Consider the following 116,971-nt stretch of genomic DNA (forward strand, 5'->3'; position numbering starts at 1 on the left):
CTATAGTCTAGTCTGTAGTCTGGTCTATAGTCTAGTCTATAGTCTAGTCTATAGTCTAGTCTATAGTCTAGTCTATAGTCTAGTCTATAGTCTAGTCTATAGTCTAGTCTATAGTCTAGTCTATAGTCTAGTCTATAGTCTAGTCTATAGTCTAGTCTATAGTCTAGTCTATAGTCTAGTCTATAGTCTAGTCTATAGTCTAGTCTATAGTCTAGTCTATAGTCTAGTCTATAGTCTAGTCTATAGTCTAGTATAGTCTAGTCTAGTCTAGTCTATAGTCTAGTCTAATAGTCTAGTCTATAGTCTAGTCTATAGTCTATCTATAGTCTAGTCTATAGTCTAGTCTATAGTCTAGTCTATAGTCTAGTCTATAGTCTAGTCTATGTCTTAGTCTAGTCTATAGTCTAGTCTATAGTCTAGGCTCTATGTCTAGTCTATATCTTAGGTCTATAGTCTAGTCTTAAGTCTATTCTATAGTATAGTCTATAGTCTAGTCTATAGTCTAGTCTATAGTACTAGATCTATAGTCTCAGTCTATAGTCTAGTCTATAGTCTAGTCTATAGCTAGTCTATAGTCTAGTCTATAGTCTAGTCTATAGTCTAGGTCTATAGTAGAGGCGTATATCTAGTCTATAGTCTAGTCTAGGCTAGTCTAGGTTAGTCTAGTCTATAGTCTAGTCTATAGTCTAGTCTAGTCTATGTCTAGTCTATAGTCTAGTCCTATAGTCTAGTCTATATCTAGTCTATAGTCTAGTCTATAGTCCTAGTCTATCGTATAGTCTATCTAGTCTAGTCTATTCTTAGTCTAGTCTAGTCTAGTCTAGTCTAGGTCTATAGTCTAGTCTATAGTCTAGTCTATAGTCTATCATATAGTCTAGTCATAGTCTTAGTCTATAGTCTAGTCTATAGTCTAGTTCTATAGTCTAGTCTATGTCCAGTAGTCTAGTCTATAGTCTAGTCTATAGTCTAGTCTATAGTCTAGTCTATAGTCTAGTCTATAGTCTAGTCTATAGTCTAGTCTATAGTCTAGTCTATAGTCTAGTCTATAGTCTAGTCTATAGTCTAGTCTATAGTCTAGTCTATAGTCTAGTCTATAGTCTAGTCTATAGTCTAGTCTATAGTCTAGTCTATAGTCTAGTCTATAGTCTAGTCTATAGTCTAGTCTATAGTCTAGTCTATAGTCTAGTCTATAGTCTAGTCTATAGTCTAGTCTATAGTCTAGTCTATAGTCTAGTCTATAGTCTAGTCTATAGTCTAGTCTATAGTCTAGTCTATAGTCTAGTCTATAGTCTAGTCTATAGTCTAGTCTATAGTCTAGTCTATAGTCTAGTCTATAGTCTAGTCTATAGTCTAGTCTATAGTCTAGTCTATAGTCTAGTCTATAGTCTAGTCTATAGTCTAGTCTATAGTCTAGTCTATAGTCTAGTCTATAGTCTAGTCTATAGTCTAGTCTATAGTCTAGTCTATAGTCTAGTCTATAGTCTAGTCTATAGTCTAGTCTATAGTCTAGTCTAGTCTATAGTCTAGTCTATAGTCTAGTCTATAGTCTAGTCTATAGTCTATAGTCAGTCTAGTTAGTCTATAGTCTAGTCTATAGTCTAGTCTATAGTCTAGTCTATAGTCTAGTCTATAGTCTAGTCTATAGTCTAGTCTATAGTCTAGTCTATAGTCTAGTCTATAGTCTAGTCAGTCTTAGTCTAGTCCTGTCTAGTCTAGTCTAGTTAGTCTAGTCTATAGTCTAGTCTATAGTCTAGTCGATAGTCTAGTCTATAGTCTAGTCTATAGTCATAGTCTATAGTCTAGTCTATAGTCTAGTCATAGTCTAGTCTATAGTCTAGTCTATAGTCTAGTATATAGTCTAGTCTATAGTCTAGTCTATAGTTCTAGTCTATAGTCTAGTCTATAGTCTAGTCTATAGTCTAGTCTATAGTCTAGTCTATAGTCTAGTCTATAGTCTAGTCTATAGTCTAGTCTATAGTCTAGTCTAGTAGTCTAGTCTGTCTAGTTAGTCTATGTCTAGTCTATAGTCTAGTCTATAGTCTAGTCTATAGTCTAGTCTATAGTCTAGTCTATAGTCTAGTCTATAGTCTAGTCTATAGTCTAGTCTATAGTCTAGTCTATAGTCTAGTCTATAGTCTAGTCTATAGTCTAGTCTATAGTCTAGTCTATAGTCTAGTCTATAGTCTAGTCTAAGTCTAGTCTAGTCTATAGTCTAGTCTATAGTCTAGTCTAGTCTATAGTCTAGTCTATAGTCTAGTCTATAGTCTAGTCTATAGTCTAGTCTATAGTCTAGTCTATAGTCTAGTCTATAGTCTAGTCTATAGTCCAGTCTATAGTCTAGTCTATAGTCTAGTCTATAGTCTAGTCTATAGTCTAGTCTATAGTCTAGTCTATAGTCTAGTCTATAGTCTAGTCTATAGTCTAGTCTATAGTCTAGTCTATAGTCTAGTCTATAGTCTAGTCTATAGTCTAGTCTATAGTCTAGTCTATAGTCTAGTCTAGTCTATAGTCTAGTCTATAGTCTAGTCTATAGTCTAGTTAGTCTAGTCTAGTTAGTCTAGTCTATAGTCTAGTCTATAGTCTAGTCTATAGTCTAGTCTATAGAGTTCCGATAGTCTAGTCTATAGTCTAGTCTATAGTCTAGTCTATAGTCTAGTCTATAGTCTAGTCTATTAGTCTAGTCTATATATAGTCTATAGTCTAGTCTATAGTCTAGTCTATAGTCTAGTCTATAGTCTAGTCTATAGTCTAGTCTATAGGCCTAGTTTTTTTTTTTTTTTTTTTTTTTTTTGTATAGTGGAGGAGGAAACCTTACATAGGTCCCATAAAGGGTATGTCGGATTCCTACCGACTAAAACCACCTCCATCGTCAACACCACACTCCGCGGAACTGCCACCAGGTACTACTTCGCGGGGTGGTCAGCTTTGACGCTGAACTTCCTTAACTCTCAGAGTTCGTCTCCTAGGCCACGTTCTGGGCCTTGCGAATAATCTCTGCATCTCGCAGAGCTATATTTATTGAAGTTATGTACATGTTCACCAATGCACGATTCCAACCTGCTTCGTAGTCCAGAGAATTGTGGGCAATTAAAAACGACATGTTCTACTGTTTCATCTAGATCTGGGCATTTCGGGCATCTTGGTGAGTTGTCATGGCCAAACCGGTATAAATAGCTCCTATAGATACCATGTCCTGTAAGGAATTGCGTCAAATGGTAGTTCAGCTCACCATGGCGTCTATTTATCCATATATTGATGTCTGGGATTAGTTGAAAGGTCCATCGGCCCTTACTTGTACTTTCCCATCTCCTCTGCCATTCCCTCATAGTTTTCTCCCTTTCTATCCGGCTTATTTCCACCTTTGGGATATGTGGGTTTCTAGATTTCTCTTCGTAGACAGCCGATAGTTCTTTGGCTGCTAAGTCCACAGGTATTATGCCCGCTGCTACATTTGCTGCTTCTGCAGAAATTGTTCTGTAACCACTACATACTCTTAGGCAGCTTCTTCTATGTATTGCAGAAATGTTTTTTCTAGATGCTTCAGATATTGCGCATTCCCAAATTGGTGCTCCATAAAGAATAACTGAGTTCGTTACCCTTGAAATTAAAATTCTTCTACTCTGTCGTGGGCCACCGATGTTTGGCATCATTCTTGCTAAGGCATTTGATACAGCTGTTGCTTTCTCACATGTATATTCTATGTGTTTCTTAAAGTTTAGGCGATCGTCAACCATTATACCTAAGTATTTAATAGATTCAGACGATTTGATTTCAGTTGTCCCCACAGTAAATGAAAGAGTCTCTCTCTTCCTCTTTCCGCTTATAAGCACTGCCTCCGTTTTATGCTCTGCAAGTTTCAGATTCATATCTTTCATCCAATTTCTAATAATTGCAATTGATTCGTTCGCATATAACTGGACTTCATTCAGGTGACGTGCTCTGACAAGGATTGCGACGTCGTCTGCGAATCCTACAACGGTCGCTTCTTCTGGGATTCTTAAGTCAAATATGCCATTGTACATAATATTCCACAGGAGTGGTCCTAGGACTGATCCTTGTGGGACACCTGATGTAATATTATACGATTCCGTACCATTGTCAGTTTCGAACCACAGTGTTCTGTTTGAGAAGTAATCCTTTATTATTGCAATAAGGTATTCGGGGACATTAAGAGATCTTAACGAGGAAATAATGTGTTTCCATCCCGCAGAATTAAAAGCATTTTTAACGTCTAGTGTAATTATGGCACAGTAATATCTATTCTTGCCTTTTCCATTGATTGCATTCTTAGCTGTTTCAGTTACGAAATTCACTGCATCAATTATTGATCTAGCCTTTCTAAATCCATATTGCCTATCCGATAGCCCACAGGTTTCTTCTACTGCCTTTAACAGTCTCGTATAGACAATTCTTTCCAAGCATTTGCCTAAGGTGTCAAGTAGACAGATTGGTCGGTATGATTGTGGTTCACCTAATGTTTTTCCTGGTTTTGGTATCAGAATTAGTTTTTGTTTCTTCCAGATCTCGGGGAATTTCCCCTCTCTGAGACTTCTGCTGAACAGCCTGGTAAAAATCTCTGGTCTTGATTTTAGAGCGATCTTTAAAGCCCTATTCGGAATGAAGTCAAGGCCTGGTGCTTTGTTATCGCCAATCCTCGCACAGAGGTTTATTATTTCCTCCTCTGTCACTTCTATCTCGCCTTGTTGCACGATTGAATACGGCTCTGAGTACGGTTCTCCTTCCGGGAATAGAACTGATACTATTTCTCTAATAAGGTTAGGGCATGTTATTTGGGCTGACCTCTTCCCCTTTAGCTTTGACATTACAACTCGATATGCGTTACCCCAGGGATTTGCATCGGCTTCGTTGCATAGTTCTTTAAAGCACTCGGATTTACTACGTCTAATGGCTTCTTGTAGGCCTTTCCTGGCTTCGTGATATATTTCCCTTTTAGCTATGAAGTCTGGTCTGCCTCTGCTTCTTTGGTATTTTCTTCTACTTCTCAAGCATTCGCTTCTAAGGGCTGATATATTATCATTCCACCAGTAGTTTTCTTTCCTTCTATGGTTTGATCTTTTTCTTGGCATGGACGCATCACAAGCCATCTTTAGTGCTGCTAAGACTTTTTCTGCCATATCGGATACCGGGCCATTTTCAATTTGCTGGTATGAAAAGGTTTCGGTAAAGGCTTCTTCATCGATCTTATCTTTCGCCCATCCTTGAAATTTAAATTTGTCTGATACTATACTCAATGATGTATTAGGATTAATTGTGAAAATTACAGCCTGATGGTCACTGTGAGTATAGTGTTCGCTAACATACCAATCCATTTCTTTTGATAAACTAGAGCTCACGAAGGTTATGTCGACTACTGACCCATAACCAGCTCTCCGAAAAGTGTGTGCCTGTCCTTTGTTTGCTAGAATCACGTCAAGTCTAGAAAACGCGTCCAGAAGTATTTTGCCTCTTTTGTTTGTTCTTTGGCTACCCCAATCTATTGCCCATGCATTAAAATCACCTCCTATGACAATTGGATTATGCCTATTTGCGTCGTTCACTAGGTTGTCTATTATTTGCTCGAATTCATGTTGTGGTATATTAGGTGATATATAGCAGCTATATACGAATATTCCACCGATCTTAATTCTTACGAAGCCTTCTTGTAAATGGTGCATACCTTTCTCTATTGCTTTGTTGCCGCAGGCCCACACTGCTGCTTTACCTGTTGAATCACTTTCCCAAACATTTCTCTCAAGGTTTTTGTACTGCTCGCAAACAAGGGCGACGTCAATTTGTTGTTCACAGATGGTCTGTTTTAATAGCTCCTGCGCTGCACTACAATGGTTTATATTAAGCTGAATAAACTTCATTTGTGTCTGGAACTTAACGCCTTTCTAAATATAGGACATCTATAGCTACCAGCATTGTGCTTTAGATCCGTATTCCCTCCAGCTTTACATAGCATGCAGTTCGGCTCGACCTGACAATCCCTCACTAAATGCCCATCAAGTCCACACCTTAGACACCGATTCGATCTATCTACGTCAGATTTACAGAATCTTGAAATATGGCCAAATTCCAGACACCTAAAACACTTAGTGAGTGTAATGGTTTCTCTTATGCGACACATAGACCAACCAATTTTGATCTTTTTTAGCTTGAGTGCTTTCATTGCAGCTTCTGTTGGGAGGCTAATTTTAGCTGATTGAGTTCCTCCATAGGTCTTTCGGAGGGACTATAGTCTAGTCTATAGACTATAGTCTAGTCTATAGTCTAGTCTATAGTCTAGTCTATAGTCTAGTCTATAGTCTAGTCTATAGTCTAGTCTATAGTCTAGTCTATAGTCTAGTCTATAGTCTAGACTATAGACTAGTCTATAGTCTAGTCTATAGTCTAGTCTATAGTCTAGTCTATAGTCTAGTCTATAGTCTAGTCTATAGTCTAGTCTATAGTCTAGTCTATAGTCTAGTCTATAGTCAGTCTATAGTCTAGTCTATAGTCTAGTCTATAGTCTAGTCTATAGTCTAGTCTATAGTCTAGTCTATAGTCTAGTCTATAGTCTAGTCTATAGTCTAGTCTATAGTCTAGTCTATAGTCTAGTCTATAGTCTAGTCTATAGTCTAGTCTATAGTCTAGTCTATAGTCTAGTCTATAGTCTAGTCTATAGTCTAGTCTATAGTCTAGTCTATAGTCTAGTCTATAGTCTAGTCTATAGTCTAGTCTATAGTCTAGTCTATAGTCTAGTCTATAGTCTAGTCTATAGTCTAGTCTATAGTCTAGTCTATAGTCTAGTCTATAGTCTAGTCTATAGTCTAGTCTATAGTCTAGTCTATAGTCTAGTCTATAGTCTAGTCTATAGTCTAGTCTATAGTCTAGTCTATAGTCTAGTCTATAGTCTAGTCTATAGTCTAGTCTATAGTCTAGTCTATAGTCTAGTCTATAGTCTAGTCTATAGTCTAGTCTATAGTCTAGTCTATAGTCTAGTCTATAGTCTAGTCTATAGTCTAGTCTATAGTCTAGTCTATAGTCTAGTCTATAGTCTAGTCTATAGTCTAGTCTATAGTCTAGTCTATAGTCTAGTCTAGTCTATAGTCTAGTCTATAGTCTAGTCTATAGTATAGTCTATAGTCTAGTTTATAGTCTAGCATTTTTTGGTAAAAGCTGGTCTAACGGGAAATGGTGGAAAAGTAATGGCCTCACTATTAGGCGTTAAATTGCGAGCATTCCATGTAACCTAACCTATAAGGGCTTTGATGTTTTTAATCTGAAATTTGGATTAAGTCCCTAAAATAAATATTCTCTGTAATTATAAAATATAATTTGTTTTGCAAACATCATACACAAGTGTTTGACATTTAAAACAATTAAATTTAATATTATCAAGTAAACTCAAGACAATGAAGAGTAATTGTACTCGTAATGAAACACTTTAAAACAATAAAAATATTTAACACTTTTCAATCACGGCACTATATTTATCATGCCGTAGATGAAGTCAGCTTACACTTCTATCCTTAATAATAAGAAAATGTTTTGCTGGTTTATTAACAGTTTGATGTAATTGTCAAACAGTCAGTGAATCATTTATTCAGTCTTCAATTCATTCATTGATGTCATTGTTTTAAAGTAGTCATGCATTCATTTGTTTATTTTCTATTTAATGATTTTAAGTAGATTTTTTTTTATTGTCCTGTATATGATTTGAGTCCTGAGACTTGAGTTTGGGGAAATTATAAAATACAAATGATATAAAATCTTTTCCTTCCCCACCACACCATTCATCATACAATGTTACTTTTTATTGTTGAGAATTTATTTCAAGGATTATGCCACCTAGAAAAATGTAGAGAAGTATGTAATATTTGTATTGTCGTAAAATGATTATTTTATATTTATTAACGTTTACTTTATTTTTTTGGTTTTTTTTTCTTATTCTATTGGATTGTGTTTTTCTACTATTTTGCCACAATCGTGTCGCAATTGAGATTTATAAAGAAAGGATTTTGTTTTGTTATTCATTAGTTGACTTAACAAAAGGATTCATATACTCTTCTATAGTTCATAGTTCCTAGGGGATTTGAGTTGAAATGTATAGAGTTAAGGATTCTATCTATGCATTCGTTTGTATAAATGTGTATATAGAAGGATTTTAAAGTTTTTATTAAGAGTGTAAAAAACAAATAAAGATTTTTTATGTAAATGACTTTATGATACAGATAAAAATTTACACGTGTTTCTAAAATGTTGTATTTTGTTATAGTGTGATAAAATGAAAACAAATTCTTGTTTTAGCAAATTGTTATCTTTAAGAATTGTTTAGTTACGTTTGTTTTCTAAAGTATTTGATTTCTTTTTAAACCAAAGAAATTTCGGGTAATAAAAAATACTCCTTAGGGCACTAGTCTGGGATCTAGGCGAAAACATGCTATCTACAGAAAGACGGACATGGCTAGATCGGTTTAGAAGATGACGAAGTCTTAAAATTATAATAAGTTTTATCATTTAAACGGGCTGCCATGTATCCTGTAAATCGCTTGTCATTAATAATATGAAAACTATTTCAAAATTTGAACGTTCATTTCCGTCTTTGTTCAGCAAAGAAAAAACTCTAAATCATTTTTGCACTATAATAAGAATATAAATAACAAATCTCAATTACAATAAACTAAATTAGTTTCAATAAAATTAAAACTTGAAAATTAAAACAACAACTACTCATACTAATTGATGCATCACATCACGTCACAAATTGTTGCAAACATTTCTGTTATTGCTGAGTGTTTCTTTTTAAAATAGTTTTTGTATCGTTAGCAATTTTTAAATGAAAATTCTTCATTCATATTGTAATAATGAATATATGTATGTATGTATGTATGTATGCATGTATGTGTTGGAATTTAATTTTAATTGTACATGTATGCAGGGTAAAACTTAGTAAATGTCCTTGTTTGCACAACACATTCATTCAACTATGCCCTACACGTACATACATATAGATTTAAACTTGTATGCACTTACATTATGTTTAAAGCCTCCTTCACACGAGCACGCAAGTAACATGATCTGTCAAAATTTTGTGTAGAAGAGAACGGATGGGATCGTCTAAACGCAATATGTAATGAAACCATTACACATTGAGAGAAAATACGGATAGAAAATTTGACAGTCGTAGGGCTGTCTTCAAGTCGCATTAGATCAGGGATGTATTTTTATGTAAACACATACAAAAAAAGTGAAACATCTGTTTCCATCTTACTTTGTTATTGTTTCGTGTTATCGTGTAAGCACGAAAAATATAAATCAAACGACTTTTATTCTCTTTTTTGTCATACGGATGGAATTTCATTTTACTTTTTCATTAGACTTGTCGTACGTAAAGTGTGATCGTCTGAAGGACCCTTAAACGAATTGCCCATCACTGCTTTAAACACATAAACATGTTAGAAGTGTTAGAACAAAAACAACAAACAACATTGAAGTCTATTAAGTATTACTTTAAATTTGGCCCATTGCCCTCTTTTATGAACCATGGAACGTTGATACCACTGCAACTACGAATTTTATGTATCTATATGTATTAGGAATGTATACATTGTATGTGCATTAATGTACATGTGTGTTCTAGAAGATGTACGAATGAGAAACTTAAAGAAAATCAGTGATGGACATTATGGTGGAATAATAATAGTTTAATATTTTCTAGTAATTTAAAGGAAATTTAAATTGACAATCATAATTTTGTAGGATTGACAGTGACAGGTGGTAACTCATACCAGACCTCTAAAGATATTTACTCTGTATTTTCCAGTAAAAACTACTTTGATGACCCCAATGATGTAAAGGAAGCTTTAATCTGTGTTGCATCAAACTTTATTTATCATGCCATCATGATCTTTTATGGATTATGTGATTTATAGGATCATTTGGGAGTAGACAACAGTCTCCAAAATGGCGTTTACGCTACGTTACTTAGTTCGTGCTCTCTCTCAGTTGTTATGGAATTTGTGATAGGATTAACTTAGCTTTAAATGGTGATACCTTCCTCCTGAAGCATGTTACCTTAGTGTTGTCGCAATTCAAAGAAAAAATCGAACTCCCTCTCTCTCTCAATATCTGAGGCAAAGAGAATCAGGTCTCCTTAAGCAAGCCATACCTCACTTAAAGACAAACACGTTGGAAAAATCGAAGGTAGGGATTTCTCAAAAAATGCACCGAAAAACGAGAAAGAAGAATGAAATGAGCAGCCAGATTATGCCAAAGTTGCCAAGAGAAGACACCGGGACGTTCTCTGCTATGCAGTATACGATGCCGGTAATCCGACCAGGAGAGTGAGGTAGAAGATCTGGTGGACAACGCAATCGCTTGCAAATAATAGAGAACGTGAGCTGTGAGTTCAGTATGGGTGGCAATGTGCTGGCACCCTGAAAAACTTGGTGGAAAGTATCCCTCCATGAAACGACGCTAAACTCTGACTGGCAAAGAAGAGGGATCTAAAGTTCACTATCTAATTAAAAAGATGGGCCGTAAACTTGGAAGTCGAAATGCTGAGCTGGACGCGGAAAAATGGAATGTCTTTCACGAGAAATAAGAATCTATGGGAACTCTACTTGTAATAGGTATCGACCAGAACTCCATGGCTGGTCTTGCCAAGAACAAAGGTCGCCCTTATTTCGGCTGTAATCTTCAAAATTGAGAAGCTGCTGTTACAATAACCCCCACCAAGATCGCTAAAATAACTAAGATGGTGCCCACAGAATCATTAGCAACTACTGTTGACGTAGAGGGGACAAATCTTCAAAATAAGGAGGATTTCTCAAAACTCACCAGAACGTTAGATATTCACCCCATTGAAACGTATATGAGATATGAGGCGGCGTACCCGATCGCCAATCAGACACAGAATATGTCGGGACCTTTACAACACTGATCGCAGATAGAATGTCATGGCCAAGCCAAACATTAGAGAAAATATTTGTGGGAATCCATTGCTACACAGATAGATCTAAACTGGGGCCTAGGGTTCTATATTGAAGATCCAGAAACAGAAATATACTATTGTTCACATAATCACAACACAGACAGAAGTCCGAGCGGTAATGGAATTCCTAAATTAGATTAGAATAAATATCGCGCCAACAGGGCTTAACATACTAATTGACAGCCAGATGGCTTTTAAAGCGATATTAGGGTGTAAGATTAAATTATAAACCGTATTGGATTGTAACAAAGCTTTAACCGAATATACTCTCCCAGAGGTAAGGTTTACATCATATGGGTACCAGACCACTAGGGAGTAGTCGGCAACAAAAGAGTGCATGTACTAGCTTTAAAGGTAAGAAAACTGATGGTAGTTAACCTGACGAACGCAAAACTATTCGACACAATGAATTCTGAATAAAAATATAAGCGAAAGAATCCCCTAAGGACTCTTGGAATAATGAAATAAAAAACCACAAAGATCCTATGGGGTCACCCTAAAGAAAGCGGGACGAGAAAAATCCTCAAAATAAACAAGTAATATTTCGAGTTTGGCGATGTTACCGAGACAACAGTATACCTCAGTGGAGTTAATGTGGGATTAAAGGTGGGAATGAGTTCATATCATAGGAATAGTACTTTGGTGGATAGTACTAGACAATGGCTGAAATCGACTAATACTTTAAAAAGTTATAAGATAGAATTATTTTTACATTATTGGAGCTTTAAGAAAAATGACTAATACCATTCACAAAACATCATTTTGAAAAGTTATCTAAATCCCAACTCTGACGTTAGCTCCTTGACATGTCACAATACACGCACACACACACTGGAACAAATGTAAAAAACGTGTCCCAAGTAAAGGATAAAGTTTATGTGTACATGTTTTTTGTGTCTTCTTAATGTCTGAAATCCTTCCTTAGTTGTTCTGCTTCTGGTTGTCATTGTCACCATTGTTAACGGTAGCTATGTATGTATATACTACGTGAGTATGTGAATGTATAAATGTTTGGGAGTGTTGTGTTTATGTGTCTCGAAATGTTTAAGCATTTGTCTATGATCAAGAGAATCGTGGCTGGAATGCATTTTCAATTGCATGTGCGAAGTGAATTTTGTGAATGTATTAGAGAATAGAATAATAAATATGCAATTTTAGAACGAATAAAGTAACAGTTTGCCTAAGATTGCCAGATGTATAGAATTGAAGAAGTATTTCTTTAAAGAAGTTTCAGTTAGGAATGACTTGATATGATTCTGGCTGAAATTTTGTCTTTAGATTTCAAGAACAAAATCTTTGACTATTGGTGACGATTTGATAGAATAAAGCTTATATATACATAGCTTAAGAACTTTACGTTGGAACCCTTATTATGTTCCAGTTTATATTATTAAAGTTAAAGTACTGTTGCTACTATTTTTATTGGCCGATTAGAAGTTACATCTATTGGTCAACAGTATAATTGATGTAATTTTGCGAACTGAAATCTCTGGCAGCCTTTATGCTTATTCCCATACAATGTGTGAACACTAGGGTAGACCGGTATAGAGAAGAATCAAACAGGATTCCTAAAAAAAAAATAATATCTAAAAAGATTTTTGATATTTGTTCATGAGCTAGTTCTTCAAAGGCAAGAAATGATCTCACTTTTTAGAAGTGAGATCTCCAAATTATCCTTGGAACCAACCTAATGTATAACGCCTTGGATATATAGATAGGATTACAAATATGTATTATTTACACATACATATGGTTGCATCTGTGAAACGTACATACCTACATACATATGGATGTATATGATGGCATTAGTATGAGTAAATTGTACAAGTACATTTTTCCAATGTCTGCATTTTGAATTTTAAAAAGTTTAAAGTCATGCTACAAGCAAAACCTATTTAATACATATCAAATTTGTATGTATGTATATATGTATATATTCCTGAATACTACTAGAGACACATTCATAAAATTTTAAATAATAATTTCAATTTTATCTTTAACAAATTTGTAAATTTTATTGTGAATTCATGCAAGCATTTGCATGATTGTCATTTTAAAAAACTTTTATAAATATTCAAAACATATTCTACTTTAACTAAAAGTTTAAAGAGTTGTTTTTTGTAAATAGATATGAAGAATTTTATGACAAGAAAAACGAGGAACTGATTAGCAAACAAACTTCAGATCTAATTTTCAGAAATGATGAAAGAAAATTCTTATATAGCGATCTCAGAGTTCAGCAACTAAGTTTCCTGAACGGAGAATGTATGTTACATCAGATCCGAAGAAATACACCTATAGGTTGGTTGCTTGGTTTTTCAGGCTGCGAAAGACGCACACTTGGGTTCTTTTGGTCTATTTCTGATAAGTAGATTAAAAGAGAAAAATAGGGAAGAGGAAGTTAAAGTTAGAGACAATAGTAAGAGGCAACGAAATGAGAGATTCAAGAGATTTATAGTTAATAATGAAGGATGGAAATTGAGACAGAGAGAGAGAGGGATTAAATTTAGAGGGAGAGAGTCTTAGTCTCAAAGAGCTACTGGTCAGTGTTGTTAGAGTTTGTTTCACCAAACCAACCGCAATGCCTGATAAAGGCGTTTAGGTTATATAGTTTAATTTCAGATAACTATGTGGCCTCCAAAATTAAATGTCTTTGATATTGCAGTCTGATGTCTTCTAATGCTGAACAGTGACATATATGATGGTTAATTGATTCCTCTTCTTGACAGCTTCTGCAGTAGTCATTATAAGTTATTCCAAGTCTTATTGCATGGTTACCAAATTTTCAGTGCCTTGTGATTACAATCATCTTGCTGAGTTGAGATCGGCTTTGTTTCATTTGGATGCTAGTTGGTTTATTTCTTTATTTTGCCTGAGAGAGTTCCTAAAACATTTTATATATGAGTCTTTTGCATACTTCTATCGGAGTACCACAGAAATGGTCTATGTCCAAGGCAGACATGATTGTATCGCGAGTTCGTCACCGGTACAGTTACATGTACCCCATGTCCTCGTACCCATACGAGTACGATATTTGAATGTCTCGCTATCCTGTTTAAGGATGTCCGGCATTCCTGGACAAGTCTTGAAGTACATTATAACCTACCAGAGACATGATTGCAGCTTGGCTATCGACATAGATTAAGATATTTCTGTTCGATATCTTATGATACGAAAACTAGTTTGCTGTTCTTTTTATGGCTGATATCTTACCCTAAATTTGACTACAATCATTGCTGACCCTGAAAGTAATCCTGACTTCGTGTTCTGGAATAAAAATACCTCCCTCAACTCTTCTCGTTTAGAGCCATCAGTGTACTCGGCTAGGCTTCGTGGAGAGCAACCTTTCTTTAGTCCCTTATTTTTTCGAGAAAAAAATATGTTGGAACATATGATCGAGAATGTCTTTTATCAACCTTTAAGTTGTTGTAGAGCTAATAATATTATATCAGGTTTTTCACTGTTAAAAGCGCCTTCTATATTCAGAAATACCACTAACTTTCAATCTCCGAATTCAAATGATTTCTCTATGTATCCAACTAGAAAGTGTTGTGCAGTATCTGAGCTCACCTAGGCCACTATCGGGCCTTTGGTGCTCTCCATTATCAATGTCTGGGTATTTAACTCACTACCTCCGGACTGATAGACTAGAACACTACCAATTAACTTACAAGAGGCACCATAGAGTTTTTCAACGAATGTTCCAGAGAATATTCGAACGTATTCAAGCGTTTCAATGTCCTCTCTTTATTCGTCTGAAACCATTTGTCCAATTTTATAAAGAATACATACATAGAATTCCTAAGGTTTATCATCTTGCCCTTGTTAAAGTCACCCTATAGGTCCTACTACAATCTATTTTACATATTCTGCAGAAGATTTGGAATATCGGTTCCTAAGTTTTCTATTTAGATCCTCGGCTTGTTTTGTATGAAACCATCAGTGTAACAACAGATTCCCCAAGGAGTTTGTTCTAATGTCCCGCTTGTCTGACAGTTTCCAACAATGTCTATTCTCGGTATGAAATCGGACCCATCTTGTGATCGTGTGTAACCGTCCAATATGTCCAGTATACGTTAAATCGCTTACAAATAAGAGATCGACTGTGAGTGGAAGGTTATCCAGCAATGTTTCTGGAGCTTTGGTAGACGTAGTATGTATAACACCGTTTATACCCTATTAACATGTACACTGAACTCCCAGTAGTGGTATTATGTTACAAAGAATTCCATCGTATTTCGTTCGTTAGAATTAGTCGAGAATTGCCAGTGTGTCATAGTTGAACTAAGAACCCATTTCTAACATTTAGTTCTACATAACATCTGATCTACTTTAACAAAAGTAATGTTTATGTTATTTTTAGAAAATGATTGCTGTAAGGATGGGATCAAATAACATAATTTAAATTACATAATAGAATTACACACAATCACAGAAAACTACATACTTATAGACATTTCCATTTAGATTTGCATAAATATTCATGTGAAAATATTTATCATTTCGTCTGTGTCAATAGAAATCTATTTTATTTCTTTGGCTGTTTTACTAAAATTTCCATATAAAAATATAAAAGCACTTAGTTTGCTTCTGTCTGTTAATTTAATTTCTTTTTACATTCCTTTTGCAGCTACAAATTTAAATTAACTAAATTATTTATAACAATATTAAACGTGCTCCTTAACACCATTTTTATACCCTCCACCACCATCAGTGGTGATAGAGGGTATATATAACTTTGTCATTCCGCGTGTAACACCAAGAAATATTCATCTGAGACCCAACAAAGTATATATATTCTGGGTCCTTATGAAATTCTGAGTCGATTTAGCTATGTCCGTCTGTCCGTCCGTCCGTCCGTCCGTCCGTCTGTCTGTCTGTCTGTGTAAAACACGCTCACGTTAAAACGAAGGAATATAATTTAACCAAATTCACCCAAAATATTCATTATTATCCGGTACAGTTTGGTATTGAAAACGAGCAATATCGGTTCACATCGGGAAAAGTTATGAATCAAAATTTAAAACAACCTCGAAAAAAATAAGCATTTTTTTCACATTCTAATGTAATTTTCTCCAAAAGTATGCAAGATAATTCCATGAAAATCACCATACATTCGTTTCTACACAAGGTCTTGATCCGTGCAGAAAATTGCCAGAATCGGTTTACAATTTCATATACCTCCCATACAAAAGTACATATTCCCGGAAAATGGGTTTTTCGTTAATAACTTCCATCACAATGTCGATATCTTCACAAAATTTTACAAATTAAAATCTTATGTCAATAGAATTCTTTCAGAGAAAAATTTTCTGGATCGGTCCATAATTGGACATAGCTCCCATACAAGGTCCCCTCCCGAAAATCACTTAAACGCGCATAACTCATTACTAAATTAAGATATCCATATAAAATTTGGTATAAGTATTGCCCATATGCACAGAAATATTACTGTGAAAGTTTTTTTCGATCGGTCCATAATTGGTCATAGCTCCCATACAAGGTCCCCTCCCGAAAATCACATAAACGCGCGAAACTCATTACTAAATTAAGATATCCATATAAAATTTGGTATAAGTATTGCCCATATGCACAGAAATATTACTGTGAAAGTTTTTTCCGATCGGTCCATAATTGGTCATAGCTCCCATACAAGGTCCCCTCCCGAAAATCACATAAACGCGCATAACTCATTACTAAATTAAGATATCCATATAAAATTTGGTATAAGTATTGCCCATATGCATAGAAATATTACTGTGAAAGTTTTTTCCGATCGGTCCAAAATTGGTCATAGCTCCCATACAAGGTCCCATCCCGAAAATCACTTAAACGCGCATAAATCATTACTTAATTAAGATATCCATATAAAATTTGGTATGAAAATTGCCCACATGCATAGAAATATTACTGTGAAAATTTTTTTGGATCGGTTCAAAATTGGTCATAGCTCCCATACAAGGTCCCCTCCCGAAAATCACTTAAACGCGCATAACTCATTACTAAATTAAGATATCCATACAAAATTTGGTATAAGTATTGCCCATATGCATAGAAATATTACTGTGAAAGTTTTTTCCGATCGGTCCATAATTGGTCATAGCTCCCATACAAGGTCCCCTCCCGAAAATCACATAAACGCGCATAAATCATTACTTAATTAAGATATCCATATAAAATTTGGTACAAGTATTGCACATATGCGCGGAAATATTACTGTGAAATTTTTTTCCGATCGGTCCATAATTGGTCATAGCTCCCATACAAGGTCCCCTCCCGAAAATCACTTAAACGCTCATAACTCATTACTAACTATAAAGTTTGGCAGAAGTATTGCTCATATACAGAGAAATATTACTGTGAAATTGTTTTCCTATCGGTCCATAATTGATCATAGCTGCTATACAAGGTGCCTTTCAGAAAACACTTAAAGGCACATAACTCATTAGGAAATAGTGATACCCATAAAATATTTGGCATTAATACTATTTTTGTACACATAAATGTTATTTCAAAATTTTTTCACGATTAGTCCAACCTTGGTCATAGCTCCCATATAAGGTTCCCTCCCGAAAATCACTTAAACGCACATAATTCATTACCAAATATTGATATCATACATTTAGTAAAATTATTGCTCTTATATACATAAATTACACTATAAAATTGTTTTACGATCGGTCCATATTTGGTCATAGCTCTCATACTAGGTCCCCTCCAGAAAATCACTTAAATGCACAATATTCATTACCACATAATGATATAGATACAGAATTTTGAAATTTTGTTTTTATATATAATTCGTCATAGCTCTCATACAAGGTCCTTTTACGAAAATCTCTTAAACGCACATTACTCATTACCAAATAAAGCTATTGATACAAAATTTGCCACAAATATTAGTTTTGTATACAAAAATTCTATTTCAAGATTTCTCACGATCGGCTCATAACATGGGTGCGGTCGGTCCCATACAAGGTTCCCTTCCGAAAATCACTTAAACACACATTACTTATTACTAAATTACGATATAGATATAAAATTTTACTGAAATATAGCTTTTGTGTACAGAAATTTAGCTTAAAGAATTTTTTACGATCGGACTATAATTGGTCATATCTAGGTCCTGCCCCTGAAAGCACTTTAACCGTATTTAAGTAGTTGCATTATCAATTTGTGTAGATTATATATATGTATTTTGAAAATCCTTTAATTTTCACACACATGCATACATGCAAATTACTAAATATCGCTAAGCGCTATAAAAATATAAAGAAAATTGCGTTTGTAATGTTCAATAAATCTTGGAATTGTAATAGATTTAAGCTGTTTAAATCTTGGGATTTTTCAATTTAAGACATGAGATAACTTATTTCTACAAATATTTGACCAATTAGAAAAGTCTTAATATAAAAGTAGCTGGTGGAGGGTATTTAAGATTCGGCTCAGCCGAATTTAGCACTCTTACTTGTTTCTTTTTTGAAATGGCCAAAGACACAGTTTTTTTGTAGATTTTTAAATTTAACAACTTTTTTTTTGTAATGGAAAATATTTTTCAATTTTCTGCCACATAACAAGTCTCTTAAATTGGTCCCTGTATATTTTCTTTATTATTTTTTTCGTACTTTTACATGGAATATTAATGTTTAATGGCGCACGAATGACCAACGTGGTGGTGTTTAAAATTGTGAGGAAAACATTGTCCCCATGTCATGTTAAAAACTTTTTTAAACATACATATTTCTTTTTTGCTACACTTCTTGTATATACAACTTCAAAAAGGATAGAGGGTATTTTGTCATAACGTTTGTAACACATTAATATTCCACATTTTACAAATTCAGTATTAGTTTGGACTTCCGTCTGGATGTTAATGTTATGAACTGGAATTTCAATGTATATGGATGGGAATCTACAATCAGTGACAGTCATTCCATATCTAAGATCACAATTTCCGATCATTTATGTCTCTGGTGTTAATTTTCTTAAAAGCTTTGTCTATGACGCCTGTTTCCCTAAACAAAATGATTGCCACTGTTGGCGAACATGTGGCCATATTAAATGTTCAAAGGTTTAAATACTTCATGAGCTCCAAAATACTACAATGAAGTTTTTACCCTTTTTACTCTAATTTCGAAAAAATAAAAACCTTACTATATCCCTACCTACCTCCTACCTACCTACACTACCTACCTACCACCCACCCACCTACCTACCTACTCTACCCACCTACCACCTACTATCTACCTAGCTATCTACCTATCCTATCTACTACTACATCTATCTATCTATCGACTATCTATCATCTATTACTATCTCGATCTTCTATCTATCTATCTATCTCATCTAGCTATCTATCTCTCAGCGATCAGCACGAGATCTATCTATCTAGCACTCTAGGCTATCCATCTATCTATCTATCTACTATCTATCATCTATCTATCTACGTATCTTACTATCGTATCTTCTATCTATCTAGCTATCTATCTATCTAGCATCATATCATCTATCTATCTCTCTATCTATCTATCTCTATCTATCTATCTATCTATCTATCTATCTATCTATCTATCTATCTATCTATCTATCTATCTATCTATCTCTCTATCTATCTATCTATCTATCTATCTATCTATCTATCTATCTATCTATCTATCTATCTATCTCTATCTATCTATCTATCTATCTATCTATCTATCTATCTATCTATCTATCTATCTATCTCTATCTATCTATCTATCTATCTATCTATCTATCTATCTATCTATCTATCTATCTATCTATCTATCTATCTATCTATCTATCTATCTATCTCTATCTATCTATCTATCTATCTATCTATCTATCTATCTATCTATCTATCTATCTATCTATCTATCTATCTATCTATCTATCTATCTATCTATCTATCTATCTATCTATCTATCTATCTATCTATCTATCTATCTATCTATCTATCTATCTATCTATCTATCTATCTATCTATCTATCTATCTATCTATCTATCTATCTATCTATCTATCTATCTCTATCTATCTATCTATCTATCTATCTATCTATCTATCTATCTATCTACTCTCTATCTATCTATCTATCTATCTATCTATCATCTATCTATCTATCTATCTATCTATCTATCTATCTATCTATCTATCTATCTATCTATCTATCTATCTATCTATCTATCTATCTATCTATCTATCTATCTATCTATCTATCTATCTATCTATCTATCTATCTATCTATCTCTCTATCTATCTATCTATCTATCTATCTATCTATCTATCTATCTATCTATCTATCTATCTATATCTATCTATCTATCTATCTATCTATCTATCTATCTATTATCTATCTACTATCTATCTATCTATCTATCCTATCTCTATCTATCTATCTATCTATCTATCTATCTATCTATCTATCTATCTATCTATCTATCTATCTATCTATCTATCTATCTATCTATCTATCTATCTATCTAATCTATCTATCTATCTATCTATCTATCTATCTATCTATCTATCTATCTATCTATCTCTATCTATCTATCTATCTATCTATCTCTATCTATCTATCTATCTATCTATCTATCTATCTATCTATCTATCTATCTATCTACTTCTATATCTATCTATCTATCTATCTATCTATCTATCTATCTATCTATCTATCTATCTATCTCTATCTATCTATCTCTATCTATCTATCTATCTATCTATCTATCTATCTCTATCTATCTATCTATCTATCTATCTATCTATCTATCATATGTATATAGATTAATATTAACTTTCTTCGCATTTTTATTCTCTTTATTTTGGCGTTACTTTTTTCAAACTGAAAAATATATTCTCAAACAACGTTAGAAAAACCAACATTAAGGAAAATTTATTAATTCTTTTTGTTGTTATTGCTAAATTAAGTTGCTTTTAAAAACTTTTTGTATATACTTGGACAAAAGTGTTTAGTTGTAAAACTCCCCGAAAAATTTGCAAAAAAAGGAAACTGTTTAAAAATTGAATGGTTGGTTGTGGTTGTTGTTGGCCAACATTAATTTATGTTGTTGGCAGTTTGACAAGTCTTTACATGATGAAATCATTGAAATTCCCACGAAAGCAGTTGTTGAAAAACCCCTTAATGTTTTGGTTCTTTTTTTTTAGATAAATTTTTAATGTGAGTAACCATAATTAAAAACTTTTTAATTACTAATAAAATACGTTAAGGAAAAAGAAAATGGAAGAAGGAAAATTGTAACAATCATATCTACAGAGGGAAAAATTATATTTTATTTCGTACCCGATAGAGCAGGACAAAAAGTCTCTTCCTCGTCCTCCTAATTCTTTTGGCCATCACACAGGGCCCAGTTCAGTCATGATGTTAAGCAAGTGGTCAGTGATGACCATTTGGTCTAAGTAAGCAGACTCATATAGACCCATAAATTTCTTGCTGTAGAGATGTCCAAAAACGCGAGTTAGTCTGGATGTCGTGTACAGAGTTGGATATTCACATTAAAAATTTTTGGAGCTACAATTTCAGCCTGTAATATGCTACATTGTTCGTGTAGCCTATAGCTCACACTTTTATTATATAAATTACGAACGTTTCATTTACTAAATGAAATGGATTCCCTCGTAATAAAACACTTTTCCAAAAGGAGAATGGAAAGCCATAGTCAATGTTCCCAAAAATAGATGCATGACTTATTATATGGTTGGACTTCCAAGCTCCTGTACATTTGAGTTTAACTCCCGTGATTGGAGCCAATTGTACTCCTCATCAAAAGGAAGCAGAAAATAAATAATGTTCGGGTTTTCCTGGGTTAAAATCAATACCATTAGACTATAGACTAGACTATAGACTAGACTATAGACTAGACTATAGACTAGACTATAGACTAGACTATAGAATAGACTATAGACTAGACTATAGAATAGACTATAGACTACACTATAGACTAGACTATAGACTAGACTATAGACTAGACTATAGACTACATTATAGACTAGACTATAGAATAGACTATAGGCTAGACTATAGACTAGACTAGGCTTCTTTGGAAGTTCTTTTTTTGTTGGCATGTACTACAATTTCTCATCCGAATAACTTCCAAAAAAAGAGCATAAACATTGCTTCTTGAGAATGACTTAAGAAGTAGTGAATTTTGAATCAAATAAAAAGGACATTCCTCCTATGACAAGTCTGTGTTAAAATCATTATTTCTTCAGGTCTTTTTCAGTACTTCCATGGAGTAAATTCTATTTCTTTTTCGCTTCATTTGAAGTTCTTTTTTTGCTGTTATGTATCCTTAACAATTTTTTTTAAATGTTAGTTAATGAAAAAACGTACCATGTTTTATTACAATTTTATTGTTTTTCTTTTATAATTGAATTAAAAAGTTTTACCATTGGCTATTGTCAAAAACAAATAAAATTAATAGAATTTTTAAAACAGTTTCGTTATGTGTTTAAATTTTAAAGGTGTGTGCAATTTGAAAATGAAAAAAAAAAAACAGTTTTCTATTATTAAAATGCACTTGGAAGGTAAAATTATTGGGTAGGTTCAAAATGGATCATTTCGGAAAATATTTGTATGTTAACTAAATGAAATCTTGGAACGTTATAGCAAACACATCTCATCTTAAGAGGGGTACTAGAAGACTCCATTCTTTCTTCTATTATTTTTTTCAGATTATTATGAAATCTTTTTATTGGATTCGTGCTAATGGAGGCAATTTTAATTGGGATTTAATATTACATTTCGCTGGTGATGTAAATATTAAGGAATCAGAATTTCCTGATGTTGTGGTTATCAGTATATGTACATGGCCAATACACTTCCAAACCCATTTCACCTAAGATTTGTATTATGAGTACATAAATCGAAATGACATATATTCTTAACTGAATAAGAATTGTATTGTTTGACAGGTAGTGAATATTTAGAATTCGGACATGTGTCTGTCTAATTTATAATTGATAAAAATTTGTAAACGTGTTATGAACGTAAAATTATACTATTTCAATAGAAAGTTCCATATTAATTTCACAATATATCGCTATATTGTAGAAGAATACAATTACAAATGGAAAGTTTATTTATTACACAAAGAAACTTCTCGAAAAGCAATGAATAACAGTTTATAATGAAATATTATACATTTACATACCGAATACATATTAAATTAGGGCATTTCCCCGATAACTAAAAATAAAGATGCTGTGAACAATTATTTATCCACAAATAGATTTCAATTTAAAGAAAACTTAAGTACAAATCGGGATGGCCCCTAAATGGAAATATAAGATACCATTTTTCAAAATGTTAGTCCTGACATCAAAATTTGGTGAATACAGCTGACTGTAGTAGTATAGGGTATACAATTATTTATGAACAAGAAATATATATCTTTTAAAAAGGGTACGCAAATTACTTTTTTGATATACTGTATGTATATGATTTACTCTTGAACATAACTTACAACAAAAATTGTAGTTTAACAAGTTTATTTAATTAAAAAATTAATAATTTTACAATTATTAAGACCACAATCTAACCTTACTTTTTTACATATTAATATATGATGTTGTTTGTATGAATGTTTGAATGAGAATGTAAGAAAACTGCAAAGAAAATTCTTTCACGTTTTCATAATGATGACTTTCAAACTTTTACCAAATTCATGCAAATAAAATTCAAAAGTAAATAAGAAAAAAAATTCAAGGATTATAAGAACAAGTTAAGATTAGTTTGCATATTTCAGAAGTATAAGTTTTTTAGTTTTTAAAGAGCAATAACAAAAAGATAAAATAAATATGAAAATTGAAAAGGCTTTATTTTCATACGTTTATATATTACTTACACATTAGGGGGCCCTGTTTTTATGAAAAAAAAATAAGGTACCTACCAATGTTAATCGAAATTTCTGTCCCGGGGTCAAAGGTAATTTTTAAGATTCTTTTATTTTCGGAAAGAATTTCAGGAACATCGATTTTGGGACCACCCTATATAACTGTTTATATACAAACATATGTACTAGTGTGTTCTAGAATATGCCATTTCATATCAAACCTTTTTAATCTAATTTTTGTGAGGTCAAGGGTTAAATTTTTCAATATTTCGCATTTCATTAAGTACTTATAGATTAGACAATAATCTAAATTCATATCAAAATTTAAAATATGGTTGGTTTACGTAGTAGTTCACTACATGCGAACTATCAAGTAGAGTCGAAGAGACTCCGTTTAGTATTTATAGTATTAGATCCAGAATGTTGCTGTGAGAAATCTGAGGATTTCATTGAGCCTAGACTCAGATATCTCACCAAGGTTAGATATGAAGTAATTGCCAAGGAAGCGGTTTCTCTTTACGGCCAAAGCAGGGTATTCACAGAGGAGATGGAAGACCGTTTCTTCCTTTTCCCTGTCTTTGAAACTGCGACAGTGATCATTGAAAGGGAGCCCAAGTCGACTTGCATGTCTGCCTATTACCCAGTGTCCTGTTATTACTGCTATCAGCCTCGATATGTCCTGCCTACTTCGGTTTATAAGGTGTCTTGTGCGTTTCATGTGTCTAGATTATTTCACCTATTTTCAGCCTTTTAAAGAAAGAATCTGAGAATCTTGAAAAAACTTAACGGCGTTGGAAATGTCAAGAGCAGTTCATGTTCTGGCAAGCTCATCTGCCTGTTCATTACCATAGTAGTCCCTATGCGCAGACCCAGCCTTGACAGATCCTTCTTGCATTGTCTAACTAAAAGGGAAGTGGTAGTATAAGAGTTTAGTCGGATGGTTGGTTCAAGATTGGAGATAACAAGCTTAAAATCTTAGCGTGTCCATATGTTCTTGATCTCCAGCTTCCGGATGAGTTAAACCTTACTGCGTTACAAGCAGATACGGCCATGTTCAGAGCTTCTGAAGGACTAGTTCTTAGAGCACCTGTTATCCCAATGCATGCTGATCTCTGAACTTTGTATAGCTGATCACAACAGGCTTCTTCTTAGTTGAAGTCCACCATACATGAGATCCGTATGTAAGAATAGGACGTACTACAGCTGTGTACATAATATAGGTTGGATTAGATTGGCCTTTAGCAAGAATTTTGCTAAGTCTAGCAGAGGCCTTTGTGTTATCTATAGATTCGCAGAAACTTCTCCATGAGGTTCTTTTTGCGACTGCTATAGCTTTCTTATAAACTTTTAGTTTGTCGCGGTATGGCTGCCACGATTTTCTGAATTATTTTATTTGTTTGTAACAGATATAAAAATTACTCAGAAAAGACTCAAAAATTACTAAAATATGATTCGATAAAGACTCTAAAACGTCCAGTAATTCGACTCAAAAAAGATTCAAAAACGAGTCGGAACTGATGAAAAGAAGTCCTTATAAAGGCTATTTTAGAAAAGGTCGGCTAGGGTACTCTTTTATCCTGACGAATGTATCATTTATGATCACAAAATGAACGCATATGTGATTATTTTAATCGTATAGAAGAGTCATAAATGACTTGAATGTGATCAAAAATTTCAAAAAATACCAGCTGCAATGTATATGCTTATGTATGCTATTAATTGAATTATTGCAAAATTGTATTGAAATGGCATTATAATCAATGAGTTTTCTATGTCAATTATGACATTTTGAAATCATCATCATTACATTCACTTGATATTCATGTTTGCAAATGTACTTTATGCCACAAATTCAATCAACTAATTGACTCTCATATTACAGTTGTGAAGAACTAACAAGGCCATTATTGCACTTACATATTTTGGAAACTTATTAACCTCCCAGCAAAAACTTACATATAAAAAAGTCGCTTTTCACTACTTCTTCATTAACATTTTAACTCATCATTTTAATACGGTGATGACTTTTTAAGTTAGTACCTAAAACGCTCGCTTACAAATAACTACCTTAATAAGTAGTTACAAATCTGCTGCTAAAAAGTTGTTTATGTTTTGCTAAAAAAAAATTACCACACAGAATACAAACCTCCTCTTGTTCTTTAGTTGAAACTAATGCAGACGATATGTAAGTTCTTGTGTAAGTAGAAATCATTAGCGTGTTTTTTGCTGGGTTACTACATATAAACTAAAACAACAATTATTTTAAGTGTATTTTCATTTACTTTGTGGTCGATTTAATTAAAATTTTTACGTAAAAAAACTCAATTCAAATTAATAATAGGATTCTATAGCAATTAATATTAAAATTAGATACGAAATACTTAAGTCAATGATAGTAAGTATAAAAGTATAGTCGGGCTTGGCCGATCTTATGATACCCTACACCAGTTATGAATTTAAAATGTGATTTATTTTTCCTTATTTAACCAATAAATTTATATGACAATTGATTTCCAAGCGGCCGGGCGGAAATGTTGAACAATATTTAACTTTGACGCATTGCCGCTTCGCCCGCCTTTGCCAAAACAATTCGAAAATTATATGGAATATTCTGTAAATATGTATGTATATTAATTTTATTAAACCCGCATGCCGCGTGCCTGTACTAAAATTGTAAAAACATCACGCGTTTGCATTCGGGAAATCGGGAAATTCCCTTATTTTGAAAAACAACTTAATAAAAAAACAAATTGTTTATTAAGTAGATTGGAATTTAAAAACGTCATAAAACATGTTAGTGGCGGTTCACATAGGGAAACATTTTTTGGGAAACTTTTGATTTTGTGTGTGGGAGAAAGAGATGGTTGATATTTCGTTCTCTTTGTGCCGGTTCACACAGGGAAACTTTTTTTGGGAAACTTTTAATTTTTGTGTGTGAGAGAAATAAATATCAACCATCGCTTTCTCTCACACACAAAATCAAAGTTTCCCAAAAACAATTTTACCTGTGTGAACCGGCAATTATGCATTACTTGTTAAAGCCTGCTTTACACGAGCACACAAGTAATATGATCTGTCAAAATTTTGATGGGATAGTCTAAACGCAATATGTAATGAAACTATCACACATTGAGAGAAAATACGGATGGAAAATTTGACAGCCGTATGGCTCTCTTAATTTTTTGAAATGATTCAAAAACAAGCAAGTCGCATTAGATCAAGGATGTATTTTTATGTAAACACATACAAAGAAAGTGAAACAGCTGTTTCCATCTCACTTTGTTATTGTTTTATACCAATCGTGTAAACACGAAAAATATAAATCAATCGACTTTTATTATCTTTTTTGTCATACGCATGGAATTTCATTTTACTTTTTCAATAGACTTGTCGTACGTAAAGAATGATCGTCTGAAGGGCCCTTAAACGCAAAAAATATAAATCATACAACTTGTATTCTCTTTACTAAAATACGCAAGGAATTTCATTTAATTTTTCATACGTAAAGTGTAAAGTTCACATAATATTTATCGAGTTTAAAAAGTATTCAGCTGTTTCAGTAATATTATTTAACTTCATACTTAATACAGGGAAATTCCTCCTAATTTTTTGAATACCGTGTTTATAATCTAGCGGTAGTCAGAAAGAGAACGCTTTAAATGAGAATAAAATATTTCGACTATGTCCCAGCTAACATTTTTGGAAAATTTTGATCACATTCGAGTCATTTATGACTCTTCTGCATGATTAAAATGATCACATATGCGCTCATTTTCTTTTTAATCACATTCTAGTCATTGATGACTGTTCTGCACGATTAAAATGATCACATATGCGCTTATCTTCTGATCATAAATGATACTTTTGTCGGTAGAAAATGGTACTCTAGCAGCGACTCTTCTAAAAGGGTCTATTATGAGCACTTCTTTTAATTCATTTTTCAATATTTTTTGATTAATTTTTAAATTGAATTACTGGTCGTTTTAGAATCTTTTTAAGTAATTTTTGAGTCTTTCCTGAGTCATTTTTATGTCTGTTACAAATAAATAAATACAATAAAACAAGAACAAGTTATGATCTTCCCATTTTAAAGCTACACAACTCTTCTAAATTATTAACCCCTTTACTAATAAGTTTCTATTCATTATACCCTACACCACTTTAGTAGGGAGGGTATATTGGGTTTGTGCTGATGTTTGCAACATACAAAAATATTCGTCCTATACCTTAAAGTATACCATTCGGCTTAGAATCGTTTTCTGAGTCGATTTAGCACATTTGACACACACTCTTTTTTTGACCCAAGGACGAAGCCTATTGAAAATGGTTAAAATCGGTCCATTATTTCACCTAGTCCCCATACAACAGAACCCCCCGAAAAAGGCTTCTGTGCTCATAATTATGTTGAATATACCTGTATATCGATAAAAAGCGGCACAACTAAGTTTTATACAAGCCTTGATTACCTTGCCAAATTTCATAAAGATCGTGCCTCATTTGACCCTAGCTCCCCTTCCGAAAATTACTTGAATGTCCAAAATTAACTTATAAACACAAATAATGCGATGAAATTCAGCACAAATAAATATTATATAAATATATTCAAAAAACTTTATCGGGCTAGGTCCATATTTGCCCCTAGCCCCCATATAAAGCCTCTTTCAAAAAATTAGTTTTTCATCCATAAATTGCTTAAATGTATCTGAACAATGAATTATTATGAAAAATAAATCACATTTAATTCATAACTGGTGAAGGGTATCATATGATCGGTCACGCCCGTCTATACTTTCTTACTTGTTTTTGAATAGTTTTTGAGTAATTTTGCTGTTCCATTAAAAACAAAAACAATTACATAAGAAACAATTTTAGATCTTCCAACTGCTTGAAATATGATCACAAAATGAGTTTTAAAAACCATCACATTTTAAACACCAGAATGATCAATTTATGATTGCTGTACATTTTGATATTGTTTTTCAAATAAACATTTTTCAATCATATATGGGGATCATTTTCGTATCATTTTTTAAACGCACAACTTATTAATTTTAGGTCATCAAAATGAGTCAAAAATTATTCAGTTTACTGATTAATCATCCAACAATCTTCCAAATGCTAGCTGGGATATTGTTGCTAGATAACATTTATACATATATTTATACCCTACACCACTTTAGTGGGGAGGGTATATTGGGTTTGTGCTGATGTTTGTAACGCACAATAATATTGGTCCTATACCCACCTTAAAGTATACCAATCGGCTCAGAATAATTTTCTGAGTCGATTTAGCTATGTCCGTCCGTCTGTCCGTCCGACTGTCCGTCCGTCTGTCCGTCCGTCCATGTAAACCTTGTAATCAAACTACAGGTCGCAATTTTGAAGATAATTCAATGAAATTTGGTACATGATCTTCTATTGTCCCAGGGACGAAGCCTATTGAAAATGGTTAACATCGGTCCATTATTTCACCTAGCCCCCATACAACTGAACCCCTCGAATAGGGCTCTTAAAACTTGTAATCAAACTACAGGTCGCAATTTTGGAGATAATTCAATGAAATTTGGCACATGATCTTTTATGGTACCGTAGATGAAGCCTGTTGAAAATGGTTTACATCGGTCCATTATTTCACTTAGCCCCCATACAACTGAACCCCTCGAATAGGGCTTTTAAAACTTGTAATCAAACTACTGGTCGCAATTTTGGAGATAATTCAATGAAATTTGGCACATGATCTTTTATGGTATCGTAGACGAAGCCTGTTGAAAATGGTTTACATCGGTCCATTATTTCACCTAGCCCCCATACAACTGAACCCGCCGAATAGGGCTTTTAAGTTCATAATTATGTTTAATATACTCATATCTCGACAAAAAGCTGCAATAACCAAGTTGTATACAAGACTTGATGACCCCCACGAATTCCATAATAATAGGTTCTCATATGACCCTAGCCCCTATTAAAAGCCCCCATCAAAATTTCACTTAAATGTCCACAATTTTATTCAACAATAAACGGCTTAAGTATGTATATCTAAGGCAAGGTACAATTCAACTTAAATGCTTTATTATGGCAACTAAATCACATTATATTTTTGTCAAAGGTGTAGGGTATTATATGGTCGGCCTCGCCCGACTATAATTTCTTACTTGTTTTATTTTGTTTTGATTATGAGAGAATTTTCCCCAGTTCACTGTATAGCCATCGTTGATATATAACGTAGGATTCCACAAAAAGTTTTCATTACTAGCTGACAGCAATGGCTAACAACAGAATGAATCGTATACAGTGTTTATTTGATAGTGTACGCCCAAAAACAGTAACGATTAATAAAGTGAAACCTATTAAGCGCTTAAATAAATCGGTAAAAAATTGTAAGTATATTAAATAAAACTTTTTTCCGATAAAATTCTGGTTTCTAGCTCCCTTTATATTAAAACAAATATCTTTTCAGTATATTGCATCAACTTCACCAAATTATACGCTGATGATCTTTCACTATTTCGACATTATTTAAGAAATGCCGAATACAGTGAAGAAATGTCCACAGCATTAAATGAATATCGGGAAAATCTACTCCACTTGGCGTGTCAATTTAATGAACCACAACATATAAAACAATTAATTGCATTAAAATGTCCAATTTTCAAACAGGATTTCTATGGAAGAACACCGTTACACGTTGCAATACAAAGACAACATAAGGAATGTATTGACGTATTTGTACGAATATTAACATCAGTAATCAATCGCACTGAAGATAATGCAGACGAAATGGAACTTATTGAAAATTTAAGAAAAATGTTTGGAGTTTATAATCATGATGGTTATACAATTTTACATTTAGCTGTTATAAAAAATTTACCGACGGTGGTGAAAGTAATGTTGGAATTTTGTTTAAAATACAAAATAAATATTTTAGAAAAAGAAGTCTTAGGTTCGGGTGATTCAATATTACATCTGGCTGTTAAAAACAATTTTAAGGATATTGAAAATATTATTGTTGATAAAATAAAAGAGAGTGTAAACCATCCGAACTATAGTGGAGCAACGCCATATAAAATCATCACAAAGGAAGACCTTGCGGATGACCTGACTAAACGAAATTAAGTAATTTCGAGATTTCGATCGAAATTAAGCAATTTCCCATACATTTTGTTAATTTGAAATCAAGAAATTTTGCTTAATTTCATTTAAATTAAAGCCCCCTTCACACGAGCACACAAGTAATATGATCTGTCAAAATTTTGTGTAGAAGAGAACGGATGGGATCGTCTAAACGCAATATGTAACAAAAACATCACACATTGAGAGAAAATACGGATGGAAAATTTGGCAGTCGTATGACTCTCTTCATTTTTTGAAATGATTCAATAAACAAGCAAGTCGCATTAGATCAGGGACGTATTTTTATGTAAACACATACAAAAAAAAGGGGAAACAGCTGTTTCCATCTTACTTTGTTATTGTTTTTACCAATCGTGTAAACACAAAATATATAAATCATACGACTTTTATTCTCTTTTTTGTCATACGGATGGAATTTTATTTTACTTTTTCATTAGACTTGTCGTACGTAAAGTGTGATGAACGGCCCTTAACCTGAAATCACAATGAATATGCCTGTCTTAGTGTAAAAAGTACCTATTTTTACAACCATACACAAAACAAAAAAATTATAAAAATTTCAAAACAAAATAAAAAACAAAAATTTTGTATTCAATTTATGGAAATAAATTAAAAGAAGTGTTTATATTAGTTTAACATTCGTTTTCGCATTTGCATTCGCAAAAAATAAAATTTATTATTCGCTTTAGCGTTCCCATTCGCTGAATATCCCTACTCCATATAAACAAAATTCTCTCTCAAATCCAAATCTTCAATAATTCTGTCAGACATGCTTTCGAGAAGTTTCCTATTTTAAATCAGCAAAAAAAAAAAAAAAGATTTATGTTTGGATTTACAGTGTTTCTAAGTATTCGAATTTTTGTATACTATGAAAAGAAACCAAATTTAATATTTTTTGTGTGCAAATTAAATAAAAAAATTGTTATATTATCTAGACAGTCCTTCGGTTTCATATGACATTTCTTAAAACTTGAAAAATTTACATTTATGTAAATAAATTCCACTTTTTTTAAAATTAGTCCAAAGTATTAAAATTTTTCCTGTATTTGACATATAATTATTTTTTATGAAATAGGAATGATTAAAAAATTATTCAGAACAAAATACGGGAACATATATAATATGTTTTCTCATTATACCCTTCACCTTCGTGAGAAGGGTATATATAAGTTTGTCATTCCGTTTGTAATTTCTATAATATAATTTTCCGACCCTATAAAGTATATATATTCTGGATCCTTATAGATAGCGGAGTCGATTTAGCCATGTCCGTCCATGACCATCTGTCCGTCTGTCCTCTGTGTGTATGTTGAAATCAGTTTTTAGAAGACCCCAGATATCTGCGAGATCCGAATTTTCAATAATTCTATCGACAATACGATCGAATAGAACGCTACTTAAAATCAGCCAATCGGTCCATAAATAACGAAGATATGAGTAAAAATCCGAGACCACCTCTGAAAATTTCATGAAAAATTTAAATTTCTCATGCATGCTTATACAAAACAATAAACAAACAAAAACAAAACACGGTATCAAACGGTAAATTTTTTAGTTATTGTGATTTCTTATTTATAAACACAAAGCAAAGATAACAAACGTTACGTTGTTATTGGCTAGAAGCATGAAATTAAGTATGTAGAGCCTGGATTAGGCGAGAACACATAAAAGGCGACTTTTTGGTACTTTTTCGTCAGAACACATAAAAGGGGACTTTTTGGTACTTTTTCGTTCTACAAAAGGTACTTTTTCGCTCATCTACTTGCTTTTGTTTGCCTTTACAATCGTACATTTGAGAACAAAACAAATGCAGAAACGTATTTTATGAAAGAATCATAAACTGTGTGTATCCACACACACACACTTCATTTAATTTGTACGGTTTTTATTTTGTTTTTATATTTTGTTGTTTTGGTTTTGTTTCTGTTTTACTCTTTGCAAAGACCAAAACAAAACAATTGCAAACGTTTCGTTTATTTTCTTTTCGTACTCTGACCACAAGACGTTATTTTGCTATCCATACAAAATGTATGAAAACTCATTATCGACAGCGGTTGTGGTTCCAATTGTAATTAAGCTGTTACTTGTTTTTATAACGATTTGTTATAATACTGTTCACCACTGGGTTGTTAAATATCAAGAATGTGACCATCAAAGAGAAGGAAATAAACCCAAAATAAATTCAGAAAAATTAAAAAAAATAGCTCAATCATCATTCCATAGTAGAGTGTACACCGTAAAGCTGGAGGTCCAACCTACGCGTTTTGGCGTCAAGGATTGCCAACTAAACCTACTACTATGAACAATGAAGTTAATACCAATTAATAGGTAATAGATGCGACTACTAAACGATTTCGTTAGAGCAGGACAGCAAATGATATGGATTGACGAAACTAATTTCAATTTGTTTTGCAGGCAAAAACGAGGATGTGGTACACGTGCCGTACAAACGGTTCCAACGTCATGAGGTCCTAATATACATCTTATTAGAACCATTTGTACATCAGGAATAATAAAAATGTGTCAAAAACAGATTCCTTTAAAGGTGCTACTGCAAACGGGTATGTTGAGAATGTTTTTCGAAAATTGGAGGACTTGGGGAGCAACCTTCGAGAGTTAGTAGTTGCTTGTGACAATGTTCCATGTCACAGCAAACTTGAAAGATCAATCGAAAACTAAGGTTGAGTTCGTAAATCCATTGGGCTAAATGAAGTAAAGTGGGCTGGACAGTTGAATATGTGTTGGATATCATGGGGACCCTGTCCACATATTTGGGACGGCTCGGTCTATGAGGGACCAGTAGGCGTTGAGCCTGTTGCTCCACCCCGATTTCAGTTGTGCCAGAGCAGTTCTCGTTTTCCGCGGCAGGTTCTTCTCTCTTTCTGCTTTGGGCGACTTCCAAGAACGACATTCATGCGGTAACCTGAAACCGCGGTATGGCGTCTTTATGAATGTCGTTCAAAGCTGCTGTATACGAACTCCGATCCAAGCGATCCTGCACATATATTCGTATGCTCCCCTCGTATACACAAAGGTCATTCCTGACATGCCTCGGGGGAGCATCCAACTGTGTGATGTTGAGGTTGGATGACTCCTCTGGTAACATCCCAGGAGGAACAGTTTAGTCATTATGATATTATGTTCCTTGATTGGGGGACCTTCGTTTCCTCATGTAGGTGGTGCTCCGGCATTATTTGCATGCAGCTCGTTACAGTCTGTAGGGTAGCATTTTGGCAGCATTGAATATTTTCCCACTGGGTATCACTCAGCGAAGGAGACCATACTGGAGCGGCATATTTGACCACTGACCGGCCAATTGTTTTATAGATAGTCAACAAGGTTTCTTTGTCCATTCCCCAATTGATGCCGGCTAGCTCTTTGAGCATCTTGTTTCTACTTAGCAATCTGTGCGTAAGTGCAGCAACAACAACTACACAATGGCTGGGTTGTCCACTGCTGGATATAAGCCTGCCTATATGTAAACATCACTTATGATTTTATTTTATATACAAATTTAACTTTAATTTACAATTTTATCCATATTTTTGTTTGTTTACATTTTTTAGTTGCTAGTCTGTCTAAATAATCAGAGATGACACATTATCGATAACTTTTTAACAACTATCGAAAGTTTCCGTTCATAGTATCAAGTTTTATGTTAGTTGCGTTGTCTATTGGCAACTCAACTAAAGTTTGATTGCTATCCATAATCGTTAGTAAATGGATATTCCCCCCAATATCTCATATTAAATATGTTCCGCGAATATTCTAATGGTCATTACAACGGTCTGTATTAAGCTGCTGTGATCTGGCAGCTTGATTGACAGTTATATGTATACTTTACTCGTTCGAAGAAATTCCACAACTATTTCTTTTAACTTTATATAACATATTCCCTGAAGTACAGTGTGCTGAGCTGTTGTATTCAGTGTTACCATATGTCAAGTTTTCCCTTTTTTTGCAAGTTTTTTGAGATTCAAAAAAGTTTTCAAGTTTTATTCCAATAAAAAAAGTTTTTTGAAAATTTATACAGTTTTTCAGTTTTTATTTTATTTAATCAATAAATAAGTTTAAAATAAAAAAACAATGTTTACCATTAACAAAATAATATTTTATACCATTAATATTCGAGATATTCCTAAAAACTGAAAAAAATTGACAGGTGTTGATGACCTTAATCCCTTGGAATAGACGTTAAGGACACAATGCACTTCGACCATATTGTAGAGATTTTGTGCAGCCCATTGGTTCACCATACTAGGCCAAATTCGCGCATGAAGATAAATGGATTAATCGGTGAGTGTTTGAAGACAAAGTATAACAAGTAGTCCGACTCTCACATATGGGAAATTACTCTCTCACATGTACGAGTGCCGTGTGAATACGGCTCTCTTGTGAGAAAATTAAACTTGTCAAAGTACTCAAATGTTCACCTTACTTTTTTGGCCACTTTTAGGCATCGTACGCGAAATTGCACTTATCCACAAAAAAACTGCATTTTTTTAAATAGTTTTCAAGCACTTTTTATTAAGAATTTTGTTTAATTAGCTTGAACTGGAAAAAAATATTTTTTTTTAATTATTGACATTTAATTTTTGTTATTGTTGAATTTTATTTTACAAACAGAGTTTCAATTTTTGGTATTGAAAATTCAAACAAATTTAAAATTGTAATTTTTTATAAAACTCTGTGTGTTCAGAATGCACCAACACATATACATTTTCGTTACCAACACATATTTAGAGTTAGGTACTTTTTCACTAACACATGCTTAGAGTTAGGTACTGCTGTCAAAGAGTCGGACTACTTGTTATACTTTGTTTGAAGATATCATCTGGGTAAGACAAAATCTTCGTGTTTCGAGTTCCCAATGACGGGTAGTTACAAAAGTTCAGAGGTTTCCTCTTGTAGTACACATCATCTACATAGATTCATCATGACATTTCAAGTGTAAATTTATGGTGTCTAAGACCACAATATCCAGCAATTCCTTGCTACTGATGTTAAAGAAAAGTTCTGTACCAATTATCATTAAGCTATTTAAAATTCCTCAATTTGCTCATTTCTTCACTAATTTTTCTTTGGTATTTTGTAATTTTAGTACAAAAAAAGTTTTTTTTTGTTGAAAAAAAGTTTTTTTCATAAAAATAAAAAGTTTTCTTCAAAAAATATATGGCAACACTGGTTGTATTAAACATTCATGATTTTACAAGAAAGAATGATTTGAAACAGTATTAAATAGGTAGCATTCGTAAACCGGGATTTACATATTTGCAAGCAGATGCTTTTGAATTTTGTAAATAAAAATTTTTCGAATGTAAATTGAAAGAAAATTTAAGCAAACTGCAGTTGTTTGTTTTTGAAAATAAACAAATAATATTTTAATTTTTGCCGCGCAGGTAGTGAAAATCAAATGTGTTTTGATTTGCTTCAAACCAGCAGTACTAATACCATCAAAAAAAATTTGTGTAAATCACATTAAACCGTTGCCATCGCATTTAAGAGAAAAACACACATTGATCGTTATATTATTGTTGTTATTATTGGCAATAATTGTGAGTAAATTCAACATTTAGAAATAGAAGAGAAAGAGAAATGCGGTAAGAGACAAAGATAACAAGAAGCAAATATAAAAACAATACTGCTCCCCCACAGTGAAGAACAGGGCGCAAAACACAAGACATTTTAACACACTCATTAGTTAGTTGGTGAAGAACTCTCGGTCGAGTAAGTTGTGTTTTCATTTCTTGTTCTGTTACTAAACGTCGTCTAGTGAACAAACAAAAAATATATATAAAAAAAATTAACAAAATTTCTTTTATTTTATATTCATACACATCATCATATACGGTTATTGTTGTTGTTGCAGTGAATTTAATTATTAACAAAAGCAAAAAATAATAATAAAATTATACAATAATTTAACAAACAAATAAATAAATCTTTTTCCGAAAAGAAAGTCAACAAAAAGTTTAAATAAATAAGAAAATAAAAGCAAAATAAGTAAAAAATTTATTTTAATATAATTAAATTTAATTAAAAGAAACTTTAAAATTTATAAATTAAAAAAAACTACGAAATTTAAATTAACAAAGTGAAAAGAAATCAAGCAAAAATTGTGTCTATATCTAAATGCCCCAAATAAAAAAATACGAAAATTGAAATAAACGGGAGGAAAAAGCGTTTTTTATGTATGTCAAAATTTGATCTTGCCAAAGAGGGGGGCTAAACTCGCCTGGCTTGCAAATGTGTTTGGGTTTTTTTTTGGTGTATATGTGAGTATTTACATACATATCGCTTATGTGCTGCAAAAGGGTCATAACTCAACAAAAAATTAAATTTTTAGTTTCTTCAAAAAATTTTTACAAAAATTATCGATAACAGCTGGTACTACACGTACCAGCTGAGCTTAAGCAACATATTGCCTAATTAAATAACAGTATTTTAAAAACGTATAATCTGTGGCAAGTTGTTTTTTAGACTTTTCAAAAGAATTGAGTATAGAGTAAAGTATAAAAAAAACTCAACTAGGGTTTTTATTTACTTTTTATTCAAATTCTAAAATTTTTGAATTATGACCTTTTTAAAGCAAACGAACGATATGTATGATTTTGTGTAAATAGTTTATACATAAATATGTATAATATACATACATATGTATGTATCTTAAAGTTCTAAATGTTTTTTTAAACAAGAAATAGCAGATGACTCACAAACATCGTAATGATGATGACCATTATTATTATCATGATCTCCTATTTAGCGGCAAACGCTCTCAATTTTGCGTTTTTCATTTCTCTTTTTTGGTATTATTCATTGGGCGAGTAATTTATAAGTGAGTTAAGCAGAGATGGTGAATGGAATTTTTCTTAAAATTTGTTCTGATTTGTTTTTTCGTTCACTAAATATGGTTGATAAATCATTTTGAACTAGATACGAAATGCAACGAACTGAAACGATTTACTTAAACAGTGGTTTTTAAACATAATTAAAACTTAATCAAGTTTTAGTCGATAACTTCACAAGAGTCTATGATATCAAATGCATATCTGTTAATTGTTTCAGAGTGTCGCGTTTAGTAAGAAAATATCTCGCAGGAAGCAAAGAGAAAACTAACTTATCTGTGAACACTACCCTTCGGAACAAAGGGATTTATCAACTGCAATCAATTCTTCTTCCAACTTAGACGTCATTTTGTCGAGGAAACTCAGATCAGATCATGATCGACAAATGGACGATATTCTCGCAAATTTTCTGCCTTTAGTTTTACCAGCTCAATGCCTGCTTTCCAGGATGAAATTTATGCCATTGATATGACCGTGAAAAGTATTAGAGAATGAAAACACGAGTCGTCAGTCATTGATTTATTATTTTGACACGATCTGCCCTTAGCTTATATCCGAACCTATTTAAAATATTCTACAATTCTATGGTCACGACAGCTGATTTCAAATTTGCTCCAAGATTTTTCAAAACTAAGACAATTTTAAACTATAATTACAATAATACAAGCATATTAACATTCCCATTCCTGCAAAAATTTTCATAAAGTAAGAGTATTTCTCTGCTATGAGCTAAGTAAGGCGAGGGGGGGAGGACGTAGTATCAAACATGTAAAATTATTAATTATTGTTACATTGCAAGTCAGTTTGTTGTAAATTCTGTTGTGTAGTGGTTTTTATTGTTTTTTTTTTCGTTGGCATTTCTAAAGCTTCTCCTAATACACTTGTATTACATTAATTTCCAGATATTTTATTATTGTTGTTGAAATTTTTTCCGATCTATAAAAAAATAAAAACAAAATATGTATGTATGTGAAATTTAATTATAGCTATAATTTAACATCTGCATAAGCTTTAAAATTTCTAGTCAATATTATGGAAATTCACTTCATTTGTATGGCACCCACACATCAATTGGAATGTTTATTTAGATTTCTATCGTATAGAAATGACCTTAGATCGGTGTAAATAGTTGTTGTGAGATAGGGCCTTCAATAATAGCTGCTTTTAGGCTAATTGTATTTGATCTCCTTATTGATCTTGTAAAAGTTTTATTAAGGAAAAGTTGTCAAACCCCAAAAGCATAAATATGAATCTAAAGCATTCTTGATTTGGCCAAATTTCTACCAAAGTCGTGACCTGGTAATGAGACGCTATTCAGTTGAAGACGAACATGGCCACAACAAAGTATAGGAAGAAATATAGTATAGGTTCCAAATTGATAATACAATACTTTTAACTACTTACTTACTCACTCACCTCCCTGCAGTTATTTTAAGTCAACCAACTGACTACCCTTTATTATACATATTTTCTTTTGTTATAATTCTCCGAGAAAATTAACATTGTGAATCATAATTCATGGAATAATTTTGCTTCAACTATATATTTAAAATTGTTCTTCATACCCACATTCGTCGAAGAATTTCCGGCAATTTAAAGTGTGGAAAACAAAAATTCATAATTAAATTTTTGCTCAACAATATATCAATGATGTTTTTATTAAACAAATTTCAGGGCAAAAATAATTCAAGTAAATTTATGTTTATCATTTAACATTATTTTTAAACTTGCCCAAACCATGGCCCATGGGTAATAGCTAAACAGATTTATTATTCATTAATTAAACAAAAATAGCCTCATTAATTACTCAATTTAAACTCTTGTTATGAATTTTGATTGTTAAATAATATGTCATTGTTTATAAAACGGCATAAATTATAACAAAAACAAAAAATTTAAATTTATGAATTACGTGCTTATTTTGAATATTTAAAAAAATAGACAAGTTATGATATGAATGTTCCAGTTCATTCACAATAGTTGATCTTGTTTACAAAATTTTTATTGAATTTTTTAAACGTTTAGAACAATTTCGTTTAATCCACCACCCTTTTAATATATTTATATGTATATCGTATTAATTTGTAGCTTTTTTATTGTAAATTATTTTATGACAATGAAATTAAATCTATAAACTATTGTTTGCTTTAATTTTAACATTTGTTAAATACAACTTTATGACATTTTAACCACAAACATTGCATTGATTTAGAAAAAAACGACCAAGGTCAGTGGTTAAGTCGCAGTATTGAGATGCCAATCAAGCTGCGTTATGAAAAATAAAACCATAGCTTTATTCAGGGCTTAAGATTCTATATAAGTAAATAGTTTTGTGGCAGTATTTATGGAGCTTTGTTCTTGTTATTCTCTACTATTTTCATACATATTAGATACTCTAACAAGAGTGGACATGAAACTCTAGAATTTCTAGTTCTTTCCATAGTTATTATTCCCCAGAAATGGGAAATGTTGTGCAGTTTTCATATAATCCAGTTGATACCAGTATTTTCATTAATAAAGATATGTTTAAGGGCTGTAAATAGCTTAAATCCGTTTATATCTTCTTTTGCGGATGGTCCACATAATACACCTAAATTCGTTCGCAAGAATAGACTTCATATACTAATCCGAAGGTCTTGAGACAAAAAGGTCTACTCTTGTTAAACTCTAAAAAGAAGTATCGATCTTATCCGCATCACAACATGTAAAGTCGTCTGCAACCCTAGGAGATCAATAAGGAAATATTGGAGTATTGATCCTAAGAAAGGCAAATGGTTCTTTGTCATTGTAATAAAGGCCCTACTACCGTATGTTGCACTAATCTGATGCCCTGATGGTTATTATTACCTTATGTACCTCTCCATTTAATGCTATTTTTTCATTATGAATTGGTTGCCCATTGATCTAATGGACAAAGAAGTTTTCACAACTTAGTGATTACACTTAAGATCAGTGGCATGTGACTTATGACTCAGGCGGACCATTCTATAATATAACAACATTGACTACTACCAAGTTCCCCTACCCCCAACCATCATTTGATAAAGGTTTCTCCATGTTGATTCAATGCAATATATCCGAGACTGAAGGCTCTTAAGCAAAGGATGGCGGTTCTTATATAGTACACACAAGTTTCTTTAAACTTCCTGAAAATGTAGAGTTCTGTAGACTGAACTATCAGCTTTTAAACGGGATAACAATTGTATTAGATTATACATACACAAAATAAATGATGCAACAATTGATAACCCCTTTTGGAAATGGCGAAATGTAGTAGAACTTTATTGGATTCCAGGTCATCAACAGATACCTGACACAACGTTGCAGAATCAGTAGCAAAAGAAGACATCGACACTTTTGTCGGCATACAGCTCTCAAGCTACAAAAGCTCGATTCGTGATATACTCCACGAACAATCACGATCCAGGTGGCATGAATCCAAAAGGCTACTAGCCTTTTTGGATTCATGCCAGAAAAATTAACCTTCCAATCACCTTCCAACTCTGAAGAAAGGAGATGTTGCATTATTTCGCAAATACCATTTTAGTGCCACATATAAACATTCATCGAATTTGATTAATCCACTAATTTCTTTAAGTGTTTAATAAAACAAACAACACAAATACCCATCACTGAAAAGGTGTGTAATTTAAGAAAAAAATCTGAAAAACCAAAAGTTATCTAGTTCATAGTTATTTAAACTACAAGTTATTTAACTGACATGACAACTTAATCAACACGTACGCAATTACTTTAAAACTAAACAAAAAATTCCAAGTAGACTCGTTCCATCCATATGATAACAAACCTGTCAACTACACCAGAGTTGATCGTAAAGAAAATGGCATTTTGCAGTCAGCATCCATTAAAATTTTGTTGACTACTAAAAGCGACAGTTTTGGTACCTACTTATTTCTTTTATTATTGTTTTCTGTATTAAATAAATATTTATTTAGTACGAGTAGGAGGCAGCCAGTCCAGTATAGTACAATGAAAAGTGGTAATAAGTGGCATATTTATGTACATTTAAACTTAATCCATTGGGAACAATAAGTTTATTATTATTTTCCTTTTTTATCTCAAAATATTTGTTTGTATTGACTAATATAAGAACTGGAATTCTATCTAGAGGCGAGTAAATATATTTCTTTATCGTTTTACGTATAATGGGCGATAAGAAACAACATTCCATTTTATTTCTATATTGTGTACAAAAGCATGAGAACGTGAACATATTTGCACATTTCTTTAAATCACTATTACTTGAATGGAATCATAAGGAATGATACACAGTTACTAAAAAGTAAGGTACAATTTTCAATGAAACAGCCTAATTTCAGACTAAACACACATTATGTGACAGCTGTCAAAATAAAACTTCATATGCCATTATGATCAATATTTTTGTACCAGTGTACAACTTTCTATATGAATGTAATTTGCCAAACTATTTTATTTCAAATGCTCTTGGATAAAAATGTTGTTTATCGTTTTTACCACGAAACATGTTCTCAAAAAGCAAATAAATGTTGAATCACAGTTTTAAACGTTTACACACATTATTGAACCCTTTTCAAAATAGAAACATTAACAACTCTTTTCTATGGCACCCACTCCCACAGTCAAGCAGTCATCGGTAGTTAAAAATAGTATCAACATTAAGAATCTAATAAATATTAATATTTTGTTTGATATTTGTTTTTATAATATGCTTAACTTTTTTCAAATTATCGGTATTTCGTCATTCCACTCCCATAAATGGTTTGTTTTGTTTTACTTTTTTTCCTCTTCTCACGTACTTTACACCCTATGAAAGTTTATTTGTTGTTGTTTCGTTTTTTATGCTCTTATTTTCTTTCATTGTTTGTAAACAAAAATGTGAACTTAATCTTTTAAATTCTAACATTTTCATTTATCCTACACGTTTACAATAAGGTGATGCTTTTATTAGAAATTTTGGATAGGAATTTGAACTAGTAACTTCATAAATCCTTTTTTAGGGGGACTTCATGATCAGATTATATGTACATATAGGAAATATAGTAAAAATATATAGATTTTTTTTTGTGTTTAAAATTCTTGCATTTTAAGATTGTAAAAATTAATGCTATTCATTAAGCCTGGGGTTCTGAATTTCGGTGGCAAGTAGAGCTCCGTAGTAAAAACGATTAGGTCTTTTCCCACCAGGACCCAATCCAGTTCCACTTGTTTTGTATTGGTTATAGATTTCGGAGTAATGGAGGCAAGTTTACAATACATTTTCAAACATTGGGTTAGTTCCCCAACTTTCTTAAAAAATTCAGTTTCAGAGTTCGAAATTTAAAGAAGAATAATAATACCACCCTAATACACATACTTATGAATGTAGTGTTATTATAATGTTATGCCCCTAAATGGCACTACATTGTAGAACAACAATAACAATATTTAGTGTAAAAATATAACTGGAAAAGTTGTAAGAAAAACAACTTTCCTACTACGTGATTATGTTACATGTTATTACCGTGAGTCTTTTTATGAGCGTGAGTGTGATCTGGTGATTTTTTATAATCGATAGAACAATTTCATTTTCATAAAGTTGCATTCTTTACGATCAGTATGTAAAAAGATGTTTTCTTAAGTACATAGATAGATAGATAGATAGATAGATAGATAGATAGATAGATAGATAGATAGATAGATAGATAGATAGATAGATAGATAGATAGATAGATAGATAGATAGATAGATAGATAGATAGATAGATAGATAGATAGATAGATAGATAGATAGAGATAGATAGATAGATAGATAGATAGATAGATAGATAGATAGATAGATAGATAGATAGATAGATAGATAGATAGATAGATAGATAGATAGATAGATAGATAGATAGATAGATAGATAGATAGATAGATAGATATAGTTAGATAGATAGATAGATAGATAGATAGATAGATAGATAGATAGATAGATAGATAGATAGATAGAGAGATAGATAGATAGATAGATAGATGATAGATGATAGATAGATAGATAGATAGATAGATAGATAGATAGATAGATAGATAGATAGATAGATAGATAGATAGATAGATAGATAGATAGATAGATAGATAGATAGATAGATAGATAGATAGATAGATAGATAGATAGATAGATAGATAGAGATAGATAGATAGATAGATAGATAGATAGATAGATAGATAGATAGATAGATAGATAGATAGATAGATAGATAGATAGATAGCTCGATAGATAGATAGATAGATAGATAGAAAGTGATTTTCACATTCCTCTCTTTATGCTCAACATTTGTCTGGATCCGTTTGTCAATGTTTGTGTCTGTGTGTTTACTAAGAATACGTCGATGGAATACAATTTAAGGCAGTACGATGTCTTACCAAGATACTCGAGGCAAGACACCGATACATCAGCGTATGTATATGCATAGCGGGTATATAGTTGTTACTCTTAACCAAATGGCGAAAACCACATAACCCCAGAATAATAGCCAACCATAAACTGTTGTAATAAAGACATTATTTGCCAACTCTGAGTTTAAAATGTAAGGAACAACACTTTCTTAATGAAATTCTTTCTTCACATGCAATCTCAGGCAAACAAACAACGATGATGAATCATTTGTTTCTGATAGTAATTTATTAATGGATTTGCCAGTTACAATGTTTAGCATGAATCAGACAGCTCCTTCATTTAGATAGAAAAGCATAAATAACTCCTTTATATTATAAGTAAAACTCCAGAAAGGTATTAAAGACTTAATGAACTTTACTTAATTACTAAAAAAAACTTAGCTTAGCAAACTTATAGCCCAACTCGCTTGGATGCAATTGTACAACTATGAATTTTAATTAGTTAATTATTTATACACGATTCATGAATAATACTGTCGTATTTAATCCAACGCTTTGATAGAAGTTATTTAATATCGGCTTCTATTGATTGTGGCAAATAAATTTAAATGATATAATTTTTTTTTGCGTGCCTACAATTCACAATTGTTTTTATTCCCTCTACTGTTTGGAATTATTTAAGAGAACTTAAAGGAAATATAAATATTTTTAAATGGAATTCGTTATAAAATCTTGGTGTTAATTAAAAAAGGAAATAAATCTGTATAAATAAATATTCCTGATGAAAATTTGACGTTGATTTGTTAAATGATTTTGTTATTCTTTATAATAGCTTTTTTATCCAAATGAAATGATGAAGAAAATAATTGTAATCATTCGGGATCGTTAAATTCAATACCAAACACTTCTGTTCCAATCTAATGATTCTTATGAATTTAATTCGTATGAAATGAGTAATTCGTAGTGGCGTCTTATATGATGTTGTTGTTTTACTGTCTGACTGTCAGATCCTGCATTTGTTTGTCTACATTGCTAACCACTAGTCGCTTATTTTCAAAATTTATTTTTATGCTTTACGAATGAATAACTATAGATTAGGGGAGGTCTTTCTAAATGGTTTTAAAATTTTCATATCGGGAATTTCAGGTTAAAAAAATTTCGAAATGTAAAGAGTAAGATATATCGTAGAAGAAGAAAGTTAAGCCGTTATTAAAAAGTCGAAGATGTCTTCGCGCTACTTAAACGCCTGAAATAAGGTCGATATTTTTCAATTCAGAGTTTGATTTAGCGCAGCTCAAACCTTTCGAAAAGTATTCTTTAGTTCTTTAATTTCTGATAATTTTAGTTAAAACTTAGGTTATATCTAAAGGAAAACGTATTTCACACCAAATCTGAATAAGTATCTCTAGGCCGCTACCGACAGTGTGCTCTGTGTGTCCTATCTCTTCCTTTATAATGCTCTGCTCCGAAACTCCGTTTCGTTTACGTAGTATCTTTTCAATTTTTCAATCACTGTTCCTGAGGGATGTTATATTTGGAATTATATCGCTTCCAAGATATTTGTATCTAATTTCAATGAAAGCCTAGTTATAAGAAAGAAAGTCGAAACCTGTTCGTCCAATATTGTATAGTTGTGCCCGTAATATTGTGCATCCACTCAAAATACATACCATAATACTAACCTTGGACTTGCTCATTCTGAAAAGCCTTCTCGTTCTCTTTTCTTGATATTTTGTGGTACTACCCACCGTTTCGTTATTTCAAGTGGCCGTATAGGATGCTCTGGTATGCAGCCCTTGTTGCATTTGATTTTCCACTCGTCTGTTTAACATCCTCTAACTATCTTCCCTTTATAGCAAGTACATACATTCGCCTTTTCGTTATCGAATATTCCCGAGTGGCCTGGAGAGTTTAACTCTAAGTAGAGACTTTGGTTTAGGCTCTCTTATAGCCCAATATGATCTTAGATGTAACTTTGTCAACTAATATTGAATTAATTACTTCATTTGGCCTATAATTATTCCAATCCAGTTTCCATAATCCGTTATTGCACTAATCCGATTACACATTCCCTTATTTTTGTGGTCTAATTGTATATCCTTAGAAGTATTATTTTCCCTTACTTTGGTTAGGGCTCCCTTACATATTCCCAGAGTAAATGGGACAAAATTCGATCCTGTGATGTAGCGCGAAATACCTTTTTCCTGATAGTCATATCTCACAGCTTATCCATATTATTCCTTAGCCTATAGTTGAACACCCGGTTAAGGATTGGATAAGAGTATCAGCGTGCTCGTTATTCTGTCAGGGATTAGTACCTTAAAGATAACGACAAATTATGTATCTGGTATGTGATCGGGCCTAGCCGTTGTTTGTGTATAGCCTTCCAATGTGTACAGTATACATAGAAGACATGATCCATGAGCAATTGGACAATTCGTTAAAGATATGAAGGCTTATACTTTATATTTGTTTCAACTGGGGAAGTATCCAGTAGCATTTCCAGAGCCTTGGTTGACGTAGAGCTAATGGCCCTACTTGCTGGTTTTATAATACACTTTTTGTGCAAAGAAATTCATCAGATTATAGAAGCATCTTGCCTTTTTAAAGCCCGTGAGTTTTGGTTGAACTAAGGACTTATAAATATAGTCTGGAATATGAATGAATACTTATTTTGCTAATATATAGTATACTAAACAGTATTTTCGAAATATCAGGTTTCCCTTTTTGCTCCCTTCTAGCCTATTGGCGCTACCCAGATAAGATAATCGAAATTCAATATATATTTCCAATTTCCAACACAGGGTAATACTTTAGCTGCATTTGATTAAAAGCTCAGTAAATTTTTCGTTCATTTCCAGTTAGTATATTTTGATGCCACCCTAATGCTCATATGAATACAGTATTCATTTACTTTGTTTATATATTTAGTTGTTGTTCATTTCATAATAAAAAATATTGTTGATTCATCATCAATTTATTGCAATGACTCGTTGTGGGAACGAAATAATGTACTTAGTACTTAGACTTTAGGCAGACAGTATAACGTACTATATTTAGGTACTTATTTATAAATTGTTAAAGAAAGAGCACAACACAATTATAAGATTGTCAAACAAGTTTCCATACGATATACATATAAAGAGAAATATTTAAACAATATTTATGAAAAATATAACAAATATTTAAGACATTCTACTCTTCATTTTCTTTATTAATAAAAAACAATAAATAAATTAAAAACTAATACATAAAAAAAAGCAAAAAGGTGTTCATTGAGCCATGAAATTGTGTAAACTGGGTTCAATACTTTATTATTCTCGCCTGTATTAATAAATATTTAAATAGAACAATAATAATTTATAGCTGGTAAAAAAATTTAAACAATAACCTTATAAAAAAACTTATAACTAATAAACAAACAATTAAAAAAGTGAGAGAAAAAAACAATAAATTGCATTTGAAATAATTATTGGAAAATAAAATCAATTGATGAAATCAATCTATTAATAAAAATGTTGTATTCAAAATAAAAATTTCAAAAACAACAATACTTGAGCTATAAAAATCAAATAACATTAAAGAAAATAACAAAACAACAATAAAAAATGCTTAAATATATACAAAAATAAATTTGTTTATTCTAACAAAAACAGCTGACATAATTTTTGTATTGAAGAAAATAAAAACAAAATTTTTAAATGTGTTTAAATTATTAAAATTGTATGACAAATAAACAAAAAACAAACAAATTTAAATAATTGTCGTGCTGCTGCAACAATAACAACAATATCTTCAACCTTTAAACCAACAACAACAACAACCATTTATCATAATTTTTAATAAATTTCGTTTTTTTTTTTTTTTTGGTATTTTTTAGCAAAATTATTTATTTTTTAATTGGAAGCAAAAGAAAAACTACAGAAAATACACACAACTATATTTTATTTTTAAATTAAGAAATTTTTATTTGGAAAAATGCCAGTGTTTCATACAAAAACAATTGAAAGCATTTTAGATCCTGTAGCTCAACAGGTAAGTTTTTTTTCTTGTTTTAGTTTTCATTCATTATTTGTTTTCTTTTTTTAATGGCGGTGGTATATTTATAAATAAATATGTATTATTTTGTTTAAATTAATGAATATTAATAAAGCATTAGATCAACCCAATACCTGTAGTTTTGGGTAATAATCTAGAAATTATTTTCACAAACAACTAGAATCTAGTTGTAGAATGGATGCACAAAAAAACATTTCAGATTATTTAAAGATGTCGTATTACTTTTTGAACCCTTTCTTATGAACATTTTAGTTATTTTGCAGTATTTCCAAAAAATCTGTTAAATTGTTTCTTAGACACAGAGAATCGGCTGAGTTGAGACTAAAAGGGCAAAAGGCCCTTGATAGGACTTTTCAGTTCAAAATACCAATGTAGGAAGACAGAGCTGCTAATACCAATCGATTCTTTCAGGGAAGATAGGATTTACACATTAAGGGAAAATCAATAGTCTCCAACTGACCATATATAAACTGGTCTATAGCCAAGACTATAGAATGGTCCATAGCCAAGTCTATGGTATGTTCTATGGCAAAGACTACCATAGCTATAGACTATAGTCTAGTCTATAGTCAAGTCAATAGTTTAGTATATAGTCAATACTATAGTTTAGTTTATAGTCAAGACAATAGTTTAATCTATAGTCAAGACTATAGTCTAGTCTATAGTCAAGACTATAGTCTAGTCTATAGTCAAGACTATAGTCTAGTCTATAGTCAAGACTATAGTCTAGTCTATAGTCAAGACTATAGTCTAGTCTATAGTCAAGACTATAAAATAGATTATAGTCTAGTCTATAGTCAAGTCAATAATCAAGACTATAGTCTAGTATATAGTCAAGTCAATAGTCAAGTCTATAGTCAAGACTATACTCAAGACTACTGTCAAGACAAGTTTATAATTAGTCTAGTATATAGTCAAGTCATTAGTCTAGTTTATAGTCAAGACTATAGTTTAGTCTAGTCTATAGTCAAGACTATAGTCTAGTCTATAGTCAAGACTATAGTCTAGTCTATAGTCAAGACTATAGTCTAGTCTATAGTCAAGACTATAGTCTAGTCTATAGTCAAGACTATAGTCTAGTCTATAGTCAAGACTATAGTCTAGTCTATAGTAAAGACTATAAAATAGACTATAGTCTAGTCTATAGACAAGTCTATAATCAAGACTATAGTCTAGTATACAGTCAAGTCAATAGCCTAGTCTATAGTCAAGACTATAGTCTGCTCTATAGTCAAAACTATAGTCTAGTCTATAGTTTATATAGTCAAGTCATTAGTCTAGTTTATAGTCAAGACTATAGCCTATGTCAAAACTATAGTCTTCATTATAGTCAAGACTCTAGTCTAGCCTATAGGCAAGATCATATAGTCAAAACTATAGTCTTGACTATAGGCTATAGTCTGTACTATAGACTAATCTATAGTCTTGACTATTAGTAGACTAATCTATAGTCTGGACTATAGACTAACCTATAGTCTATAGTCAAGACTATTAGTCAATAATAAAATAAATAATAAAGACTATAGTCTTTATAGTCAAGAATATAGTTTAGTCTCTAGTCAAGACCATAGTCTAGTCTATAGTCAATAATATAGTAAGACTATAGGTTAGTCTGTAGTCAAAACTATAGTATAATCTATAGTCAAGAATATAGTCTAGTCTATAGTGAAGACTATAGTCTAGTCTCCAGTACTTAATGTTGTCTTCATATATACTGCATAGTAAAAACAATAGTCAATATTTCATTTTAGTTTACAAATCTGTGCAAAACTTTTTCAACAACCCACCTAACAGTGTAAACAGACACTTCACATAAAAATGATAAATATGCTCTTTATTTTAAGTAATCTACGACAATTAAATTGTGTAATTAAATTTTGACATACAGTGGCAATTTAGTATAATTGTTCGTTGTTTTTTTTTTTTTTAACTTTTACCGCTTACATGCAACATGTCATATGATAAATGGTGTTTAAATTAAAATTGAAATAATGAGGAAAACATAATTCAAACTAAAAAAATATTTCTTTGAGGAATTTAAAAAAAGAAATTGTAAAGTTAGATACTTTTTTTATAAGGTGATTAAAAAATAGATTTGCTTGACTTGTATTTATGTTAAAAGTGTCATGTGTAAAAATACTATATGAGATGTTTTTAAATGTTTTTAAAAAAGAACTTACTCTTTTCACTATCTGCACTCGGATACAAATGTATATAGGAAACATCGGCTATATATCCATTTTAAGTTTAGAAAAAATTAAAAACAAAAAATTTATAAACAAATATTACACTTTTGCATTTAATTTCTATAACCGTAAACGTAAAACTCCTACATAAATTTTTTTTATTTTTAAAAACTTTTAACTACAAAATAAATTATCAAAGTAAATAATACAAATATGATTAGCATAACTTTGAGGAAAAAATTCTCTAATAGTTAATGAATGAACCATAACGTCATAAAGAGAGAGAGACGCGCAAAAGCGTAGGTAAAAACGACATTGATCTTGCCAAAATAACAACACCTGCTCACTTAATTAAACGGCAAAACTTTGGACTGACTTTTTAAGCTGACTATTTTTGGTTACAAAAAAAAAAAAAACGTTAACAAATTATGTGAATAATGTTCCAGTTATTGTTTTTATTATAGCCTTGAATAATAGGTGATGATTTTGTTTATGTACACACTATTGACAGTTCTCGATGGTGGGTGAGTAGTGCTTCTAAATTGTAATAATTTACATAGTTTGTTTATGTATGACATTTAGACTTTTTATTCACTCTTTATAATATGCTTCTAAGCTGTGTAGACTAGTTTACAAGAAACGCTCGCAATTTATCTTGAACATTGGAAAGACATTTGGAGATCTAGTGGTATACAAGGGATCATACCGGTACTTTCAACAAATTTGATTAGACTTGTTAGTGTTACATCTTTAAGCAAGTCCACAATACGTCTGTCTTAAATCTCAATTAGTTTCTACGTTCCGTTTGGTAATGCATCAACGAAATCGTTTGTGGCTTACGGAAAAATGTATAAGTCGTTAATTTTTCTGCGAATGTTAGGACCAGAGCATATTGGATAATCTGAATAGTGGCCTAGATGTTCAGTTTCTTGTGTCTCCCATTTGACAATAATGTTCGATGCCACGTCCATAAACTTTAAGGGCCCTTCAGTCAATCACACTTTACGTACGACAAGTCTAATGAAAAAGTAAAATGAAATTCCATCCGTATGACAAAAAAAAGAGAATAAAAGTCGTTTGATTTATATTTTTCGTGTTTACACGATTGGTATAAAACAATAACAAAGTAAGATGGAAACAGCTGTTTCACTTTTTTTGTATGTGTTTACATAAAAATACATCCCTGATCTAATGCGACTTGCTTGTTTTTTGAATCATTTCAAAAAATGAAGAGAGCCATACGACTGTCAAATTTTCCATCCATCGTATTTGCTCTCAATGTGTGATGGTTTCATTACATATTGCGTTTAGACGATCCCATCCGTTCTCTTCTACACAAAATTTTGACAGATCATATTATCTGTGTGCTCGTGTGAAGGGGGCTTTAGCGAGACAATTTCGTCTATTTGAGGATAAATATCTTCTTAGTCGTGTCTTTAAGTGAATACAACTGAACATCCATTTCGATCTTATCACATTGAAATAGAGAGACTTGGTTTCAATATATCAAGTCGACGTAGAAATTAAAATTCGAAGTTCCGAAATTCAATTCTTTGGTTTTACCCCCAGCTATGTATATCGATGGCCAAAATTTATGATTGAAAACGGTGCAGATATTAGGAAATATAAGGCAGACCAAGATCATTAAAGAAAATGTTTCAACGTCAATTATTGAAGCGTCAATATAGACTTAGATTGTGTCGCATCCCACAGAAGTCTTTTATATTGTTGGCTTCTTCTTCTAACGACAACTATTATTTTTCTAATCATAACACTACTGGAATTAATAACCCTGATCATTAGCATATACATACTGAAGGTTAAAGTGCAACATTCCCTCCCGAATATGACAGCTGATAAATATTTGACATAAATCATGGGAAACTAGTGTAATAATCGCAAACTCCTAGTGATTGTTGTTATATTATCTAATAATTTCAGTATCAGATTATGGTTTAGAGTAATCCTTACATAGTTTAGAAGAGTCCAATTAAAACCAGGTTGATGAAAATAATAGCAAGGATTTTCAAAATAGCACAACTTTGAGAACACAATCAATATTCATAAAGAATTTTTAAAGGAATCTTAAATATTTTGAAATAAAATTTATCAAATCTATATAAAATTTAAAATAAGTTTACTTTAGATTCGGAATACATGTTATAATAAATTTTATTTTTTATATTCTTTTGTTGTTATTTATTAAAATAACATTTTTTTCTTTCAAGTTGTTTTCAGTTTATTTTCAATTTAAGCGTAACTAATGTCAAAATTGAATTTCGCACATAAGTTTAAAAATAACATCTATCATAAATGGCATGAGTAATACCTTTTCCAACGTCCAATTTTCAGCTTTCCAACAACTAATCCCGCTGTATTTATAAACAAAAAACATCTGTACAGATTTCTTCGGTACTACACCCACATTCTAATATTGAATTTGAATTCTTAAGATCATCGTACTGAAAGCCGTTTAAGTTTTTTAGACATTTCGAATGTTTTTCCTAAATTTGTCTCATGTTGTATTATTTTTCAACGGTGAACTGCTGTTGTTTATAAAAATTTATGATTTTGATTAAATGCCAAAAAAAAATAATTTAGATCTGTAAGTGTAGCATTATTTTGTTTACATGAGAAGAAAAACAAAACAGACAAAACCCATTTTTACAAATTATTAGATATACATACATTGATACATACATATTTAGTATAGAATAAACAATTTTAATCCATAAGAAAGAAAACTGACAAAAAAACCAAAATGTAGTGTAAGACATCAGCGGTTGATCTTACTAATCTATTCGCTAATCTCCTTAATTTTTCTAATTTTCTAAATTAATTCCTTTTATTAACTTTCTAAACCAGGTATCTCGCTTAGTTATTCTTCACGAAGAAGCCGAAGATGGCAACGCCATGCCTGATCTCAGCCGTCCGGTACAAGTTGTCTCCGCTGCTGTTACCAATCTTGTTAAGGTTGGACGGGAAACCATTAACAGCTCGGATGATAAGATACTCCGCCAAGATATGCCATCAGCATTGCAACGCGTTGAGACTGCCTCGCAGTTGCTTGAAGAAGCTTCAGATATGTTGCGTGCCGATCCATATTCAGGAACTGCTCGCAAAAAGCTAATTGAAGGAAGCCGCGGTATACTGCAAGGCACCTCTTCGCTTTTGCTCTGCTTTGACGAATCGGAAGTTCGCAAAATCATACAAGAATGCAAAAGAGTATTGGACTATCTGGCGGTGGCGGAAGTTATCAATACCATGGAAGATTTAGTACAATTCCTAAAAGATTTGTCTCCCTGTTTGAGTAAAGTTTCTCGCGAGGTGGGAGCACGTGAAAAGGAATTAACCCATCAGGTGCATAGCGAAATATTGGTGCGCTGTTTAGAACAGGTTAAGATATTGGCACCCATTCTTATCTGCAGTATGAAAGTGTACATTCATATAGTGGAGCAACAGGGTAAGGGCGTAGAAGAGGCCGCCGAGAATCGCAACTACTTGGCTTCGCGCATGAGTGATGAAATTCAAGAAATTATACGTGTTCTTCAGCTGACCACTTACGATGAAGATACTAGTGAATTGGATAATTTGACGGTATTGAAAAAGCTTAATAATGCTGTTAATACCAAAGCCGAACTGGCCAATGATTGGCTTAACAATCCTTATGCTTTGCGCGGTGGCGTGGGTGAGAAAGCTTTGCGCCAAATTATCGAAAATGCCAATGAGATATCAGAGCGTTGCTTGCCTCAAGATTCTTATCCCATACGCCGTTTAGCCGATGAAATTACCGCCATGGCCAATAGCTTATGTGAATTGCGCCAGGAAGGTAAGGGCACATCACCCCAAGCCGAATCTTTAGCACGCAGTATACGCGAGAAATTGGGTGATTTGCAGTCGCAAATACAAAATGCCGTTGTGGGTGTAGACAAGGCTGGAGTACAACAAACTGCCCACACTATCCAGGGTCGTTTGGAGCAGGCCGTTAAATGGTTGCAGAATCCTGAAGTAAATGATGGTGGTTTAGGTGAACGTGCGGTCAATTTAATTGTCGAAGAAGGACGTAAGGTAGCTGAAGGTTGTCCTGGTCATCAAAAGGCCGAAATTATGCAATTGTGCGACGAAGTAGAGCGTTTAAAGCGTCAGGCTGCGGGAAACACTCCAGTAGCCAAAGAAGCTGCCAAGAAATTGACCCAAAAACTGCATGAACTCAAAGCTGCGGTACAAAATGCTTTAGTTAATCGCATTGTACAAGATTTTATGGATGTTAGTACGCCCTTGAAACAGTTCACTGATGCTGTAATGTTGCCCGAAGGTACCCCTGGACGGGAACAGAATTTCAACCAGAAATCTAATAATTTGCAGGCATTTAGTGATCGTGCCTCTAAAACTTCACGTATGGTGGCTGCTGGCGGTGCTTGTGGCAATAAGAAAATTGCCGAAGTCTTACTCTCTTCAGCATCGCAGGTGGACTCAATGACACCGCAACTTATCAATGCGGGACGCATACGCATGAACTACCCGACCAGCAAAGCTGCCGATGAGCATTTGCAAAATTTGAAACAACAATATGCCGATACAGTTTTGCGCATGCGTACTTTGTGCGACCAAGCCACCGATCCTGCCGATTTTATTAAAACCTCCGAAGAACACATGCAAATGTATGCCAAACTTTGTGAAGATGCCATTCATGCCAAACAACCTCAAAAAATGGTTGACAATACTTCAAATATTGCGCGTTTAATCAATCGTGTTTTGTTGGTGGCCAAACAGGAAGCTGATAACTCGGAAGATCCAATATTTACGGCCAAACTTAATGCTGCCACAAATCGTTTGGAAAGTTCATTGCCTGCCATGGTGGGAGATGCTAAGCGGGTTGCCACCAATATCAATGATCCAGCGGCAGCTCAAGCCTGGAAAAATTCATTCCAAAGAGTAAGTAGTAATCTAGAGAGGTGTATTATTGGATTATTATTTAATTGTTACTATTTTCATAGCTTTTGGGAGATGTGCGTGATGTAAGAACTGCTATGGCTCCACCAGCACCACCATTGCCCGATATGCCTCCACCACCAATTCCAGAATTCAGTGCCATGCACTTGTCCAATCAAAATGGTGAGATGATTTTCGGAAATTCTTTAAATATTTAAATTTAACTTTGACTTTTTGTTTTAGTTGAACGTGCTCCCCCTAGGCCCCCTCTACCCCGTGAAGGTTTGGCTCCCCAAAGACCACCTCCACCAGAAACAGATGACGAAGATGAGGGAGTATTCCGTACTATGCCTCATGCTAATCAACCTATTTTGGTAAGTTTGTTACGATTGTTAAAAAATAGTCTAGAAATAACTTTTGTTCTTGATTAGATTGCTGCCCGTGGCCTACATCAAGAAGTGCGTCAATGGTCTTCCAAAGATAACGAAATCATTGCTGCCGCTAAACGTATGGCTATTTTAATGGCCCGCCTCTCTGATTTGGTGCAATCCGATTCTCGTGGTAGCAAACGTGAATTGATTGCCACCGCCAAGAAAATTGCCGAAGCCTCCGAAGATGTTACACGTTTGGCCAAGGAATTAGCTCGTCAATGTACCGATCGTCGTATTCGTACCAATCTGTTGCAAGTTTGCGAACGTATACCAACGATTGGTACACAATTGAAAATTCTATCCACCGTTAAAGCCACCATGTTGGGTGCTCAAGGTTCCGATGAAGATCGTGAAGCCACCGAAATGTTGGTAGGCAATGCCCAAAATCTTATGCAAAGTGTAAGTACTTTTAACAATAATAAAAGTACTCTAGTTTTTAACATTTTTTCCTATTATTTTAGGTTAAAGAAACTGTGCGTGCTGCTGAAGGTGCTAGCATTAAGATCCGATCAGATCATACCAATCGTTTGCAATGGGTTCGTCGTCAACCTTGGTATCAATACTAAAAGAATTAACAGAACAAATGGTTGCTACATCTACATCTATATATTATGTTAATTTTATATTTTTTACTTAAACAAAAACTCCTAACTTTAGTGCCTTTAATATTAACAATGATTGTGAATTAATTAATGATATTTATTATTACTCTTAATTACTTTATTTGTGCTCATTATCAAAATATTTATTCAATATTTTTGATGTAATTGTTTTCCTTTTATTAAGTTTTTAATTATCTACAACGAATTTGCTGCTCCTTTCCCTTTTATACTTAAAAAATCGTAACGTTTGTTTAATGACTGTTTACTCGATGTCAAAAGAAAACTTTTTCTTTCCACCCTTGATGAACTATCCTTAAATCCCGAAAGTTTGTGTGCAATATAATAAAGTTATTTTTAACTACAGTTTACACAAAAATTAAAAATGTTCAGCATTTAATAAATATTTCCAATATTTACCAAGCTCTATAGTAAAACAAAATGGTTGCCAAAATTATTTCAAAATTTATATTATTTTATATTTTTTGTTCGATTTTAAACATATAATTGCAATTTTTTTAAATGTATTACTAATCATAAAAATAAATTATTTTGTTTAAAACTTTTTAAGTGAATTATTTGTAAGGTATTGAAAAATAAAAATTCTTTAAAAAAATTAAAAAACTTTTTGTTCTTCAATCTTTAGCCTTAGATTAGACTTGGCAATTTTACTTGCGCAAGTAAAATGTTTATATGTTTTGTTGTTAAGAACATGAATCGACTTTTCTCCTTCAGAAATTATTAAAATTTAATTTGTAGATTCCCACAACAAGCAGATTGTTTTAAATGTGCTACGTTTTTCTTTGCGTACAAAATGTTTCTTACTAGGCTTTGCAACTAAGAGCGGGGTTTTGAGATGGCAATCAAATGCCAAGTAATAATCAGATTAGTTAATCTTAAAATAAATTTAATCTTATGTTAATCCCCTTTGATGTTTTTGAGTACAAGATTAAACTTCGCAGTGTTGCCATACAAAACAACAGAAAACGTCACGGTTTGTTATCAAAACAATGCATATTTTATAAAAAAGAGGAAGAAAATTGTAAATTTAATATGAAAATTAATGAAAACTTAAATTAAAAACAAAAAAATGTATTTTGAAGTGTCCATAATTTATACTAATCAATAAATAGAACATTTTAATGCTTATATTTATAAAAATGGTATTAATTTTTTTTTTTGCATCAGCTGTTTACACTTTTGCATTTCGTGCTTAAGTTTAAACCACCTCCGTTGGGCGCTTAAACTTGCAAACAAAATTAACTAATTGAGTAATCAAAAACATCTTTCAAGGATTAATTTTAATTTAATCGCTAATCTTTCACCTAAAAATTGGCCCTAAGTGGTCATCTCCTCCACAAAAGCTTTGAAGAAATATTCAGGATTTTCCCTCGAAATATTCTTCGATAAAAATAATCTTTCTTATGCTGCCTAAAATTCAACACGAAATCTTTATTTGATCGGATTGCATATAAAGTGAAAGGCATTATTATTTTGTAGTATTCCAAGTTGAAATGGAAGTAGATTTTCCATAATGTGGCTTGGAAACAAATTTTGTTCCTACTGTATGAGAAAGACACGGTTCACACAAAGTAACTTTTCTTGTGCCACTTTTTGATATTGCAGGAGGGAGAATAAAAAAGAATGATGTTTCTATATTCTTCTCTCTTCCAAATGGAATCAAAAATATAAAAGTTGCTGTGTAAGAACGCATAGCTAACTGCGGCAACTACTGTAAACTCTATTTTTGTACCTACAGCCCAGAAATTATTTGGAACACTATGATTTCAGTCATTTTATAATTGAAGTTGTAAAAAACGGGTTGTGTCCAATTAAAACGGATTCCTCTCATCATAGTGACTTGAATCATTCATTTTGGTTCAACAACTAGAAAAGTTTTTTGTCTTTCCTACACTTCATTTTATCTAGTACATTATTTTCCTCAGGAGCCAATTCACTAGATTCCAAATGAGATTATGGTTGCATTTGTATTCTGGGTTTTACGCATAGTTTTAAAGACCATCTATGTAGTTAAGACATGCCAAAATTTACATGATCGGGTTTCATCTCACTTATCAAAATTACAACAGATTTTTTCAGCCTTGACATCTCCGTTAATCATTGTGCAGAGCTTTTCAAATAAAATATCTGTATTTTCGAAACCAGTTTTTTGTTAATTCAGATTTATGGTTTGTATGTACAATTTTCTATCTGACGAAATAACTATCTATCTATCTATCTATCTATCTATCTATCTATCTATCTATCTATCTATCTATCTATCTATCTATCTATCTATCTATCTATCTATCTATCTATCTATCTATCTATCTATCTATCTATCTATCTATCTATCTATCTATCTATCTATCTATCTATCTATCTATCTATCTATCTATCTATCTATCTATCTATCTATCTATCTATCTATCTATCTATCCATCTATCTATCTATCTATCTATCTATCTATCTATCTATCTATCTATCTATCTATCTATCTATCTATCTATCTATCTATCTATCTATCTATCCATCTATCTATATATATATCTATCGAACTAACTAACTAATTAGCTAACTAAATATCTAACTAACTAACCCGGACTTCCATCTATTCTCTCAGTTTATTTATTACCATTTTTATCGAAAATTATTATTTTTAATAGAAAATTTCAATTAATCACTCCACGGTTCATCAGAGATTAAAGATAAACTTCTGCGGATAGATGCATCAACTTTTGCTGAACGTTTGCAAAAACTTTCTAGTGGGTTTCTCGTCTTCATACCCCGCACAGCTCTGCACTGTGGAGGATATTAAAATCAGTGCATAGAAATATTGGTCACACACCCTAGAAGAGTTTTATTTTTAGTTATGTACGTCTATTGGTCCATTAAGAAATGCGTCATTATGGTCCATATTATTGCATACTTTTTTTTTAATTACCTACAGCATTCATGATAAATAGAAACATTATTTTTTGAATATTTCGCACTAAATACTAATATTATTCTATAGTTTCCGTATTGATAACATTCTCCTCCGGTAGTCGACTCTTTTTAATACTGAAAACAATCAAAACTGTTTTGTAACTATTAAAACAAACATAAAAGTTTTAGTCCTTACTTTTGTTCCAATAATATCCAAATCTTTCTTCTGAAAACAGACGATAAAAAGATCATTGTTCCTTGAACGGCCTCAGCAATTGAAAATTTCAAGATTTTTAAGGACCAAGGAATAACCAGTATTATGAATAAACGCAAGAAAATAATGGCACTATAAAAATAAAGATATAAAACAGTGAAATCTAAACATAACATAATCTAAACTTCAATACAGAGGTTTAATACTTGCTTCTTTTTGAAAATCAGTTTATTATGTGTCCCACTGTCTCTCCTCTTTGTTATAACTACCATTATGTGGAACAACTTTATACAATTGAAAAATAAAATTAAAATAGATGGAATGATAATTTGAAGTGAAGACCATCTTTGATCTGTAATAGCAAAAGGGAATTGATTAGAAATTCTTTATTAAAAGCATATCTTAAAAATGTAATTATGTACCAAGTTACGGGATCAAAAGACAATCTAAAAAATACTTACTATTCCACCATAATACTTCTTCAAACATTTCTTCACTTTCCAAAGGATAACTTTTAGACAATTTTTTAAAAATTATCAAACTAGATGCCAGAAAAACATTCAAGCCGACGCACAAGCAGTATATAGTAAACAGCTTAGACATCATTTTAGATTTGCAATTTCTCCAAATATCATAAGAGAATATACTTAGCCATGAAATGGCAATTATATGAAGAACTAAACCTGTAAAACCTTAATAGAAAAACAATCGTATTTATAAAAAAAGTTTTAGAAAATATAAAAAGATCTCACCCATTATAATAATCCATATACCATTCCATAGAAAATACATTGAATTAAGAAGAGCAAATATGACATTACTCATGGTTATCGCGAAAAGATAATAGAAATATAGTTTACCACTCAGATTTTCTCTTAATTCTTTTAAAAAATGATATAACAATGTGGTGGGAATTAAAAATAAAATAGATATAAAGCCTGAAATTAAATTAGATTCACAAAATTTGATGTCATTTTATTTTACTGGAAATATATTTTAAAATTATTTTGCAAATATGAACTTGACCTTACGTGACATTTGTAAAGGAATATAACTTTACCTTTTACCTCGATAATTTTCAAATTTTTTGATGTAGTTAGAAATTTCATCAGTGTGAACGTACCTTTGCTGAATTTATTCTTTTCGAGGTTATCAGCGTTTAAGAGGCAAGTAAATGGTTTTAATGTATAAATGGAATTATCCGATGAATGCGGCGAATAACAAAATTCAGAACTTTCGTATCGTTTATAAGGCGTTTGCAACAATCCTGTCTGGAAAAGGTTAAAAATTAAATCATTTTCTTGGAGTCCAGGTTTTATATCTAAATCATAAACTCAATAAAATTCACTCATACAAGTAGAGTATTTCAATCTTAACTATTGTGATTCATTTTAAATTACACTCTTGCAAAATTTCCTTCATTTTCGATTTATTTTTATCCTTAACTTACTTGAGACAATGTCGTGGTATCTGCAATAAGATTTAGTGTCATTGATTCCAAACAGGGTAAACCAATTTCAATAATAAATTCATTCAGAATATCCGACACTTTAAATTTGCCAACAAGTCCTTCTATTCGTAATTGCCAAATCATTAAAATATCATTCCTAAGTTTTTCACACTTTTTTGTAATTTCATCGAAATATTCATCCTTTTCACAACACAATCTAATACAAGGATATTTATCACAAATGCAACCTCTCACATGCAACGGCACCGATTTTTTCGTTCCCCATAATACAGCATAATCATAGAGAGCTAAAATCTCAGGTGGTATTATTTTTCCCTGATACAAAAAAGAACCATTTTGATATTTATGATGATTTGTTAAATTCACCGTATTCTCATAAGCACATTTGGGTTCTTTGTCAATGTTTAATGTTGATACTAAAGAAATTCGGTAATACAGATGCCATGTCAAGAGTAAGAAATATATTTCAAAATCCATTAAAAATTGATGTTTTAATAAATTTATTTGTTAATTGCTATATAGCGATACGTTATTAATTAATAGAATAATTTCTTGTGACTATTTTCACAATGGCTAGTTCCATTTGAATTTACCAAGCTGCAGTTACTTACAGTTATCGCGAAAAGTAATCATACATAAAATGTTTTACATATTTTTTTTTATAAAAATACTTCTAAAATGTTTAATTAAATATTATATTTCATTTTAAATTATTTGAACAATAAGTGGTTGTTTTTATTTGTGAGTTACTGTATGTTTTAATTTTAAATAGTTCTATAAAGTTACAAAAATAGTTGCAGAATATACGTGTATGTAAGTAAATCAATAAAATATAAATAATATACAGTGGGCACAATAGCAGAATAGTTTTTGAAAAGCTTTAGACTCATGAGTCATGACAGAACTAGAGAGGTAACTGTCTCACTAAAACAATACAAAAACATGTATTTTGTTTCGTATTAGGATTAGCTTAATGTCAAAAATTTCATACTAAATGTAAACAAATAACATGTAAACAATAAAATGTAACAAATACATACTAAATGTAAACAAATAACTTCATAACAATAACAACTTTTGACAGCAAGCACAAAATACAAAAAAATAACCAGCAGCTTTATCGCAGTCACCTTTTTTATTATGCCATGAACTATACTTTGACAGTATCTTCCAAATCGAAATAATAACTAAATATGACGAAAACGTCTCGCATAAAAAATATTTACGCTTTAAAATTAAACGTTTACCAATAAAAGTTCGTTGTGATTTACCTCCGTACAAGTCAACGAAAATCTTTGATCCCAAGATAGCAGCCGCATAACGAAATTAGGCCAAACAATGTAACAACAAGAAATCGGAATAAACGATTGAATACTTTGAATAAGATTCGCTACATGAAATGAAAACTCGCTATTCCAAGACTGTCTACCTAACCGCAGAAAGCAATAGATTTAGAATTTTAGTTAAAGGAATCAGCGAGATGACATGAAATCGTAGTGAATACAGCAACTTGCTAAGTGATCGTACTTCGGACGTTACCAGGATTGAATGTAATAACACTGATTTCTAGGAAATAATGGGCAGGCACAATCCTGGAATATTAGTGCAGAGTTATTCTTAGAAGTCTGCTGTCCCAGGGATACAAGTTTCTTAATACTAAGCCAAATAGATAACATATGTATCTGTAGAAAATGGTTCAGAAAATGCGGATATAACCTGCGATCACGTAGTAATAGCTGACTTAAAACTGTCCATAAGGGCTGAGTTGGCGACGAATGTTTATGAACAATCTTGCAAATAATGCCGTGTTCTATCTAAAACGATAATTTGTGGATCAAATGTGTGTAGTATAGTCATAGACATCTATAGTCTTATTGTCTTTGAAAAACTTTTCGTTTCCATAGACGAAAATAGAACATGGATCCTTCTGATGAACCCATAAAGATCGAAAGACTGATAAAACCACCATAAGAACAATTAAGACTTTCCTAAATGGTGTAAACAAGGCTGCATACTATCACTTGAAAAATTTCTCATCAACGCGGCAACCGAACGTAAAATGAGAACCTTAGGTTAGGTTAATGAGACAGTCGGCCAAAGACCACTTAATGGTCCCGTTGTGTTACCCTATAACGCTTCATACCTCGACACACTGTTTGTACATTACATATCCATGTTCAACATGGAATCGAACCAACCAGAGATACGAAGGAATGATGTTTGTATTAATATAAAAAGAGCCGCTAGTTCATGCAATATCGGACTGCTAAAGTTCTAATGTCGGCAGCGAAATCCCAATATGACTGGACTGTTTATAGTAAAAACATTAATTAAACTTGATAATAATTTTATTTGCTTTAAATCGGTGGAGATAAACATGAATATAACACACAAAATACAGATATTATTCTAAAGATTCTGTATCGATAACATTCTCATGCGGTATTCGAACCATTTTAAATCTGCAAAGAACAAATGTTATTACATAATAAATAAAATTTGATTTAGTTCTTACTTCATTTTCAATAAAATCCAAATCTCTTTTCTCAAAACAGACGATAAAAATATTATAGTTCCTTGCATGGCATCGGCAATTGAAGGTAAATAGATTTTAAAGAACCAAGGAATAACTAATATTACAAATAAACGTATGAAAATAATTGCGCTATAAAAATAGAGTTATAAATAAGGATTTTAACTTGTAGGCACTATCTGATAATACTTACTTCTTTTTTAAAAACAGTTTATTATGTGTCCCACTGTCTCGCCTCCTTGTGATAATTATTGTTAATAGAATTAATTTTCCACAATTGAAAAGTAAAATTAAAACAGTTGGAATGATAATTTGAAGTGAAAACCATCTTTGATCTGTAATGTACATATGTATGTAAATTCTCTGAACAATACTACATTATATTTTGCTAGATTCTGGAAATAATCAAACATGTTCATACTCACTATTCCACCACAATATTTTATCAAGAATTCCTCCGCTATTCACAAGATAACTTTCAGACATCTTTCCAAAAATTATAAAGCACGATGCCAGGCAAGCAATCGAACCAACAATTACACAATATATGGAAAACAGTTTAGAGTTCGCTTTACTATTGCGATCTCTCCAAATATAGTAACCGAATACATTCAGCCATAATATCGCAATTGTATGAATAACTAAACCAGTAAAACCTTGTAGAAATAGTTTTGTATTAATAAAAACGAACGAACCTCATTATTCGAGGAAGTAATTCCGGTCATAATAACTCACCAATTATAATAATCCATATACGACTCCATAGAAAATGCGTTAAATTAAGAATAGCAAAAATTATATAACTCATTGTCATCCCATAAAGATAACAAAAATACAGTTTACCACTCAGATTTTTCCTTAAATCTTTAAGGAAATAATACAAAAGTGTGGTGGATATTAAAAATAGTAACGATATAAAACCTGAAATTAAATTTTATTTAATAGATCTTTAATTAAACTTTAATTGAGCGGCTAATCGATTTACCTTGTACTTCGATATTTGTCCAACTTTTCCATGTCGTTAAAAATTTCATCAGTGTAAATGTACCTTTCCTGAATGTGTTATTGTCTGGGAGACAAGTAAATGGTTTTAATATATAAGTGAAATTATTCGTCAAATGTGGTGAGTAACAGAATTCGGAACTTTCAAAACGATTATATGGAGTTTGTAAAAATCCGGTCTGTAAATAGATAGAAAACAATTAATTTACTCGAAAACTAAAATTAATCTAGTCCAGTCTTAGTCTAAACTATAGTCCAGTCTTAGTCTAAACTATAGTTCAGTCTATAGTCTAAACTATAGTTCAGTCTATAGTCTAAACTATAGTTCAGTCTATAGTCTAAACTATAGTTCAGTCTATAGTCGAGGCTTTAGTCTTGACTACAGTCGAGACTTTAGTCCACTTTTTAGTTCAATCTTAACTCCAGACTATAATGCAGTCTATTGTATAGTCGACTGTCGAGACTTTAGTCCAGTCTACAGTCGAGACTAAAATAGTAAAGCTTATAGGCGAGTCTGTAGTCCATTCAAGAGTCCTATCTATAATCCAGACTGTAGTCCAGTTTATAGTCTGTATTCCCTTCTGATTCATGTTAAAAAAATATCTTGCAAAATGTCATTAAGTTTATGTTCGTTCTTACCCACACAACAACTCACTTGAAATAATGTTGTGGTATCTTCAATTTTCTTAAGTGTCATTGATTCCAAACAGGGTAAACCAATTTCAATAATGAATTCATTCATAATATTACTGATTTTAAATTTGCCAGAAAAGTGTTCTATTCGTAATTTCCATAGCATTTCTATATCCTTATTCAATTTTTCACAGTTTTTGGTAATTTCATCGTAGTATTCATCCTTTTCACAGCACAGTCTAATGCAAGGATATCTATCACAAACACAACCTCTCACATGCAACGGAACCGATTTATTTTTTCCCCATAATACAGCATAATCATAGAGAGCTAATATCTCAGGTGGTATTATTTTTCCCTGATACAGAAAAGAATCATTTTGATATTTATGATAATTTGTTAAATTCACAGTGTGCTTAAAATCACATTTCGATTGTTTGACGATGTTAAGTGTGGATATTGGTGAAATTTCGTAATAAAGATGCCATATTAAAAGTATGCAATGTATTCTAAAATTCATTTTAAGAATTGTTTAAGCGACACTATTAATTAATTAAATGATTTGTTTGCAACTGTTAACAGAATGACAAATTCAATTTGTATTTGCCATCTACAGTTTTCTCTAAAGGTAATCATATAGAAAATACATATGTTTATTAAAACACTTCATGCAAAAAAGTTGATATAATGAAACAAAATAAAAATAATTCCGTTGAATAATAAAACTTCGCTTATACTACTTTTTTCACCAACATCTTACATTTTTACTGTGAGTCACGGTATGTTTTAATTTTAAATACGTAACTGTAAAAAGCATAGCTGTTAAGTAACGATTAGTAATCATTTAACATTAGTAATGCAATTATTTTTATTTAATAGTTAATTTCAATGATTAAAAACGATTATTTTCAATTTTTCACGAAAAGTAATTTATTTCTTAAATAATAACCAAATGATGGACCGTTCTGAATGTATAGATAAAAAAAATATATTTATGTAGAATTTTATACCGATATCGTTATTAATTTATGACTAAGTGATGGTCAATTAGCTACCGATCCGGAAAAAAGTTGTATACATAGGTATATACATAACATATTCGTGTAGAATTTTGCCCCGATATGATCAACTAACTAAATAATAGTTAGTTAGTTAGTTAGTTAGTTAGTTAGGTAGGTAGGTAGTTAGTTAGTTAGTTAGTTAGTTAGTTAGTTAGTTAGTTAGTTAGTTAGTTAGTTAGTTAGTTAGTTAGTTAGTTAGTTAGTTAGTTAGTTAGTTAGTTAGTTAGTTAGTAGTTAGTTAGTTAGTTAGTTAGTTAGTTAGTTAGTTAGTTAGTTAGTTAGTTAAGTTAGTTAGTTAGTTAGTTAGTTAGTTAGTTAGTTAGTTAGTTAGTTAGTTAGTTAGTTAGTTAGTTAGTTAGTTAGTTAGTTAGTTAGTTAGTTAGTTAGTTAGTTAGTTAGTTAGTTAGTTAGTTAGTTAGTTAGTTAGTTAGTTAGTTAGTTAGTTAGTAGTTAGTTAGTTAGTTAGTTAGTTAGTTAGTTAGTTAGTTAGTTAGTTAGTTAGTTAGTTAGTTAGTTAGTAGTTAGTTAGTTAGTTAGTTAGTTAGTTAGTTAGTTAGTTAGTTAGTAGTTAGTTAGTTAGTTAGTTAGTTAGTTAGTTAGTTAGTTAGTTAGTTAGTTAGTTAGTTAGTTAGTTAGTTAGTTAGTTAGTTAGTTAGTTAGTTAGTTAGTTAGTTAGTTAGTTAGTTAGTTAGTTAGTTAGTAGTTAGTTAGTTAGTTAGTAGTTAGTTAGTTAGTTAGTTAGTTAGTTAGTTAGTTAGTTAGTAGTTAGTTAGTTAGTTAGTTAGTTAGTTAGTTAGTTAGTTAGTTAGTTAGTTAGTTAGTTAGTTAGTTAGTTAGTTAGTTAGTTAGTTAGTTAGTTAGTAGTTAGTTAGTAGTTAGTTAGTTAGTAGTTAGTTAGTTAGTTAGTTAGTTAGTTAGTTAGTTAGTTAGTTAGTTAGTTAGTTAGTTAGTTAGTTAGTTAGTTAGTTAGTTAGTTAGTTAGTTAGTTAGTTAGTTAGTTAGTTAGTTAGTTAGTTAGTTAGTTAGTTAGTTAGTTAGTTAGTTAGTTAGTTAGGTAGGTAGTTAGTTACTTTGTAAGCTAGCTAGCTAACCAGTTAGTTAGTTAGGGTTCCTCAAACAGAATGATTTGACCTAGGATCAAGTCAGGAAGCCTTATAATCTTGTACCACGGAACCGAAGAATGTTAGTTAAAAGACTGATCGAGACAACGGATACCCCACAGAGGAGTGACTGTGAGAATACTGTTGGAAAATGAATAAGATACGTGGTATACACTCGTATGAACGTGTTCGATTGACACCATAGTATTTCCCTCCAATTGTGTTCCGGCTTGCCATTTTTCCATACCTGACTTAGTTACTTTGTAAGCTAGCTAGCTAACCAGTTAGTTCCCAGCAAACAAATTTTGCAGCAGTGCAAAGTGAATGTAAGTTTCATAACTTCTTTAATAACAGTGCTAATACAACTCATTCTAAATTCCTTCCAAAATTCAACCTGTTCCACAGTTAAAAAATTCCTTTAAAACTTCAAAAATTAATTCAGATTCTTAATTTAATCAAATGAAATTTGTGTGTTATTAGAAATATTTTTGATTATTAATATTATTTTATATAATTTCCCATATTTATTTTAATATTTTCCTTAAAAATATTTAAAATGTCTTCTAAAAATACAGACAAAACAAATAGCTTGAACCAATGAAACATCGTTTTCGAATCATCGAATTTGCATTGGTTCGCTTATTCAATCGATTATTATCCAATGACACGCTAATGTTAAAATCATGCATGTTTCACCTAAATCGAACCACTTCGTCATCACTTGCACCTCTGACTAAACAACATCTTTGTCATGTAACTTTTTGCTGGGATAGTTATAATTCCTCAAAAAAAATGATTTCACCTGGGATCAAGCCAGGAAGCCTTATAATCTTGTACCACGGAACCGAAGAATGTTAGTTAAGAGACTGATCGAGACAACAGATACCCCACAGAGGAGTGACTGTGGGACTACTGTTGGAAAATGAATAAGATACGGGGTATACACTCGTATGAACGTGTTCGATTGACACCATAGTATTTCCTTCTCTATCCAATTGTGTTCCGGCTTGCCATTTTTCCATACCTGACTTAGTTACTTTGTAAGCTAGCTACATAGCTAACCAGTTAGAAGTTTCATAACTTCTTAAATAACAGTGCTAATATAACTCATTCTAAATGCCTAAGTTCTAATATAACTCATTCAACTTGTTCCGCAGTAACAAGTAAGAGAGCTATATTCGGCTATGCCGAATCTTATATACCCTTCACCATAGTGTATTTAAAAAATATAAATTTTATAAAATTTAAATTTATGTACCTATGTACATATTTAATTTTCCCGATTATATCATTATTATAGCAATAGCAAAACAAAATGAACAACAACAACGCTAAACGAAATAAACACTCAAAAAACAAAATACACAAGGCAGTAAAACCAACAGACATCCAAACATACGAAACGAAATACACAAAAAAACAAAAACAAAATACACAACGCAATGAAACCAACAGACATCAAACATACGAAACTGTACACCAACAAACAAAAACAATATACACAAGGCAATGAAACACACAGCCATCCAAACATACAAAACTGAATACACCAAGAAACAAAAACAATATACACATGCCAATGAAACACACAGCTATCCAAACATGTGAAACGAAATACTCAATGAATAAGCAGTGTTGTTGTTGTTGCTTATTAATCAAAACATGAAAAAAGTTGTCTATTTTTATGAAATTTTCAGAGGTTGTCTCGGATTTTTGCTTATATCTCTATCATTTATGGACCGATTTTGCTGATTTTAAATAGCGATCTTCTCGAAAGCATGTCTAACAGAATTATTGAAGATTCGGATCTCGCCGATATCTGGGGTCCTCTAAAAACTGATTTCAACAGACAGACAGACGGACAGACAGACAGACAGACGGACATGGCTTAATCGACTCCGCTATCTATAAGGATCCAGAATATATATACTTTATAGGGTCGGAAAATTATATTATAGAAATTACAAACGGAATGACAAACTTATATGTATATGTATACCCTTCTCACGAAGGTGAAGGGTATACAAATACAGATAAAACAAATAGCTTGAACAAATGAAACATCGTTTTCGAATCATCGAATTTGCATTGGTTCGATTATTCAATCGATTATTATCCAATGACACGCTAATGTTAAAATCATGCATCTTTCACCTAAATCGAACCACTTCGTCATCACTTGCACCTCTGATTAAACAACATCTTTGTCATGTAACTTTTTGCTGGGTTGGTTAGGATTCCTCAAAAGGAATGATTTGACCTTGGATCGAGCCAGGAAGCCTTATAATCTTGTACCACGGAACCGAAGAATGTTAGTTAAAAGACTGATCGCGACAACAGATACCCCACAGAGAAGTGACTGTGGGAATAAATGAGAAAATATTTAATAGATGGGTTAAGGCAAGCTCTGAACTATCGAAAAGAGAAGAAAAGAACTGTATTGACGCTAAGAAATAAGGGAAAAAGTGTACGTTTTATTACCAGAACCTCGGATCGTTCCTTATCTTTTGCAAAAAATGCGCTTAAGAGACAACCATCAGCTGTACACCGTGGAAATCCAAAGAAAACATCTCCAACAACGGATAATCGCATAATTACTATGGCAAAAAAGACCCTTTCATCTCTTCCAGAGCCATTTCTGCAGATATTGGTAACGTAATTTCTTCCCGAACGGCTCGTTGAAGACTATACAATGCCAATTTATCTGGTAGAATAGCCAGAAGAATTCCTTTGCTTCGGCCAAAAAAATTAAAGATAGGGCTAACTTTCGCCAGAATTTACTCAAATTGGTCCGGACCAGAGGGTGAATACAAAATGGGTTAATATCGTATGGACCGACGAAACTAAAATTAATTTCTTCGGAAATGGCTTGGCTAGGAACGTATAATGCCCCAAAGGTAAAGAATTCCATGTTCGTTTTACTAAGAAGACGGTCAAACACGGCGGAGGCAACATAATGGTTTAGGGCTATTTCTCGTGGAACGGTATTGGTCTTATTCATCGGATTCTTTGGACATCCTAGAAAATGTGCCAGGATTGGTTTAAGGGTAATGATGTGGTCTTACTGGACTGGTCAAGTCAGTCACCTGACCTCAACCCAATAGAAAACCTTTGGGGAGAGTAAAAAAGAAGAGTAGCTAATGAATGTTTTCAAAATAAGAATCAATTACGGGCCTTTATCCAGAAAACGTGGTACGAAATACCAGTGGAAACCTGCCGTAAACTGATCTTCTGTATGCCAAAAAGGGTGGTTAAAGTTATTCATGGTTGTTACACACGATACTACCAAACAAAAATTGTAATGAACAAAAAAATTTTAAAATATTGAATTAGTTTTACTTTTCTGGTACCTTTGCTGAATGTACTTATTTTTTTGTCCACCATTTTAAAACATTTTTAAGAAGACTAAAAGCAGTTTAGGATCTTAATTTATTTTTCTTTCGTATTTTTATTTTAAATCTTATAAAAATTTAATTATGTTCAGTTTTTAATCTATCTTCAATAAATATTTTATTATACGCTGTTAAAACAGAACTTTACTGTTTTTATTTTTTTAGTCCACATGTGTATATAATTTTCAAAACGACTTCATCCCTTTATTAATTATACAATTTGTCTTTATAACTTTATTTAAATTTCTTTACTTTAATTACATCTGTATTATTTCTAATCTAATTAAAATGAACAATAATTTTCTTTTAGACTGTGTTTAGGAAACAATGTTTAACATTTTTTTTAGAACAAATTTCGAAATATAATAATAAAACTTTAAGTTTTCCATTGTTAAATGATGAGTGGATAAGACATGTTATACAACATTTTTAGCTTCACGTGGTATGCGATGAGTTAAATACTGAGCTGGTATGAAACCGGTATCACCTAAATATTTTATGGAAACATTACCAGATGGTTGTATGGTCAACCAGGTAATGGAAGCATGATTAATATTAATTCTCAACCAGGCTTCTGGAGGAAATTGCAAAGCACGACAAACAAAGTAACGTATAACATTTCCATGGCCCACAATTAGAGTGTAGGTGTCGTTCTTTTCACTGGGATCAGCACGATGGAAATAACGTCTAAAGCCGGCTTCAATGCGTGCTCCATCTCGGAAAAACTGCTACAGTAGTGGTTGTGGAAAAAAGAGAAAAGAAATGAAAAACTATTTTTTTAATTATAATGAATTAAATACAAACTCACAGATTCTTCTGGTCTCCAGTGTCCTACTGGTGGTTGTGGCGGAATGGGAGCACCTTCCCGTATATAAGGACAGTGTTTTACATCTTTCGGATTAAAATTAATCTCTTTCAAAATAATGTCGGCAGTTTCTTGAGCTCTGGTCATTGTTGAAACTATCACTTTGTTCCATTTAATACCCAATTCATCAAGTCTTTTTCCAGTGTACTTGGCCTGTAGACGACCCCTTTCAGTGAGGCGGTGTGTATCATCACTATCGCCTGCATCGAGATATTCACCGTGCCTAATGAGTATAATGTGTCGGGCCGCTTTTGGGCAAGACTTTTCCAATTCACTGTTGTAACGATTTTGTTCTTGAGGTGTATCATTTTTCATTGGCTTCACAAGACTCTTTGGACTGCGACAATCCCAATTGGTATCCCACAATGCGCAAGGATTAACCGGTTTGTCGCTGTTTGTCCATGAAGCATGCACCATATTATGAGGCTCTTTTGCACGCTGATAGAAATAAGCACCCAAACCAGCACCAGTACCTACAGCTACAACTCCAAATTTCCGAACACTCGCCCACATCACCATATCTTTTTTAATACTTTTTTAACAAATTCCCTCACAAATTCCTATAAAACAAAATGCAATTTTGCCGGAAACCTGCGCTGACCAAAATTAAAGGCAACGGCGGTTGACACTAAATATTTTAGCGGCGGCTAAAATTTGTATAATTTCAACATTTTGTTTTGAATTTTTAAACAGTATTACCTAAACGACCCTGTTTGTTTATATCATATCTGAATATAAAATTGCGTATTATTTAGTCATCACTGAAATGCAACTATGAATTAATACAAATTTCAATTCATGTGAATATCCATGATGTGATAATTCTTAGTGCAGCCTGCATATACATATCTTTGTATATGTAAATTTTTAATTAAAGTAAATTTGTTTTTTTTTTTCAAAATAAATTTATTTTTTAACACGATCTACAATCCATCTTGAACACAACAATTTTTTATAATTTTAAACGTAACGATTGTTCTACAAAAACCATCTTTGTTTCATTCTGTACGTTTCCCTTTGCATTGCTGACATCTGGTAGAAAAACGCATAGTTGGAAAATAAAAGTAGCAAATATACCATTCACAATAGTAAACATTTATGTTTTGGATTTTTTTGTTGAAGGAACACGTGCATTGAAAAAAATACGAATATATTTAAATAAAATGAAAATTAAAAAGGATAAAAAGCAGGAAAAACGTTCCCATGATGAAGAACCACCTAAAGAAGCGAAAGAACACAAAAAATCTAGCAAAAAACAAAAGCTAAACAACGAAGAACAGGAAAATGGTGATGACAAGACAGAGACACAGTCTACTCCCGCAACTGATAAATCATTTAAATCTGTAGATGCTAACATTTTCAAGTATTTCAAAGAACTTACTAACGATGAGGAAAAGACACGCATGGAAGCAGCTCTACACCTGCTCCAACAGATACATCGTACTAAAGAACCAGAAAAGGTAAGAAAAAATGTGGAAGATATCAAGAGAAAAATTCTTTAAAACGTGTAAATTTTTTTTATCGCAGAGACAAAAAGAGTTGGCTTATACCTTAAAACGTTTGATACGTGGATGTGGCGCCTCAACTAATGTTTCTCGAGCTGGTTTCTTTACTGGTTTGGTAGGCATCATGAAATCTTTTACTACGGAAGAACTTACAATGGAACAAATATTCGAAACTCTGAACAAAGAGTTACATGTGGGTGCCACCATCGCCAACAAAGAAGATGCTGATGCAGTTGTGGGTAAAATTTTAGTGTGTGGTGCTTTATTACATTCTGGTCGTTTAACAGAAGCAAACAGTGAATATTTGGAACAAGTAACAAATATTTTACTGCAATCCTCACGCCATCGGACTTATCATGCCTCTTTAGGTTTCTCTTTTCTTTGTGAAATTATTGAAGCGGTAAGTAATCAGAATGAAACTGATTAAAATTTTAGTTATTGAACGGTTGCAGTTAATTAAATTATATTCTATGCAAAAATTAAGATTATTTACTCATTCAAAGATTAATTGAAAATAATGCTAATATTTTACAGTTGTCACAGAAACAATTTGAATCATCCATTTGGCCTCTTCTTCAAAAGGAACTAATTAAACCCTGGCCTAAGCAATCATTGCAGACTATTCATTGCTTGATATCTGTGCAAAAAAAGTTTCCCAACGTTGTTAATGGCAAATTTTTGAAACTTCATTTTGGCGGTAACGAACTATTGAACCCAGAAAGTTTCCAATATCTGCATAAAATCTTTTGGGAACACAGCAATACCGATATTCTAACTCATCCAGCTTTTGAATGTTTCGGTTCTTACATAGCCAACACTAAATATTTAGCTCAATTTTGGAGTGACACTGTCGATCCAGGCCTAGAAAATCCCACAAAATTATTAGAAGTTGAAACTTTAAAGATATTGACCGATATTTTCGACAATTTAAATGTGGAGCAAACGAATGTGCACGATCTATTAACCGATAATTTTATGCGCATGTTTATTGAGGGTTTGAAAAATCTTAAACAAAAGAAGGATGAAACTCTGAAGGCTTTCTATGCTGATTTCTTAGAGTCTTTAGTAAAATGCTGTGGAAAACTTACCAAGGATGCCGCCAAAGTGGCTGTAATTAAACGTTTAATTTTACCTCCTGGTATCTTTAATATTGAAAAGTTTACTGGTCATCGTATAGTACATCAGTTGATTAACACTTTGGGCGAGGAGGGTGTAAAAGATGTTTTCCAGTTGTACAAGAGTATTTTCTTGGCCACTTTAGCCAAAAATCCAGAAAACTCTGCGGAGAATTGGTTGAATTTTGAACGTTTAAATGCCGGTTACACTTTGCAACATCTATTACAGCACAAGTCGGTACAGTCGTCTTATAAATGGCGTGAAGAACAATTGAAATTCCTTTTTACCTGTGGTATATTCTATGTAACAGACTCGGCTGAGATCTGCAAGAAAGAAGCAGCCGGCTCATTTAGCAAGGACTTTGCTGATCAATGCAAAAACATGTTTTACACTTGCTTACAAAGTAAATTGAGTGACGTCCAACAAGAACAGCAATTACTGTTTAATTTAGCCGAATACTGTCAAGAGAAAATGTCACAAAAACATGCAGCTAAATATTTCAGAATACAAAAGTTCGATGAAACTCTACAAAAATCATGGAATAGTATGTTTGAGAGTGTAGCACAATCGAATAAATCCGCAGTACAGGAAAAAGCAAACAAAAAGAAAAAGGCTTTGGAAACAAACAAAAAAGGTGACAATAAATTGCAAACCGTTTTTAATATATTGTTGTTGAATATGGGACTGCAATTGTTCCGTGAAGCTGAAATGGCCGGTCCTGCTGTTGATGATCTGTTGAAGTGCATGGAGAAGACCAGTCAGCAAACAAAAACTAAAAAGTCCAAAAAAACTAGTGCTTCCGAACAGGAAGAAGAGCCCGAATGGATAGAAGTTGTAGTGGATTTATTCCTACATCTTCTTTCGCAGAATAATAATGCTCTGCGGAATATTGTAAATGCCTTGTTCCCTCATCTGTGTGATAATTTATCTTTGTCAGCAGTGCATCAAATTTTGGCTATGTTGGACATGAAGGATGGCCATAATCCTTTAAGCACTAAAAATGAAGATGACGAAGAGGAAGATGACGGCGAAGAAGAAGAGGACGATGATGAAGAAATGGAGACTCAAGAAAATGGTGAAGATGCAGACAGCGATGAAGAAGATGAAGAGGACGAAGACGATGATGATGATGACGATGAGGCTGAAGAAGAAGATGATGATGAAGAAGGTGTTACTGCTAGCGACAAACTGCGCAACGCCATTTCTCAGGCATTAATTGCAAATGGCTCTGCTGTCGATGATGACATGGAATCAGTAGATCTAAATGAAATGACCGAAGAAGAAGGTCGTAAACTTGATGAGGCTTTAGCCAATGCATTTAAAGCTTTGAAGAAGACCAATGGTGGTGGCTCACAAACTAAAAAATCTAAAAGTTATCGCGTTAAAACCACAACTGTTATGCATTTCCGCATTAGAGTTCTAGATTTGATTGAAATATATTTGCAGCAAAAACCTTCTTTGCTCATTTCCATTGAAATAATGTTGGCTCTCTTTAACATGTTGGAATACTGCGTAGGTGATGAATTGAAGCCATTACAAACTAAAGTAGAAAAAGTTTTAACTAAGCTAACTTCACACAAAAATTACACCACCGATGAAGAACTAAAAGAAGATAACTTTGTAGATTTTATACGTTTGATTGTTGAGAAAAAAGCTCCTGCCGTTGTCTACGAGATCGTCAATAAAATGCGCAACAAATGTACATGTTTCCTAATAGCAAATGCCTCCAAAATAAATGCAGATGAGAATACCGACAAAATATTGAAACTCTGTCAGGAATATACTGAGGAATTTATCAAGTCACGCAATCCCACTGTAAACATTACTTTGCTCTCGGACATATTTAAATTGCGTTGGCGTAATGTTTGGAATATGGCCGAAGATCTGACTCAACACGGTCTCAGTGTACAAACTCGTACCTTTAGACGTATACAAATCTATGAAGTTTTATCTGTTCTCTACAAAAACCATGAACTGCAAAAACAAAACGAGGAATTGACAAAGAAACATTTTAAGAAAATTGAAAAATCCCTCAGTAATCATTTGAAGGCGTTAGGTGAAAACACTTCTGTCAAGCATTCTCCCAAAGAGTTCCAAACTTTGTTAGATCTTTTACTAAATGCTGAAAAAACACATCAACGCCTTAAATTACAAAGTGTATTAACAGCCGAAAGTACATTAAATTCGGTCCAGAACCTAAGGAAACTAATACGTTTAGAGTCTGCCCAAATCTATCAACGTTTTTGCAATACATTTAAGCTGGAAGTGATACGCAATACAGAAGTACAAAACAAATCAAAGGCCCAACAACAAGTTTCCGAATCCGAAAGTGAGAATGATGATGAAACAAACGGTGATGAACAAGAAACAAAATCTGAATCAAAAGCTCAAAAACGTAAATCGGCCGCAAAAGATTTACGCAAACAAAAGAAGCAAAAGAAACAACAACGTTTAGAGGCAGCATCTCGTGGTCTCAATGGTGGCATAGGATTTACGCAAAGAAATGCTAAAAAAGTTAACAGTTTAGTTGAGAATGGCGACAGTGACGAAAATTAATCATAATTTAGTAATTATATATTTTAAATTATAAATGTAAACTTGATTTTTTTCATACATAATAAATTATGTAGAATTTTACTTTATTTTGATTTTTTTTATAACTTACATATTTAAGTTTATTTTTTTCTTATTCCAAAACATTAAAGTTGGATGTTAAAGATAAATTTCATTTTAAAATGTAACATAATTAAAAACTGTTTTTATATATAAATGTGTAATTTCATTTAATAAAAGTGGATCCTATAAATAAATAATAAAAACTATACATATTGATTTTTTATACAAATTCCAAGATTAAAGTTTTGAAAAAGTGGTTTGAAACTGCTTGATCTACACTGAAAATAATCCATGCCTAATATACACGAAAAATGTTGTACATTGTACGAAATGCTTCGTGGTTTCGCACCACGAAATTCTTTCGTAATATATACAAAATTGTACGAAATATTTTAGTAAAATGCAAAATAATTTTATATAATTTTAGAAAAAAAAATATTCATTTTACGATTTTTTAAAGACATAAATATTTTAGTTCTTTTAAAATAATTATCGTAAATTTAGAAAAAGATTTCGAATTAAAAAAAAACAAATTTTTTGTTTAAAAAAAAAAACATAAAAAATTTTACAGGAAATTAGGCAGCTAGTTTAGTTTAGTTTAGTTTAGTTTGAAAGGGTTGTATATCAATGTATACATCCACTCGGAGACCCAATGGTCCATTGTGAATCCCTTTAATAAAGAACAAGGAGAAAACAGAAGAAAACAGAAGAAAGGAGAGATGAGAAGAGTGAGATTTTCCCTCCAAAAAGAGAACAGAAAAAAGAAGTGGTCATGGAAGGGAAATCCTTAATTGTCTATTAACTGAAAATCCAAAAAGTTCCCCTAATGAAGCCCATAATGTCGCCTAGGTTACACCCTGCTACATCTCCTAGTTCATCGTGGAATCCTTTACCTAGCCATTTCAGTCTCAGACTCTGTAATCTGGGACAGTGGCATAAAATATGCTCTACTGTCTCCAGTTCTTCTTCGTCCTCACACAACCTGCAAAAATCCTGTGTGTTACCGACCCCATTACCCCTAAAGGCTCCAATTGAGCAGTGTCCGGTTATTACCCCTACTAAAATCCTTGTACTCTTCCTGTCCAATCCTAATAGCATTCTGGTTGCTTTTGGATTTAACATCGGCCATAGTGTCCTAGAAACCCTACAATCCAGTCTACTGTACCAGGATTGGTTGGTGGTTTTTCTGAAATATTCGGAAATTAGCCTATAGTAATGACAAATGGGGGGTTTTACCGAACTGACCCTTCTATCGAGCTCCAGATCCGAGCCCTGTCGGGCCAATTCATCTGCAATCTCATTACCCTGTATGTCACAGTGTCCCGGTACCCAACACAGCCTGAGTGTGTATAACCTGACTAACCCTTCCAGGTCTCTTTTGCAGCTGTTTACCAAGCTAGAATGTAACGTTTTACACTGCAAAGCTTTAAGAGCTGCCTGACTATCAACATAAATCGTCACTTCCGACCCCCTGGTAATGTGTGTCTTAATAATATCCACGGATTTCCATATAGCCAGGATTTCCGCTTGAAAAACGCTACATTCGTCCGGAAGTCTGTAGGACACTCTTATATTGTTGTCTACCAAATAAACCCCGGCACCTGTGCCAGAGTCCATCTTGGATCCGTCAGTGAAAACTGCACACCCCTCAAACAGTACTTCGGATCCTTCCCACTCATCCCTACTAGGAATCACTATTGAGGGTGTTACTCCGAAGTCCAGGGTCGTAACCAAATGATCAGAAATACCCTCCGTACTTCCCTCAATTCCTGTTAGACCTACCTCGTACAGTATTCTAGTGTGGCCTACCCGCTTTGGTCTTACTAGAGCTGATTCAAACAGTCTGAATAAGTTCCTAGCCGCTACACTCTCAACATATTTCTCAATTGGGAGCAGATTTAGAATAATATCCAATGCTGCTTGCGGTGTACTGCCCCTGGCACCTGTTATGCCGATAGAAGCACACCTTTGAGCCTTACTGAGTATTAATCTATAGCTGCATTTCCTCATTCCTACCCACCACACAGTACAACCATAGGTAATGATGGGCCTTACTACCGACGTGTAAATCCAATTTACCATGTCTGGTCGCAAACCCCAATTCTTACCAATAGAGTTTCTGCACGTGTAATAGGCATTGAGCCCCTTTTTAAGCCGTTCCTGTATATTCTTCTTCCAAGACAATTTTTGGTCGAGGAAGGTCCCTAGATACTTGGCTCCTTCCGATAATTTCAGTTCAACGCCGTCTAATCTCGGCAAGCTAAAACTCTCAACTTTATATTTCCTAGTGAAAAGTACTAGCTCCGTCTTAGATGGATTCACACCCAACCCATTCCTGTTTGCCCAGGTTGATAGATCACTTAGTGCTGACTGCATGACCTCACTGATTGTCGGGAGAAATTTACCTTTGACCAGTAGCACCACGTCATCCGCATAAGCGACTATCTTCCTACCTTTAGATTCAGAGATCCTTAGGATAGAGTTGACCGCCAGTAACCATAGTAGGGGAGATAACACTCCTCCTTGTGGTGTACCCCTGGTAACTCGTTTGCGAATCCTATCATCCCCTAAGGTTGAGTTGATAATTCTGCTATCAAGCATCGATACTATCCAACTCACTAGGAAATCCTGAACTCCGAGTACGACTAACGACTCTCTGATGGCCTCTATTCTAATGTTGTTAAAGGCGCCCTCTATGTCTAAAAACGCGGCTAGAGTATATTCCCTATGCTCTAAACCGTGCTCAATACAACCAACCACCTCATGTAACGCACTCTCAACCGACTTACCCTTTAGGTAGGCATGTTGAGCGTTGCTAATAAGACGGGTATCTATATTGCTCCTGAGATAAAGATCTATCAGACGTTCTAAAGTCTTCAGTATAAAAGACGATAGGCTGATAGGCCTGAAATCCTTAGGTTTCGAGTGGCATGCCCTACCGGCCTTAGGAATAAAGATTACCCTAACCTCTCTCCACCTTCTTGGAAGGTATCCCGTGAGGAGACACCTCTTGAAAATATCAGCTAGAAGTGCCAATGCGTCTTCAGGAATATTACAGAGCATGGCCGGAAAAACACCATCCGGACCCGGTGATTTATATGGGTCAAAAGTGTTCACCGCCCAGCCCAATTTGTCCCTAGTGACTATTTCATCAATATGACCAGATGAATAACTAGAAGCCCCAGGTCCTTGGACCCCCTGACTTAAGTCCCTATCATCTATATCAGCACAACCTGGGAAGTGAGTTTCCATAAGTAAAGAGAGTGTCTCTGAGCTGGACTCCGTCCACGAGTTGTCTTCACGCTGAATGTAACCTAAGGCCTTGGGGTCTTTGGCTAAAATTCTACGGAATCTAGACATCTCATTTACGTTGCCAACAGATTCACAGTAGTTCCTCCATGATATCTGTTTTGCTCTTTTGATCTCTCCCTTATACTTATTGAAACTCACTTTGTAGTTGTTCCAATCTTTTGGAAGTCTAGTAAGCTTTGCCTTATTAAACAACCTTCTAACCGTCGACCTTTGATCACGTAGTTCCCTGGTCCACCACTTAGGTTGCTTATGCCTACCCGGAAATCTCAACGGGCAGGATAGCTCATAGCTCTCCGTTAACACACTGGTAAATTTGTCTACAACCTTATCCAATTCGAGGGACCGCAGAACATTTATATCCATCTGCGAAAATCCTGACCGGACCCTGTTGTAGAATTTTAACCAGTCGGTTTTCCTACGGTCCCTAAAGGGTTCCTGCTTGGATTTACTCAAATTCACTGTGAAGGTAATCCGGCTATGGTCAGAGAACGAATAGTCGGTATGTACTTTCCAATCCCTAATAAGATCCTCATTTTGGTTAGTAAGGGTAATATCAATAACTGTTTCCCTATCTTTATTCCTAAACGTTGGCATATTGCCCCTGTTACAGATAATAAGATTCCATGCAGTAATGAAATTAAACACTAACTCACCTCTTTTATTAATGTCAGCACTGCCCCATTGACTGTGATGTGCGTTTGCATCACAGCCTAGTATCAGGATAGCGCCCTTCCGCTTTGCATACGCCGTCAGCTCCAGCACCTCTACACCAGGCGGCTCTATAGCTTCATACGGCATGTACACTGAGGCCACCGAGAGCAACCGCTCACCCTTGACCTCTCTGTTTATAACGGTTAGATCACCGCTCCTAAAAGAATGAGATATTAGAAAATTAAGTTCATTCTTTGCCAATATACAAGTTCTAACCTTATCCTCAGTGGACGGGACGAACAAAGTATATCCCGTGATCGCTAATCCACAAACCCTATTGTTATTTAGCCATGGTTCTTGGATTAGGGCCACGTCCGTCTTGGAATGGGTGATGAACCTTGCCAACTCCGCTGAAGCTGCCTCACAATGATGCAGGTTTATTTGCACCACCTGCAGCTTCCTTGGATCTGTCATGCTTAGAGTATCTAAACCGTACAGTTCCAAGTCCGAAGTTGACAACTCCCCTCAGCCCATCCAAGATCTCGAGGGATTTGTCGTCTACAGCGAAACGGAAATCCCTCCCTGTATTCTCCTTGCACACCATTGAAGCAACAAACTTCCATTGGTTTGTAAGGAGATTACTGTTCTGCTTGGCCAATACCGCCAGTATGGTGTCCACCGGTCTTATGGGTGGTGGAATCCACACTGTCACTATTGACCTGAGTGGTAATTCAGATGCATAAATCACCTCGAGCTTTGAGTCCGGACTAAGGTCTCCAAGCTTGGCAACCGTGGCCCTTAAAAATTCAAAGGAATTTTTATTGCCACAGTTGACAATCTTGATGCCCCTAGCCCAGTCTGCACCCTTGAAGGATACGTCATCTGGGCTACCACTGTATGCAGCGATTTCGTCCAGGAACCTGCCCTCGACCAGCTGCCAAAGCTCGGGACTGATCTTCCCATCCGGATCAGACCGATCTATAACAGCCGCCCGAAAGTTTCCATCCAGGCTCGTGGATTTCTTCACCTTCTTCGTTGATGAGGTCGGCTGATCATCCCCAGATCTAGCTCTTTTAATGGTCCCCTTTTGAGGCTCATTAGAGGTGCTAGCCGGGTTTCTACCAGCCGTCCTCAGCGACGAAGATTTTCTGGGCCCCTTTAGCTTGGAGTTCTGGCCACCTCCAGACCCGGTTCTCCTAATGGCCCCCTTTTGAGGACCCTTAGGAGAAGCAGCTGGAGGTTTCCCTTCCCTCTTCGCCCCTGGCACCACTTTGGATGATGTTTTGTTGCCACCCGCAGCTCCCGCCGAGGCCCTGAGCGCTTCGGCAGCAATAACACCATCCTCCTTTTTGTTTTCGTCACGACAAGCAGCCGATGTTGAAGGCCCCACACCCTTGTGAGTGCATACCTGGCCAACCTCATTACCTGCTTGCTGTTCCTTAGAAGGCCACCCCAAGATAACACTAACAGGACCATAGATTCTTTCAAATCTAGCTACGTCATGCTTGTGCTTCTTGACGAGGTACTTCTCCTTTGATGAGAACGACGCCGGATCTCTCTGCTCCATCTTAGCCAGAAAGGCCAGAGATTTCCGGGTGCCGTTCTTCGCCCTATCCTCTTTCGTTCGACCAGCATTAGCAAGATCTCGTGGAGGGGCTCTTGGCGACTCCTCCACGGCGGCTTGCCGAACGAGATTGGCGTTCTTTACGCCATGTGGACGACCTTCTTCCGAGAGGCTACATTGGTCCTCCTTGGCCTCGTCAGTAGGAGGGGATGACTCTGTCATCCGACCGTGAGCAGACACCACAGTGGTGTTATGTTCCCCGTCGGATGACAGATCCATCTCCCCGAACTTCTGTGTGGCGCCGGATTCTCCAAAGGAGTCCTTCGACAACCCTAGAAGGTCGTCCACATTACAGTCCGTTAGAATCTGTTCTTCATGCTTCAAGATCCTAGCATGAATGTCAGTCAGTGTCAGTCCTCCGTCTAATGATAGGTCTTTTGTAGTAAATGTTTTATTTCGAATAAAATATTATGAGAATTGAAAAATCAACAAATACAAATATTACTAATATAAAAATACAATCAATATACAAAGTATTATACATAACATAACAATTTAATTCAACACTTTCCCTTGTTATGTGATGTTGGAGATTTCTAAACCGATTTGATTACAAAGCATCTTCAATCTTGTAGGTTGTAAGGGTTTTGTCATCAAATCCGCTAATTGATCTTGAGTAGAAATTTGTTGAATTTCAAGTTCTCTTTCACTGACTTTTTCACGAACAAAGAAGTGCTTCAAACTAATATGTTTTGTTCGTCTATGATATTGTGGATTTTGGGCCAATCGTACAGCAGCAGAATTATCAACGTAAAGTAAAGGAATGTCATTCAAACCAATTAAATCTGTATATAAGCGCCTTATCCAAATAACTTCTTTTGTTGCTTCTGAGGCTGCTACTATTTCGGCTTCCGTTGTGGATGTAGCAACCATAGTTTGCCTTTGGCTTAACCATGAAATAACTCCTCCAGCAAATTTCACAATAACACCTGTTGTGGACCTTCCTGTTTTTAAACATCCACCAAAGTCTGCATCACTGTAGCATTTAAGTTTTTGGTCTGACTTGTTTTTATAAGAAATTCCGTACTTTACTGTTCCAGATATGTAGCGAAGAACTCTTTTGACACGGATAACATCATCATTGGAAGGATTTTCTAACGTTCTAGACAGGAACCCAACACTATAGGCTAAATCAGGTCTTGTTCCCAACATTAAATACATGATGGCTCCTACGGCTTGTCTATATGGAAATTGAGAACCCTTCATGTTTTCTTTCCCTGGTTCGAAACTTTCACCTTTTAACATTGGCGAGGAAACCGATCTGCTTTCTGAAAATCTGAATCTTTCTAAGACCTTCTTTGCGTACGCCTCTTGGTTAATAAAAATGCCATTATCATCTCTTTTTATTTCCAATCCTAGAAAATAGCTTGCATCTTTGGTAGTTATTTTGAATTCTCTTCTTAATTCTGTTAAAAACACTTCCAACTCTTTGGGATCTGTAGCAGCTACTAGGCCATCATCTACATATAGGGCAAGTATTAACTTCTTACCATTTTTATCTCTCATATATAAGCATGGATCCGCTTCACTAGCCTTAAAACCAAGCTCCAATAAATACTTCCCAAATCTTCGGTTCCAGCATCGTGGGGCTTGCTTCAATCCATATAAACTTCTTTTAAGTTTGCATACCTTCTTAGTACCATCATCAAAACCTTCGGGCTGTTTCATATAAATAATTTCCTCAAGATGACCATAAAGAAACGCTGTTGAAACATCAAATTGAGATATGTGCATGTTTTGACTAGCAGCTACACTTAGAATAGCTCTAATTGTTCCCAATTTGGCTACAGGGCTAAATGTTTCATTGTAATCTACACCTTTACGCTGTTTAAAGCCTTTTATTACCAATCTTGCTTTATATTTGTCTATACTTCCATCAGGATTAGTTTTCACTTTAAATACCCACATTGATGGCAAAGCTTTGGAATCTTTTGGGAGATCAGCCATTTCCCACGTTTGGTTTTCCTTTAACGAATTCATTTCGGAATTCATGGCTTTCATCCATTCTTTCTTTTCTGCGCTATTAATTGCATCGCCAAAAGTAACCGGAGTTTCAATTTGACTTACGAAATCTTGGGACGCCATAACGTAATCATCAAATCTTGAATTATGTAATAAGGTGCGATCTCTAAGTCGTTTGCTCATCGGTTCCTCATCGTCATTAGTAAATGATCTCTTACGCTTATTTACCTCGAAACCGTGGAAATCACTTACATCTGAGTCTGAATAACCATCTTCTATACACTCTTCATAAAATTCGTTTTCTTCAGTATCTGAATTATCTTCCTGGTGACTAGGTTGGGATTCGCTTACAGCATACTGACTGTCCTGAGAAGTGCTTGGCTTGCTTAGATCCACTTCCTCAATTGGCTTTTCGTAATTTTTAAATTTTAATATAATTTCACCACTCCTGTCTTCCGAAATATTCTCACTAGCATCTTGAAAATCATCACAATTTATTAGTTCTTCACTAAACTTAACATCTCTTGATAATAATATACTGTGATTTTCTTTTACATAAATTCGGTAACGTTCTTCTGTGTCATATCCAATTAAGTAGCCCTTGGTTGCTTTTGGATCCATTTTCTTTCTCTTCTGACTAGGAACATGGGCATAGCATTCACTTCCAATTATTCTTAAATGATTTATTCTAGGCTTTCTTCTAAACCATAGCTCATGTGGGCTCTTACCTTCAACAGAAGTCTTTCGAGTTCGATTTAGTATGTATATGGCTGTGCGAACTAATTCAGCCCAAATTGCTTCAGGAAATTCAACGCTCTTATTTGAATACTTAAACGTTCGAGCCATTTCAATCACTGTTCTATTTTCTCGTTCACTTGCACCGTTTTGTTGTGGTGTATAAGGAGCAGTCAACCTCTGTGTCACTCCATATTCTTTTAAAATTTTACGTATTTCATAATTATCAAACTCACCTCCATTATCGCTCAAAAATTCTTTAATTGGATTTTCTTGGTTCTTTGCAAGAGCTAAAACTTCTTTCAGTGCATCTTTAACTTCAGATTTTTCTTTTAGTAAGTAGCCAAAACAGTATTTAGTATATGAATCTTTAAATATAACTAAATATTTCTTTTTACTAAAAGATACTGGAAATGGACCACATACATCGGATGACATTAACTCGCCTGGACTACTAGCCTTCTCTCTAGTTCCAAATGGTTGCCGATGAGACTTTCCATAAATGCAGGATTCGCATAACTTGTTGTCTAACTTAACATTAATACCAAGTTCTGTCTTGAGTTTTTGTTGAACATGTCGTTTATCTTGATGTCCCCATCGCTCATGATATAATTGCAAGGTATTATCAGCTTCTGTAGAATTAACTTCATTTATTGTTCTTGGGATGACTGGTTCGATATCTGCTTTGTATAGGGAACCTCCTTTTTCTCGATGTCCAACTAACAAAACTTCATTGTTTGATAAAAGTTTACAGACAGTAGCAGTCGACTTAAATTCACTATTATTTATTTTATCTTGGGTAGACAATACGGAGAATAAGTTCCTGGATATGTTTGGAACATACCAAACATCTGTCAGATCAAATATGAGTACCTTGTTGTTTACTTTTGATTTGATCTCTATAGTTCCCTTCCCAAGGACATCCAAAATTTCTTTACCGGCAGCCTTAATTTTGCACGAGTTATTAAATTTTTCAAAGGTTTTAAATAAACTTCTATTATTCGTAACATGGCGGGTTGCACCATTATCAATCCACCAATCATTTGAAAAATCTTCATTAATTGCGTTTATTTCGTCACAAATTAATGGTAGTATTCGGTGAGATGTACATTTTACTTCACTAATCTTTTCTTTTACTGGCTTACCGTCGTTGATCCATTTTCTGCAATCACGTACCCAATGGCCTTTCTTGTTGCAATAATTACAGACATCAGATTTCTTATTCTGTTTGTTACTTGCTGATGATGACTTCTTTTTAAAATTATTCACCACTAAAGCTTCATCATTTTTCACAACATTTGCTCCTTTGCAATTTCTTTCATACATACATAGTTGTGCTGACATTTCATCAAAATTCTTTTCTTCATTCTTGGTTAAAAGCATCCAGCTTGATTTAAACGTATCAAATTGTGTTGGCAAAATCTGAAGAATTTTACATACTAATAAAACATCTGGTAGTTGATTTTCGTTCCTTGCTTTTAAACCGTTGTTCAGTTCCAACCATAAGCTTTTTAGTTTTGCAATATGTAGACTCACATCTTCATTTGTGTTCCACATGAACGAAAAGAAATCAATACAGATTTTGAATAATTGATCTTTGGATCTCGCTTCAAATTGTAGCATTAATGATTCCCAAGCTTCTGCAGCAGTTTCTTTATCCATTATCTTTTGGTATACTTCATCACTTACTGCGCTTGTAATCATAGACTTCGCATAACTATTTGCCTTTCTGAACAAATCTGTTTCATCTCTGTGTATCTTCTTTTCTTCAGCTGTTGCGGTGGTTGGTAGTGGTATTGGTTTCACTAACTTACCATCTATAACATCAACTGCTCCTTCATGATAATCCAATAAATCACGCATCTTGCGTTTCCAGATTGGATAATCCAATTCATTTTGAAGAGGCTTGATGTGTTTTGAAAAATCCATTTTTACTTACAGATTCTTCTTATAATCTTGAAGTATTTTAATCTTGATAAAATGTCTTAAATATCTTGTAAAATTTCTTGAAAAATTCTTGTTTTTCTTAATATCTTAAAAAATTTTCTTTATTTGAAGTTTCTTGAAAATTTTCTTAATTTAATTTTCTGAGTTTCCTGGGCACATAACCTTTTGTAGTAAATGTTTTATTTCGAATAAAATATTATGAGAATTGAAAAATCAACAAATACAAATATTACTAATATAAAAATACAATCAATATACAAAGTATTATACATAACATAACAATTTAATTCAACAAGGTCTGTATCCCCACCATCCTCACTAGTCCGGTCCCTGAAAGCCGTAGTGTCCAGCTCTACTACCCTTTCGTCACATTGTACGTCTTTTCTGTCCGCTACTACCTCTTCCTTTTCCTTATTTAAATTTTCTGATTCAATTTTGATCCCACGAATATGCTCGTTCGGACGGACCATCCACGCAGTGACGGCATACGTGGACTAGGCAACTATCTTACAACAGCGTTTTACCCTGACGCTGAGGGGAGCTGTTAACGGCTAATTTATTTACGCACTAATTAGCCATTCAGGACCTCGGCACTGCTTCCAACCACCTTGACCTTAAAAGTGCTTATATAACGCAATACCCTAATAGTAAAGCTCTTATCAATCAAGAGCGAACCTGCAATGGGCAATCACGTATCATCTATGCCATGATAATAAAGCGACAAGCTATGTAAACCGCTTATTGCTACAGCCATACCATGACAGGATGAGTAACCTTTAGTTATACACCCCTTTATAAGCCAGAACCCACCGCGAGTAGAGGTTTGAAGCCAATAAACTCAGAAGGCCCTGACAACAGAGTGTACGTAAGCCCTCGCATCGCGACAAGATTGTTACCCAGGCGAAGGAATTAGGCAGCTAATTTCCTGTAAATTAAAAATTACGTTTAATTTAACTCCCTTAAAATTACGAAAATAACAAAAAAAAAAAATCGTAACAAAATATTTTTTTTGTGAAATCAAAAATAATTCTTGTATATTACTAAATAATCTTGTTACGAAAAAAATTCGTTACTTTCGTTAAATATTACATGCCTTAACGAAATTATTTTGGTAAAAGAAAACAAAGTTTCTTAATATATACGAAAAAAAGATATTACGACAGGTTTTCGTACTTTCGTAAGATTAGAAAAGGGGTTGATTAAACAATATTTCGTATTATACACGAAATTTTCGTATATATTACGAAAAAAAGTAGTTACGAAATTTTTTTTCGTAAAGTTAAGCATGGATTATTTTCAGTGTATAAAACGATTTAAGTTTCTATTGTATAAGTCGTAAAATAATAGAATATTTTTATTGAACAAGCAAAATATTTTAAAAAGTCCAATATTCGAAAAAAAATTATTATATCATGTGTATATAGTTTTTTATGAATATATAAATATATTTGTTTTTTAAAAATCACAAAAAATGATATACCGGAAGTCTTCTGTAAAAAAAAAAAAATTTAATTCCATTCGTGATCTTGATTAGTTTAGAAAAACTCTTACAAATTCCAGCGATTTTTTTGTTTATCTGTTAACGCTAAAAAATAACTTGGCAACACTAAATGTCAAAATAAAACATCATTGCCGCGAGAAGCAGAAACCGTCGCTGATATATTTAAAAGCCATCACCATTAATATAAAAGTTTAAGTTAAATCCTGTTAAAATGTAGTCAAATCCTATTGATATTTTTGTTTGTATCTTAAATTTTTGCAATTTAAATATTTATTTTTTGCTCTCTATTTGAATACTTTTAAAAGCAAGTTATTAGAATGCAACCGTTAACATTTTCAGTACCAAACGGCGTAAAGTGAAGTTTGGTCGGCGCTGGACTCTGGATGGTGGTGGTGTTTTTTCCACATCTGATCTAAATTTTTGCAATAAATTTGGTTTTTCATATTATAATTAATAAAAAAGTAAATATTTTCAGAATTAGTGGAAAAAATAATACAGATATTAATTAATTAAAGTGAATACAACATGAAGAAAGTATTGATGGTGGCTGAGAAGCCGTCTTTGGCGGCATCGTTGGCACAAATTTTGTCAAATGGAAGAAGTACTTCGAAAAAAGGTTAAATTTAACAGTGATGTCATGGAAACCATTGTTTATTAAAAATGTTTACGTTTATTGTTTAGGTACTAGTAATTCTTGTTCGACTCATGAGTGGACGGGTACCTTTAAGGGCTCAACTGTACTCTTTCGCATGACATCAGTGTGTGGGCATGTAATGTCACTGGATTTTGTGGGCAAGTACAATTCTTGGGATAGAGTTGATCCCGTTGAATTGTTTGGCTGTCCCACCGAAAAGAAAGAAGCAGTTCCCAAGATGCATATGCGCAGTTTTCTTGCCCAGGAAGCAAAAGGTTGCGATTATTTGGTTTTATGGCTGGATTGTGATAAAGAAGGCGAAAACATTTGTTATGAAGTTATGGATGCAGTGTCAAGAGTGATAAATAATGTTTATAATCGAAGCGTTACATATCGTGCCCACTTTTCGGCTATTACGGAAAAGGATATTAAAGGTGCCATGGAATCGTTAGGCTTTCCTAATGAAAACGAAGCCAAATCTGTGGATGCTAGACAAGAATTGGATTTACGTATTGGTTGTGCTTTTACTCGCTTCCAAACTAAATTTTTCCAGGGACGTTATGGTGATTTGGATGCTTCCTTTATCTCATATGGTCCCTGCCAAACGCCCACATTGGGTTTCTGTGTCAAACGTCACGACGATATTCAAACATTTAAACCGGAAAGTTTTTGGTATTTGCAACTGACTGCTGGCCAGCCAGAATTCAGTTTCGAATGGGCACGCGGTCGTGTATTCAAGAAGGACATTGCCATAATGCTCTTGAATATGGTTAAAAATCAAAAGGAGGGATTGTAAGTACAGATGATAATATAAATTGGTTTTGTAAAGTTTCGCTAAAAACTACATTACTTTTGTTGTTTAGAATTGAAAGTGTAACTTCGAAAGAGCAATTCAAAGGTCGGCCACAAGCATTAAACACTGTCGAATTGATGCGTATTTGTAGTTCTGGTTTGGGCATAGGTCCCTTTCAAGCAATGCAAATTGCTGAACGTCTTTATACGCAGGGTTATATAAGTTATCCACGTACGGAAACAAATCAATATCCAGCTAATTTTGATTTAAAGTAAGTTTATATCAAATTTTAATACCATGTATGGAAATAATCATATATTTTTTATTTTTATTTAGTGCTGTCTTGCATATACTGAAACCCTCCACAGAATTTGGTAGCGAAGCCCAGGCTATATTGAGCGATTTTAATCCACCACGCAAGGGAAAAGATGCCGGTGACCATCCTCCCATTACACCCATGAAATTGGCTTCGCGTAATGATTTTGAAAGAGACACATGGCGAGTCTATGATTTCATTTGCAGACATTTCTTAGGAACCATATCAAAAGATTTAAAATATCGTACGACAGTAGTCAAAATGCGTGTTGGCATGGAGACTTTCTCGTGTACGGCAAATGTTTTAATCGATCCTGGTTATACGAAAGTTATGACTTGGCAGGCGTTTGGTCGTGATGAAGCCATACCTCCATTCACCGAAGGCGAACGTGTACAATTTAACGATGTACGTTTGGCCGAAAGTCAAACGAGTCCGCCGGATTACTTGACAGAAGCTGAATTAATTACTTTAATGGAACAGCATGGTATTGGTACAGATGCTTCTATACCCGTGCATATCAATAACATTTGTCAACGTAATTATGTGACAATTGAGAGTGGCCGTAAACTTATACCTACAACATTGGGTATTGTCTTGGTACATGGCTATCAAAAGGTGAGTGTGCAGAATGGACTATTGAAAATTTGGTATATTTAAATATTGATATATTTCTACAGATTGATCCAGAATTAGTGTTGCCCACTATGCGCTCTGAAATGGAAGGCATGCTTAATCTTATAGCCAAGGGATCGGCTGATTTTAATGCAGTCCTTAAACATGCTATCGATATTTTCCGTTTGAAATTCTTATATTTTGTTAAGAACATATCCAGTATGGATAGTTTGTTTGAGGTGTCATTTTCTCCCCTGGCCGAGTCTGGTAAGTCTCATTCGCGCTGTGGCAAATGTCGACGTTATATGAAGTACATACAATCAAAACCAGCACGTCTGCATTGTTCGCAATGCGATGAGACCTACTCGCTGCCCAATGGTGGCAATGTTAAGGTTTACCGTGAATTCAAATGTCCTTTGGATGACTTCGAATTGTTGGCGTTTACCACCGGCACCAAGGGTAGATCGTACCCCTTCTGTCCCTACTGTTACAATCATCCACCGTTCAGGGATATGCCTAAGAATGCCGGCTGTAATTCTTGCACTCACCCCACCTGCCCTCATTCTCTGAATACTTTAGGTATATCGGGTTGTGTGGAGTGCGAACATGGCGTTCTTGTACTGGACTGTACTTTAGCGCCAAGTTGGAAAATTGGCTGCAATAGATGCGATGTCATAATCAATTGCTTTAAGGGAGCTACTAAAATAACTGTAGAAGGTAAATTATTTACACAGGATGTTATATTGAATTAATATTAATTAATAAATTTATTTACCCCACCAACAGAAGATAAATGCGACGATTGTGGCGCTCAAAACGTTAAGGTTTTGTACAAATCGGACAAGACAAAATTCAAGGACGGTTCGGAAGAAAAATCCGGTTGCATATTTTGTTCATCAGATTTTACTCATTTGGTAGAAAAACATCGTGCAGTAGCATCACGACCTGTTAATATAAGAGGTGGTCGTGGAGGTCGGGGCGGCAGAGGTGGTAGTAAAGGTGGTCGTGGCGGCGGTGGTGGTAGAGGAGGCCGTGGTGGTTCACGTCAACCCAAAGACAAAATGGCTCAATTAGCTGCCTATTTTGTTTGAGATTGATCTTTTGCTCAGCATAAAATTTATTCATAAAGATTTGCAATGTTGTAAATTACAACATTTAATACATTTTATTTTCAATACATACGTACATATTTATTAAACAACAAATTAAACATTTTTATAATGTTTAATGCATTTATAGTAATTTTTATGTATAATGGCAACACATATAAGAAAATAAAGTGATAGTAAAAACAATTTTAAAACAATAACTTTATCTTCTTTTTACAATCTATCGGTTAATACAATAAATGTATATTTGAACGATATCATTAGATGTCCTAGACTGAAATAATTAATCCTAGAATATAGTTACCTTAAACGCGTGAATGTAACTAATTTGTTATGTCCTTTTGCATTTCAATTGATGATATATTACTGCAAAATAAATAGCTAAAATGGCCCATATACAACACCAGCATGCTGACATAGTAATTTCATTGTAATTTCATGCTCGAACCATATATCACACCAGCATGCTTGTACAATATTCATTTTTCAGAAATTTTTTTATGGTAAAGGTCGTTGCGAATAGTACAGATATTTACAAAGAACTGGCCTATTTTGTTTATCGTCCCGTAGGCATATAACATGTATATTTCATATAAATTTAAAATGTATAAAATTGGGAGCTATGGTATTGCTTTGCTTTCAATTGAATAAAATAAGAATTTGGTTAATTGATTGAGTAAAAAAAGAATTTGGCATTAAGAAAAAATAGAGTTGGGAAAATTGATCTGAAAAATAATTATAAAAGAAGGTCGGTTAAGGTAAAGTCTTGACTACAGTGAGGAACAATCGGATAAAGCGTTTCTTCTCAGATGGCTTGAGATGTGCAACTATCCAAATTGTTCCTCAATATATAGTAGCTTCAAACATCTTAAATCAGTGCATCGATTTTGAGTCGAAGAAAGGAGATATGTCGAAATGACGCAAAAAATAGTATATGAATACAAAAACAAAAAAAACAAAAACACGAGTAGCGCGGACAAAATGGATCTCCTTCTGTCTTTCAATAAATTAGGTCTTCAATCATCAAGCATTTTTCCATAAACATATTCGTCCAATAACAAAGATGTATGATGATATTTCATGTTACTCTGTGATAGCTTCCTTAGGTAGCACAGGATAACTTTATACCAAACCGTCTACATATATTTCGAAAACTAAATATTATAGGTACTAATTATAATTATACAAGTTTCATTCATATTTTTTTATTATATGATGTAAAATTGCCGTACTCACTTTAGATTAGAAGAAAACAATACTGTTATTTCTTATACATATATATATGTATGTATGTACATATGTATGTATATTATGTGGAAGCTAAGATATTAATTACACCAGTTTTTTTTCTAAAAAAAAAGAAATAAATTAGATGCAATTCTTACTAGTCACATTTTGTAGAAGTCTTTGTCGTGTGCACCCTGTAGTAGGGCAAAATTTAAAAAGAAGAAGACGGAAAGAGAAGTTGGCAACGCGGCTGTACAAACTAACTGACAGCTGGAAAATGTAAACAAAAACAAAACTATAATGTAAAAAAACTATACGGTTTAGATAAATGGCTGAAATGGTGTTAAATTGATGGGAACCATATTGGTAACCGAGGTTTCTCGTTACCTAAAAAGTAAGATGTCGGTCCTTTTCATTTTTCCCTGCCCAAGAAGAAGGTGGAGCCCGTGGCCGTCAAGAACAATAACAAAAATTTTAATTTAAATTAAATAATTTCCTTGTTTTTTTTATTCATAAAAGTTTCAAACTAAACTACAAATAAAAGTTAAAACAAAATAAATTAGAACTTAAAACTAAATTACATCATCATAAAACTAAATAAAACAGAAAAATAAAGCTAAATCAGCCAACTCTGAGCCACGCCATCGCCAGCTCCATCCATCGAGGGACTCCTTTAGCAGATCCGCACCATCGGTCCTGTGGTGCCCAGGTATTAAGGTTTTCGACCTTGTAAGTTTACCTCTTACCCGAACGACAGGACGAACAGAACCAGTCAGTCCTTTTAGATAATTTCTATATATAAAAAAAAAAAGAATAAAAAATTTCATTAAACAAAAAAAAAAAACAGCTATATATTAGTTTATAGGCAAACCTTACGGTTAGTTGCTCGAAGCCAGTCCGCGGGTTGAAATTGAACCAGGCGTGCGCGTAAGGTTAGGGTTGAGCTCAGGCCTACTTATGAATAGTGTCGCGGTGGATTTGTTCTCATAGGTTGCCGGAAACCAGTATATACAAAAAAAAAAAAAAAAAGAAAAGAAAAAAAAAACCCAAATTATTTAAAAGGTTCTTGTAAAATATATATTTTTGTTACTTACCTGAAATACCCGAACAGACTGTAAAACGGACGGACAGAAAACCACACCTGCAAACCAGCTCTCCTCAATAGTCCATTTGCGTTAGTCCTGCCAGCTGTCCATGTTGAGGAACCTGAAAGTAGAAGGGAAAATCTTGAATTAAAAGAAGAAAAACTCAAAATGAATTAAAAACTTAAATGAAATTTGAAACCTAAAACTTAAAAACTATAATTTGATAAAAGTTAAAACTAAAATTTGATTAAATTTTTAAATCTAAAAGCTAAAATACTAAAAACTAAATTTTGTTAAAATCTTAAAAAACTAAAACTAAAAACTAAATTAGCAAGAATCTGAAGTTGCTAAAAAACTAAATTTGATAAAATTAAAACTAAAAACTAAATTTTGTTAACTAAAGTTTGCTAAAATCTTAAAATTAAATTTTGCTAAATATAAAAAAAGAACTAAATTCGCTAAAAACTAAACTTTGCCAAATTGTTAAATCTTTTACTATAAATAAACAAAAATTTTTATAATGTTTAAATGAAATTTTAAAATTTTGTTATCATTAATATGATCGGCTAACTTTATTAATAATCGGCGGTAAGTAGGGTGAATAAATGTTTGCAGGGAAGGTATGGGACGTCGAGGAAGATGACGTCATGGCGAGGATGAATCCTCGAGAGGGAGGGTCATAATTTGTGTATAGGTATGACCGTAGGGAGATGCAGGACTACTTTAGGCCCCTTTTTCAAATAATACCCCAAATGCTGGTATGAATTTTTGTGTTAGTGTGTGTTTGTGGTCCAGATTGCCGGCAAGAACCACCCCATCCGGCGAGCTTTAGCCGCGCAATACGCGGGCATACCAGCGCCGCTAGCAATCTGGCCACCCCGTCCCTTTTTTTTATTCTTTATGTTGTCTGTTTGTGTATTTAAACAAACAGCTGGCAAACCACACCGCAACATAAATGGCGCCCAACGTGGGGCCCGAAGTAGGTCCATAGACCAGTTTATAGAAACTATCATTTCCCTGAAGTCTGCGTAGGCCGGTTAGGTTAATAAGAGTCCCTAGCTGTAGCTACGTAGGCGGACGGTATAGTGTATTGACATTTTTAAAATTTTTCTTCCTTTTAGTTTCAATAGGTATGAATCCCTAATTGCGCATGATACCTATTGTTCTCACAGATGTAAGTCCCGGTCTCGAGGACTAAAGAGTCCCGATCGCGTTGCGACATCTGGTGTGGACAATAGGGTCACGCGGAATTCTGGATTCATTCGTTGCTATCCTTTCCTAACAACTTGAGGCTTAGAGATAATAGACACAGTTTATTCTCTAAATGCTCAAGTTGGATGGAAGGATAGCTACAACATCCCTTTAGCTTACAATAGCCCAAAATTAATTGCTCTTAACGTAAAGATACGTACGTTTTAGTTCTACAGGAAGTCTAGGAAGGTAGTCCTTGAATACCAGAGGAACGTAACCTTGATCAAGCTGCACCTCGTTAGTCCGTACTGTAGGAAGACAATTAGTTCTTGTACATCCTTTTGTGTTTTTGTTGTTGTTAGTCGTACTCTGCATCTCCTGAAACCAGAATAGGAAAAATAATTAGGTCATATCTATACACAATTCAGCAATGTAAATTGTGAAAACTTACCTGCAAACTTTTATTTACCCGAAAATGCCGCCCGCATACAAGTTATTTAAGTTTTGAATTTTGAGTTTGTTTTCTTTTTGGTTTTTTGTTTGAAAGATCGAAAATCTTTTAGTTTATATCTTCTATACCTACGCTGCGAAAGATTCTGTACCACGAACCTTTTTTTTAAATATAGATATATACAAGCCTTTTTGCAATCGTGAATTTTACATTAATTTTATTTGTTTTTAATGGTGTTGACTCGTCGTGCAAGTCGTTTAATAGGGCAAGATAACGCTATGGCCACGACTGGAAGCAGTGTTACTTGTGGTATCGACACCTCAACCACCACATCTATCACGACATCCACCGTTCCCACAACCAATACAACCACAGCTACAACTTCAACCAGCGACTCCAATCCACTGATTAGTGCCCAAACATCCCATGATCTGTCCATTAGTTCTGACGGGGCAAATCAGACGGTAGTGTCCCCGACATTCATCAGCGAAACAGCGCAGGACATACGTAGAGAGGTGAGAGAGAGTATGGCTGGCCAAGGAATGGAGAATTCCATCCATGTTAATGACATCCAGAATATAGTGGATGCTTCGGTGGGTTTGCGCCAAGTTCAATTTATGAAGGAGGTCGACAACAAAATACAAAAAGTATTAGATGACATGAAGCAGCTGTTTTTGTCGCTGTCAATGAGTAATGCGGCTCCAGTGCCTACTGAGATGTCCCCAATCGGCCAAGGAATGCCGACTACACAGCCTCTCAGAACCTCTTTGGAGGCACGGCCATCGGGATATGGTCAACCAGCAACGCCGCTTGGCCCGCCAACTTATCAGCAGCCACCACCGCTGATTCCAGCTCCAAATTATGTACCCGTCGGTCCAGCAGCTCCCAGAGTAGTAGAGGCTAGCATCCAGCCGCCTAGAGTACAGACTTCATATCAGCAGCCGCCAGTACAGACACCGTACCAGCAGCAGCAGTCGCTGCTTCAGCAGCAAAATCCTCTGCCGCTTATCCAGCAGCCGGCGGCGTGTTACAGGCAGCCGCAGCAACTTTGGTCGCAGGGAAACCGCCAGAACCTACTGCCAGCGCAACCGCATAACCAGCCGCCACCACAAAACCAGTTGCCGTACGTCCAACCGTCAGCTCACGCTTTCAGTCAGCAACAGCAACTAGGGCCGCAGCCACCACAAGGTCCACAGGCCAATTTCCAACGGCAAAGTGCGTCCCAGGCTGGGTATCCACAGGATACTTGGTCGGGGCCACCCGCTCAGCAACCGCCACCGCCTCTAAACTACAACTTGGCAATGTCCATGCCAAGACCTCAAGAGCCCTTGGATAAGTTTAAATTAGCCAAATGGGGTGTTAGATTTGATGGGACCAGCAAAACTATGAATGTCCAAGAATTCATTTTTAGAGTTGGAGCGTTGAGGAGGGATTACGGATGCTCTGATGATGAAATCCTGAGGAGTTTCCATCTCCTTCTAGACGGCCCCGCTCTAGACTGGTACTGGGATTACCGGAAGATTGTCCACATTAATACCTGGGAGGAGTTGGAGAAAGCCCTGCTGGCACAATACCGTCGTTTCGAACAAGAGCACGAAATACAAATGAAGATTCTCAATCGCCGTCAGTTACCGCAAGAGGCTTTTGATGATTATTACAATGCGGTCATAAAGCTCCGAAACCAACAACAGCACCCATATGCGGAGGAGCAGTTGGTAGAAATCATGCGAGGGAATTTAAAACCATCATTAGCTCAAATGATGTTCTCGATTCGCCTTAAAACTTTGTCCGAGTTTTGTCGTGAAGTAAGGCGAGCAGAAAATTTGATAAACAACCAAAAGCAACGATATCAGCAAGCTAATGTTACCCATAGGGTGAATGAATTGGTTTGTGAGGACGAGGATTTGTCGCTGATAGATTTGGAGGTTGATGGTATACGGTCCACAAGTCACTATACCTGCTGGAATTGCAAGGTCGTCGGTCATAGTTTTGTCGACTGTCCCGAGCCCATTAATAGACAGTTTTGCTTCCGGTGTGGTAAAGATAACGTGGTGGCCCCTAAATGTCCAAAATGTCAGGGAAACAGGTCCCGGAACCCGTCTCGAACTGGGGAGGCGAGGTCGACCGAGGTATAGGCCCAGTACAGGTTAGGGAAAAACAACAACAACAACAACCACAATTGAGAATATTAAAGAATCCGAAAAGGTCGGAGTTTGAGTTGAAACCTGAGCCTCGGCTTCGAGAACTCAAACCCCTGCATATTCGGATTCAAGAGTATAATGAAGCTAGAGGTAGAATATTCGGTCGAGTGACGAATAAAATTAGAAAAGCTCGAGAACGTTATAAAGTGAGGAAAAGGCTACGTCATGAAATTTCGTCGGCTTCACTTTACGAGGGTGAAGACTCACGACTGTATACGCGATTAAGTATAGGCGGCCAAAATATAATCGGTTTACTTGATAGCGGGGCAACGGTAACTTGTCTCGGTAGGAATTGTCTAAAGTTCGTTAATGACGCCGGTCTTGAGGTTCACGAATTTAGTAGTGTTATAAAAACAGCAGATGGTACCAATCATCCGATAGTCGGTCGTGTCAGGGCTGAAGTTAGGTTTCGTGATGCGGTAAATGATATCACATTCTATTTAGTGCCTACTCTGAATCGAGAGCTCTTCTTGGGGGTCGATTTTATGAAGGTTTTTAAAATGTTTGCCAGTCTCGAGAGTCTTACGACTAATGGAGTTAGTCTCTGCGAAGAGGCAGACAGTACCCTAGATGTCGTGACTCATAAGCTGACCCCGGATCAGCGACAAAGATTAGATTTCGTCATTTCGATGTTCCCCTGCTACAGTAAAAAGGGCTTAGGAAAAACCAATTTGGAAATGCATACGATAGATACTCGAGATGCAATTCCAGTTAAAGATCGTCACTATCCTGTCTCCCCGGCAGTGCAAAAGTTGATGTACGCGGAGCTCGATAGGATGCTTGACCTCGGTGTGATTGAGCTTAGTGAAAGTCCATGGAGTCATCCAGTTACTCTGGTCCGCAGGGGCGAGAAAAACCGGCTGTGCCTGGACGCGCGTAAGCTCAATGCACTGACAGTCAAGGATGCCTATCCATTGCCGCACATCGAAGGTTTGCTCAGTCGTTTGGGAGACACGATATACATCTCTAGTGTCGACCTAAAAGACGCGTTCTGGCAGATACCACTAGAATCGTCCAGTAAAGAGAAAACCGCATTCACGGTGCCAGGACGACCACTCTACCATTTTACGGTCATGCCTTTTGGGTTGTGCAATGCGGCCCAAAGGTTATGCCGTTTAATGGATAAAGTGATTCCCGCAGCACTTCGTGATAGGGTTTTTGTCTATCTGGACGATCTTTTGATTGTATCTCCAGAATTCGAGACACATCTGGAATTGTTGAAACGTGTAGCTATCTGTTTAGCAAACGCAGGTCTGACCATCAATGTGGCGAAGTCTAAGTTTTGTTTTAAGGAGTTAAGATATCTAGGATACATAGTTGGAGGTGGCAAACTGAAACCTGATCCGTCCAAAGTAGAAACCATTACTCGTTTTGCTTACCCTAAGACAGCAAGACAGGTGCGGAGCTTCATGGGAGCAACAGGCTGGTATAGGAAATTTATACCAGACTATGCTACCATGGCAGCCCCAATCTTTGAAACGCTGAAGAAGGGTAAACAATTCAAGTTTTCGGAGGAAGCCAAGGTCGCGTTTGATCGTCTCAAGGAAGCTCTAGTTTCAAGTCCACTCCTTAATCATCCTGACTTCAACAAACATTTCTTCGTTCAGTGTGATGCGTCTGACGTAGGTATTGGTGCAGTGCTTTTCCAGAAGGATGATTCCGATGGAGAGCATCCAATAGCCTACTTTTCACACAAACTAACGTCAGCGCAGAAAAACTATTCTGTAACTGAACGAGAATGTTTAGCTGTAGTCTTGGCGATTAAGAAGTTTAGGCCCTACATAGAGTTGATGCCTTTTACCGTCATTACGGACCATAGTAGTCTGAAGTGGCTCATGAGTCATAAAGATTTGACAGGTCGTTTAGCTAGATGGAGTCTACATCTACAATCGTACGATTTTACGATTGAACACAGGCAGGGGAAGCAAAATGTAGTACCCGATACCCTCTCTCGCTATGATATGGACGAAATCTCGTTAAACGTACCTAAACTCATTGACCTAACTTCAGTTTCTTTCCGGTCAGAAGATTATCGTAACCTCATAGACACAGTCGAGAAAAATGCCGAACAATTGCCCGATTTAAAAGTCGTCGATGGTTTCGTCTATAAACGCACTAAACCTTACGACGGTATAGCTACGAATGAAGATTTCGCGTGGAAGTTATGGGTACCGCTAGATCTGACAGAGGACATCATAAGAGCATGTCATGATTCTCCACAAGCGTCTCATGGAGGCGTTGGGAAGACTCTTTATAGAGTGAAAGAATATTTTTATTGGCCGAATCAAAATGTCCAAGTCAGAAACTACGTAAGAATGTGCCAAACCTGCAAGGAAGCTAAGCCAGCGAATACTACGCTCAGACCACCGATGGGAGCCGAAGTTCAGACTGATCGCCCATTTCAAAGAATTTTCATTGATTTTCTCGGTCCGTACCCGCGGTCGAAAAACGGAAACGTTTATATATTTATCGTCTTAGACCATTTGACCAAATTCGTGTTTCTAAAGGCCTTGCCTAAAGCCAGCACCAAGAATGTGGTGAAATTTTTAATCACGGAGGTTTTCCATAAATTTGGAACCCCGGAAACAATCGTTTCGGACAATGGAAAGCAGTTCGTAAGTAAAGAATTTGCGGATATGGTTAGTTGTTTTGGTGTCAAACATATTCGGACGGCAACCCACTCACCGCAAGCTAATGCATCCGAGCGGGTTAACCAATCTATCTTAGCAGCCGTAAGGTCGTATCTGCAGGAAGACCATACAGAATGGGACAAGCATTTGTCCGAAATTGAGTTTTCCTTAAGGTCTTCCGTGCAGTCGTCGATAGGAGTTACGCCTTATTTCGCCTTATTCGGAATGAATATGATTGGCCATGGTAGTGTATACCAGTTGGCACGCAAACTTAGAATCTTAAACGATCCCGAAACTAACGTCATTCCGAATGCTGCTAGATTGGATTTGATACGACAGAAAATTCGCGAAAATCTTCATAAAGCCTACGCTCGCAACGAAAAATCGTATAATACGCGGTGTCGTCAAGTCAAGTTCATACCCGGTCAGGAAGTCTACCGACGTAACTTCCAGCAGAGCGATTTTAAAAACAATTTCAACGCCAAATTCGCCCGAAAATTTCTAAAGTGCCGAATTGTACGACCAGTCGGAAACAGTTTATATGAGGTCGAAGATTTTCAGGGGAAATCGTTAGGGGTTTTTCACGCCAAAGATTTGAAGCAATAGCTTCAATATCTTTGGTGGTTCTAGTCCTAACATTTCTTCCTGAATATCTACCAGTTGACAGCTTCTACTAGTCACCTAATATGTGCCTAAATGGGTAACTATTTTCTAATACGTATTGTCGAGTCTTCATATTAATCTATCTGTCTTTTACTTATTTGCAGTGAATTTCTGTTTAATATGGTTATTGTTGTAGCCTGAACAGTACTGAGTTCTGTACTTATCTTTCATTTATATCGTGTCCAGTGAGATCCATAGCTACTTTGGAATGATTAATTATTTGTTTGGATCGACTTAAAGCCAACGTTTCTTAGCTGGTTACATGTGTAACCGGTCATTACCCTATTAGTAGGTGCAACCCCATCAAAGCCTTCCGGTACCGTGCCATTCAAGGCGTAAGGGTTATTAGTCACCTAGGGCAATGACGCAAATCTGAGTCCGATCTTACAGCGAGCCGATACCAAAGGAAACAAATGGGACAATACATATTGGAAGACCAACATGTAGTTGTTCATTCCGTAAGCAGATTGTCACTGGCCGAGATATAAATGATTGATGGTACAGAATCTTCAGTTTTGTTCTGGATATAATCAGTAACTATACTAAACACAATTCATTTGGAGTCAGTAGTAATAACAAGTAGTTTAGGACCTTGTTTCATAGATTTTCTAAACTTTATTTTGTTATTGCTACCGAATCCTGCCCTTAGGGTGAAAAGAAAAGGTTTCTATGCAGTCCGACTTAAACTACCTATACTAGCTGTCCAGTCCACTTAACATACTTTCTAGTTTTTCTACTATTTTAACGTTTCACTCACCCGGATTATCTGCTTCATTATCTGCTCTCATTTAGCTCTCTATTGTTGTTGTTGTAGTTGTTGCCACCTGAAAAAAAGTTCGAAAGACTTTAGTAGGAGTTCAAATAGTTATAAATTTAAGTTTTAAATATTTCATTACGAATACTTGCCAATTCCCATGAATTCCACTGAATTTGGCATCTAAATGGCGTTTTCATTCCTGCAGTTCGTCCTTCTCAGGGACACTTGAAGTCTTAATAACCTGTAGGGAAACGAAACTTTAGTTTTTATTATTTTAAAGTTAGCAATAAAATTTTCTAAAAGAATAGTTATGAATTGTCTTATGAAAATGTTTATTAGGATTCTCTTTTAGAAAATTTTATAACCTAACTCTCTTATTTCTATTAGTGTAGAATTTTAGTTTTAAATGAAAATGTCAAGGGGCACTTCTCGCCAAAGATCTAAGGCTTCAGCCCGAAATCTTTGGTGGTTTTGGTCCTTGCTTTTCCACCGAACTCTTTCTAATAAGAGACTTACCTGACCTTTCACTAGGTTCTCGATCTTCCACTTCACTTTCCTCAGGTGTTGGATAAGTGTTCTGTAAAGAAAGTGGAAGCACTCAATTTAGTTTTTGTTTAATGTAGTTACAAGGGGTATTTCCCGCCAAAGTCTCTATAGTTTACTCTACGAGCTTTGGTGGACTTAGTCCTTGTGTTACAGTGGAGAATAAGTAACATTATTTTATTTTCTTGTATTTTTATACTTACGGATCCTAAACGAAATCTAAGGCCAGTTTGAAGTTCAAGATCCTCTAGAAGTTTAATCTGAAAGTATAGAGAATTCACATAATTAGTAAAATTATATTAAAAAAAAAAAAAAAAACACAAAAAAAATATTAAAAAGAAAAAAATTATAAAAAAAAATAATAAAAAAAAAAAAAAATTATAAAAAACATATGAATTACAAAAAAAAACTGAATTTAATACTTTATTTTTAAACATTTTCGAATTTTTTTTATAATTTTTCACTTTTATTTTTAGAGTTTTAGTTTTCTTCTACGCATTTATTCACAGCACACTTTTTGCGAACACCCGTTTTCGTTATTTAATTCACTTTTTTCCACTATAGTTTCTTTACATTTTTATAAACAAGTTTTTTTACTCGCCTTAATACGTTCCTTTTCATCAATTTCTTTTAAGTAATTTTTCAAAAAGTTTCGTTTAATTTCCTAAACTTTAATTTTTTTTCACTTTCATTGAAATTTTGCGCACCACTGTAAAAAAATTTTTAAGTTTCAATTAGTTCACAACACCATAACCATAGCCCAGTTCAATAGTTTTATTTATTTTATTTATTCCAATCACTCACACTTTTATCCGTCACTGTATTTTCCAAAATTTAGTTTTATTCTACACCACACAGTTTCTTTACACACACGGTTAGAATTTTCACTTAATACCATAGAATTATTTTTTTTGTCACATCACTTTTGTTTTCCACTGTATTAATTTTTTTACCGGCTTAATTTTTAGTCACTGTAACTTTCAGTTTCACTTCAAATTTTCATTCACTTTTATTTTTAATTTATTGTGAGCACCGTACACTTTTGATTTGCACTGTATTTTCCATTTTTATTAATTTTTATTTACCGTCAACAATTCATTCGCACAATAGATTAATTTTATTTTCACTTTTAATTTTTTTTATTTCACTTTTGTCGCACACTGTAGATTCCATTTTTATTCACAGACACAATTTTGTTTTACACAATAGTTCTAATTAATTTTTCCTTAATTTTTCACTTTAATCTTGTTTTACACTTCACTTTTGTCCCGCACTGTAATTTCTGGAAAAATAATTTTTAGTTTGTTAATTTTTACCGGCACTAATATTTTTCGCGTTTTATTAATTTTTTTTTTATAGTCCGTCCGCGCACTTTTTGTACTCACTGTATTTTCCAAATTTTATTTTTTTTTAATCACAATAACCCATTACACTCACTTAGAACACTTCTATTTAATTTTTTTTTTTACACACACTTTTCACACACACTGTAGTTTCCAAAAAAAAAAAAAAAAAAAAAAAAAAAAATCCTAATAGCACTTTTACTTAAAAAACACTTTATTTTAAATTTTACACTTAAAATTCATTGTCACTTACCTTGCACATGTCCAACTCCAGAAATTACATCAGCACCTACCCAATAGCTAACTGTAGCCACATTCCTGAAAGAAACAAACAAAAAAAAATGCATTAAGGATTTTTGTTGACCTTGAATGAATTAAATAAATTTTTACTTACCAATATTCCACCAGAATCTGCAGCATCCTCCGTCTTTTCCTGAAAAGAAAATATAAAATATTATAAATTAGTAATTTGTTACAATTTTTCAGTAAAATTTCTAAATAAAAATAAATAAATTCAAAAATAAGAATTTCATTAACAAATACTTACCATTGTTGATCACCGCCATTGAAAAATATTAATGAATGCGTTTTTGCATTCTCTCTCCTCCCCTTCCATTTCATTCAAACAGCTGTGTAGTAAATTCAGAGTACGTCGCCGCACGACCAGTTTTAACGGCGGTACAGAGTCGCACTTTTATTCATTAATGAATAAGGGTTGCCATAGTGCAATTTTTTGGTTAGGAATAAAAAAAATGCCCAAAATTCCAGAAAATTTTTTTAAATTAGGGTAACTCATATATTCAGGGCGCAAATTTTTCCACCCCATTCTGTATCCATAAATGGATTACAGAATGGTACGGTTTGTCGTGTGCACCCTGTAGTAGGGCAAAATTTAAAAAGAAGAAGACGGAAAGAGAAGTTGGCAACGCGGCTGTACAAACTAACTGACAGCTGGAAAATGTAAACAAAAACAAAACTATAATGTAAAAAAACTATACGGTTTAGATAAATGGCTGAAATGGTGTTAAATTGATGGGAACCATATTGGTAACCGAGGTTTCTCGTTACCTAAAAAGTAAGATGTCGGTCCTTTTCATTTTTCCCTGCCCAAGAAGAAGGTGGAGCCCGTGGCCGTCAAGAACAATAACAAAAATTTTAATTTAAATTAAATAATTTCCTTGTTTTTTTTATTCATAAAAGTTTCAAACTAAACTACAAATAAAAGTTAAAACAAAATAAATTAGAACTTAAAACTAAATTACATCATCATAAAACTAAATAAAACAGAAAAATAAAGCTAAATCAGCCAACTCTGAGCCACGCCATCGCCAGCTCCATCCATCGAGGGACTCCTTTAGCAGATCCGCACCATCGGTCCTGTGGTGCCCAGGTATTAAGGTTTTCGACCTTGTAAGTTTACCTCTTACCCGAACGACAGGACGAACAGAACCAGTCAGTCCTTTTAGATAATTTCTATATATAAAAAAAAAAAGAATAAAAAATTTCATTAAACAAAAAAAAAAAAACAGCTATATATTAGTTTATAGGCAAACCTTACGGTTAGTTGCTCGAAGCCAGTCCGCGGGTTGAAATTGAACCCGGCGTGCGCGTAAGGTTAGGGTTGAGCTCAGGCCTACTTATGAATAGTGTCGCGGTGGATTTGTTCTCATAGGTTGCCGGAAACCAGTATATACAAAAAAAAAAAAAAAAAGAAAAGAAAAAAAAAACCCAAATTATTTAAAAGGTTCTTGTAAAATATATATTTTTGTTACTTACCTGAAATACCCGAACAGACTGTAAAACGGACGGACAGAAAACCACACCTGCAAACCAGCTCTCCTCAATAGTCCATTTGCGTTAGTCCTGCCAGCTGTCCATGTTGAGGAACCTGAAAGTAGAAGGGAAAATCTTGAATTAAAAGAAGAAAAACTCAAAATGAATTAAAAACTTAAATGAAATTTGAAACCTAAAACTTAAAAACTATAATTTGATAAAAGTTAAAACTAAAATTTGATTAAATTTTTAAATCTAAAAGCTAAAATACTAAAAACTAAATTTTGTTAAAATCTTAAAAAACTAAAACTAAAAACTAAATTAGCAAGAATCTGAAGTTGCTAAAAAACTAAATTTGATAAAATTAAAACTAAAAACTAAATTTTGTTAACTAAAGTTTGCTAAAATCTTAAAATTAAATTTTGCTAAATATAAAAAAAGAACTAAATTCGCTAAAAACTAAACTTTGCCAAATTGTTAAATCTTTTACTATAAATAAACAAAAATTTTTATAATGTTTAAATGAAATTTTAAAATTTTGTTATCATTAATATGATCGGCTAACTTTATTAATAATCGGCGGTAAGTAGGGTGAATAAATGTTTGCAGGGAAGGTATGGGACGTCGAGGAAGATGACGTCATGGCGAGGATGAATCCTCGAGAGGGAGGGTCATAATTTGTGTATAGGTATGACCGTAGGGAGATGCAGGACTACTTTAGGCCCCTTTTTCAAATAATACCCCAAATGCTGGTATGAATTTTTGTGTTAGTGTGTGTTTGTGGTCCAGATTGCCGGCAAGAACCACCCCATCCGGCGAGCTTTAGCCGCGCAATACGCGGGCATACCAGCGCCGCTAGCAATCTGGCCACCCTGTCCCTTTTTTTTATTCTTTATGTTGTCTGTTTGTGTATTTAAACAAACAGCTGGCAAACCACACCGCAACATCTTTCTAGTAAATTAGTATTTATATTCAATGGCATTTTAAATAAAGAATAACCATGAAAACTTTGCCTGGGAATTGAGGGTTTATTTTCGCATCTATTAGTTGCTGCAGCCATCTAAATAATATAACAATGACATTGATCATTAAAAATTTCACATAATTCTAACATATTCCAAAATGCATCAATGTATGATTGGATGTGTATGTAAAAACATTAGAGCTGTTCTTAAAAATAAAATTTTCTTGCGAAGATTTCCTTTTAATTATTTACAGTCTAGTACCATTGAAGAACGATATTTAATTCTAATCCATTTAAAAAGTTGTCTCAATTATTTGTGCATACGAGTTAAATTTATTTTTTTTAAGGGGAGTTCTAATAATGTTCAACCTCATCAGTGGTCAATGTCACTAGTAAATTTTAAATTTTATATAAACTAACAAAATACATTTCGTTATAGTAATGAACATGATTTGAACACTAATATTTTATGTTAATTGCCACTAAATGTCCAATGAAAATGTTTCCATTGTTTTAATGCAATATTTATGTTGATAACATAATTAAGTATCAATTGAAAACATCAAATTTGCAAATGTACAACAGAATGAATTTATGTAAAAGCATATAGGTATTATGTTTATGTATAAATACGAATAAGTAGTTATAGTTGACTTTAAATATCCTGCAGTTCGGAGGGATTGGAGCGAACTACTTATTTATTTTTTTGGATTTTTATTTAAATGGCTGAGCTTATATAAACAATAACGTTGGTTTAAAGGAAATCCTTCATGTCAACATTGTATGTCTCCACCTGTGTTTTTTACTGTTTGAGAACTTATTTTCTGGCTTCACCAGTCAAAACTTAACCTCACTTCAAGGTAAAACGACAGCACTAGGCTAATGCAGATAATGTACATACAACATATGTAGTTATAACTGCACAACTACACAAAGTAATGCATTACACAAGTGCGAGCGAGACGCAACTCAGTCGAAAGCCACACAACCAAACACAAGTCCTTAAAAAATTAATGTCGATGACGCGAGACTTGTTCTCCAACTCAAACCGAATTGCGAATGAACTATACTTACATATTTAACATAACACTTAGGGTTACTCTACTCTACTCTAGCTACCGGCTACCCCAGCTATGATAAAATATGCTAGTACTACAAGGAAGTCAATCTTCTCTGTATACCTACATAGTTTACAAAGAGACAGTCAGATGCTAATCCATATCAATGAAAATTTGTGCTTATGATTGTTTTTTAAGTATCCACTCTCTAGATTACTTGGGAACTGTAAAGTAAGGACTATCTTTACTCTCGCTTACAAAGGGGACCCTTAAGAGAATGTACTCTTTGTATACGATAGTGAAGTGACAAAAGACTAATTAGAGCCAACCATGTGGTTAGAAGTTAGTGACAGTTACTGTCTTTTTCGGAAATAATAGTTATTATTGACTATGTCGAACTGCAGGTTAGTTTAAATTAATGTTGATTGTCATTAAAAAACAAGTAAGAGTTCTATATTCGGCTGTGCCGAATCTTATATCTTATATAATTGATAAAAATATCAATTTTATAAAATATTAATTTATTTCATTTTCCCCATAATGAACAACAACGCTAAACGAAATAAACACGCAAAAACAAAATACAAAAGGCAGTCAAACCAGCAGACATCCAAACATACGATACGAAATACACAAAAAAAAAACAAAATACATAACGCAATGAAACCAACAGCATCCAAACATACGAAACCGAATACAACCAAAAACAATATACACATGGCAATGAAACACACAGCCATCCAAACATACAAAACTGAATACACCAAGAAACAAAAACAACATACGAAACGAAATAATCAAAAAAACAAAAACAAAATACATACACAACGCAATGAATAAGCAGTGTTGTTGTTGCTTATTTTTTATGAAATTTTCAGAGGTTGTCTCGGATTTTTGCTTATATCTCCGATGTTTATGGACGGATTTTGCTGGTTTTAAATAGGAAACTTCTAGAAAGCATGTCTGATAGAAATTTTGAAGATTTAGATCCCGAAGATATCTGGGGTCTTCAGAAAACTGATTTCAACAGACAGACGGACGGAGAGGCAGACAGACGGACATGGCTTAATCGACTCCGCTATCTATAAGGATTCAGAATATATATACTTTATAGCAACGGTTCCCAAATGGGGGTCCGCGGACCCCTAGTGGTCCGTAGTAAAATCCTAGGGGGTCCGCGAAGACGAACGAAAAAAACCATGAATAAACAATATTCTGCTTTTATATGTATGTATGTACAAATATCTCCCAAATTTTTTGGTGACTTTTTTAATTTTATTTCTTCGGTTGTTTATCAGGAAGAAGCTAGGCCCTACAAATTTATTGTATAACTTTTATAAAATAAAGTATTGCGTGATTTGTAATTTTTATTTCCTGTATATGTACTGAAATAATGGTTTTTATTTCAGACAAATAATACTCTGCCTTACAATTAAATTAGGGATACTGGTACCGGAGTATGAAGTTTAATTCAAAGACAAGCTTATTACAGATTTAAGTTTATCAAATTGTAAGCAAAAGTGTTCTTGTTTGAAAGGACTAAAATTATATATTTCCAAAACAGAGGTGACTCTTTATGTATATCTTTATAAATATTCCAATCCGACGTGATACACAGATTTTAACTTGATTTTGTTGACCAATACATATTATTAAATTAACATCAGAAAATCCATAGCGTTTCGCGTAAATATGTAGCCAAAAACCATGAAGTAAAATAATTCGTTGGTATTTTAAAATTCAAATTTAAGTTCCAAATTCACAGTACTTTAACAAAGAGTTCAAATCATATATTATGCGGATAACGCATTCCGCAACAACATAGAAGAAGTCCAACTTTCTTATATTATTTTCCCGAAAACTTAGCTCACTTACTCAGTTCACCCTTTGCAATCGCAACAAATTTTTGAAACGTGACTCCTTAAGCACATGTGACAATATTTGATAAAGAAACCTTTTCGCTACCTTGAAGAAAAATGAACATGAAAGATCTCACGATCATAAAATTAAACATCATGTTAACATATCAACAAAGAAGTCATTCTATCTTCAAAACATGCAATTGAAAACCTATCTGAAATATTATATATTCGCAAAGTACGGGAATATTTTATAGATATGACATCTCTACATTTATTAGACCTAGGAATTAATGAACTAGGTCAATTTTCGGATGGACAATTATTTAGAACAATAAGATATCAAAATATGTATGTGGGTCCGCGAAATTAAATAAGTTCTTCAAGGGGTCCGCGAAGTAAAAATCGATGGGAACCGCTGCTTTATAGGGTTGGAAAATTATATTTTGGAAATTACAATCGGAATGACAAACTTCTCACGAAGGTGAAGGGTATAAAAACACTTTTTTCTGTCTTAGGGCGGGTTTCTTACTCCTTAGTTAAACTAGGCTTAACTTGCTGTTAGATTAAACTCGGAACAAATTTAGGCGGACTTTAACCGATGATTGTGTTTTTCAGTTTTAGATTTAAGCTCAGTTAACTTTGTTAGTATTGCCAAGTTTTTACTCAAAAACATAAACAATGAACAGCTGTTTTTTGCAAACAATACTTTTGTAAAATAGAAAATTTTGGAAAAATGTTAAATAAACATTTAAAACAATAATAAATAAAACAAAACAGATCAGAAAATTGCAATTTACTTAAAATATTAAGTTTTTGTTCTTCCGAAATCATTGTTTTATTGTTTTTGTTAATTGTGTTTTCTCACTTATAACTTGAGTTTAATTGGCCAATTACACTCAGTTAAACTAAGATAATATGTAACTTTACTGATAACTGAAAAACACGAAACATATAATAAACCAGGTTTAACCAAAGAATGAAGATTATCTTTATCAGAAAAACTCGCCCTTAGATTCATAAATACTGTCATGATTTACATGACAGTATTTATGATTAACGACAATAAAATTGTCGTAAAGAAACATTCATAAAACGTTTAATAAAAAAGCTTCATCTTATTTAGATCGTGCGGGTTTTCTTAAAAGGAGTGGTTTTCAGACCTTTACAATTAACGTTTATATTACAATGCGACAAATTATTTACAAGGCAAGATAACCCATAGAGTTTCGGTTATATTATGCAGCTATGATGAAATTAATTTATAAGTTAAAAGGATGTTAAACGTTTTTGTTTTATATATTGAACCTATTTTTTTACGAACTTTACTGACATTTTTAGTATTTTGTGATATCGGTTTCAAATTTATTCAGGAGATTCTATATTAGTACTTTCCAACATTTAAATTGTTTCTCAATATATCTTCAACTTCTAGCGGAAGTATTTTTACTATATAGTTTACAACAGCATTTCAATTATAGAGTGTAAACAAATAACGTAACACGTACGATTCATATTAAATAGATCTGATAAAAATTTAGTTCAAAATGGATGTCATTAAAATTTGCAATAAAATAATTTACTTAAATAATGACATCAATATTTATGCGTTTAAACATTTAAATCCCACAAAAAACACACAAATTGTCTCATTTAAAATGAATATTTAATTTTAATTTCAGGGGTTCGTAAAATTAACACCTTTTCGTGGATTTTTGTTAAAGAAAATTGTATGTACGTTTAACCTAAATTATAGTTCATTTTAAATCAGCCTGTTGATTATAACTTTGTTTAATACAAACGATTTTACTGTATGACAATTACTTTGGAAGTATTTTTGTTTAAGTAACGCCAAAAACATGTACATAGTTTATTTATTTTTTTATTGTAAAAATCAACTTCAAAACTAACGTAAAGGGCGTTTAAAATATAAATTTTTCTAACAAGTTATTCTTTGTTAACAATTGATGTGAAAATAACTATATATTTGTACAATATTTATGTTGGTGTGTAAATTGATTGGTCCAAAGAAACATTCAGAAGAAGTAACCTCAGTAAAATATAAGGTTTAATATCGAGAGCTGTTCATCATCACCTAAAGAGCTCTTAAATAGCTCTGAATATTAAAAGTCGATTTTATTCATTCAGCTACATATTTATGCAACGATTTTGTTGTGTTTTAATGCCGAAAATTCTTCTAATATTAATTCATATTTGACATATTCATACAATACATATATGTATGTACATATCCATGCCATTTGGGTCTTAGAAAAGTTCAATAAATAATGTTAAATTAGAAAGGAAACCTTCCCGCTTAGATAGAAACATTTCAAATCAGTCGGTACTTTAAACTCTTTTTACAATGGAGGCTGTGTGAACAAAACGCGGTCATTGAGCCGAGTTTATATCGAGTCAATTTAACACAATTTTTTTCTATTTATTTTAAATATAGCAACTCATACTATATGACATTTTTGTACTAAATTTTTCATCAACACATAATTGCTAAATAATATTCGCAAATACCTAATAATTTGTTTCTTCATAATTAAATTTGCAGTTAAGAAAATTTACGCACAAATATAAATATTTGTATGTATTTGACTCTTGGAAATTTAATATTGTTTATTTTTGTTTGTAAAAAAAAGACCGCCATTGTTATTTGTAGTTTGTTACTGTTATGTTTTTTTATGGTTTTGTTTGTTTGTTTATTTTCTATTGTCCGATAATAACGAAAATGTTGACCACCAAAAGTCAGTTTAAACAATCAAGTTTATAAAGTTCATGTCAAAATTGTATGTAGGTTTTATTATGAACTTAAATCTTGAAAAACGTCAGCTATATGTAATGTAATTAATAATTGAACTACAAGTTAGAATAACACAATTTTTTAATTTAAGGAATCTGATATCAGTTCATTTCATGCTCAATTGGCTCATTTTATGAACGCTATAAGTCGAGCTGAAAACTTTGTTCTAAAAAGATTTAAATTTTACAGCATTAAGTGGCCTCCGGTAGATATGTAGTTAATATTGAAGTCTGTTAAACATGAGGTTTAACAAACAGGGTTCGAGATACTGATATATGTATGTACATTAGGGTGGCCCCGTTTGTATGAGGAAACAGTTAATGTTCCCAACTAAAATTAAAGTTTAATTGATTCTAAGATACCATTTATCAAAATTTTTGTCCTGGCGTCAATATTTGGTAAGCTGGAATAAAGGATAAAAAGGTCCTTTTTTGAGATTTTTATGATTTTTTTCATATTTTTTCAAAAGGAAACTTTTGTTGAAAAAACTTTTTCTTAATTCTCTTTAGAAGTTTACTTAATTTCTACGCATTTCTATTCTCGAATAGATACAAGATTCCCTCCTTTCCTCTTCCTCGTCTGAATGGGGTAGAGCATAAACTCTCTGACAGTGCAAAATACTTAGATATCATTCTTGATTCTAAACTACTATGGAATCTGAACATCAAAGCGAGAGCCTCTAAGGCATCTATCGCGTTGTACGCATGTAGGAAGGCCATTGGTAAGAACTGGGGAATTAGTCCCAATACTGGACATGGTTATAAAGCCTATTCTGATGTATGGAGCGCTTGTCTGGTGGAAAGCTTTGGAAAATCCACCTACTGCAATCATACTGAAGGAATAATGCGAGCTTCTGCACTAATGATCACTGATGCGATTAGAAGTACGCCATCACAGGCGTTGTTCACACTTATGCACTGGTTGCCTGCCGATCTGATGGCCAGGCAACTGGCATTAAACTCGGCAGTCAGACTTCATGCTGCCGGAATATGGAAGCCAAACCGACATGGTCATGCTTCTATCCTGGGGAGTACGACTTACATCCCCGAAAATATAGATTACTGCTCTCCCACGCTACTTCCGGACAAAAGATTCACAGTTAGGATGTCAAATGTACCATCCTTCTCAGAAGGTGAAACACTTGACATCTTTACTGATGGATCTAAGTCCACTACAGGCGTGGGTGGTGGTTTCTTTATTACCCGCTTAAATAAAGCGGTATGTTTTAAGCTGAACGATAACTGCAGCGTCTTACAGGCTGAAATCTCAGCTATAAAAAGAGCGGTTAACTGGATGAGGTACTATAGGATATGCAATGTTAATATCCGAATTTGTACTGACAGTAAACCTGCTATAAAGTCTCTATCTGGTGTCTACACGACATCCAGACTGGTTCGCGAATGTCGGGTGTCTCTTGACGAGATGGCAAACCATTCGTGCCTGGAACTACTCTGGGTACCGGGTCATGCTAATATTCCCGGAAATAGAAAAGCGGACGAACTGGCAAAAACTGGTTCCCGCCTTCACATAGGGGACACTGACACACTAGTCGGTGTTCCCCTTTCATGCTGTAAGGCCTTTATTCAGCATGAACTCTATGGGTCTGCTCAGACCAGATGGTCATCACTGACCTATTGCTCTACATCAAGAATGACCTGGCCTCTCTATGATGAGCGAAGGTCTTTCTGTCTAATGGGGCTTCCAAGGATGAGACTACGTATGGTAGCCATCCTAACAGGGCACTGTACTATGGGTGCGCATGCAAGAAGACTAAATCTTCCATACAATGATTATTGCAGGAGCTGTCAAAGTGAGTGACTGAGTTTCTAGGCAGTCCAATATTGCATGAACTTGCGGCTCTATCTAATATAGACAAATATATTCGTGCCTCTCGTTGGTTTAACACCATGTTAAAGACGGACAGGTAATGTCCCATAGGTTGGTTTTCTCTTTGCAGGATCCGCTATAGGGTATCACAACGGGACCATTACGACCCAAGTGAGTCGGTCAAATGGCCGACTGCCTCAAAAACCTACGCATAGAAACTTTTGTTTCAGAAACTACGTATCAATTGCATTGATTTGGTTTTGTACGAAAGAAAAGAATAACAAAACAAGTTTCCGAGTACGAGAAACTCCGTACCGAGAGGAAGATGAATGATATTTCTTTCTCTCACACAAAATCAAAAGTTTCCCAGAAAAAAGTTTCCTAGTGTCGACGGGCACTAGATGAATGATATTTCTTTCTCTTTCTCTCTCACGCAAAATCAAAAGTTTCCCAAAAATAGTTTCCTAGTGTGGACCAGCAGTTTCTCTAAAGTTTCTCAAAAACTATTTTCTTAGGTAGACGGGCAGTTATATCATAATATTTATTGAATAAATTTTTGTGATTTATTTTGAAGTTCTAAAACGGGTGAAAATAGCAAAATGGATTCTTCGCCTTCTATCGCCTTTTATTTTGGAATCCATTCTGTGGAACATTGTTGCGATTCCAATGTACTTCTAAAGTGTTTTACCCGCTCTTAAGTTTGGACACCTGGAAATATTCCTAACGTCATTCACAGAAATGTGAATGGGCCTCAACACTAAATGTAATTAAATTAACTGTTATACTTATACAAACTATGCAATGACACCAAGACAAAAAAAAATTGGGAAATGTGTTTCAGATTGAAAAGGAACTAAAGTTAAATTTTCGGTGGGAACATCAGTACAAAATTTCTTTTCCAAACACCCTAATATACATAATAAGGATATGAAATTATTGGTATTAAAATGTTAAAATAAAAGAGAGTTTCACATAGCAATGGCAACTCGGAAATATTTTAAATTTTGGTAACAAATTATGAAAATTTTGTAACACTTTCACAAGTTACATGATATTTTTGATTTCTTTAAAGTAGAGACATCAATTACCACAACTATAAATAAATATAATATCTAAATACTTGTAGATTCTGTATATTTTTTGAATGGGCATTGTTGTACACATGCGCTAAGTAATAGACAAAAAACTCTAAAATTTTGTTTAAAAAAACAATGCTTCTTAAATAAACATAGTACTTAGTCACAGTTTAAAATCAGTATAAAAGCTAAAAACTCTCATGAATTGAGCATTAGTAGCTGTCTAGTAGTTTTAGCGTTAATTGTTCGCAGTATCTAAAACATAATCCGATAAAAACCGTGTTCGAATAAGTATTACCAACATGAAGTGTTTTGTAAGTGCTCTCAAAAAGGATTAAATGATCAAATAAAACAGACTTAATAAAATATTAGTGAAAAATTAATATAATAAAAATGAAATTAAATTATTCTAGACCATTTGCGTATTTGTTTTTGCTCTTGCCATCGTTGCAAGAGCTGATGAGGACTTAGTAGCTTCGGCATCAGAAAATTCCGAAAATACACAGGAATTATCGGGATCAGCAAGTAGTCTAAGTCCATGGCAAGAAAAACATCAGGAAAAACGTTATGTCGGTGGTTACGCTGGTGTTGGTGCATATGGCACTGGTTTAGATACTCTTGGCTATGGTAGCGGTTACTATAATCCTTACCAATCGAGATTAGGTTTAGGTAAGTGTGAACGGTTTTTGAACTATTCAAGAGGTTTATACTTAAGAAGTAGCATTTCTTAACACTTTTCAATTCTTTAGCAGAGATTTTGAATTTTAATATCAAATTTTAGATTTTCAAAAACTTTTATTTTCCGTTTTTAAAGTATGATATACCTCAATTGAAAACAATAAATTAAATACTTAACTTAATTCAACAGATGGTTATGCTGGTTATCCTGGCTATAACGGTTATACTGGAGGCTATGGCGGTTATGCTGGTTATGGTGGATATGGTGGATATGGTGGTTATGGAGCTTACACTGGTGGCTACAATTCATATCCTTACAACTCCTACAATCGCGGTGCTTATCCTTATGCTCGTCCTGGTTATGGCGGTTATGGCAGTTACGCCGGCTATGGTAATTATCCATCAAGCTACTATTCCAGCAATTATGGCAGTAGCATTATTGGTGGTGGTTTGGGAGCTTTGGGTACACCCGGATATGTTCCACCTGTTGCCGGTGCTGCTGGTTACCAATATGGTCCCGGCATTTCCGGAACTGTTTATTAAATAGTTCAAAACAGTATTTTATATTTTTTTTCAAATTTAGAATAAATTTTGAAATTTTTTTACATAATTTAAATATACACGCATAAAATTCATTCTTTTATTGTTCTGAAAAGGCGGAATATAATACAGTATGTATTGGGGAGTTTGTATAAAGTTAGGGAGACGTTGTCACAAAATTGAAATCAAAGATTATGTTGTAGCTCCACATACATACATACATACATACCGTTTCAATCGGAAATAGATAATTTAGCGTCATTATATAATTCTAAATTTCAATGGAAATT

At 33.7% G+C, this 116,971-nt stretch overlaps 8 protein-coding genes across 13 annotated transcripts; 5 read left to right on the forward strand and 3 right to left on the reverse strand.

Moving 5' to 3' along the window:
* Positions 1-30,079: 30,079 nt before the first annotated feature.
* On the forward strand, positions 30,080-31,066 carry LOC119601417 (NF-kappa-B inhibitor alpha-like). The gene is made up of 2 exons (XM_037952345.1): positions 30,080-30,205; positions 30,286-31,066. Exons 1-2 carry the CDS (start codon positions 30,091-30,093, stop codon positions 30,939-30,941), a joined length of 771 nt encoding a protein of 256 aa, XP_037808273.1. The 5' UTR covers positions 30,080-30,090; the 3' UTR covers positions 30,942-31,066.
* Positions 31,067-36,656: 5,590 nt separating this feature from the next.
* Positions 36,657-56,982, forward strand: LOC119601393 (vinculin). Of its 2 annotated transcripts, none has more exons than XM_037952312.1 (7): positions 36,657-36,686; positions 48,044-48,198; positions 53,274-55,343; positions 55,406-55,523; positions 55,584-55,714; positions 55,772-56,170; positions 56,233-56,982. In XM_037952312.1, exons 2-7 carry the CDS (start codon positions 48,142-48,144, stop codon positions 56,335-56,337), a joined length of 2,880 nt encoding a protein of 959 aa, XP_037808240.1. In that variant the 5' UTR covers positions 36,657-36,686; positions 48,044-48,141; the 3' UTR covers positions 56,338-56,982. The 2 variants fall into 2 exon arrangements, with proteins under 2 accessions (XP_037808240.1, XP_037808242.1); XM_037952314.1 differs by lacking the exon at positions 36,657-36,686 and adding an exon at positions 47,344-47,532.
* A 2,007-nt stretch (positions 56,983-58,989) lies between these two features.
* LOC119601416 (probable G-protein coupled receptor Mth-like 3) lies at positions 58,990-61,544 on the reverse strand. Of its 2 annotated transcripts, none has more exons than XM_037952342.1 (7): positions 60,964-61,544; positions 60,574-60,784; positions 60,266-60,451; positions 59,975-60,205; positions 59,724-59,865; positions 59,496-59,645; positions 58,990-59,434 (listed from the first exon to the last, which is right to left on the reverse strand). In XM_037952342.1, exons 1-7 carry the CDS (start codon positions 61,459-61,461, stop codon positions 59,377-59,379), a joined length of 1,476 nt encoding a protein of 491 aa, XP_037808270.1. In that variant the 5' UTR covers positions 61,462-61,544; the 3' UTR covers positions 58,990-59,376. The 2 variants fall into 2 exon arrangements, with proteins under 2 accessions (XP_037808270.1, XP_037808272.1); XM_037952344.1 differs by having other exon boundaries at positions 58,991-59,434; positions 60,637-60,784; positions 60,964-61,524.
* A 1,770-nt stretch (positions 61,545-63,314) lies between these two features.
* Positions 63,315-65,725, reverse strand: LOC119601425 (probable G-protein coupled receptor Mth-like 3). Of its 2 annotated transcripts, none has more exons than XR_005231224.1 (7): positions 65,175-65,725; positions 64,503-64,698; positions 64,253-64,438; positions 63,943-64,173; positions 63,711-63,852; positions 63,500-63,614; positions 63,315-63,446 (listed from the first exon to the last, which is right to left on the reverse strand). XR_005231224.1 is itself a non-coding variant. In XM_037952359.1 (7 exons), exons 1-7 carry the CDS (start codon positions 65,670-65,672, stop codon positions 63,389-63,391), a joined length of 1,461 nt encoding a protein of 486 aa, XP_037808287.1. In that variant the 5' UTR covers positions 65,673-65,725; the 3' UTR covers positions 63,315-63,388. The 2 variants fall into 2 exon arrangements, 1 of the variants encoding a protein (XP_037808287.1); XM_037952359.1 differs by having other exon boundaries at positions 63,500-63,649.
* Positions 65,726-70,912: 5,187 nt separating this feature from the next.
* Positions 70,913-72,315, reverse strand: LOC119601392 (serine/threonine-protein phosphatase Pgam5, mitochondrial). Of its 2 annotated transcripts, none has more exons than XM_037952311.1 (2): positions 71,514-72,315; positions 70,913-71,430 (listed from the first exon to the last, which is right to left on the reverse strand). In XM_037952311.1, the coding sequence occupies exons 1-2, from the start codon at positions 72,087-72,089 to the stop codon at positions 71,122-71,124; spliced, it is 885 nt and encodes a 294-aa protein (XP_037808239.1). In that variant the 5' UTR covers positions 72,090-72,315; the 3' UTR covers positions 70,913-71,121. The 2 variants fall into 2 exon arrangements, with proteins under 2 accessions (XP_037808239.1, XP_037808238.1); XM_037952310.1 differs by having other exon boundaries at positions 70,913-71,433; positions 71,514-72,313.
* A 172-nt stretch (positions 72,316-72,487) lies between these two features.
* Positions 72,488-77,015, forward strand: LOC119601398 (myb-binding protein 1A; the record flags this gene model as incomplete). The annotated part of the gene is made up of 3 exons (XM_037952318.1): positions 72,488-73,030; positions 73,098-73,475; positions 73,610-77,015. Coding segments are annotated over 3 exons (4,059 nt in total), but the record flags the coding sequence as incomplete, so codon positions are not given.
* An 11,863-nt stretch (positions 77,016-88,878) lies between these two features.
* Positions 88,879-92,192, forward strand: LOC119601410 (DNA topoisomerase 3-beta). Of its 2 annotated transcripts, XM_037952335.1 has the most exons (7): positions 88,879-89,000; positions 89,055-89,155; positions 89,221-89,965; positions 90,037-90,237; positions 90,303-90,897; positions 90,960-91,611; positions 91,681-92,191. In XM_037952335.1, exons 2-7 carry the CDS (start codon positions 89,065-89,067, stop codon positions 91,983-91,985), a joined length of 2,589 nt encoding a protein of 862 aa, XP_037808263.1. In that variant the 5' UTR covers positions 88,879-89,000; positions 89,055-89,064; the 3' UTR covers positions 91,986-92,191. The 2 variants fall into 2 exon arrangements, with proteins under 2 accessions (XP_037808263.1, XP_037808262.1); XM_037952334.1 differs by having other exon boundaries at positions 88,879-89,155; positions 91,681-92,192.
* A 23,447-nt stretch (positions 92,193-115,639) lies between these two features.
* Positions 115,640-116,772, forward strand: LOC119601415 (prisilkin-39). Its single transcript, XM_037952341.1, has 3 exons — positions 115,640-115,777; positions 115,877-116,132; positions 116,332-116,772. The coding sequence occupies exons 1-3, from the start codon at positions 115,766-115,768 to the stop codon at positions 116,682-116,684; spliced, it is 621 nt and encodes a 206-aa protein (XP_037808269.1). The 5' UTR covers positions 115,640-115,765; the 3' UTR covers positions 116,685-116,772.
* Positions 116,773-116,971: the final 199 nt, after the last annotated feature.

This window comes from Lucilia sericata, unplaced genomic scaffold (assembly GCF_015586225.1).
Source record: "Lucilia sericata isolate MDLA Ls3-8-SP2 unplaced genomic scaffold, ASM1558622v1 Contig000161F_arrow, whole genome shotgun sequence".
In the NCBI taxonomy this organism is placed as follows: Eukaryota; Metazoa; Arthropoda; class Insecta; order Diptera; family Calliphoridae; genus Lucilia; species Lucilia sericata.

Bases quoted from the DNA above. Each gene is read 5' to 3' on its own strand.
- LOC119601417 (XM_037952345.1), top strand. From the start codon at position 30,091: ATGGCTAACAACAGAATGAATCGTATACAGTGTTTATTTGATAGTGTA. The intron at 30,206-30,285 runs GTAAGTATATTA...ATATCTTTTCAG, and splicing joins AAATAAATCGGTAAAAAATT to TATATTGCATCAACTTCACC.
- LOC119601393 (XM_037952312.1), top strand. From the start codon at position 48,142: ATGCCAGTGTTTCATACAAAAACAATTGAAAGCATTTTAGATCCTGTA. The intron at 55,344-55,405 runs GTAAGTAGTAAT...CTATTTTCATAG, and splicing joins GGAAAAATTCATTCCAAAGA to CTTTTGGGAGATGTGCGTGA. The intron at 56,171-56,232 runs GTAAGTACTTTT...CTATTATTTTAG, and splicing joins CCCAAAATCTTATGCAAAGT to GTTAAAGAAACTGTGCGTGC.
- LOC119601416 (XM_037952342.1), bottom strand. From the start codon at position 61,461: ATGGATTTTGAAATATATTTCTTACTCTTGACATGGCATCTGTATTAC. The intron at 59,866-59,974 runs GTAAGTATTTTT...TTGCTATTACAG, and splicing joins AGAAGTATTATGGTGGAATA to ATCAAAGATGGTCTTCACTT. The intron at 59,646-59,723 runs GCAAGTATTAAA...TTATTTTTATAG, and splicing joins AAACTGATTTTCAAAAAGAA to TGCCATTATTTTCTTGCGTT.
- LOC119601425 (XM_037952359.1), bottom strand. From the start codon at position 65,672: ATGAATTTTAGAATACATTGCATACTTTTAATATGGCATCTTTATTAC. The intron at 63,853-63,942 runs GTGAGTATGAAC...TGTACATTACAG, and splicing joins TAAAATATTGTGGTGGAATA to ATCAAAGATGGTTTTCACTT. The intron at 63,447-63,499 runs GTAAGAACTAAA...TGTTCTTTGCAG, and splicing joins TGGATTTTATTGAAAATGAA to ATTTAAAATGGTTCGAATAC.
- LOC119601392 (XM_037952310.1), bottom strand. From the start codon at position 72,089: ATGGTGATGTGGGCGAGTGTTCGGAAATTTGGAGTTGTAGCTGTAGGT. The intron at 71,434-71,513 runs GTGAGTTTGTAT...CCACTACTGTAG, and splicing joins ACTGGAGACCAGAAGAATCT to CAGTTTTTCCGAGATGGAGC.
- LOC119601410 (XM_037952334.1), top strand. From the start codon at position 89,065: ATGAAGAAAGTATTGATGGTGGCTGAGAAGCCGTCTTTGGCGGCATCG. The intron at 89,156-89,220 runs GTTAAATTTAAC...TTTATTGTTTAG, and splicing joins AAGAAGTACTTCGAAAAAAG to GTACTAGTAATTCTTGTTCG. The intron at 90,898-90,959 runs GTGAGTGTGCAG...ATATTTCTACAG, and splicing joins TGGTACATGGCTATCAAAAG to ATTGATCCAGAATTAGTGTT.
- LOC119601415 (XM_037952341.1), top strand. The intron at 116,133-116,331 runs GTAAGTGTGAAC...TTAATTCAACAG, and splicing joins CCAATCGAGATTAGGTTTAG to ATGGTTATGCTGGTTATCCT.